Here is a 144,179-nt window from a genome sequence, read left to right on the forward strand (position 1 = left end):
GATACAGTGTGTGAGTGTGGGATTTACTCACTCTCTGATACTGTGTGTGAGTGTGGGATTTACTCACTCTGTGCTACAGTGTGAGTGTGGGATTTACTCACTCTCTGATACAGTGTGTGAGTGTGGGATTTAGTCACTCACTCATACAGTGTGTGAGTGTGGGATTTACTCAATCTGTGATACAGTGTGTGAATGTGGGATTTCCTCACTCTCTGATACAGTGTGTGAGCGTGGGATTTACTCACTCACTGATACAATGTGTGAGTGTGGGATTTAGTCACTCACTGATACAGTGTGTGAGTGTGGGATTTACTCAATCTGTGATCCAGTGTGTGAATGTGGGATTTCCTCACTCTCTGATACAGTGTGTGAGCGTGGGATTTACTCACTCTCTGATACAGTGTGTGAGTGTTGGACATAGTCACTCTCTGATACAGTGTGTGAGTGTGGGATTTACTCACTCTCTGATACTGTGTGTGAGTGTGGGATTTATCACTCTCTGATACAGTGTGAGTGTGGGATTTACTCACTCTCTGATACAGTGTGTGAGTGTGGGATTAACTCACTCTCTGATACAGTGTGAGTGTGGGATTTACTCACTCTCTGATACAGTGTGTGAGTGTGGGATTTACTCACTCTCTCATACAGTGTGTGAGTGTGGGATTTACTCACTCTCTGATACTGTGTGTGAATGTGGGATTTACTCACTCTCTGATCCTGTGTGTGAGTGTGGGATTTACTCACTCTCTGATACAGTGTGAGTGTGGGATTTACTCACTCTCTGATACAGTATGAGTGTGGGATTTACTCACTCACTGATACAGTGTGTGAGTGTGGGGTTTAGTCACTCTCTGATACAGTGTGTGAGTATGGGATTTACTCACTTTCTGATACAGTGTTGAGTGTGGGATTTATTCACTCTGTGATATACAGTGTGAGTTTGGGATTTAGTCACTCTCTGATACAGTGTGTGACTGTGGGATTTAGTCACTCTCCGATACAGTGTGTGAGTGTGGGATTTACTCACTCTCTGATACAGTGTGTGAGTGTGGGATTTACTCACTCTCTGATACAGGGTGTGAGTGTCGGATTTAGTCACTCTCTGATACAGTGTGTGAGTGTGGGATTTACTCAGTCTCTGATACAGTGTGAGTGTGGGATTTACTCACTCTCTGATACAGTGTGTGAGTGTGGCATTTACTCACTCTCTGATACAGTGTGTGAGTGTGGGATTTACTCACTCTCTGATACTGTGTGTGAGTGTGGGATTTACTCACTCTGTGCTACAGTGTGAGTGTGGGATTTATTCACTCTCTGATACTGTGTGTGAGTGTGGGATTTACTCAGTCTCTGATACAGTGTGAGTGTGGGATTTACTCACTCTCTGATACAGTGTGTGAGTGTGGGATTTACTCACTCTCTGATACAGTGTGTGAGTGTGGGATTTACTCACTCTCTGATACTGTGTGTGAGTGTTGGATTTACTCACTCTGTGCTACAGTGTGAGTGTGGGATTTACTCACTCTCTGATACTGTGTGTGAGTGTGGGATTTACTCACTCTGTAATACAGTGTGTGAGTGTGGGATTTACTCACTCTCTGATACAGTGTGTGAGTGTGGGATTTACTCACTCTCTGATACAATGTGTGAGTGTGGGATTTAGTCACTCTCTGATACAGTGTGTGAGTGTGGGATTTACTCAGTCTCTGTTACAGTGTGAGAGTGGGATTTACTCACTCTCTGATACAGTGTGTGAGTGTGGGATTTACTCACTCTCTGATACAGTGTGTGAGTGTGGGATTTACTCACTCTCTGATACTGTGTGTGAGTTTGGGATTTACTCACTCTGTGATACAGTGTGAGTGTGGGATTTACTCCCTCTCTGATACAGTGTGTGAGTGTGGGATTTACTCACTCTCTGATACAGTGTGAGTGTGGGATTTACTCACTCTCTGATACTGTGTGTGAGTGTGGGGTTTACTCACTCTCTGATACAGTGTGAGAGCGTGTGATTTACTCACTCTCTGATACAGTGTGATTGTGGGATTTACTCACTCTCAGATACAGTGTGAGAGTGTGGGACTTACTCACTCGCTGATACAGTGTGTGAGTATGGGATTTATTCACTCTCTGATACAGTGTGTGACTGTGGGATTTACTCACTCTCTGATACAATGTGTGAGTGTGGGATGTACTCACTCTGTGGTACAGTGTGAGTGTGGGATTTACTCACTCTCTGATACAGTGTGTGAGTGAGGGATTTACTCAGTCTCTGATACAGTGTGAGTGTGGGATTTACTCACTCTCTGATACTGTGTGTGAGTGTGGGATTTACTCACTCACTGATACAGTGTGTGAGTGTGGGATTTACTCACTCTCTGATACAGTGTGTGAGTGTGGGATTTGCTCACTCTCTGAAACGTTGTGAGAGAGTGGGATTTACTCACTCTCTGATACAGTGTGTGAGTGTGGGATTTAGTCACTCTCTGATACAGTGTGTGATTGTGGGATTTAGTCACTCTCTGATACAGTGTTGAGTGTGGGATTTAGTCACTCTCTGATACAGTATGTGAGTATGGGATTTAGTCACTCTCTGATACAGTGTGTGACTGTGGGATTTAGTCACTCTCTGATACAGTGTGTGTGTGGGATTCACTCACTCTCTGATACAGTGTGAGTGTGGGATTTACTCACTCTCTGATACAGTGTGTGAGTGTGGGATTTAGTCACTCTCTGATACAGTGTGTGAGTGTGGGATTTACTCACTCTCTGATACAGTGTGTGTGTGTGGGATTTACTCACTCTCTGATACAGTGTGAGAGTGTGGGATTTACTCATTCTCTGATACAGTGTGTGTGAGTGTGGGATTTACTCACTCTCTGATACAGTGTGTGAGTGTGGGATTTAGTCACTCTCTGATACAGTGTGTGAGTGTGGGATTTACTCACTCTCTGATACAGTGTGTGTGTGTGGGATTTACTCACTCTCTGATACAGTGTGTGAGTGTGGGATTTAGTCACTCTCTGATACAGTGTGTGATTGTGGGATTTAGTCACTCTCTGATATAGTGTTGAGTGTGGGATTTAGTCACTCTCTGATACAGTATGTGAGTATGGGATTTAGTCACTCTCTGATACAGTGTGTGACTGTGGGATTTAGTCACTCTCTGATACAGTGTGTGTGTGGGATTCACTCACTCTCTGATACAGTGTGAGTGTGTGATTTACTCACTCTCTGATACAGTGTGTGGATGTGGGATTTACTCACTCTCTGATACAGTGTATGTGTGGGATTTACTCACTCTCTGATACAGTGTGTGAGTGTGGGATTTACTCACTCTCTGATACAGTGTGTGAGTGTGGGATTTACTCACTCTCAGATACAGTGAGTGAGTATGGGATTTACTCACTCTGATACAGTGTGTGAGTGTGGGATTTACTCACTCTCTGATACAGTGTCAGAGTGTGGGATTTACTCACTCTCTGATACAGCGTGTGAGTGTGGGATTTACTCACTCTCTGATACAGTGCGTGAGTGTGGGATTTACTCACTCTCTCATACAGTGTGAGTGTGAGATTTACTCACTCTCTGATACAGCGTGTGAGTGTAGGATTTACTCACTCTCTGATACAGTGCGTGAGTGTGGGATTTACTCACTCTCTGATACAGTGTGAGTGTTTGATTTACTCACTCTCTGATACAGTGTGAGAGTGTGGGATTTACTCACTCTCTGATAGTGTGTGAGTGTGGGATTTACTCACTCTCTGATACAGTGTGAGTGTGGGATTTACTCACTCTCTGATAGAGTGTGTGAGTGTGGGATTTACTCACTCTCTGATACAGTCTGTGAGTGTGGGATTTACTCACTCTCTGATACAGTGTGAGTGTGTGATTTACTCACTCTCTGATACAGTGTGTGGATGTGGGATTTACTCACTCTCTGATACAGTGTATGTGTGGGATTTACTCACTCGCTGATACAGTGTGTGAGTGTGGGATTTACTCACTCTCTGATACAGTGTGTGAGTGTGGGATTTACTCACTCTCAGATACAGTGTGTGAGTATGGGATTTACTCACTCTGATACAGTGTGTGAGTGTGGGATTTACTCACTCTCTGATACAGTGTGAGAGTGTGGGATTTACTCACTCTCTGATACAGCGTGTGAGTGTGGGATTTACTCACTCTCTGATACAGTGCGTGAGTGTGGGATTTACTCACTCTCTGATACAGTGTGAGTGTGAGATTTACTCACTCTCTGATACAGCGTGTGAGTGTAGGATTTACTCACTCTCTGATACAGTGCGTGAGTGTGGGATTTACTCACTCTCTGATACAGTGTGAGTGTTTGATTTACTCACTCTCTGATACAGTGTGAGAGTGTGGGATTTACTCACTCTCTGATAGTGTGTGGGTGTGGGATTTACTCACTCTCTGATACAGTGTGTGGGTGGGATTTACCCACTCTCTGATACAGTGTGTGAGTGTGGGATTTGCTCACTCCCTGATACAGTGTGAGTGTGGGATTTACTCACTCTCTGATAGAGTGTGTGAGTGTGGGATTTACTCACTCTCTGATACAGTCTGTGAGTGTGGGATTTACTCACTCTCTGATACTGTGAGTGAGTGTGGGATTTACTCACTCTCTGATACAGTGTGTGAGTATGGGATTTACTCACTCTCTGATACAGTGTGTGAGTATGGGATTTACTCACTCTCTGATACAGTGTGTGAGTGTGGGATTTACTCACTCTCTGATACAGTGTGTGAGTATGGGATTTACTCACGCTCTGATACAGTGTGTGAGTATGGGATTTACTCACTCTCTGATACAGTGTGTGAGTGTTGGACATAGTCACTCTCTGATACAGTGTGAGTGTGGGATTTACTCACTCTCTGATACAGTGCGTGAGTGTGGGATTTAGTCACTCTCTGATACAGTGTGTGAGTGTGGGATTTACTCACTCTCTGATACTTTGTGTGAGTGTGGGATATATCACTCTCTGATACAGTGTGAGTGTGGGATTTACTCACTCTCTGATACAGTGTGTGAGTGTGGGATTAACTCACTCTCTGATACAGTGTGAGTGTGGGATTTACTCACTCTCTGATACAGTGTGTGAGTGTGGGATTTACTCACTCTCTGATACAGTGTGTGAGTGTGGGATTTACTCACTCTCTGATACTGTGTGTGAATGTGGGATTTACTCACTCTCTGATCCTGTGTGTGAGTGTGGGATTTACTCACTCTCTGATACAGTGTGAGTGTGGGATTTACTCACTCTCTGATACAGTGTGAGTGTGGGATTTACTCACTCTCTGATACAGTATGAGTGTGGGATTTACTCACTCACTGATACAGTGTGTGAGTGTGGGATTTAGTCACTCTCTGATACAGTGTGTGAGTATGGGATTTACTCACTCTCTGATACAGTGTTGAGTGCGGGATTTATTCACTCTGTGATATACAGTGTGAGTTTGGGATTTAGTCACTCTCTGATACAGTGTGTGACTGTGGGATTTAGTCACTCTCTGATACAGTGTGTGAGTGTGGGATTTACTCACTCTCTGATACAGGGTGTGAGTGTGGGATTTAGTCACTCTCTGATACAGTGTGTGAGTGTGGGATTTACTCAGTCTCTGATACAGTGTGAGTGTGGGATTTACTCACTCTCTGATACAGTGTGTGAGTGTGGGATTTACTCACTCTCTGATACAGTGTGTGAGTGTGGGATTTACTCACTCTCTGATACTGTGTGTGAGTGTGGGATTTCCTCACTCTGTGCTACAGTGTGAGTGTGGGATTTACTCACTCTCTGATACAGTGTGTGAGTGTGGGATTTAGTCACTCACTGATACAGTGTGTGAGTGTGGGATTTACTCAATCTGTGATACAGTGTGTGAATGTGGGATTTCCTCACTCTCTGATACAGTGTGTGAGCGTGGGATTTACTCACTCACTGATACAGTGTGTGAGTGTGGGATTTAGTCACTCACTGATACAGTGTGTGAGTGTGGGATTTACTCAATCTGTGATCCAGTGTGTGAATGTGGGATTTCCTCACTCTCTGATACAGTGTGTGAGCGTGGGATTTACTCACTCTCTGATACAGTGTGTGAGTGTTGGACATAGTCACTCTCTGATACAGTGTGTGAGTGTGGGATTTACTCACTCTCTGATACTGTGTGTGAGTGTGGGATTTATCACTCTCTGATACAGTGTGAGTGTGGGATTTACTCACTCTCTGATACAGTGTGTGAGTGTGGGATTAACTCACTCTCTGATACAGTGTGAGTGTGGGATTTACTCACTCTCTGATACAGTGTGTGAGTGTGGGATTTACTCACTCTCTCATACAGTGTGTGAGTGTGGGATTTACTCACTCTCTGATACTGTGTGTGAATGTGGGATTTACTCACTCTCTGATCCTGTGTGTGAGTGTGGGATTTACTCACTCTCTGATACAGTGTGAGTGTGGGATTTACTCACTCTCTGATACAGTATGAGTGTGGGATTTACTCACTCACTGATACAGTGTGTGAGTGTGGGGTTTAGTCACTCTCTGATACAGTGTGTGAGTATGGGATTTACTCACTTTCTGATACAGTGTTGAGTGTGGGATTTATTCACTCTGTGATATACAGTGTGAGTTTGGCATTTAGTCACTCTCTGATACAGTGTGTGACTGTGGGATTTAGTCACTCTCCGATACAGTGTGTGAGTGTGGGATTTACTCACTCTCTGATACAGTGTGTGAGTGTGGGATTTACTCACTCTCTGATACAGGGTGTGAGTGTGGGATTTAGTCACTCTCTGATACAGTGTGTGAGTGTGGGATTTACTCAGTCTCTGATACAGTGTGAGTGTGGGATTTACTCACTCTCTGATACAGTGTGTGAGTGTGGGATTTACTCACTCTCTGATACAGTGTGTGAGTGTGGGATTTACTCACTCTCTGATACTGTGTGTGAGTGTGGGATTTACTCACTCTGTGCTACAGTGTGAGTGTGGGATTTATTCACTCTCTGATACTGTGTGTGAGTGTGGGATTTACTCAGTCTCTGATACAGTGTGAGTGTGGGATTTACTCACTCTCTGATACAGTGTGTGAGTGTGGGATTTACTCACTCTCTGATACAGTGTGTGAGTGTGGGATTTACTCACTCTCTGATACTGTGTGTGAGTGTGGGATTTACTCACTCTGTGCTACAGTGTGAGTGTGGGATTTACTCACTCTCTGATACTGTGTGTGAGTGTGGGATTTACTCACTCTGTAATACAGTGTGTGAGTGTGGGATTTACTCACTCTCTGATACAGTGTGTGAGTGTGGGATTTACTCACTCTCTGATACAATGTGTGAGTGTGGGATTTAGTCACTCTCTGATACAGTGTGTGAGTGTGGGATTTACTCAGTCTCTGATACAGTGTGAGAGTGGGATTTACTCACTCTCTGATACAGTGTGTGAGTGTGGGATTTACTCACTCTCTGATACAGTGTGTGAGTGTGGGATTTACTCACTCTCTGATACTGTGTGTGAGTTTGGGATTTACTCACTCTGTGATACAGTGTGAGTGTGGGATTTACTCCCTCTCTGATACAGTGTGTGAGTGTGGGATTTACTCACTCTCTGATACAGTGTGAGTGTGGGATTTACTCACTCTCTGATACTGTGTGTGAGTGTGGGGTTTACTCACTCTCTGATACAGTGTGAGAGCGTGTGATTTACTCACTCTCTGATACAGTGTGATTGTGGGATTTACTCACTCTCAGATACAGTGTGAGAGTGTGGGACTTACTCACTCGCTGATACAGTGTGTGAGTATGGGATTTATTCACTCTCTGATACAGTGTGTGACTGTGGGATTTACTCACTCTCTGATACAATGTGTGAGTGTGGGATGTACTCACTCTGTGATACAGTGTGAGTGTGGGATTTACTCACTCTCTGATACTGTGTGTGAGTGTGGGATTTACTCACTCTGTGATACAGTGTGAGTGTGGGATTTACTCACTCTCTGATACTGTGTGTGAGTGTGGGATTTACTCACTCTGTGATACAGTGTGTGAGTGTGGGATTTACTCACTCTCTGATACAGTGTGTGACTGTGGGATTTACTCACTCTCTGATACAATGTGTGAGTGTGGGATTTAGTCACTCTCTGATACAGTGTGTGAGTGAGGGATTTACTCAGTCTCTGATACAGTGTGAGTGTGGGATTTACTCACTCTCTGATACAGTGTGTGAGTGTGGGATTTACTCACTATCTGATACAGTGTGTGAGTGTGGGATTTAGTCACTCTCTGATACAGTGTGTGAGTGTGGGATTTGCTCACTCTCTGAAACGTTGTGAGAGAGTGGGATTTACTCACTCTCTGATACAGTGTGTGAGTGTGGGATTTAGTCACTCTCTGATACAGTGTGTGATTGTGGGATTTAGTCACTCTCTGATACAGTGTTGAGTGTGGGATTTAGTCACTCTCTGATACAGTATGTGAGTATGGGATTTAGTCACTCTCTGATACAGTGTGTGACTGTGGGATTTAGTCACTCTCTGATAAAGTGTGTGTGTGGGATTCACTCACTCTCTGATACAGTGTGAGTGTGGGATTTACTCACTCTCTGATACAGTGTGTGAGTGTGGGATTTAGTCACTCTCTGATACAGTGTGTGAGTGTGGGATTTACTCACTCTCTGATACAGTGTGTGTGTGTGGGATTTACTCACTCTCTGATACAGTGTGAGAGTGTGGGATTTACTCATTCTCTGATACAGTGTGTGTGAGTGTGGGATTTACTCACTCTCTGATACAGTGTGTGAGTGTGGGATTTAGTCACTCTCTGATACAGTGTGTGAGTGTGGGATTTACTCACTCTCTGATACAGTGTGTGTGTGTGGGATTTACTCACTCTCTGATACAGTGTGTGAGTGTGGGATTTAGTCACTCTCTGATACAGTGTGTGATTGTGGGATTTAGTCACTCTCTGATACAGTGTTGAGTGTGGGATTTAGTCACTCTCTGATACAGTATGTGAGTATGGGATTTAGTCACTCTCTGATACAGTGTGTGACTGTGGGATTTAGTCACTCTCTGATACAGTGTGTGTGTGGGATTCACTCACTCTCTGATACAGTGTGAGTGTGTGATTTACTCACTCTCTGATACAGTGTGTGGATGTGGGATTTACTCACTCTCTGATACAGTGTATGTGTGGGATTTACTCACTCTCTGATACAGTGTGTGAGTGTGGGATTTACTCACTCTCTGATACAGTGTGTGAGTGTGGGATTTACTCACTCTCAGATACAGTGAGTGAGTATGGGATTTACTCACTCTGATACAGTGTGTGAGTGTGGGATTTACTCACTCTCTGATACAGTGTCAGAGTGTGGGATTTACTCACTCTCTGATACAGCGTGTGAGTGTGGGATTTACTCACTCTCTGATACAGTGCGTGAGTGTGGGATTTACTCACTCTCTCATACAGTGTGAGTGTGAGATTTACTCACTCTCTGATACAGCGTGTGAGTGTAGGATTTACTCACTCTCTGATACAGTGCGTGAGTGTGGGATTTACTCACTCTCTGATACAGTGTGAGTGTTTGATTTACTCACTCTCTGATACAGTGTGAGAGTGTGGGATTTACTCACTCTCTGATAGTGTGTGAGTGTGGGATTTACTCACTCTCTGATACAGTGTGAGTGTGGGATTTACTCACTCTCTGATAGAGTGTGTGAGTGTGGGATTTACTCACTCTCTGATACAGTCTGTGAGTGTGGGATTTACTCACTCTCTGATACTGTGAGTGAGTGTGGGATTTACTCACTCTCTGATACAGTGTGTGAGTATGGGATTTACTCACTCTCTGATACAGTGTGTGAGTATGGGATTTACTCACTCTCTGATACAGTGTGTGAGTGTGGGATTTACTCACTCTCTGATACAGTGTGTGAGTATGGGATTTACTCACTCTCTGATACAGTGTGTGAGTATGGGATTTACTCACTCTCTGATACAGTGTGTGAGTGTTGGACATAGTCACTCTCTGATACAGTGTGAGTGTGGGATTTACTCACTCTCTGATACAGTGCGTGAGTGTGGGATTTAGTCACTCTCTGATACAGTGTGTGAGTGTGGGATTTACTCACTCTCTGATACTTTGTGTGAGTGTGGGATTTATCACTCTCTGATACAGTGTGAGTGTGGGATTTACTCACTCTCTGATACAGTGTGTGAGTGTGGGATTAACTCACTCTCTGATACAGTGTGAGTGTGGGATTTACTCACTCTCTGATACAGTGTGTGAGTGTGGGATTTACTCACTCTCTGATACAGTGTGTGAGTGTGGGATTTACTCACTCTCTGATACTGTGTGTGAATGTGGGTTTATTCACTCTCTGATCCTGTGTGTGAGTGTGGGATTTACTCACTCTCTGATACAGTGTGAGTGTGGGATTTACTCACTCTCTGATACAGTGTGAGTGTGGGATTTACTCACTCTCTGATACAGTATGAGTGTGGGATTTACTCACTCACTGATACAGTGTGTGAGTGTGGGATTTAGTCACTCTCTGATACAGTGTGTGAGTATGGGATTTACTCACTCTCTGATACAGTGTTGAGTGTGGGATTTATTCACTCTGTGATATACAGTGTGAGTTTGGGATTTAGTCACTCTCTGATACAGTGTGTGACTGTGGGATTTAGTCACTCTCTGATACAGTGTGTGAGTGTGGGATTTACTCACTCTCTGATACAGGGTGTGAGTGTGGGATTTAGTCACTCTCTGATACAGTGTGTGAGTGTGGGATTTACTCAGTCTCTGATACAGTGTGAGTGTGGGATTTACTCACTCTCTGATACAGTGTGTGAGTGTGGGATTTACTCACTCTCTGATACAGTGTGTGAGTGTGGGATTTACTCACTCTCTGATACTGTGTGTGAGTGTGGGATTTACTCACTCGGTGCTACAGTGTGAGTGTGGGATTTACTCACTCTCTGATACAGTGTGTGAGTGTGGGATTTAGTCACTCACTGATACAGTGTGTGAGTGTGGGATTTACTCAATCTGTGATACAGTGTGTGAATGTGGGATTTCCTCACTCTCTGATACAGTGTGTGAGCGTGGGATTTACTCACTCACTGATACAGTGTGTGAGTGTGGGATTTAGTCACTCACTGATACAGTGTGTGAGTGTGGGATTTACTCAATCTGTGATCCAGTGTGTGAATGTGGGATTTCCTCACTCTCTGATACAGTGTGTGAGCGTGGGATTTACTCACTCTCTGATACAGTGTGTGAGTGTTGGACATAGTCACTCTCTGATACAGTGTGTGAGTGTGGGATTTACTCACTCTCTGATACTGTGTGTGAGTGTGGGATTTATCACTCTCTGATACAGTGTGAGTGTGGGATTTAGTCACTCTCTGATACAGTGTGTGAGTGTGGGATTAACTCACTCTCTGATACAGTGTGAGTGTGGGATTTACTCACTCTCTGATACAGTGTGTGAGTGTGGGATTTACTCACTCTCTGATACAGTGTGTGAGTGTGGGATTTACTCACTCTCTGATACTGTGTGTGAATGTGGGATTTACTCACTCTCTGATCCTGTGTGTGAGTGTGGGATTTACTCACTCTCTGATACAGTGTGAGTGTGGGATTTACTCACTCTCTGATACAGTATGAGTGTGGGATTTACTCACTCACTGATACAGTGTGTGAGTGTGGGGTTTAGTCACTCTCTGATACAGTGTGTGAGTATGGGATTTACTCACTCTCTGATACAGTGTTGAGTGTGGGATTTATTCACTCTGTGATATACAGTGTGAGTTTGGGATTTAGTCACTCTCTGATACAGTGTGTGACTGTGGGATTTAGTCACTCTCTGATACAGTGTGTGAGTGTGGGATTTACTCACTCTCTGATACAGTGTGTGAGTGTGGGATTTACTCACTCTCTGATACAGGGTGTGAGTGTGGGATTTAGTCACTCTCTGATACAGTGTGTGAGTGTGGGATTTACTCAGTCTCTGATACAGTGTGAGTGTGGGATTTACTCACTCTCTGATACAGTGTGTGAGTGTGGGATTTACTCACTCTCTGATACAGTGTGTGAGTGTGGGATTTACTCACTCTCTGATACTGTGTGTGAGTGTGGGATTTACTCACTCTGTGCTACAGTGTGAGTGTGGGATTTACTCACTCTCTGATACTGTGTGTGAGTGTGGGATTTACTCACTCTGTAATACAATGTGTGAGTGTGGGATTTACTCACTCTCTGATACAGTGCGTGAGTGTGGGATTTACTCACTCTCTGATACAGTGTGAGTGTTTGATTTACTCACTCTCTGATACAGTGTGAGAGTGTGGGATTTACTCACTCTCTGATAGTGTGTGGGTGTGGGATTTACTCACTCTCTGATACAGTGTGTGGGTGGGATTTACCCACGCTCTGATACAGTGTGTGAGTGTGGGATTTGCTCACTCTCTGATACAGTGTGAGTGTGGGATTTACTCACTCTCTGATAGAGTGTGTGAGTGTGGGATTTACTCACTCTCTGATACAGTCTGTGAGTGTGGGATTTACTCACTCTCTGATACTGTGAGTGAGTGTGGGATTTACTCACTCTCTGATACAGTGTGTGAGTATGGGATTTACTCACTCTCTGATACAGTGTGTGAGTATGGGATTTACTCACTCTCTGATACAGTGTGTGAGTGTGGGATTTACTCACTCTCTGATACAGTGTGTGAGTATGGGATTTACTCACTCTCTGATACAGTGTGTGAGTATGGGATTTACTCACTCTCTGATACAGTGTGTGAGTGTTGGACATAGTCACTCTCTGATACAGTGTGAGTGTGGGATTTACTCACTCTCTGATACAGTGCGTGAGTGTGGGATTTAGTCACTCTCTGATACAGTGTGTGAGTGTGGGATTTACTCACTCTCTGATACTTTGTGTGAGTGTGGGATTTATCACTCTCTGATACAGTGTGAGTGTGGGATTTACTGACTCTCTGATACAGTGTGTGAGTGTGGGATTAACTCACTCTCTGATACAGTGTGAGTGTGGGATTTACTCACTCTCTGATACTGTGTGTGAGTGTGGGATTTACTCACTCTGTGCTACAGTGTGAGTGTGGGATTTACTCACTCTCTGATACAGTGTGTGAGTGTGGGATTTACTCAGTCTCTGATACAGTGTGAGTGTGGGATTTACTCACTCTCTGATACAGTGTGTGAGTGTGGGATTTACTCACTCTCTGATACAGTGTGTGAGTGTGGGATTTACTCACTCTCTGATACTGTGTGTGAGTGTGGGATTTACTCACTCTGTGCTACAGTGTGAGTGTGGGATTTACTCACTCTCTGATACTGTGTGTGAGTGTGGGATTTACTCACTCTGTAATACAATGTGTGAGTGTGGGATTTACTCACTCTCTGATACAGTGCGTGAGTGTGGGATTTACTCACTCTCTGATACAGTGTGAGTGTTTGATTTACTCACTCTCTGATACAGTGTGAGAGTGTGGGATTTACTCACTCTCTGATAGTGTGTGGGTGTGGGATTTACTCACTCTCTGATACAGTGTGTGGGTGGGATTTACCCACTCTCTGATACAGTGTGTGAGTGTGGGATTTGCTCACTCTCTGATACAGTGTGAGTGTGGGATTTACTCACTCTCTGATAGAGTGTGTGAGTGTGGGATTTACTCACTCTCTGATACAGTCTGTGAGTGTGGGATTTACTCACTCTCTGATACTGTGAGTGAGTGTGGGATTTACTCACTCTCTGATACAGTGTGTGAGTATGGGATTTACTCACTCTCTGATACAGTGTGTGAGTATGGGATTTACTCACTCTCTGATACAGTGTGTGAGTGTGGGATTTACTCACTCTCTGATACAGTGTGTGAGTATGGGATTTACTCACTCTCTGATACAGTGTGTGAGTATGGGATTTACTCACTCTCTGATACAGTGTGTGAGTGTTGGACATAGTCACTCTCTGATACAGTGTGAGTGTGGGATTTACTCACTCTCTGATACAGTGCGTGAGTGTGGGATTTAGTCACTCTCTGATACAGTGTGTGAGTGTGGGATTTACTCACTCTCTGATACTTTGTGTGAGTGTGGGATTTATCACTCTCTGATACAGTGTGAGTGTGGGATTTACTCACTCTCTGATACAGTGTGTGAGTGTGGGATTAACTCACTCTCTGATACAGTGTGAGTGTGGGATTTACTCACTCTCTGATACAGTGTGTGAGTGTGGGATTTACTCACTCTCTGATACAGTGTGTGAGTGTGGGATTTACTCACTCTCTGATACTGTGTGTGAATGTGGGATTTATTCACTCTCTGATCCTGTGTGTGAGTGTGGGATTTACTCACTCTCTGATACAGTGTGAGTGTGGGATTTACTCACTCTCTGATACAGTGTGAGTGTGGGATTTACTCACTCTCTGATACAGTATGAGTGTGGGATTTACTCACTCACTGATACAGTGTGTGAGTGTGGGATTTAGTCACTCTCTGATACAGTGTGTGAGTATGGGATTTACTCACTCTCTGATACAGTGTTGAGTGTGGGATTTATTCACTCTGTGATATACAGTGTGAGTTTGGGATTTAGTCACTCTCTGATACAGTGTGTGACTGTGGGATTTAGTCACTCTCTGATACAGTGTGTGAGTGTGGGATTTACTCACTCTCTGATACAGGGTGTGAGTGTGGGATTTAGTCACTCTCTGATACAGTGTGTGAGTGTGGGATTTACTCAGTCTCTGATACAGTGTGAGTGTGGGATTTACTCACTCTCTGATACAGTGTGTGAGTGTGGGATTTACTCACTCTCTGATACAGTGTGTGAGTGTGGGATTTACTCACTCTCTGATACTGTGTGTGAGTGTGGGATTTACTCACTCTGTGCTACAGTGTGAGTGTGGGATTTACTCACTCTCTGATACAGTGTGTGAGTGTGGGATTTAGTCACTCACTGATACAGTGTGTGAGTGTGGGATTTACTCAATCTGTGATACAGTGTGTGAATGTGGGATTTCCTCACTCTCTGATACAGTGTGTGAGCGTGGGATTTACTCACTCACTGATACAGTGTGTGAGTGTGGGATTTAGTCAATCACTGATACAGTGTGTGAGTGTGGGATTTACTCAATCTGTGATCCAGTGTGTGAATGTGGGATTTCCTCACTCTCTGATACAGTGTGTGAGCGTGGGATTTACTCACTCTCTGATACAGTGTGTGAGTGTTGGACATAGTCACTATCTGATACAGTGTGTGAGTGTGGGATTTACTCACTCTCTGATACTGTGTGTGAGTGTGGGATTTATCACTCTCTGATACAGTGTGAGTGTGGGATTTACTCACTCTCTGATACAGTGTGTGAGTGTGGGATTAACTCACTCTCTGATACAGTGTGAGTGTGGGATTTACTCACTCTCTGATACAGTGTGTGAGTGTGGGATTTACTCACTCTCTCATACAGTGTGTGAGTGTGGGATTTACTCACTCTCTGATACTGTGTGTGAATGTGGGATTTACTCACTCTCTGATCCTGTGTGTGAGTGTGGGATTTACTCACTCTCTGATACAGTGTGAGTGTGGGATTTACTCACTCTCTGATACAGTATGAGTGTGGGATTTACTCACTCACTGATACAGTGTGTGAGTGTGGGGTTTAGTCACTCTCTGATACAGTGTGTGAGTATGGGATTTACTCACTCTCTGATATAGTGTTGAGTGTGGGATTTATTCACTCTGTGATATACAGTGTGAGTTTGGGATTTAGTCACTCTCTGATACAGTGTGTGACTGTGGGATTTAGTCACTCTCTGATACAGTGTGTGAGTGTGGGATTTACTCACTCTCTGATACAGTGTGTGAGTGTGGGATTTACTCACTCTCTGATACAGGGTGTGAGTGTGGGATTTAGTCACTCTCTGATACAGTGTGTGAGTGTGGGATTTACTCAGTCTCTGATACAGTGTGAGTGTGGGATTTACTCACTCTCTGATACAGTGTGTGAGTGTGGGATTTACTCACTCTCTGATACAGTGTGTGAGTGTGGGATTTACTCACTCTCTGATACTGTGTGTGAGTGTGGGATTTACTCACTCTGTGCTACAGTGTGAGTGTGGGATTTCCTCACTCTCTGATACTGTGTGTGAGTGTGGGATTTACTCACTCTGTAATACAGTGTGTGAGTGTGGGATTTACTCACTCTCTGATACAGTGTGTGAGTGTGGGATTTACTCACTCTCTGATACAATGTGTGAGTGTGGGATTTAGTCACTCTCTGATACAGTGTGTGAGTGTGGGATTTACTCAGTCTCTGATACAGTGTGAGAGTGGGATTTACTCACTCTCTGATACAGTGTGTGAGTGTGGGATTTACTCACTCTCTGATACAGTGTGTGAGTGTGGGATTTACTCACTCTCTGATACTGTGTGTGAGTGTGGGATTTACTCACTCTGTGATACAGTGTGAGTGTGGGATTTACTCCCTCTCTGATACAGTGTGTGAGTGTGGGATTTACTCACTCTCTGATACAGTGTGAGTGTGGGATTTACTCACTCTCTGATACTGTGTGTGAGTGTGGGGTTTACTCACTCTCTGATACAGTGTGAGAGCGTGTGATTTGCTCACTCTCTGATACAGTGTGATTGTGGGATTTACTCACTCTCAGATACAGTGTGAGAGTGTGGGACTTACTCACTCGCTGATACAGTGTGTGAGTATGGGATTTATTCACTCTCTGATACAGTGTGTGACTGTGGGATTTACTCACTCTCTGATACAATGTGTGAGTGTGGGATGTACTCACTCTGTGATACAGTGTGAGTGTGGGATTTACTCACTCTCTGATACTGTGTGTGAGTGTGGGATTTACTCACTCTGTGAAACAGTGTGTGAGTGTGGGATTTACTCACTCTCTGATACAGTGTGTGACTGTGGGATTTACTCACTCTCTGATACAATGTGTGAGTGTGGGATTTAGTCACTCTCTGATACAGTGTGTGAGTGTGGGATTTACTCAGTCTCTGATACAGTGTGAGTGTGGGATTAACTCACTCTCTGATACAGTGTGTGAGTGTGGGATTTACTCACTCTCTGATACAGTGTGTGAGTGTGGGATTAACTCACTCTCTGATACAGTGTGAGTGTGGGATTTACTCACTCTCTGATACAGTGTGTGAGTGTGGGATTTACTCACTCTCTGATACAGTGTGTGAGTGTGGGATTTACTCACTCTCTGATACTGTGTGTGAATGTGGGATTTATTCACTCTCTGATCCTGTGTGTGAGTGTGGGATTTACTCACTCTCTGATACAGTGTGAGTGTGGGATTTACTCACTCTCTGATACAGTGTGAGTGTGGGATTTACTCACTCTCTGATACAGTATGAGTGTGGGATTTACTCACTCACTGATACAGTGTGTCAGTGTGGGATTTAGTCACTCTCTGATACAGTGTGTGAGTATGGGATTTACTCACTCTCTGATACAGTGTTGAGTGTGGGATTTATTCACTCTGTGATATACAGTGTGAGTTTGGGATTTAGTCACTCTCTGATACAGTGTGTGACTGTGGGATTTAGTCACTCTCTGATACAGTGTGTGAGTGTGGGATTTACTCACTCTCTGATACAGGGTGTGAGTGTGGGATTTAGTCACTCTCTGATACAGTGTGTGAGTGTGGGATTTACTCAGTCTCTGATACAGTGTGAGTGTGGGATTTACTCACTCTCTGATACAGTGTGTGAGTGTGGGATTTACTCACTCTCTGATACAGTGTGTGAGTGTGGGATTTACTCACTCTCTGATACTGTGTGTGAGTGTGGGATTTACTCACTCTGTGCTACAGTGTGAGTGTGGGATTTACTCACTCTCTGATACAGTGTGTGAGTGTGGGATTTAGTCACTCACTGATACAGTGTGTGAGTGTGGGATTTACTCAATCTGTGATACAGTGTGTGAATGTGGGATTTCCTCACTCTCTGATACAGTGTGTGGGTGTGGGATTTACTCACTCTCTGATACAGTGTGTGGGTGGGATTTACCCACTCTCTGATACAGTGTGTGAGTGTGGGATTTGCTCACTCTCTGATACAGTGTGAGTGTGGGATTTACTCACTCTCTGATAGAGTGTGTGAGTGTGGGATTTACTCACTCTCTGATACAGTCTGTGAGTGTGGGATTTACTCACTCTCTGATACTGTGAGTGAGTGTGGGATTTACTCACTCTCTGATACAGTGTGTGAGTGTGGGATTTAGTCACTCTCTGATACAGTGTGTGAGTGTGGGATTTACTCAGTCTCTGATACAGTGTGAGTGTGGGATTAACTCACTCTCTGATACAGTGTGTGAGTGTGGGATTTACTCACTCTCTGATACAGTGTGTGAGTGTGGGATTAACTCACTCTCTGATACAGTGTGAGTGTGGGATTTACTCACTCTCTGATACAGTGTGTGAGTGTGGGATTTACTCACTCTCTGATACAGTGTGTGAGTGTGGGATTTACTCACTCTCTGATACTGTGTGTGAATGTGGGATCTATTCACTCTCTGATCCTGTGTGTGAGTGTGGGATTTACTCACTCTCTGATACAGTGTGAGTGTGGGATTTACTCACTCTCTGATACAGTGTGAGTGTGGGATTTACTCACTCTCTGATACAGTATGAGTGTGGGATTTACTCACTCACTGATACAGTGTGTCAGTGTGGGATTTAGTCACTCTCTGATACAGTGTGTGAGTATGGGATTTACTCACTCTCTGATACAGTGTTGAGTGTGGGATTTATTCACTCTGTGATATACAGTGTGAGTTTGGGATTTAGTCACTCTCTGATACAGTGTGTGACTGTGGGATTTAGTCACTCTCTGATACAGTGTGTGAGTGTGGGATTTACTCACTCTCTGATACAGGGTGTGAGTGTGGGATTTAGTCACTCTCTGATACAGTGTGTGAGTGTGGGATTTACTCAGTCTCTGATACAGTGTGAGTGTGGGATTTACTCACTCTCTGATACAGTGTGTGAGTGTGGGATTTACTCACTCTCTGATACAGTGTGTGAGTGTGGGATTTACTCACTCTCTGATACTGTGTGTGAGTGTGGGATTTACTCACTCTGTGCTACAGTGTGAGTGTGGGATTTACTCACTCTCTGATACAGTGTGTGAGTGTGGGATTTAGTCACTCACTGATACAGTGTGTGAGTGTGGGATTTACTCAATCTGTGATACAGTGTGTGAATGTGGGATTTCCTCACTCTCTGATACAGTGTGTGAGCGTGGGATTTACTCACTCACTGATACAGTGTGTGAGTGTGGGATTTAGTCACTCACTGATACAGTGTGTGAGTGTGGGATTTACTCAATCTGTGATCCAGTGTGTGAATGTGGGATTTCCTCACTCTCTGATACAGTGTGTGAGCGTGGGATTTACTCACTCTCTGATACAGTGTGTGAGTGTTGGACAGAGTCACTCTCTGATACAGTGTGTGAGTGTGGGATTTACTCACTCTCTGATACTGTGTGTGAGTGTGGGATTTATCACTCTCTGATACAGTGTGAGTGTGGGATTTACTCACTCTCTGATACAGTGTGTGAGTGTGGGATTAACTCACTCTCTGATACAGTGTGAGTGTGGGATTTACTCACTCTCTGATACAGTGTGTGAGTGTGGGATTTACTCACTCTCTGATACAGTGTGTGAGTGTGGGATTTACTCACTCTCTGATACTGTGTGTGAATGTGGGATTTACTCACTCTCTGATCCTGTGTGTGAGTGTGGGATTTACTCACTCTCTGATACAGTGTGAGTGTGGGATTTACTCACTCTCTGATACAGTATGAGTGTGGGATTTACTCACTCACTGATACAGTGTGTGAGTGTGGGGTTTAGTCACTCTCTGATACAGTGTGTGAGTATGGGATTTACTCACTCTCTGATACAGTGTTGAGTGTGGGATTTATTCACTCTGTGATATACAGTGTGAGTTTGGGATTTAGTCACTCTCTGATACAGTGTGTGACTGTGGGATTTAGTCACTCTCTGATACAGTGTGTGAGTGTGGGATTTACTCACTCTCTGATACAGTGTGTGAGTGTGGGATTTACTCACTCTCTGATACAGGGTGTGAGTGTGGGATTTAGTCACTCTCTGATACAGTGTGTGAGTGTGGGATTTACTCAGTCTCTGATACAGTGTGAGTGTGGGATTTACTCACTCTCTGATACAGTGTGTGAGTGTGGGATTTACTCACTCTCTGATACAGTGTGTGAGTGTGGGATTTACTCACTCTCTGATACTGTGTGTGAGTGTGGGATTTACTCACTCTGTGCTACAGTGTGAGTGTGGGATTTACTCACTCTCTGATACTGTGTGTGAGTGTGGGATTTACTCACTCTGTAATACAATGTGTGAGTGTGGGATTTACTCACTCTCTGATACAGTGCGTGAGTGTGGGATTTACTCACTCTCTGATACAGTGTGAGTGTTTGATTTACTCACTCTCTGATACAGTGTGAGAGTGTGGGATTTACTCACTCTCTGATAGTGTGTGGGTGTGGGATTTACTCACTCTCTGATACAGTGTGTGGGTGGGATTTACCCACTCTCTGATACAGTGTGTGAGTGTGGGATTTGCTCACTCTCTGATACAGTGTGAGTGTGGGATTTACTCACTCTCTGATAGAGTGTGTGAGTGTGGGATTTACTCACTCTCTGATACAGTCTGTGAGTGTGGGATTTACTCACTCTCTGATACTGTGAGTGAGTGTGGGATTTACTCACTCTCTGATACAGTGTGTGAGTATGGGATTTACTCACTCTCTGATACAGTGTGTGAGTATGGGATTTACTCACTCTCTGATACAGTGTGTGAGTGTGGGATTTACTCACTCTCTGATACAGTGTGTGAGTATGGGATTTACTCACTCTCTGATACAGTGTGTGAGTATGGGATTTACTCACTCTCTGATACAGTGTGTGAGTGTTGGACATAGTCACTCTCTGATACAGTGTGAGTGTGGGATTTACTCACTCTCTGATACAGAGCGTGAGTGTGGGATTTAGTCACTCTCTGATACAGTGTGTGAGTGTGGGATTTACTCACTCTCTGATACTTTGTGTGAGTGTGGGATTTATCACTCTCTGATACAGTGTGAGTGTGGGATTTACTCACTCTCTGATACAGTGTGTGAGTGTGGGATTAACTCACTCTCTGATACAGTGTGAGTGTGGGATTTACTCACTCTCTGATACAGTGTGTGAGTGTGGGATTTACTCACTCTCTGATACAGTGTGTGAGTGTGGGATTTACTCACTCTCTGATACTGTGTGTGAATGTGGGATTTATTCACTCTCTGATCCTGTGTGTGAGTGTGGGATTTACTCACTCTCTGATACAGTGTGAGTGTGGGATTTACTCACTCTCTGATACAGTGTGAGTGTGGGATTTACTCACTCTCTGATACAGTATGAGTGTGGGATTTACTCACTCACTGATACAGTGTGTGAGTGTGGGATTTAGTCACTCTCTGATACAGTGTGTGAGTATGGGATTTACTCACTCTCTGATACAGTGTTGAGTGTGGGATTTATTCACTCTGTGATATACAGTGTGAGTTTGGGATTTAGTCACTCTCTGATACAGTGTGTGACTGTGGGATTTAGTCACTCTCTGATACAGTGTGTGAGTGTGGGATTTACTCACTCTCTGATACAGGGTGTGAGTGTGGGATTTAGTCACTCTCTGATACAGTGTGTGAGTGTGGGATTTACTCAGTCTCTGATACAGTGTGAGTGTGGGATTTACTCACTCTCTGATACAGTGTGTGAGTGTGGGATTTACTCACTCTCTGATACAGTGTGTGAGTGTGGGATTTACTCACTCTCTGATACTGTGTGTGAGTGTGGGATTTACTCACTCTGTGCTACAGTGTGAGTGTGGGATTTACTCACTCTCTGATACAGTGTGTGAGTGTGGGATTTAGTCACTCACTGATACAGTGTGTGAGTGTGGGATTTACTCAATCTGTGATACAGTGTGTGAATGTGGGATTTCCTCACTCTCTGATACAGTGTGTGAGCGTGGGATTTACTCACTCACTGATACAGTGTGTGAGTGTGGGATTTAGTCACTCACTGATACAGTGTGTGAGTGTGGGATTTACTCAATCTGTGATCCAGTGTGTGAATGTGGGATTTCCTCACTCTCTGATACAGTGTGTGAGCGTGGGATTTACTCACTCTCTGATACAGTGTGTGAGTGTTGGACATAGTCACTCTCTGATACAGTGTGTGAGTGTGGGATTTACTCACTCTCTGATACTGTGTGTGAGTGTGGGATTTATCACTCTCTGATACAGTGTGAGTGTGGGATTTACTCACTCTCTGATACAGTGTGTGAGTGTGGGATTAACTCACTCTCTGATACAGTGTGAGTGTGGGATTTACTCACTCTCTGATACAGTGTGTGAGTGTGGGATTTACTCACTCTCTCATACAGTGTGTGAGTGTGGGATTTACTCACTCTCTGATACTGTGTGTGAATGTGGGATTTACTCACTCTCTGATCCTGTGTGTGAGTGTGGGATTTACTCACTCTCTGATACAGTGTGAGTGTGGGATTTACTCACTCTCTGATACAGTATGAGTGTGGGATTTACTCACTCACTGATACAGTGTGTGAGTGTGGGGTTTAGTCACTCTCTGATACAGTGTGTGAGTATGGGATTTACTCACTCTCTGATACAGTGTTGAGTGTGGGATTCATTCACTCTGTGATATACAGTGTGAGTTTGGGATTTAGTCACTCTCTGATACAGTATGTGACTGTGGGATTTAGTCACTCTCTGATACAGTGTGTGAGTGTGGGATTTTCTCACTCTCTGATACAGTGTGTGAGTGTGGGATTTACTCACTCTCTGATACAGGGTGTGAGTGTGGGATTTAGTCACTCTCTGATACAGTGTGTGAGTGTGGGATTTACTCAGTCTCTGATACAGTGTGAGTGTGGGATTTACTCACTCTCTGATACAGTGTGTGAGTGTGGGATTTACTCACTCTCTGATACAGTGTGTGAGTGTGGGATTTACTCACTCTCTGATACTGTGTGTGAGTGTGGGATTTACTCACTCTGTGCTACAGTGTGAGTGTGGGATTTCCTCACTCTCTGATACTGTGTGTGAGTGTGGGATTTACTCACTCTGTAATACAGTGTGTGAGTGTGGGATTTCCTCACTCTCTGATACTGTGTGTGAGTGTGGGATTTACTCACTCTGTAATACAGTGTGTGAGTGTGGGATTTACTCACTCTCTGATACAGTGTGTGAGTGTGGGATTTACTCACTCTCTGATACAGTGTGTGAGTGTGGGATTTACTCACTCTCTGATACAGTGTGTGAGTGTGGGATTTACTCACTCTCTGATACTGTGTGTGAGTGTGGGATTTACTCACTCTGTGATACAGTGTGAGTGTGGGATTTACTCCCTCTCTGATACAGTGTGTGAGTGTGGGATTTACTCAGTCTCTGATACAGCGTGAGTGTGGGATTTACTCACTCTCTGATACAGTGTGTGAGTGTGGGATTTACTCACTCTCTGATACAGTGTGTGAGTGTGGGATTTACTCACTCTCTGATACTGTGTGTGAGTGTGGGATTTACTCACTCTGTGCTACAGTGTGAGTGTGGGATTTACTCACTCTCTGATACAGTGTGTGAGTGTGGGATTTAGTCACTCACTGATACAGTGTGTGAGTGTGGGATTTACTCAATCTGTGATACAGTGTGTGAATGTGGGATTTCCTCACTCTCTGATACAGTGTGTGAGCGTGGGATTTACTCACTCACTGATACAGTGTGTGAGTGTGGGATTTAGTCACTCACTGATACAGTGTGTGAGTGTGGGATTTACTCAATCTGTGATCCAGTGTGTGAATGTGGGATTTCCTCACTCTCTGATACAGTGTGTGAGCGTGGGATTTACTCACTCTCTGATACAGTGTGTGAGTGTTGGACATAGTCACTCTCTGATACAGTGTGTGAGTGTGGGATTTACTCACTCTCTGATACTGTGTGTTAGTGTGGGATTTATCACTCTCTGATACAGTGTGAGTGTGGGATTTACTCACTCTCTGATACAGTGTGTGAGTGTGGGATTAACTCACTCTCTGATACAGTGTGAGTGTGGGATTTACTCACTCTCTGATACAGTGTGTGAGTGTGGGATTTACTCACTCTCTCATACAGTGTGTGAGTGTGGGATTTACTCACTCTCTGATACTGTGTGTGAATGTGGGATTTACTCACTCTCTGATCCTGTGTGTGAGTGTGGGATTTACTCACTCTCTGATACAGTGTGAGTGTGGGATTTACTCACTCTCTGATACAGCATGAGTGTGGGATTTACTCACTCACTGATACAGTGTGTGAGTGTGGGGTTTAGTCACTCTCTGATACAGTGTGTGAGTATGGGATTTACTCACTCTCTGATACAGTGTTGAGTGTGGGATTCATTCACTCTGTGATATACAGTGTGAGTTTGGGATTTAGTCACTCTCTGATACAGTGTGTGACTGTGGGATTTAGTCACTCTCTGATACAGTGTGTGAGTGTGGGATTTACTCACTCTCTGATACAGTGTGTGAGTGTGGGATTTACTCACTCTCTGATACAGGGTGTGAGTGTGGGATTTAGTCACTCTCTGATACAGTGTGTGAGTGTGGGATTTACTCAGTCTCTGATACAGTGTGAGTGTGGGATTTACTCACTCTCTGATACAGTGTGTGAGTGTGGGATTTACTCACTCTCTGATACAGTGTGTGAGTGTGGGATTTACTCACTCTCTGATACTGTGTGTGAGTGTGGGATTTACTCACTCTGTGCTACAGTGTGAGTGTGGGATTTCCTCACTCTCTGATAGTGTGTGTGAGTGTGGGATTTACTCACTCTGTAATACAGTGTGTGAGTGTGGGATTTACTCACTCTCTGATACAGTGTGTGAGTGTGGGATTTACTCACTCTCTGATACAATGTGTGAGTGTGGGATTTAGTCACTCTCTGATACAGTGTGTGAGTGTGGGATTTACTCAGTCTCTGATACAGTGTGAGAGTGGGATTTACTCACTCTCTGATACAGTGTGTGAGTGTGGGATTTACTCACTCTCTGATACAGTGTGTGAGTGTGGGATTTACTCACTCTCTGATACTGTGTGTGAGTGTGGGATTTACTCACTCTGTGATACAGTTTGAGTGTGGGATTTACTCCCTCTCTGATACAGTGTGTGAGTGTGGGATTTACTCACTCTCTGATACAGTGTGAGTGTGGGATTTACTCACTCTCTGATACTGTGTGTGAGTGTGTGGTTTACTCACTCTCTGATACAGTGTGAGAGCGTGTGATTTACTCACTCTCTGATACAGTGTGATTGTGGGATTTACTCACTCTCAGATACAGTGTGAGAGTGTGGGACTTACTCACTCGCTGATACAGTGTGTGAGTATGGGATTTATTCACTCTCTGATACAGTGTGTGACTGTGGGATTTACTCACTCTCTGATACAATGTGTGAGTGTGGGATGTACTCACTCTGTGATACAGTGTGAGTGTGGGATTTACTCACTCTCTGATACTGTGTGTGAGTGTGGGATTTACTCACTCTGTGATACAGTGTGTGAGTGTGGGATTTACTCACTCTCTGATACAGTGTGTGACTGTGGGATTTACTCACTCTCTGATACAATGTGTGAGTGTGGGATTTAGTCACTCTCTGATACAGTGTGTGAGTGTGGGATTTACTCAGTCTCTGATACAGTGTGAGTGTGGGATTAACTCACTCTCTGATACAGTGTGTGAGTGTGGGATTTACTCACTATCTGATACAGTGTGTGAGTGTGGGATTTAGTCACTCTCTGATACAGTGTGTGAGTGTGGGATTTGCTCACTCTCTGAAACGTTGTGAGAGAGTGGGATTTACTCACTCTCTGATACAGTGTGTGAGTGTGGGATTTAGTCACTCTCTGATACAGTGTGTGATTGTGGGATTTAGTCACTCTCTGATACAGTGTTGACTGTGGGATTTAGTCACTCTCTGATACAGTATGTGAGTATGGGATTTAGTCACTCTCTGATACAGTGTGTGACTGTGGGATTTAGTCACTCTCTGATACAGTGTGTGTGTGGGATTCACTCACTCTCTGATACAGTGTGAGTGTGGGATTTACTCACTCTCTGATACAGTGTGTGAGTGTGGGATTTAGTCACTCTCTGATACAGTGTGTGAGTGTGGGATTTACTCACTCTCTGATACAGTGTGTGTGTGTGGGATTTACTCACTCTCTGATACAGTGTGAGAGTGTGGGATTTACTCATTCTCTGATACAGTGTGTGTGTGTGTGGGGTTTAATCATTCTCTGATACAGTGTGTGTGTGGGATTTACTCATTCTCTGATAGAGTGAGTGATTGTGGGATTTAGTCACTCTCTGATACAGTGTGTGAGTGTGGGATTTACTCACTCTCTGATACAGTGTGAGTGTGTGATTGACTCACTCTCTGATACAGTGTGTGGATGTGGGATTTACTCACTCTCTGATACAGTGTATGTGTGGGATTTACTCACTCTCTGATACAGTGTGTGAGTGTGGGATTTACTCACTCTCTGATACAGTGTGTGAGTGTGGGATTTACTCACTCTCAGAGACAGTGTGTGAGTATGGGATTTACTCACTCTGATACAGTGTGTGAGTGTGGGATTTACTCACTCTCTGATACAGTGTGAGAGTGTGGGATTTACTCACTCTCTGATACAGCGTGTGAGTGTGGGATTTACTCACTCTCTGATACAGTGCGTGAGTGTGGGATTTACTCACTCTCTGATACAGTGTGAGTGTGAGATTTACTCACTCTCTGATACAGCGTGTGAGTGTAGGATTTACTCACTCTCTGATACAGTGCGTGAGTGTGGGATTTACTCACTCTCTGATACAGTGTGAGTGTTTGATTTACTCACTCTCTGATACAGTGTGAGAGTGTGGGATTTACTCACTCTCTGATAGTGTGTGGGTGTGGGATTTACTCACTCTCTGATACAGTGTGTGGGTGGGATTTACCCACTCTCTGATACAGTGTGTGAGTGTGGGATTTGCTCACTCTCTGAGACAGTGTGAGTGTGGGATTTACTCACTCTCTGATAGAGTGTGTGAGTGTGGGATTTACTCACTCTCTGATACAGTCTGTGAGTGTGGGATTTACTCACTCTCTGATACTGTGAGTGAGTGTGGGATTTACTCACTCTCTGATACAGTGTGTGAGTATGGGATTTACTCACTCTCTGATACAGTGTGTGAGTATGGGATTTACTCACTCTCTGATACAGTGTGTGAGTGTGGGATTTACTCACTCTCTGATACAGTGTGTGAGTATGGGATTTACTCACTCTCTGATACAGTGTGTGAGTATGGGATTTAGTCACTCTCTGATACAGTGTGTGAGTATGGGATTTAGTCACTCTCTGATACAGTGTGAGAGTGTGGGATTTACTCATTCTCTGATACAGTGTGTGTGTGTGTGGGGTTTAATCATTCTCTGATACAGTGTGTGTGTGGGATTTACTCATTCTCTGATAGAGTGAGTGATTGTGGGATTTAGTCACTCTCTGATACAGTGTGTGAGTGTGGGATTTACTCACTCTCTGATACAGTGTGAGTGTGTGATTGACTCACTCTCTGATACAGTGTGTGGATGTGGGATTTACTCACTCTCTGATACAGTGTATGTGTGGGATTTACTCACTCTCTGATACAGTGTGTGAGTGTGGGATTTACTCACTCTCTGATACAGTGTGTGAGTGTGGGATTTACTCACTCTCAGAGACAGTGTGTGAGTATGGGATTTACTCACTCTGATACAGTGTGTGAGTGTGGGATTTACTCACTCTCTGATACAGTGTGAGAGTGTGGGATTTACTCACTCTCTGATACAGCGTGTGAGTGTGGGATTTACTCACTCTCTGATACAGTGCGTGAGTGTGGGATTTACTCACTCTCTGATACAGTGTGAGTGTGAGATTTACTCACTCTCTGATACAGCGTGTGAGTGTAGGATTTACTCACTCTCTGATACAGTGCGTGAGTGTGGGATTTACTCACTCTCTGATACAGTGTGAGTGTTTGATTTACTCACTCTCTGATACAGTGTGAGAGTGTGGGATTTACTCACTCTCTGATAGTGTGTGGGTGTGGGATTTACTCACTCTCTGATACAGTGTGTGGGTGGGATTTACCCACTCTCTGATACAGTGTGTGAGTGTGGGATTTGCTCACTCTCTGAGACAGTGTGAGTGTGGGATTTACTCACTCTCTGATAGAGTGTGTGAGTGTGGGATTTACTCACTCTCTGATACAGTCTGTGAGTGTGGGATTTACTCACTCTCTGATACTGTGAGTGAGTGTGGGATTTACTCACTCTCTGATACAGTGTGTGAGTATGGGATTTACTCACTCTCTGATACAGTGTGTGAGTATGGGATTTACTCACTCTCTGATACAGTGTGTGAGTGTGGGATTTACTCACTCTCTGATACAGTGTGTGAGTATGGGATTTACTCACTCTCTGATACAGTGTGTGAGTATGGGATTTACTCACTCTCTGATACAGTGTGTGAGTGTGGGATTTACTCACTCTCTGATACAGTGTGTGTGGGGGATTTACTCACACTCTGATACAGAGTGTGAGTATGGGATTTATTCACTCTCAGACACAGGGTGTGAGTGTGGGATTTACTCACTCACTGATACAGTGTGTGAGTGTGGGATTTAGTCACTCACTGATACAGTGTGTGAGTGTGTGATTTACTCAATCTGTGATACAGTGTGTGAGTATGGGATTTACTCACTCTCTGATACAGTGTGTGAGTGTGGGATTTACTCACTTTCTGATACAGTGTGTGAGTGTGGGATTTACTCACTCTCTGATACTGTGTGTGAATGTGGGATTTACTCGCTCTCTGATCCTGTGTGTGAGTGTGGGATTTACTCACTCTCTGATACAGTGTGAGTGTGGGATTTACTCACTCTCTGATACAGTGTGAGTGTGGGATTTACTCACTCTCTGATACAGTATGAGTGTGGGATTTACTCACTCACTGATACAGTGTGTGAGTGTGGGATTTAGTCACTCTCTCATACAGTGTGTGAGTATGGGATTTACTCACTCTCTGATACAGTGTTGAGTGTGGGATTTATTCACTCTGTGATATACAGTGTGAGTTTGGGATTTAGTCACTCTCTGATACAGTGTGTGACTGTGGGATTTAGTCACTCTCTGATACAGTGTGTGACTGTGGGATTTACTCACTCTCTGATACAGGGTGTGAGTGTGGGATTTAGTCACTCTCTGATACAGTGTGTGAGTGTGGGATTTACTCAGTCTCTGATACAGTGTGAGTGTGGGATTTACTCACTCTCTGATACAGTGTGTGAGTGTGGGATTTACTCACTCTCTGATACAGTGTGTGAGTGTGGGATTTACTCACTCTCTGATACTGTGTGTGAGTGTGGGATTTACTCACTCTGTGCTACAGTGTGAGTGTGGGATTTACTCACTCTCTGATACTGTGTGTGAGTGTGGGATTTTCTCACTCTGTAATACAGTGTGTGAGTGTTGGATTTACTCACTGTCTGATACAGTGTGTGAGTGTGGGATTTACTCACTCTCTGATACAATGTGTCAGTGTGGGATTTAGTCACTCTCTGATACAGTGTGAGTGTGGGATTTGCTCACTCTCTGATACTGTGTGTGAGTGTGGGATTTACTCACTCTCTGATACAGTGTGAGAGCGTGTGATTTACTCACTCTCTGATACAGTGTGATTGTGGGATTTACTCACTCTCAGATACAGTGTGAGAGTGTGGGACTTACTCACTCGCTGATACAGTGTGTGAGTATGGGATTTACTCACTCTCTGATACAGTGTGAGAGTGGGATTTACTCACTCTCTGATACAGTGTGAGTGTGGGATTTACTCACTCTCTGATACAGTGTGAGAGTGGGATTTACTCACTCTCTGATACAGTGTGAGAGTGTGGGATTTACTCACTCTGATACAGTGTGTGAGTGTGGGATTTACTCACTCTCTGATACAGTGTGTGACTGTGGGATTTAGTCACTCTCTGATACAGTGTGTGAGTGTGGGATTTACTCACTCTCTGATACAGTGTGCGTTTGTGGGATTTAGTCACTCTCTGATACAGTGTGTGAGTGTGGGATTTGCTCACTCTGATACAGTGTGAGTGTGGGATTTACTCACTCTCTGATACAGTGTGTGTGTGGGATTTACTCACTCTGATACAGTGTGTGAGTGTGGGATTTACTCACTCTCTGATACAGTGTGCGAGTGTGGGATTTAGTCACTCTCTAATACAGTGTGTGAGTGTGGGATTTCCTCACTCTCTGATACATTGTGAGAGAGTGGGATTTACTCACTCTCTGATACAGTGTGTGAGTGTGGGATTTACTCACTCTCTGATACAGTGTGTGATTGTGGGATTTAGTCACTCTCTGGTACAGTGTGTGAGTGTGGGATTTACTCACTCTCTGATACAGTGTGTGAGTGTGGGATTTACTCACTCTCTGATACAGTGTGTGAGTATGGGACTTACTCACTCTCTGATACAGTGTGTGAGTGTGGGATTTACTCACTCTCTGATACAGTGTGAGTGTGGGATTTACTCACTCTCTGATACAGTGTGTGAGTGTGGGATTTAGTCACTCTCTGATACAGTGTGTGAGTGTGGGATTTAGTCACTCTCTGATACAGTGTTGAGTGTGGGATTTAGTCACTCACTGATACAGTGTGTGAGTATGGGATTTAGTCACTCTCTGATACAGTGTGTGACTGTGGGATTTAGTCACTCTCTGATACGGTGTGTGTGTGGGATTCACTCACTCTCTGATACAGTGTGAGTGTGGGATTTACTCACTGTCTGATACAGTGTGTGAGTGTGCGATTTAGTCACTCTCTGATACAGTGTTGAGTGTGGGATTTAGTCACTCTCTGATACAGTATGTGAGTATGGGATTTAGTCACTCTCTGATACAGTGTGTGACTGTGGGATTTAGTCACTCTCTGATACAGTGTGATTGTTGGATTTACTCACTCTCAGATACAGTGTGTGAGTGTGGGACTTACTCACACTCTGATACAGTGTGTGAGTATGGGATTTACTCACTCTCTGATACAGTGTGTGTGTGTTGGATTCACTCACTCTCTGATACAGTGCGTGACTGTGGGATTTACTCATTCTCTGATACAGTGTGTGTGTGGGATTTACTCATTCTCAGATACAGTGTGTGAGTGTGGAATTTACTCACTCTCTGATACAGTGTGTGTATGTGTGGTCTACTCATTCTCTGATACAGTGTGTGTGTGGGATTTACTCACTCTCTGATACAGTGTGAGTGTGGGATTTACTCATTCTCTGATACAGTGTGTGGGTGTGGGATTTACTCACTCTCTGATACAGTGTATGTGGGGGATTTACTCACTCTCTGATACAGTGTGTGAGTGTGGGATTTACTCACTCTCAGATACCCTGTGTGAGTGTGGGATTTACTCACTCTCTGATACAGTGTGAGAGTGTGGGATTTGCTCACTCTCTGATACAGTGTGTGTGTGGGATTTACTCACTCTCTGATACAGTGTGTGGGTGGGATTTACTCACTCTCTGGTACAGTGTATGTGTGGGATTTACTCACTCTCTGATACAGTGTGAGAGTGTGGGATTTACACACTCTCTGATACAGCGTGTGAGTGTGGGATTTACTCACTCTCTGATACAGTGCGTGAGTGTGGGATTTACTCACTCTCTGATACAGTGTGTGGGTGGAATTTACCCACTCTCTGATACAGTGTGTGAGTGTGGGATTTGCTCACTCTCTGATACAGTGTGAGTGTGGGATTTATTCACTCTCTGATACAGTGTGTGAGTGTGGGATTTACTTACTCTCTGATACAGTGTGTGAGTGTGGGATTTACTCACTCTCTGATACTGTGAGTGAGTGTGGGATTTACTCAATCTCTGATACAGTGTGTGAGTATGGGATTTGCTCACTCTCTGATACAGTGTGTGAGTATGGGATTTACTCACTCTCTGATACAGTGTGTGAGTGTGGGATTTACTCACTCTCTGATACAGTGTGTGTGTGGGATTTACTCACTCTCTGATACAGTGTGTGAGTATGGGATTTATTCACTCTCAGACACAGTGTGTGAGTGTGGGATTTACTCACTCACTGATACAGTGTGTGAGTGTGGGATTTAGTCACTCAATGATACAGTGTGTGAGTGTGGGATTTACTCACTCTGTGATACAGTGTGTGAGTGTGGGATTTCCTCACTCTCTGATACAGTGTGTGAGCGTGGGATTTACTCACTCTCTGATACAGTGTGTGAGTGTGGGACTTAGTCACTTTCTGATACACAGTGTATCAGAGAGTGAGGAAATCCCTCACTCACACTGTGAGTATGGGATTTATTCACTCTCAGATACAGTGTGTGAGTGTGGGATTTACTCACTCACTGACACAGTGTGTGAGTGTGGGATTTAGTCACTCAATGATACAGTGTGTGAGTGTGGGATTTACTCACTCTGTGATACAGTGTGTGAGTGTGGGATTTCCTCACTCTCTGATACAGTGTGTGAGCGTGGGATTTACTCACTCTCTGATACAGTGTGTGAGTGTGGGACTTAGTCACTCTCTGATACAGTGTGAGTGTGGGATTTAGTCACTCTCTGATACAATGCGTGAGTGTGGGATTTAGTCACTCTCTGATACAGTGTGTGAGTGTGGGATTTACTCACTCTCTGATACTGTGTGTGAGTGTGGGATTTACTCACTCTCTGTTACAGTGTGAGTGTGGGATTTACTCACTCTCTGATACAGTGTGTGAGTGTGGGATTTACTCACTCTCTGATACAGTGTGAGTGTGGGATTTACTAACTCGCTGATACAGTGTGTGAGTGTGGGATTTACTCACTCTCTGATACAGTGTGTGAGTGTGGGATTTACTCACTCTCGGATACTGTGTGTGAGTGTGGGATTTACTCACTCTCTGATACTGTGTGTGAGTGTGGGATTTACTCACTCTTTGATACAGTGTGAGTGTGGGATTTACTCCTCTCTGATACAGAGTGAGTGTGGGATTTACTCACTCTCTTATACAGTGTGAGTGTGGGATTTACTCACTCTCTGATACAGTGTGTGAGTGTGGTATTTAGTCACTCTCTGATACAGTGTGTGAGTATGGGATTTACTCACTCTCTGATACAGTGTTGAGTGTGGGATTTATTCACTCTCTGATATACTGTGTGAGTATGGGATTTAGTCACTCTCTGATACAGTGTGTGACTGTGGGATTTAGTCACTCTCTGATAGAGTGTGTGAGTGTGGGATTTACTCACTCGCTGATACTGTGTCTGAGTGTGGGATTTACTCACTCTGTGATACAGTGTGAGTGTGGGATTTCCTCACTCTCTGATACTGTGTGTGAGTGTGGGATTTACTCAGTCTCTGATACAGTGTTAGTGTGGGATTTACTCACTCTCTGATACAGTGTGTGAGTGTGGGATTTACTCACTCTCTGATACAGTGTGTGAGTGTGGGATTTACTCACTCTCTGATACTGTGTGTGAGTGTGGGATTTACTCACTCTGTGATACAGTGTGAGTGTGGGATTTACTCCCTCTCTGATACAGTGTGTGAGTGTGGGATTTACTCACGCTCTGATACAGTGTGAGTGTGGGATTTACTCACTCTCTGATACAGTGTGAGAGTGTGGGATTTACTCACTCTCTGATAGTGTGTGGGATTTACTCACTCTCTGATACAGTGTGTGGGTGGGATTTACCCACTCTCTGATACAGTGTGTGAGTGTGGGATTTGCTCACTCTCTGATACAGTGTGAGTGTGGGATTTACTGACTCTCTGATAAGGTGTGTGAGTGTGGGATTTACTCACTCTCTGATACAGTGTGATTGTGGGATTTACTCACTCTCAGATACAGTGTGAGAGTGTGGGACTTACTCACTCGCTGATACAGTGTGCGAGTATGGGATTTACTCACTCTCTGATACAGTGTGAGTGTCGGATTTACTCACTCTCTGATACAGTGTGAGTGTGGGATTTACTCACTCTCTGATACAGTGTGAGAGTGGGATTTACTCACTCTCTGATACAGTGTGAGAGTGTGGGATTTACTCACTCTGATACAGTGTGTGAGTGTGGGATTTACTCACTCTCTGATACAGTGTGCGAGTGTGGGATTTAGTCACTCTCTGATACAGTGTGTGAGTGTGGGATTTCCTCACTCTCTGATACATTGTGAGAGAGTGGGATTTACTCACTCTCTGATACAGTGTGTGAGTGTGGGATTTACTCACTCTATGATACAGTGTGTGATTGCGGGATTTAGTCACTCTCTGATACTGTGTGTGAGTGTGGGATTTACTCACTCTCTGATACAGTGTGTGAGTGTGGGATTTACTCACTCTCTGATACAGTGTGTGAGTATGGGATTTACTCACTCTTTGATACAGTGTGTGTGTGTGGGATTTACTCACTCTCTGATACAGTGTGAGTGTGGGCTTTACTCACTCTCTGATACAGTGTGTGAGTGTGGGATTTAGTCACTCTCTGATACAGTGTGTGAGTGTGGGATTTACTCAGTCTCTGATACAGTGTGAGTGTGGGATTTACTCACTCTCTGATACAGTGTGTGAGTGTGGGATTTACTCACTCTCTGATACAGTGTGTGATTGTGGGATTTACTCACTCTCTGATACTGTGTGTGAGTGTGGGATTTACTCACTCTGTGATACAGTGTGAGTGTGGGATTTACTCCCTCTCTGATACAGTGTGTGAGTGTGGGATTTACTCACGCTCTGATACAGTATGAGTGTGGGATTTACTCACTCTCTGATACAGTGTGAGAGTGTGGGATTTACTCACTCTCTGATAGTGTGTGGGATTTACTCACTCTCTGATACAGTGTGTGGGTGGGATTTACCCACTCTCTGATACAGTGTGTGAGTGTGGGATTTGCTCACTCTCTGATACAGTGTGAGTGTGGGATTTACTGACTCTCTGATACAGTGTGTGAGTGTGGGATTTACTCACTCTCTGATACAGTGTGATTGTGGGATTTACTCACTCTCAGATACAGTGTGAGAGTGTGGGACTTACTCACTCGCTGATACAGTGTGAGAGTATGGGATTTACTCACTCTCTGATACAGTGTGAGTGTCGGATTTACTCACTCTCTGATACAGTGTGAGTGTGGGATTTACTCACTCTCTGATACAGTGTGAGAGTGGGATTTACTCACTCTCTGATACAGTGTGAGAGTGTGGGATTTACTCATTCTGATACAGTGTGTGAGTGTGGGATTTACTCACTCTCTGATACAGTGTGCGAGTGTGGGATTTAGTCACTCTCTGATACAGTGTGTGAGTGTGGGATTTCCTCACTCTCTGATACATTGTGAGAGAGTGGGATTTACTCACTCTCTGATACAGTGTGTGAGTGTGGGATTTACTCACTCTCTGATACAGGGTGTGAGTGTGGGATTTAGTCACTCTCTGATACAGTGTGTGAGTGTGGGATTTACTCAGTCTCTGATACAGTGTGAGTGTGGGATTTACTCACTCTCTGATACAGTGTGTGAATGTGGGATTTACTCACTCTCTGATACAGTGTGTGAGTATGGGATTTACTCACTCTCTGATACTGTGTGTGAGTGTGGGATTTACTCACTCTGTGATACAGTGTGAGTGTGGGATTTACTCCCTCTCTGATACAGTGTGTGAGTGTGGGATTTACTCACTCTCTGATACAGTGTGAGTGTGGGATTTACTCACTCTCTGATACTGTGTGTGAGTGTGGGATTTACTCACTCTCTGATACACTGTGAGAGCGTGTGATTTACTCACTCTCTGATACAGTGTGATTGTGGGATTTACTCACTCTCAGATACAGTGTGAGAGTGTGGGACTTACTCACTCACTGATACAGTGTGTGAGTGTGGGATTTACTCACTCTCTGATACAGTGTTAGTGTGGGATTTACTCACTCTCTGATACAGTGTGAGTGTGGGATTTACTCACTCTCTTATACAGTGTGAGAGTGGGATTTACTCACTCTCTGATAAAGTGTGAGAGTGTGGGATTTACTCACTCTGATACAGTGTGTGAGTGTGGGATTTACTCACTCTCTGATACAGTGTGCGTTTGTGGGATTTAGTCACTCTCTGATACAGTGTGTGAGTGTGGGATTTGCTCACTCTGATACAGTGTGAGTGTGGGATTTACTCACTCTTTGATACAGTGTGTGAGTGTGGGATTTACTCACTGTCTGATACAGTGTGAGTGTGGGCTTTACTCACTCTCTGATACAGTGTGTGTGGGATTTAGTCACTCTCTGATACAGTGTGTGAGTGTGGGATTTACTCACTCTGTGATACAGTGTGTGAGTGTGGGATTTCCTCACTCTCTGATACAGAGTGTGAGCGTGGGATTTACTCACTCTCTGATACAGTGTGAGTGTGGGATTTACTCACTCTCTGATACAGTGCGTGAGTGTGGGATTTAGTCACTCTCTGATACAGTGTGTGAGTCTGGGATTTACACACTCTCTGATACTGTGTGTGAGTGTGGGATTTATCACTCTCTGATACAGTGTGAGTGTGGGATTTACTCACTCTTTGATACAGTGTGTGAGTGTGGGATTAGCTCACTCTCTGATACAGTGTGAGTGTGGGATTTACTCACTCTCTGATACAGTGTGTGAGTGTGGGATTTACTCACTCTCTCATACAGTGTGTGAGTGTGGGATTTACTCACTCTCTGATACTGTGTGTGAATGTGGGATTTACTCACTCTCTGATCCTGTGTGTGAGTGTGGGATTTACTCACTCTCTGATACAGTGTGAGTGTGGGATTTACTCACTCTCTGATACAGTGTGAGTGTGGGATTTCCTCACTCTCTGATACAGTATGAGTGTGGGATTTACTCACTCACTGATACCGTGTGTGAGTGTGGGATTTAGTCACTCTCTGATACAGTGTGTGAGTATGGGATTTACTCACTCTCTGATACAGTGTTGAGTGTGGGATTTATTCACTCTGTGATATACAGTGTGAGTTTGGGATTTAGTCACTCTCTGATACAGTCTGTGAGTGTGGGATTTACTCACTCTCTGATACTGTGAGTGAGTGTGGGATTTACTCACTCTCTGATACAGTGTGTGAGTATGGGATTTACTCACTCTCTGATACAGTGTGTGAGTATGGGATTTACTCACTCTCTGATACAGTGTGTGAGTGTGGGATTTACTCACTCTCTGATACAGTGTGTGAGTATGGGATTTACTCACTCTCTGATACAGTGTGTGAGTATGGGATTTACTCACTCTCTGATACAGTGTGTGAGTGTGGGATTTACTCACTCTCTGATACAGTGTGTGTGGGGGATTTACTCACACTCTGATACAGAGTGTGAGTATGGGATTTATTCACTCTCAGACACAGGGTGTGAGTGTGGGATTTACTCACTCACTGATACAGTGTGTGAGTGTGGGATTTAGTCACTCACTGATACAGTGTGTGAGTGTGTGATTTACTCAATCTGTGATACAGTGTGTGAGTATGGGATTTACTCACTCTCTGATACAGTGTGTGAGTGTGGGATTTACTCACTTTCTGATACAGTGTGTGAGTGTGGGATTTACTCACTCTCTGATACTGTGTGTGAATGTGGGATTTATTCGCTCTCTGATCCTGTGTGTGAGTGTGGGATTTACTCACTCTCTGATACAGTGTGAGTGTGGGATTTACTCACTCTCTGATACAGTGTGAGTGTGGGATTTACTCACTCTCTGATACAGTATGAGTGTGGGATTTACTCACTCACTGATACAGTGTGTGAGTGTGGGATTTAGTCACTCTCTCATACAGTGTGTGAGTATGGGATTTACTCACTCTCTGATACAGTGTTGAGTGTGGGATTTATTCACTCTGTGATATACAGTGTGAGTTTGGGATTTAGTCACTCTCTGATACAGTGTGTGACTGTGGGATTTAGTCACTCTCTGATACAGTGTGTGACTGTGGGATTTACTCACTCTCTGATACAGGGTGTGAGTGTGGGATTTAGTCACTCTCTGATACAGTGTGTGAGTGTGGGATTTACTCAGTCTCTGATACAGTGTGAGTGTGGGATTTACTCACTCTCTGATACAGTGTGTGAGTGTGGGATTTACTCACTCTCTGATACAGTGTGTGAGTGTGGGATTTACTCACTCTCTGATACTGTGTGTGAGTGTGGGATTTACTCACTCTGTGCTACAGTGTGAGTGTGGGATTTACTCACTCTCTGATACTGTGTGTGAGTGTGGGATTTTCTCACTCTGTAATACAGTGTGTGAGTGTTGGATTTACTCACTGTCTGATACAGTGTGTGAGTGTGGGATTTACTCACTCTCTGATACAATGTGTCAGTGTGGGATTTAGTCACTCTCTGATACAGTGTGAGTGTGGGATTTGCTCACTCTCTGATACTGTGTGTGAGTGTGGGATTTACTCACTCTCTGATACAGTGTGAGAGCGTGTGATTTACTCACTCTCTGATACAGTGTGATTGTGGGATTTACTCACTCTCAGATACAGTGTGAGAGTGTGGGACTTACTCACTCGCTGATACAGTGTGTGAGTATGGGATTTACTCACTCTCTGATACAGTGTGAGAGTGGGATTTACTCACTCTCTGATACAGTGTGAGTGTGGGATTTACTCACTCTCTGATACAGTGTGAGAGTGGGATTTACTCACTCTCTGATACAGTGTGAGAGTGTGGGATTTACTCACTCTGATACAGTGTGTGAGTGTGGGATTTACTCACTCTCTGATACAGTGTGTGACTGTGGGATTTAGTCACTCTCTGATACAGTGTGTGAGTGTGGGATTTACTCACTCTCTGATACAGTGTGCGTTTGTGGGATTTAGTCACTCTCTGATACAGTGTGTGAGTGTGGGATTTGCTCACTCTGATACAGTGTGAGTGTGGGATTTACTCACTCTCTGATACAGTGTGTGTGTGGGATTTACTCACTCTGATACAGTGTGTGAGTGTGGGATTTACTCACTCTCTGATACAGTGTGCGAGTGTGGGATTTAGTCACTCTCTAATACAGTGTGTGAGTGTGGGATTTCCTCACTCTCTGATACATTGTGAGAGAGTGGGATTTACTCACTCTCTGATACAGTGTGTGAGTGTGGGATTTACTCACTCTCTGATACAGTGTGTGATTGTGGGATTTAGTCACTCTCTGGTACAGTGTGTGAGTGTGGGATTTACTCACTCTCTGATACAGTGTGTGAGTGTGGGATTTACTCACTCTCTGATACAGTGTGTGAGTATGGGACTTACTCACTCTCTGATACAGTGTGTGAGTGTGGGATTTACTCACTCTCTGATACAGTGTGAGTGTGGGATTTACTCACTCTCTGATACAGTGTGTGAGTGTGGGATTTAGTCACTCTCTGATACAGTGTGTGAGTGTGGGATTTAGTCACTCTCTGATACAGTGTTGAGTGTGGGATTTAGTCACTCACTGATACAGTGTGTGAGTATGGGATTTAGTCACTCTCTGATACAGTGTGTGACTGTGGGATTTAGTCACTCTCTGATACGGTGTGTGTGTGGGATTCACTCACTCTCTGATACAGTGTGAGTGTGGGATTTACTCACTGTCTGATACAGTGTGTGAGTGTGCGATTTAGTCACTCTCTGATACAGTGTTGAGTGTGGGATTTAGTCACTCTCTGATACAGTATGTGAGTATGGGATTTAGTCACTCTCTGATACAGTGTGTGACTGTGGGATTTAGTCACTCTCTGATACAGTGTGATTGTGGGATTTACTCACTCTCAGATACAGTGTGTGAGTGTGGGACTTACTCACACTCTGATACAGTGTGTGAGTATGGGATTTACTCACTCTCTGATACAGTGTGTGTGTGTTGGATTCACTCACTCTCTGATACAGTGCGTGACTGTGGGATTTACTCATTCTCTGATACAGTGTGTGTGTGGGATTTACTCATTCTCAGATACAGTGTGTGAGTGTGGAATTTACTCACTCTCTGATACAGTGTGTGTATGTGTGGTCTACTCATTCTCTGATACAGTGTGTGTGTGGGATTTACTCACTCTCTGATACAGTGTGAGTGTGGGATTTACTCATTCTCTGATACAGTGTGTGGGTGTGGGATTTACTCACTCTCTGATACAGTGTATGTGGGGGATTTACTCACTCTCTGATACAGTGTGTGAGTGTGGGATTTACTCACTCTCAGATACCCTGTGTGAGTGTGGGATTTACTCACTCTCTGATACAGTGTGAGAGTGTGGGATTTGCTCACTCTCTGATACAGTGTGTGTGTGGGATTTACTCACTCTCTGATACAGTGTGTGGGTGGGATTTACTCACTCTCTGGTACAGTGTATGTGTGGGATTTACTCACTCTCTGATACAGTGTGAGAGTGTGGGATTTACACACTCTCTGATACAGCGTGTGAGTGTGGGATTTACTCACTCTCTGATACAGTGCGTGAGTGTGGGATTTACTCACTCTCTGATACAGTGTGTGGGTGGAATTTACCCACTCTCTGATACAGTGTGTGAGTGTGGGATTTGCTCACTCTCTGATACAGTGTGAGTGTGGGATTTATTCACTCTCTGATACAGTGTGTGAGTGTGGGATTTACTTACTCTCTGATACAGTGTGTGAGTGTGGGATTTACTCACTCTCTGATACTGTGAGTGAGTGTGGGATTTACTCAATCTCTGATACAGTGTGTGAGTATGGGATTTGCTCACTCTCTGATACAGTGTGTGAGTATGGGATTTACTCACTCTCTGATACAGTGTGTGAGTGTGGGATTTACTCACTCTCTGATACAGTGTGTGTGTGGGATTTACTCACTCTCTGATACAGTGTGTGAGTATGGGATTTATTCACTCTCAGACACAGTGTGTGAGTGTGGGATTTACTCACTCACTGATACAGTGTGTGAGTGTGGGATTTAGTCACTCAATGATACAGTGTGTGAGTGTGGGATTTACTCACTCTGTGATACAGTGTGTGAGTGTGGGATTTCCTCACTCTCTGATACAGTGTGTGAGCGTGGGATTTACTCACTCTCTGATACAGTGTGTGAGTGTGGGACTTAGTCACTTTCTGATACACAGTGTATCAGAGAGTGAGGAAATCCCTCACTCACACTGTGAGTATGGGATTTATTCACTCTCAGATACAGTGTGTGAGTGTGGGATTTACTCACTCACTGAAACAGTGTGTGAGTGTGGGATTTAGTCACTCAATGATACAGTGTGTGAGTGTGGGATTTACTCACTCTGTGATACAGTGTGTGAGTGTGGGATTTCCTCACTCTCTGATACAGTGTGTGAGCGTGGGATTTACTCACTATCTGATACAGTGTGTGAGTGTGGGACTTAGTCACTCTCTGATACAGTGTGAGTGTGGGATTTAGTCACTCTCTGATACAATGCGTGAGTGTGGGATTTAGTCACTCTCTGATACAGTGTGTGAGTGTGGGATTTACTCACTCTCTGATACTGTGTGTGAGTGTGGGATTTACTCACTCTCTGTTACAGTGTGAGTGTGGGATTTACTCACTCTCTGATACAGTGTGTGAGTGTGGGATTTACTCACTCTCTGATACAGTGTGAGTGTGGGATTTACTAACTCGCTGATACAGTGTGTGAGTGTGGGATTTACTCACTCTCTGATACAGTGTGTGAGTGTGGGATTTACTCACTCTCGGATACTGTGTGTGAGTGTGGGATTTACTCACTCTCTGATACTGTGTGTGAGTGTGGGATTTACTCACTCTTTGATACAGTGTGAGTGTGGGATTTACTCCTCTCTGATACAGTGTGAGTGTGGGATTTACTCACTCTCTTATACAGTGTGAGTGTGGGATTTACTCACTCTCTGATACAGTGTGTGAGTGTGGTATTTAGTCACTCTCTGATACAGTGTGTGAGTATGGGATTTACTCACTCTCTGATACAGTGTTGAGTGTGGGATTTATTCACTCTCTGATATACTGTGTGAGTATGGGATTTAGTCACTCTCTGATACAGTGTGTGACTGTGGGATTTAGTCACTCTCTGATAGAGTGTGTGAGTGTGGGATTTACTCACTCGCTGATACTGTGTCTGAGTGTGGGATTTACTCACTCTGTGATACAGTGTGAGTGTGGGATTTCCTCACTCTCTGATACTGTGTGTGAGTGTGGGATTTACTCAGTCTCTGATACAGTGTTAGTGTGGGATTTACTCACTCTCTGATACAGTGTGTGAGTGTGGGATTTACTCACTCTCTGATACAGTGTGTGAGTGTGGGATTTACTCACTCTCTGATACTGTGTGTGAGTGTGGGATTTACTCACTCTGTGATACAGTGTGAGTGTGGGATTTACTCCCTCTCTGATACAGTGTGTGAGTGTGGGATTTACTCACGCTCTGATACAGTGTGAGTGTGGGATTTACTCACTCTCTGATACAGTGTGAGAGTGTGGGATTTACTCACTCTCTGATAGTGTGTGGGATTTACTCACTCTCTGATACAGTGTGTGGGTGGGATTTACCCACTCTCTGATACAGTCTGTGAGTGTGGGATTTGCTCACTCTCTGATACAGTGTGAGTGTGGGATTTACTGACTCTCTGATAAGGTGTGTGAGTGTGGGATTTACTCACTCTCTGATACAGTGTGATTGTGGGATTTACTCACTCTCAGATACAGTGTGAGAGTGTGGGACTTACTCACTCGCTGATACAGTGTGCGAGTATGGGATTTACTCACTCTCTGATACAGTGTGAGTGTCGGATTTACTCACTCTCTGATACAGTGTGAGTGTGGGATTTACTCACTCTCTGATACAGTGTGAGAGTGGGATTTACTCACTCTCTGATACAGTGTGAGAGTGTGGGATTTACTCACTCTGATACAGTGTGTGAGTGTGGGATTTACTCACTCTCTGATACAGTGTGCGAGTGTGGGATTTAGTCACTCTCTGATACAGTGTGTGAGTGTGGGATTTCCTCACTCTCTGATACATTGTGAGAGAGTGGGATTTACTCACTCTCTGATACAGTGTGTGAGTGTGGGATTTACTCACTCTATGATACAGTGTGTGATTGCGGGATTTAGTCACTCTCTGATACTGTGTGTGAGTGTGGGATTTACTCACTCTCTGATACAGTGTGTGAGTGTGGGATTTACTCACTCTCTGATACAGTGTGTGAGTATGGGATTTACTCACTCTTTGATACAGTGTGTGTGTGTGGGATTTACTCACTCTCTGATACAGTGTGAGTGTGGGCTTTACTCACTCTCTGATACAGTGTGTGAGTGTGGGATTTAGTCACTCTCTGATACAGTGTGTGAGTGTGGGATTTACTCAGTCTCTGATACAGTGTGAGTGTGGGATTTACTCACTCTCTGATACAGTGTGTGAGTGTGGGATTTACTCACTCTCTGATACAGTGTGTGATTGTGGGATTTACTCACTCTCTGATACTGTGTGTGAGTGTGGGATTTACTCACTCTGTGATACAGTGTGAGAGTGGGATTTACTCACTCTCTGATACAGTGTGAGAGTGTGGGATTTACTCACTCTGATACAGTGTGTGAGTGTGGGATTTACTCACTCTCTGATACTGTGTGTGAGTGTGGGATTTACTCACTCTCTGATACAGTGTGTGAGTGTGGGATTTACTCACTCTCTGATACAGTGTGTGAGTATGGGATTTACTCACTCTTTGATACAGTGTGTGTGTGTGGGATTTACTCCCTCTCTGATACAGTGTGTGAGTGTGGGATTTACTCACGCTCTGATACAGTATGAGTGTGGGATTTACTCACTCTCTGATACTGTGTGTGAGTGTGGGATTTACTCACTCTCTGATACAGTGTGTGAGTGTGGGATTTACTCACTCTCTGATACAGTGTGTGGGTGGGATTTACCCACTCTCTGATACAGTGTGTGAGTGTGGGATTTGCTCACTCTCTGATACAGTGTGAGTGTGGGATTTACTGACTCTCTGATACAGTGTGTGAGTGTGGGATTTACTCACTCTCTGATACAGTGTGATTGTGGGATTTACTCACTCTCAGATACAGTGTGAGAGTGTGGGACTTACTCACTCGCTGATACAGTGTGAGAGTATGGGATTTACTCACTCTCTGATACAGTGTGAGTGTCGGATTTACTCACTCTCTGATACAGTGTGAGTGTGGGATTTACTCACTCTCTGATACAGTGTGAGAGTGGGATTTACTCACTCTCTGATACAGTGTGAGAGTGTGGGATTTACTCATTCTGATACAGTGTGTGAGTGTGGGATTTACTCACTCTCTGATACAGTGTGCGAGTGTGGGATTTAGTCACTCTCTGATACAGTGTGTGAGTGTGGGATTTCCTCACTCTCTGATACATTGTGAGAGAGTGGGATTTACTCACTCTCTGATACAGTGTGTGAGTGTGGGATTTACTCACTCTCTGATACAGGGTGTGAGTGTGGGATTTAGTCACTCTCTGATACAGTGTGTGAGTGTGGGATTTACTCAGTCTCTGATACAGTGTGAGTGTGGGATTTACTCACTCTCTGATACAGTGTGTGAATGTGGGATTTACTCACTCTCTGATACAGTGTGTGAGTATGGGATTTACTCACTCTCTGATACTGTGTGTGAGTGTGGGATTTACTCACTCTGTGATACAGTGTGAGTGTGGGATTTACTCCCTCTCTGATACAGTGTGTGAGTGTGGGATTTACTCACTCTCTGATACAGTGTGAGTGTGGGATTTACTCACTCTCTGATACTGTGTGTGAGTGTGGGATTTACTCACTCTCTGATACACTGTGAGAGCGTGTGATTTACTCACTCTCTGATACAGTGTGATTGTGGGATTTACTCACTCTCAGATACAGTGTGAGAGTGTGGGACTTACTCACTCGCTGATACAGTGTGTGAGTATGGGATTTACTCACTCTCTGATACAGTGTTAGTGTGGGATTTACTCACTCTCTGATACAGTGTGAGTGTGGGATTTACTCACTCTCTTATACAGTGTGAGAGTGGGATTTACTCACTCTCTGATAAAGTGTGAGAGTGTGGGATTTACTCACTCTGATACAGTGTGTGAGTGTGGGATTTACTCACTCTCTGATACAGTGTGCGTTTGTGGGATTTAGTCACTCTCTGATACAGTGTGTGAGTGTGGGATTTGCTCACTCTGATACAGTGTGAGTGTGGGATTTACTCACTCTTTGATACAGTGTGTGAGTGTGGGATTTACTCACTGTCTGATACAGTGTGAGTGTGGGCTTTACTCACTCTCTGATACAGTGTGTGTGGGATTTAGTCACTCTCTGATACAGTGTGTGAGTGTGGGATTTACTCACTCTGTGATACAGTGTGTGAGTGTGGGATTTCCTCACTCTCTGATACAGAGTGTGAGCGTGGGATTTACTCACTCTCTGATACAGTGTGAGTGTGGGATTTACTCACTCTCTGATACAGTGCGTGAGTGTGGGATTTAGTCACTCTCTGATACAGTGTGTGAGTCTGGGATTTACACACTCTCTGATACTGTGTGTGAGTGTGGGATTTATCACTCTCTGATACAGTGTGAGTGTGGGATTTACTCACTCTTTGATACAGTGTGTGAGTGTGGGATTAGCTCACTCTCTGATACAGTGTGAGTGTGGGATTTACTCACTCTCTGATACAGTGTGTGAGTGTGGGATTTACTCACTCTCTCATACAGTGTGTGAGTGTGGGATTTACTCACTCTCTGATACTGTGTGTGAATGTGGGATTTACTCACTCTCTGATCCTGTGTGTGAGTGTGGGATTTACTCACTCTCTGATACAGTGTGAGTGTGGGATTTACTCACTCTCTGATACAGTGTGAGTGTGGGATTTCCTCACTCTCTGATACAGTATGAGTGTGGGATTTACTCACTCACTGATACCGTGTGTGAGTGTGGGATTTAGTCACTCTCTGATACAGTGTGTGAGTATGGGATTTACTCACTCTCTGATACAGTGTTGAGTGTGGGATTTATTCACTCTGTGATATACAGTGTGAGTTTGGGATTTAGTCACTCTCTGATACAGTGTGTGACTGTGGGATTTAGTCACTCTCTGATACAGTGTGTGAGTGTGGGATTTACTCACTCTCTGATACAGTGTGTGAGTGTGGGATTTACTCACTCTCTGATACAGGGTGTGAGTGTGGGATTTAGTCACTCTCTGATACAGTGTGTGAGTGTGGGATTTACTCAGTCTCTGATACAGTGTGAGTGTGGGATTTACTCACTCTCTGATACAGTGTGTGAATGTGGGATTTACTCACTCTCTGATACAGTGTGTGAGTATGGGATTTACTCACTCTCTGATACTGTGTGTGAGTGTGGGATTTACTCACTCTGTGCTACAGTGTGAGTGTGGGATTTACTCTCTCTCTGATACTGTGTGTGAGTGTGGGATTTACTCACTCTGTAATACAGTGTGTGAGTGTGGGATTTACTCACTCTCTGATACAGTGTGTGAGTGTGGGATTTACTCACTCTCTGATACAATGTGTGAGTGTGGGATTTACTCACTCTCTGATACAGTGTGTGAGTGTGGGATTTACTCAGTCTCTGATACAGTGTGAGAGTGGGATTTACTCACTCTCTGATACAGTGTGTGAGTGTGGGATTTACTCACTCTCTGATACAGTGTGTGAGTGTGGGATTTACTCACTCTCTGATACTGTGTGTGAGTGTGGGATTTACTCACTCTGTGATACAGTGTGAGTGTGGGATTTACTCCCTCTCTGATACAGTGTGTGAGTGTGGGATTTACTCACTCTCTGATACAGTGTGAGTGTGGGATTTACTCACTCTCTGATACTGTGTGTGAGTGTGGGATTTACTCACTCTCTGATACACTGTGAGAGCGTGTGATTTACTCACTCTCTGATACAGTGTGATTGTGGGATTTACTCACTCTCAGATACAGTGTGAGAGTGTGGGACTTACTCACTCGCTGATACAGTGTGTGAGTATGGGATTTACTCACTCTCTGATACAGTGTTAGTGTGGGATTTACTCACTCTCTGATACAGTGTGAGTGTGGGATTTACTCACTCTCTTATACAGTGTGAGAGTGGGATTTACTCACTCTCTGATAAAGTGTGAGAGTGTGGGATTTACTCACTCTGATACAGTGTGTGAGTGTGGGATTTACTCACTCTCTGATACAGTGTGCGTTTGTGGGATTTAGTCACTCTCTGATACAGTGTGTGAGTGTGGGATTTGCTCACTCTGATACAGTGTGAGTGTGGGATTTACTCACTCTCTGATACAGTGTGTGTGTGGGATTTACTCACTCTCAGATACCGTGTGTGAGTGTGGGATTTACTCACTGTCTGATACAGTGTGTGAGTGTGGGATTAACTCACTCTCTGATACAATGTGTGAGTGTGGGATTTAGTCACTCTCTGATACAGTGTGTGAGTGTGGGATTTACTCAGTCTCTGATACAGTGTGAGAGTGGGATTTACTCACTCTCTGATACAGTGTGTGAGTGTGGGATTTACTCACTCTCTGATACAGTGTGTGAGTGTGGGATTTACTCACTCTCTGATACTGTGTGTGAGTGTTGGATTTACTCACTCTCTGATACAATGTGAGTGTGGGATTTACTCCCTCTCTGATACAGTGTGAGTGTGGGATTTACTCACTCTCTGATACAGTGTGAGAGTGGGATTTACTCACTCTCAGATACAGTGTGAGAGTGTGGGATTTACTCACTCTCTGATACAGTGTGAGTGTGGGATTTACTCACTCTCTGATACAGTGTGAGAGTGGGATTTACTCACTCTCAGATACAGTGTGAGAGTGTGGGATTTACTCACTCTGATACAGTACGTGAGTGTGGGATTTACTCACTCTCTGATGCAGTGTGCGAGTGTGGGATTTAGTCACTCTCTGATACAGTGTGTGAGTGTGGGATTTCCTCACTCTCTGAGACATTATTAGAGAGTGGGATTTACTCACTCTCTGATACAGTGTGTGAGTGTGGGATTTACTCACTCTCTGATACAGTGTGTGATTGTGGGATTTAGTCACTCTCTGATACAGTGTGTGAGTGTGGGATTTACTCACTCTCTGATACAGTGTGTGAGTGTGGGATTTACTCACTCTCTGATACAGTGTGTGAGTATGGGATTTAGTCACTCTCTGATACGGTGTGTGTGTGGGATTCACTCACTCTCTGATAGAGTGTGAGTGTGGGATTTACTCACTCTCTGATACAGTGTGCGAGTGTGCGATTTAGTCACTCTCTGATACAGTGTTGAGTCTGGGATTTAGTCACTCTCTGATACAGTATGTGAGTATGGGATTTAGTCACTCTCTGATACAGTGTGTGACTGTGGGATTTAGTCACTCTCTGATACAGTGTGTGTGTGGGATGCACTCACTCTCTGATACAGTGTGATTGTGGGATTTACTCACTCTCAGATACAGTGTGTGAGTGTGGGATTAACTCACTCTCTGATACAGTGTGAGTGTGGGATTTACTCACTCTCTGATACAGTGTGTGAGTGTGGGATTTACTCACTCTCTGATACAGTGTGTGAGTGTGGGATTTCCTCACTCTTTGATACTGTGTGTGAATGTGGGATTTACTCACTCTCTGATCCTGTGTGTGAGTGTGGGATTTACTCACTCTTTGATACAGTTTGATTGTGGGATTTTATCACTCTCTGATATAGTGTGAGTGGGGGATTTTACTCACTCTCTGATACAGTATGAGTGTGGGATTTACTCACTCACTGATACAGTGTGTGAGTGTGGGATTTAGTCACTCTCTGATACCGTGTGTGAGTATGGGATTTACTCACTCTCTGATACAGTGTTCAGTGTGGGATTTATTCACTCTGTGATATACAGTGTGAGTTTGGGATTTAGTCACTCTCTGATACAGTGTGTGACAGTGGGATTTAGTCACTCTCTGATACAGTGTGTGAGTGTGGGATTTACTCACTCTCTGATACAGTGTGTGAGTGTGGGATTTGCTCACTCTCTGATACAGTGTGTGAGTATGGGATTTATTCACTCTCTGACACAGTGTGTGAGTGTGGGATTTACTCACTCACTGATACAGTGTGTGAGTGTGGGATTTAGTCACTCAATGATACAGTGTGTGAGTGTGGGATTTACTCACTCTGTGATACAGTGTGTGAGTGTGGGATTTCCTCACTCTCTGATACAGTGTGTGAGCGTGGGATTTACTCACTCTCTGATACAGTGTGTGAGTGTGGGACTTAGTCACTCTCTGATACAGTGTGAGTGAGGGATTTACTCACTCTCTGATACAGTGTGTGAGTATGGGATTTATTCACTCTCAGATACAGTGTGTGAGTGTGGGATTTACTCACTCACTGACACAGTGTGTGAGTGTGGGATTTAGTCACTCAATGATACAGTGTGTGAGTGTGGGATTTACTCACTCTGTGATACAGTGTGTGAGTGTGGGATTTCCTCACTCTCTGATACAGTGTGTGAGCGTGGGATTTACTCACTCTCTGATACAGTGTGTGAGTGTGGGACTTAGTCACTCTCTGATACAGTGTGAGTGTGGGATTTTCTCGCTCTCTGATACAGTGCGTGAGTGTGGGATTTAGTCACTCTCTGATAAAGTGTGTGAGTGTGGGATTTACTCACTCTCTGATACTGTGTGTGAGTGTGGGATTTACTCACTCTCTGATACAGTGTGAGTGTGGGATTTACTCACTCTCTGATACAGTGTGTGAGTGTGGGATTTACTCACTCTCTGATACTGTGTGTGAGTGTGGGATTTACTCACTCTGTGATACAGTGTGAGTGTGGGATTTACTCCCTCTCTGATACAGTGTGTGAGTGTGGGATTTACTCACGCTCTGATACAGTGTGAGTGTGGGATTTACTCACTCTCTGATACAGTGTGAGAGTGTGGGATTTACTCACTCTCTGATAGTGTGTGGGTGTGTGATTTACTCACTCTCTGATACAGTGTGTGGGTGGGATTTACCCACTCTCTGATACAGTGTGTGAGTGTGGGATTTGCTCACTCTCTGATACAGTGTGAGTGTGGGATTTACTGACTCTCTGATACAGTGTGTGAGTGTGGGATTTACTCACTCTCTGATACAGTGTGATTGTGGGATTTACTCACTCTCAGATACAGTGTGAGAGTGTGGGACTTACTCACTCGCTGATACAGTGTGTGAGTATGGGATTAACTCACTCTCTGATACAGTGTGAGTGTGGGATTTACTCACTCTCTGATACAGTGTGAGAGTGGGATTTACTCACTCTCTGATACAGTGTGATAGTGTGGGATTTACTCACTCTGATACAGTGTGTGAGTGTGGGATTTACTCACTCTCTGATACAGTGTGCGAGTGTGGGATTTAGTCACTCTCTGATACAGTGTGTGAGTGTGGGATTTCCTCACTCTCTGATACATTGTGAGAGAGTGGGATTTACTCACTCTCTGATACAGTGTGAGTGTGGGATTTACTCACTCTCTGATACAGTGTGTGAGTGTGGGATTAACTCACTCTCTGATACAGTGTGAGTGTGGGATTTACTCACTCTCTGATACAGTGTGTGAGTGTGGGATTTACTCACTCTCTGATACAGTGTGTGAGTATGGGATTTACTCACTCTCTGATACAGTGTGTGAGTGTGGGATTTACTCACTCTCTGATACAGTGTGTGAGTGTGGGATTTACTCACTCTGTGATACAGTGTGTGAGTGTGGGATTTCCTCACTCTCTGATACAGTGTGTGAGCGTGGGATTTACTCACTCTCTGATACAGTGTGTGAGTGTTGGACATAGTCACTCTCTGATACAGTGTGAGTGTGGGATTTACTCACTCTCTGATACAGTGCGTGAGTGTGGGATTTAGTCAATCTCTGATACAGTGTGTGAGTGTGGGATTTACTCACTCTCTGATACTGTGTGTGAGTGTGGGATTTACTCACTCTGTGATACAGTGTGAGTGTGGGATTTACTCCCTCTCTGATACAGTGTGTGAGTGTGGGATTTACTCACTCTCTGATACAGTGTGAGTGTGGGATTTACTCACTCTCTGATACTGTGTGTGAGTGTGGGATTTACTCACTCTCTGATACAGTGTGAGAGCGTGTGATTTACTCACTCTCTGATACAGTGTGATTGTGGGATTTACTCACTCTCAGATACAGTGTGAGAGTGTGGGACTTACTCACTCGCTGATACAGTGTGTGAGTATGGGATTTACTCACTCTCTGATACAGTGTTAGTGTGGGATTTACTCACTCTCTGATACAGTGTGAGTGTGGGATTTACTCACTCTCTTACAGTGTGAGAGTGGGATTTACTCACTCTCTGATACAGTGTGAGAGTGTGGGATTTACTCACTCTGATACAGTGTGTGAGTGTGGGATTTACTCACTCTCTGATACAGTGTGCGTTTGTGGGATTTAGTCACTCTCTGATACAGTGTGTGAGTGTGGGATTTGCTCACTCTGATACAGTGTGAGTGTGGGATTTACTCACTCTCTGATACAGTGTGTGTGTGGGATTTACTCACTCTCAGATACCGTGTGTGAGTGTGGGATTTACTCAGTCTCTGATACAGTGTGAGAGTGGGATTTACTCACTCTCTGATACAGTGTGAGTGTGGGATTTACTCCCTCTCTGATACAGTGTGAGTGTGGGATTTACTCACTCTCTGATACAGTGTGAGAGTGGGATTTACTCACTCTCAGATACAGTGTGAGAGTGTGGGATTTACTCACTCTCTGATACAGTGTGAGTGTGGGATTTACTCACTCTCTGATACAGTGTGAGAGTGGGATTTACTCACTCTCAGATACAGTGTGAGAGTGTGGGATTTACTCACTCTGATACAGTACGTGAGTGTGGGATTTACTCACTCTCTGATGCAGTGTGCGATTGTGGGATTTAGTCACTCTCTGATACAGTGTGTGAGTGTGGGATTTCCTCACTCTCTGAGACATTGTGTGAGTGTGGGATTTACTCACTCTCTGATACAGTGTGTGAGTATGGGATTTACTCACTCTCTGATACTGTGTGTGAGTGTGGGATTTACTCACTCTCTGATACAGTGTGAGTGTGGGATTTACTCACTCTCTGATACAGTGTGTGAGTGTGGGATTTACTCACTCTCTGATACTGTGTGTGAGTGTGGGATTTACTCACTCTGTGATACAGTGTGAGTGTGGGATTTACTCCCTCTCTGATACAGTGTGTGAGTGTGGGATTTACTCACGCTCTGATACAGTGTGAGTGTGGGATTTACTCACTCTCTGATACAGTGTGAGAGTGTGGGATTTACTCACTCTCTGATAGTGTGTGGGTGTGTGATTTACTCACTCTCTGATACAGTGTGTGGGTGGGATTTACCCACTCTCTGATACAGTGTGTGAGTTTGGGATTTGCTCACTCTCTGATACAGTGTGAGTGTGGGATTTACTGACTCTCTGATACAGTGTGTGAGTGTGGGATTTACTCACTCTCTGATACAGTGTGATTGTGGGATTTACTCACTCTCAGATACAGTGTGAGAGTGTGGGACTTACTCACTCGCTGATACAGTGTGTGAGTATGGGATTAACTCACTCTCTGATACAGTGTGAGTGTGGGATTTACTCACTCTCTGATACAGTGTGAGAGTGGGATTCACTCACTCTCTGATACAGTGTGTGAGTGTGGGATTTACTCACTCTGTGATACAGTGTGTGAGTGTGGGATTTCCTCACTCTCTGATACAGTGTGTGAGCGTGGGATTTACTCACTCTCTGATACAGTGTGTGAGTGTTGGACATAGTCACTCTCTGATACAGTGTGAGTGTGGGATTTACTCACTCTCTGATACAGTGCGTGAGTGTGGGATTTAGTCAATCTCTGATACAGTGTGTGAGTGTGGGATTTACTCACTCTCTGATACTGTGTGTGAGTGTGGGATTTACTCACTCTGTGATAGAGTGTGAGTGTGGGATTTACTCCCTCTCTGATACAGTGTGTGAGTGTGGGATTTACTCACTCTCTGATACAGTGTGAGTGTGGGATTTACTCACTCTCTGATACTGTGTGTGAGTGTGGGATTTACTCACTCTCTGATACAGTGTGAGAGCGTGTGATTTACTCACTCTCTGATACAGTGTGATTGTGGGATTTACTCACTCTCAGATACAGTGTGAGAGTGTGGGACTTACTCACTCGCTGATACAGTGTGTGAGTATGGGATTTACTCACTCTCTGATACAGTGTTAGTGTGGGATTTACTCACTCTCTGATACAGTGTGAGTGTGGGATTTACTCACTCTCTTACAGTGTGAGAGTGGGATTTACTCACTCTCTGATACAGTGTGAGAGTGTGGGATTTACTCACTCTGATACAGTGTGTGAGTGTGGGATTTACTCACTCTCTGATACAGTGTGCGTTTGTGGGATTTAGTCACTCTCTGATACAGTGTGTGAGTGTGGGATTTGCTCACTCTGATACAGTGTGAGTGTGGGATTTACTCACTCTCTGATACAGTGTGTGTGTGGGATTTACTCACTCTCAGATACCGTGTGTGAGTGTGGGATTTACTCAGTCTCTGATACAGTGTGAGAGTGGGATTTACTCACTCTCTGATACATTGTGTGAGTGTGGGATTTACTCACTCTCTGATACAGTGTGTGAGTGTGGGATTTACTCACTCTCTGACACTGTGTGTGAGTGTTGGATTTACTCACTCTCTGATACAGTGTGAGTGTGGGATTTACTCCCTCTCTGATACAGTGTGAGTGTGGGATTTACTCACTCTCTGATACAGTGTGAGAGTGGGATTTACTCACTCTCAGATACAGTGTGAGAGTGTGGGATTTACTCACTCTCTGATACAGTGTGAGTGTGGGATTTACTCACTCTCTGATACAGTGTGAGAGTGGGATTTACTCACTCTCAGATACAGTGTGAGAGTGTGGGATTTACTCACTCTGATACAGTACGTGAGTGTGGGATTTACTCACTCTCTGATGCAGTGTGCGAGTGTGGGATTTAGTCACTCTCTGATACAGTGTGTGAGTGTGGGATTTCCTCACTCTCTGAGACATTGTGAGAGAGTGGGATTTACTCACTCTCTGATACAGTGTGTGAGTGTGGGATTTACTCACTCTCTGATACAGTGTGTGATTGTGGGATTTAGTCACTCTCTGATACAGTGTGTGAGTGTGGGATTTACTCACTCTCTGATACAGTGTGTGAGTGTGGGATTTACTCACTCTCTGATACAGTGTGTGAGTATGGGATTTACTCACTCTCTGATACTGTGTGTGAGTGTGGGATTTACTCACTCTCTGATACAGTGTGAGTGTGGGATTTACTCACTCTCTGATACAGTGTGTGAGTGTGGGATTTACTCACTCTCTGATACTGTGTGTGAGTGTGGGATTTACTCACTCTGTGATACAGTGTGAGTGTGGGATTTACTCCCTCTCTGATACAGTGTGTGAGTGTGGGATTTACTCACGCTCTGATACAGTGTGAGTGTGGGATTTACTCACTCTCTGATACAGTGTGAGAGTGTGGGATTTACTCACTCTCTGATAGTGTGTGGGTGTGTGATTTACTCACTCTCTGATACAGTGTGTGGGTGGGATTTACCCACTCTCTGATACAGTGTGTGAGTTTGGGATTTGCTCACTCTCTGATACAGTGTGAGTGTGGGATTTACTGACTCTCTGATACAGTGTGTGAGTGTGGGATTTACTCACTCTCTGATACAGTGTGATTGTGGGATTTACTCACTCTCAGATACAGTGTGAGAGTGTGGGACTTACTCACTCGCTGATACAGTGTGTGAGTATGGGATTAACTCACTCTCTGATACAGTGTGAGTGTGGGATTTACTCACTCTCTGATACAGTGTGAGAGTGGGATTTACTCACTCTCTGATACAGTGTGATAGTGTGGGATTTACTCACTCTGATACAGTGTGTGAGTGTGGGATTTACTCACTCTCTGATACAGTGTGCGAGTGTGGGATTTAGTCACTCTCTGATACAGTGTGTGAGTGTGGGATTTCCTCACTCTCTGATACATTGTGAGAGAGTGGGATTTACTCACTCTCTGATACAGTGTGTGAGTGTGGGATTTACTCACTCTCTGATACAGTGTGTGATTGTGGGATTTAGTCACTCTCTGATACTGTGTGTGAGTGTGGGATTTACTCACTCTCTGATACAGTGTGTGAGTGTGGGATTTACTCACTCTCTGATACAGTGTGTGAGTATGGGATTTACTCACTCTCTGATACAGTGTGTGAGTGTGGGATTTACTCACTCTCTGATACAGTGTGAGTGTGGGATTTACTCACTCTCTGATACAGTGTGTGAGTGTGGGATTTAGTCACTCTCTGATACAGTGTGTGAGTGTGGGATTTACTCACTCTGTGATACAGTGTGTGAGTGTGGGATTTCCTCACTCTCTGATACAGTGTGTGAGCGTGGGATTTACTCACTCTCTGATACAGTGTGTGAGTGTTGGACATAGTCACTCTCTGATACAGTGTGAGTGTGGGATTTACTCACTCTCTGATACAGTGCGTGAGTGTGGGATTTAGTCAATCTCTGATACAGTGTGTGAGTGTGGGATTTACTCACTCTCTGATACTGTGTGTGAGTGTGGGATTTATCACTCTCTGATTCAGTGTGAGTGTGGGATTTACTCACTCTCTGATACAGTGTGTGAGTGTGGGATTAACTCACTCTCTGATACAGTGTGAGTGTGGGATTTACTCACTCTCTGATACAGTGTGTGAGTGTGGGATTTACTCACTCTCTGATACAGTGTGTGAGTATGGGATTTACTCACTCTCTGATACAGTGTGTGAGTGTGGGATTTACTCACTCTCTGATACAGTGTGAGTGTGGGATTTACTCACTCTCTGATACAGTGTGTGAGTGTGGGATTTAGTCACTCTCTGATACAGTGTGTGAGTGTGGGATTTACTCACTCTGTGATACAGTGTGTGAGTGTGGGATTTCCTCACTCTCTGATACAGTGTGTGAGCGTGGGATTTACTCACTCTCTGATACAGTGTGTGAGTGTTGGACATAGTCACTCTCTGATACAGTGTGAGTGTGGGATTTACTCACTCTCTGATACAGTGCGTGAGTGTGGGATTTAGTCAATCTCTGATACAGTGTGTGAGTGTGGGATTTACTCCCTCTCTGATACAGTGTGTGAGTGTGGGATTTACTCACTCTCTGATACAGTGTGAGTGTGGGATTTACTCACTCTCTGATACTGTGTGTGCGTGTGGGATTTACTCACTCTCTGATACAGTGTGAGAGCGTGTGATTTACTCACTCTCTGGTACAGTGTGATTGTGGGATTTACTCACTCTCAGATACAGTGTGAGAGTGTGGGACTTACTCACTCGCTGATACAGTGTGTGAGTATGGGATTTACTCACTCTCTGATACAGTGTTAGTGTGGGATTTACTCACTCTCTGATACAGTGTGAGTGTGGGATTTACTCACTCTCTTATACAGTGTGAGAGTGGGATTTACTCACTCTCTGATACAGTGTGAGAGTGTGGGATTTACTCACTCTGATACAGTGTGTGAGTGTGGGATTTACTCACTCTCTGATACAGTGTGTGAGTGTGGGATTTACTCACTCTCTGATACAGTGTGAGTGTGGGATTTACTCACTCTCTGATACAGTGTGTGAGTGTGGGATTTAGTCACTCTCTGATACAGTGTGTGAGTGTGGGATTTACTCACTCTGTGATACAGTGTGTGAGTGTGGGATTTCCTCACTCTCTGATACAGTGTGTGAGCGTGGGATTTACTCACTCTCTGATACAGTGTGTGAGTGTTGGACATAGTCACTCTCTGATACAGTGTGAGTGTGGGATTTACTCACTCTCTGATACAGTGCGTGAGTGTGGGATTTAGTCAATCTCTGATACAGTGTGTGAGTGTGGGATTTACTCACTCTCTGATACTGTGTGTGAGTGTGGGATTTACTCACTCTGTGATACAGTGTGAGTGTGGGATTTACTCCCTCTCTGATACAGTGTGTGAGTGTGGGATTTACTCACTCTCTGATACAGTGTGAGTGTGGGATTTACTCACTCTCTGATACTGTGTGTGAGTGTGGGATTTACTCACTCTCTGATACAGTGTGAGAGCGTGTGATTTACTCACTCTCTGATACAGTGTGATTGTGGGATTTACTCACTCTCAGATACAGTGTGAGAGTGTGGGACTTACTCACTCGCTGATACAGTGTGTGAGTATGGGATTTACTCACTCTCTGATACAGTGTTAGTGTGGGATTTACTCACTCTCTGATACAGTGTGAGTCTGGGATTTACTCACTCTCTTATACAGTGTGAGAGTGGGATTTACTCACTCTCTGATACAGTGTGAGAGTGTGGGATTTACTCACTCTGATACAGTGTGTGAGTGTGGGATTTACTCACTCTCTGATACAGTGTGCGTTTGTGGGATTTAGTCACTCTCTGATACAGTGTGTGAGTGTGGGATTTGCTCACTCTGATACAGTGTGAGTGTGGGATTTACTCACTCTCTGATACAGTGTGTGTGTGGGATTTACTCACTCTCAGATACCGTGTGTGAGTGTGGGATTTACTCAGTCTCTGATACAGTGTGAGAGTGGGATTTACTCACTCTCTGATACAGTGTGTGAGTGTGGGATTTACTCACTCTCTGATACAGTGTGTGAGTGTGGGATTTACTCACTCTCTGACACTGTGTGTGAGTGTTGGATTTGCTCACTCTCTGATACAGTGTGAGTGTGGGATTTACTCCCTCACTGATACAGTGTGAGTGTGGGATTTACTCACTCTCTGATACAGTGTGAGAGTGGGATTTACTCACTCTCAGATACAGTGTGAGAGTGTGGGATTTACTCACTCTCTGATACAGTGTGAGTGTGGGATTTACTCACTCTCTGATACAGTGTGAGAGTGGGATTTACTCACTCTCAGATACAGTGTGAGAGTGTGGGATTTACTCACTCTGATACAGTACGTGAGTGTGGGATTTACTCACTCTCTGATGCAGTGTGCGAGTGTGGGATTTAGTCACTCTCTGATACAGTGTGTGAGTGTGGGATTTCCTCACTCTCTGAGACATTGTGAGAGAGTGGGATTTACTCACTCTCTGATACAGTGTGTGAGTGTGGGATTTACTCACTCTCTGATACAGTGTGTGATTGTGGGATTTAGTCACTCTCTGATACAGTGTGTGAGTGTGGGATTTACTCACTCTCTGATACAGTGTGTGAGTGTGGGATTTACTCACTCTCTGATACAGTGTGTGAGTATGGGATTTACTCACTCTCTGATACTGTGTGTGAGTGTGGGATTTACTCACTCTCTGATACAGTGTGAGTGTGGGATTTACTCACTCTCTGATACAGTGTGTGAGTGTGGGATTTACTCACTCTCTGATACTGTGTGTGAGTGTGGGATTTACTCACTCTGTGATACAGTGTGAGTGTGGGATTTACTCCCTCTCTGATACAGTGTGTGAGTGTGGGATTTACTCACGCTCTGATACAGTGTGAGTGTGGGATTTACTCACTCTCTGATACAGTGTGAGAGTGTGGGATTTACTCACTCTCTGATAGTGTGTGGGTGTGTGATTTACTCACTCTCTGATACAGTGTGTGGGTGGGATTTACCCACTCTCTGATACAGTGTGTGAGTGTGGGATTTGCTCACTCTCTGATACAGTGTGAGTGTGGGATTTACTGACTCTCTGATACAGTGTGTGAGTGTGGGATTTACTCACTCTCTGATACAGTGTGATTGTGGGATTTACTCACTCTCAGATACAGTGTGAGAGTGTGGGACTTACTCACTCGCTGATACAGTGTGTGAGTATGGGATTAACTCACTCTCTGATACAGTGTGAGTGTGGGATTTACTCACTCTCTGATACAGTGTGAGAGTGGGATTTACTCACTCTCTGATACAGTGTGATAGTGTGGGATTTACTCACTCTGATACAGTGTGTGAGTGTGGGATTTACTCACTCTCTGATACAGTGTGCGAGTGTGGGATTTAGTCACTCTCTGATACAGTGTGTGAGTGTGGGATTTCCTCACTCTCTGATACATTGTGAGAGAGTGGGATTTACTCACTCTCTGATACAGTGTGTGAGTGTGGGATTTACTCACTCTCTGATACAGTGTGTGATTGTGGGATTTAGTCACTCTCTGATACTGTGTGTGAGTGTGGGATTTACTCACTCTCTGATACAGTGTGTGAGTGTGGGATTTACTCACTCTCTGATACAGTGTGTGAGTATGGGATTTACTCACTCTCTGATACAGTGTGTGAGTGTGGGATTTACTCACTCTCTGATACAGTGTGAGTGTGGGATTTACTCACTCTCTGATACAGTGTGTGAGTGTGGGATTTAGTCACTCTCTGATACAGTGTGTGAGTGTGGGATTTACTCACTCTGTGATACAGTGTGTGAGTGTGGGATTTCCTCACTCTCTGATACAGTGTGTGAGCGTGGGATTTACTCACTCTCTGATACAGTGTGTGAGTGTTGGACATAGTCACTCTCTGATACAGTGTGAGTGTGGGATTTACTCACTCTCTGATACAGTGCGTGAGTGTGGGATTTAGTCAATCTCTGATACAGTGTGTGAGTGTGGGATTTACTCACTCTCTGATACTGTGTGTGAGTGTGGGATTTATCACTCTCTGATTCAGTGTGAGTGTGGGATTTACTCACTCTCTGGTACAGTGTGTGAGTGTGGGATTAACTCACTCTCTGATACAGTGTGAGTGTGGGATTTACTCACTCTCTGATACAGTGTGTGAGTGTGGGATTTACTCACTCTCTGATACAGTGTGTGAGTATGGGATTTACTCACTCTCTGATACAGTGTGTGAGTGTGGGATTTACTCACTCTCTGACACAGTGTGAGTGTGGGATTTACTCACTCTCTGATACAGTGTGTGAGTGTGGGATTTAGTCACTCTCTGATACAGTGTGTGAGTGTGGGATTTACTCACTCTGTGATACAGTGTGTGAGTGTGGGATTTCCTCACTCTCTGATACAGTGTGTGAGCGTGGGATTTACTCACTCTCTGATACAGTGTGTGAGTGTTGGACATAGTCACTCTCTGATACAGTGTGAGTGTGGGATTTACTCACTCTCTGATACAGTGCGTGAGTGTGGGATTTAGTCAATCTCTGATACAGTGTGTGAGTGTGGGATTTACTCACTCTCTGATACTGTGTGTGAGTGTGGGATTTACTCACTCTGTGATAGAGTGTGAGTGTGGGATTTACTCCCTCTCTGATACAGTGTGTGAGTGTGGGATTTACTCACTCTCTGATACAGTGTGAGTGTGGGATTTACTCACTCTCTGATACTGTGTGTGAGTGTGGGATTTACTCACTCTCTGATACAGTGTGAGAGCGTGTGATTTACTCACTCTCTGATACAGTGTGATTGTGGGATTTACTCACTCTCAGATACAGTGTGAGAGTGTGGGACTTACTCACTCGCTGATACAGTGTGTGAGTATGGGATTTACTCACTCTCTGATACAGTGTTAGTGTGGGATTTACTCACTCTCTGATACAGTGTGAGTGTGGGATTTACTCACTCTCTTACAGTGTGAGAGTGGGATTTACTCACTCTCTGATACAGTGTGAGAGTGTGGGATTTACTCACTCTGATACAGTGTGTGAGTGTGGGATTTACTCACTCTCTGATACAGTGTGCGTTTGTGGGATTTAGTCACTCTCTGATACAGTGTGTGAGTGTGGGATTTGCTCACTCTGATACAGTGTGAGTGTGGGATTTACTCACTCTCTGATACAGTGTGTGTGTGGGATTTACTCACTCTCAGATACCGTGTGTGAGTGTGGGATTTACTCAGTCTCTGATACAGTGTGAGAGTGGGATTTACTCACTCTCTGATACATTGTGTGAGTGTGGGATTTACTCACTCTCTGATACAGTGTGTGAGTGTGGGATTTACTCACTCTCTGACACTGTGTGTGAGTGTTGGATTTACTCACTCTCTGATACAGTGTGAGTGTGGGATTTACTCCCTCTCTGATACAGTGTGAGTGTGGGATTTACTCACTCTCTGATACAGTGTGAGAGTGGGATTTACTCACTCTCAGATACAGTGTGAGAGTGTGGGATTTACTCACTCTCTGATACAGTGTGAGTGTGGGATTTACTCACTCTCTGATACAGTGTGAGAGTGGGATTTACTCACTCTCAGATACAGTGTGAGAGTGTGGGATTTACTCACTCTGATACAGTACGTGAGTGTGGGATTTACTCACTCTCTGATGCAGTGTGCGAGTGTGGGATTTAGTCACTCTCTGATACAGTGTGTGAGTGTGGGATTTCCTCACTCTCTGAGACATTGTGAGAGAGTGGGATTTACTCACTCTCTGATACAGTGTGTGAGTGTGGGATTTACTCACTCTCTGATACAGTGTGTGATTGTGGGATTTAGTCACTCTCTGATACAGTGTGTGAGTGTGGGATTTACTCACTCTCTGATACAGTGTGTGAGTGTGGGATTTACTCACTCTCTGATACAGTGTGTGAGTATGGGATTTACTCACTCTCTGATACTGTGTGTGAGTGTGGGATTTACTCACTCTCTGATACAGTGTGAGTGTGGGATTTACTCACTCTCTGATACAGTGTGTGAGTGTGGGATTTACTCACTCTCTGATACTGTGTGTGAGTGTGGGATTTACTCACTCTGTGATACAGTGTGAGTGTGGGATTTACTCCCTCTCTGATACAGTGTGTGAGTGTGGGATTTACTCACGCTCTGATACAGTGTGAGTGTGGGATTTACTCACTCTCTGATACAGTGTGAGAGTGTGGGATTTACTCACTCTCTGATAGTGTGTGGGTGTGTGATTTACTCACTCTCTGATACAGTGTGTGGGTGGGATTTACCCACTCTCTGATACAGTGTGTGAGTTTGGGATTTGCTCACTCTCTGATACAGTGTGAGTGTGGGATTTACTGACTCTCTGATACAGTGTGTGAGTGTGGGATTTACTCACTCTCTGATACAGTGTGATTGTGGGATTTACTCACTCTCAGATACAGTGTGAGAGTGTGGGACTTACTCACTCGCTGATACAGTGTGTGAGTATGGGATTAACTCACTCTCTGATACAGTGTGAGTGTGGGATTTACTCACTCTCTGATACAGTGTGAGAGTGGGATTTACTCACTCTCTGATACAGTGTGATAGTGTGGGATTTACTCACTCTGATACAGTGTGTGAGTGTGGGATTTACTCACTCTCTGATACAGTGTGCGAGTGTGGGATTTAGTCACTCTCTGATACAGTGTGTGAGTGTGGGATTTCCTCACTCTCTGATACATTGTGAGAGAGTGGGATTTACTCACTCTCTGATACAGTGTGTGAGTGTGGGATTTACTCACTCTCTGATACAGTGTGTGATTGTGGGATTTAGTCACTCTCTGATACTGTGTGTGAGTGTGGGATTTACTCACTCTCTGATACAGTGTGTGAGTGTGGGATTTACTCACTCTCTGATACAGTGTGTGAGTATGGGATTTACTCACTCTCTGATACAGTGTGTGAGTGTGGGATTTACTCACTCTCTGATACAGTGTGAGTGTGGGATTTACTCACTCTCTGATACAGTGTGTGAGTGTGGGATTTAGTCACTCTCTGATACAGTGTGTGAGTGTGGGATTTACTCACTCTGTGATACAGTGTGTGAGTGTGGGATTTCCTCACTCTCTGATACAGTGTGTGAGCGTGGGATTTACTCACTCTCTGATACAGTGTGTGAGTGTTGGACATAGTCACTCTCTGATACAGTGTGAGTGTGGGATTTACTCACTCTCTGATACAGTGCGTGAGTGTGGGATTTAGTCAATCTCTGATACAGTGTGTGAGTGTGGGATTTACTCACTCTCTGATACTGTGTGTGAGTGTGGGATTTATCACTCTCTGATTCAGTGTGAGTGTGGGATTTACTCACTCTCTGATACAGTGTGTGAGTGTGGGATTAACTCACTCTCTGATACAGTGTGAGTGTGGGATTTACTCACTCTCTGATACAGTGTGTGAGTGTGGGATTTACTCACTCTCTGATACAGTGTGTGAGTATGGGATTTACTCACTCTCTGATACAGTGTGTGAGTGTGGGATTTACTCACTCTCTGATACAGTGTGAGTGTGGGATTTACTCACTCTCTGATACAGTGTGTGAGTGTGGGATTTAGTCACTCTCTGATACAGTGTGTGAGTGTGGGATTTACTCACTCTGTGATACAGTGTGTGAGTGTGGGATTTCCTCACTCTCTGATACAGTGTGTGAGCGTGGGATTTACTCACTCTCTGATACAGTGTGTGAGTGTTGGACATAGTCACTCTCTGATACAGTGTGAGTGTGGGATTTACTCACTCTCTGATACAGTGCGTGAGTGTGGGATTTAGTCAATCTCTGATACAGTGTGTGAGTGTGGGATTTACTCCCTCTCTGATACAGTGTGTGAGTGTGGGATTTACTCACTCTCTGATACAGTGTGAGTGTGGGATTTACTCACTCTCTGATACTGTGTGTGCGTGTGGGATTTACTCACTCTCTGATACAGTGTGAGAGCGTGTGATTTACTCACTCTCTGGTACAGTGTGATTGTGGGATTTACTCACTCTCAGATACAGTGTGAGAGTGTGGGACTTACTCACTCGCTGATACAGTGTGTGAGTATGGGATTTACTCACTCTCTGATACAGTGTTAGTGTGGGATTTACTCACTCTCTGATACAGTGTGAGTGTGGGATTTACTCACTCTCTTATACAGTGTGAGAGTGGGATTTACTCACTCTCTGATACAGTGTGAGAGTGTGGGATTTACTCACTCTGATACAGTGTGTGAGTGTGGGATTTACTCACTCTCTGATACAGTGTGTGAGTGTGGGATTTACTCACTCTCTGATACAGTGTGAGTGTGGGATTTACTCACTCTCTGATACAGTGTGTGAGTGTGGGATTTAGTCACTCTCTGATACAGTGTGTGAGTGTGGGATTTACTCACTCTGTGATACAGTGTGTGAGTGTGGGATTTCCTCACTCTCTGATACAGTGTGTGAGCGTGGGATTTACTCACTCTCTGATACAGTGTGTGAGTGTTGGACATAGTCACTCTCTGATACAGTGTGAGTGTGGGATTTACTCACTCTCTGATACAGTGCGTGAGTGTGGGATTTAGTCAATCTCTGATACAGTGTGTGAGTGTGGGATTTACTCACTCTCTGATACTGTGTGTGAGTGTGGGATTTACTCACTCTGTGATACAGTGTGAGTGTGGGATTTACTCCCTCTCTGATACAGTGTGTGAGTGTGGGATTTACTCACTCTCTGATACAGTGTGAGTGTGGGATTTACTCACTCTCTGATACTGTGTGTGAGTGTGGGATTTACTCACTCTCTGATACAGTGTGAGAGCGTGTGATTTACTCACTCTCTGATACAGTGTGATTGTGGGATTTACTCACTCTCAGATACAGTGTGAGAGTGTGGGACTTACTCACTCGCTGATACAGTGTGTGAGTATGGGATTTACTCACTCTCTGATACAGTGTTAGTGTGGGATTTACTCACTCTCTGATACAGTGTGAGTCTGGGATTTACTCACTCTCTTATACAGTGTGAGAGTGGGATTTACTCACTCTCTGATACAGTGTGAGAGTGTGGGATTTACTCACTCTGATACAGTGTGTGAGTGTGGGATTTACTCACTCTCTGATACAGTGTGCGTTTGTGGGATTTAGTCACTCTCTGATACAGTGTGTGAGTGTGGGATTTGCTCACTCTGATACAGTGTGAGTGTGGGATTTACTCACTCTCTGATACAGTGTGTGTGTGGGATTTACTCACTCTCAGATACCGTGTGTGAGTGTGGGATTTACTCAGTCTCTGATACAGTGTGAGAGTGGGATTTACTCACTCTCTGATACAGTGTGTGAGTGTGGGATTTACTCACTCTCTGATACAGTGTGTGAGTGTGGGATTTACTCACTCTCTGACACTGTGTGTGAGTGTTGGATTTGCTCACTCTCTGATACAGTGTGAGTGTGGGATTTACTCCCTCACTGATACAGTGTGAGTGTGGGATTTACTCACTCTCTGATACAGTGTGAGAGTGGGATTTACTCACTCTCAGATACAGTGTGAGAGTGTGGGATTTACTCACTCTCTGATACAGTGTGAGTGTGGGATTTACTCACTCTCTGATACAGTGTGAGAGTGGGATTTACTCACTCTCAGATACAGTGTGAGAGTGTGGGATTTACTCACTCTGATACAGTACGTGAGTGTGGGATTTACTCACTCTCTGATGCAGTGTGCGAGTGTGGGATTTAGTCACTCTCTGATACAGTGTGTGAGTGTGGGATTTCCTCACTCTCTGAGACATTGTGAGAGAGTGGGATTTACTCACTCTCTGATACAGTGTGTGAGTGTGGGATTTACTCACTCTCTGATACAGTGTGTGATTGTGGGATTTAGTCACTCTCTGATACAGTGTGTGAGTGTGGGATTTACTCACTCTCTGATACAGTGTGTGAGTGTGGGATTTACTCACTCTCTGATACAGTGTGTGAGTATGGGATTTACTCACTCTCTGATACTGTGTGTGAGTGTGGGATTTACTCACTCTCTGATACAGTGTGAGTGTGGGATTTACTCACTCTCTGATACAGTGTGTGAGTGTGGGATTTACTCACTCTCTGATACTGTGTGTGAGTGTGGGATTTACTCACTCTGTGATACAGTGTGAGTGTGGGATTTACTCCCTCTCTGATACAGTGTGTGAGTGTGGGATTTACTCACGCTCTGATACAGTGTGAGTGTGGGATTTACTCACTCTCTGATACAGTGTGAGAGTGTGGGATTTACTCACTCTCTGATAGTGTGTGGGTGTGTGATTTACTCACTCTCTGATACAGTGTGTGGGTGGGATTTACCCACTCTCTGATACAGTGTGTGAGTGTGGGATTTGCTCACTCTCTGATACAGTGTGAGTGTGGGATTTACTGACTCTCTGATACAGTGTGTGAGTGTGGGATTTACTCACTCTCTGATACAGTGTGATTGTGGGATTTACTCACTCTCAGATACAGTGTGAGAGTGTGGGACTTACTCACTCGCTGATACAGTGTGTGAGTATGGGATTAACTCACTCTCTGATACAGTGTGAGTGTGGGATTTACTCACTCTCTGATACAGTGTGAGAGTGGGATTTACTCACTCTCTGATACAGTGTGATAGTGTGGGATTTACTCACTCTGATACAGTGTGTGAGTGTGGGATTTACTCACTCTCTGATACAGTGTGCGAGTGTGGGATTTAGTCACTCTCTGATACAGTGTGTGAGTGTGGGATTTCCTCACTCTCTGATACATTGTGAGAGAGTGGGATTTACTCACTCTCTGATACAGTGTGTGAGTGTGGGATTTACTCACTCTCTGATACAGTGTGTGATTGTGGGATTTAGTCACTCTCTGATACTGTGTGTGAGTGTGGGATTTACTCACTCTCTGATACAGTGTGTGAGTGTGGGATTTACTCACTCTCTGATACAGTGTGTGAGTATGGGATTTACTCACTCTCTGATACAGTGTGTGAGTGTGGGATTTACTCACTCTCTGATACAGTGTGAGTGTGGGATTTACTCACTCTCTGATACAGTGTGTGAGTGTGGGATTTAGTCACTCTCTGATACAGTGTGTGAGTGTGGGATTTACTCACTCTGTGATACAGTGTGTGAGTGTGGGATTTCCTCACTCTCTGATACAGTGTGTGAGCGTGGGATTTACTCACTCTCTGATACAGTGTGTGAGTGTTGGACATAGTCACTCTCTGATACAGTGTGAGTGTGGGATTTACTCACTCTCTGATACAGTGCGTGAGTGTGGGATTTAGTCAATCTCTGATACAGTGTGTGAGTGTGGGATTTACTCACTCTCTGATACTGTGTGTGAGTGTGGGATTTATCACTCTCTGATTCAGTGTGAGTGTGGGATTTACTCACTCTCTGGTACAGTGTGTGAGTGTGGGATTAACTCACTCTCTGATACAGTGTGAGTGTGGGATTTACTCACTCTCTGATACAGTGTGTGAGTGTGGGATTTACTCACTCTCTGATACAGTGTGTGAGTATGGGATTTACTCACTCTCTGATACAGTGTGTGAGTGTGGGATTTACTCACTCTCTGACACAGTGTGAGTGTGGGATTTACTCACTCTCTGATACAGTGTGTGAGTGTGGGATTTAGTCACTCTCTGATACAGTGTGTGAGTGTGGGATTTACTCACTCTGTGATACAGTGTGTGAGTGTGGGATTTCCTCACTCTCTGATACAGTGTGTGAGCGTGGGATTTACTCACTCTCTGATACAGTGTGTGAGTGTTGGACATAGTCACTCTCTGATACAGTGTGAGTGTGGGATTTACTCACTCTCTGATACAGTGCGTGAGTGTGGGATTTAGTCAATCTCTGATACAGTGTGTGAGTGTGGGATTTACTCACTCTCTGATACTGTGTGTGAGTGTGGGATTTACTCACTCTGTGATACAGTGTGAGTGTGGGATTTACTCCCTCTCTGATACAGTGTGTGAGTGTGGGATTTACTCACTCTCTGATACAGTGTGAGTGTGGGATTTACTCACTCTCTGATACAGTGTGTGAGTGTGGGATTTACTCACTCTCTGATACAGTGTGTGAGTGTGGGATTTACTCACTCTCTGATACTGTGTGTGAGTGTGGGATTTACTCACTCTGTGATACAATGTGAGTGTGGGATTTACTCCCTCTCTGATACAGTGTGTGAGTGTGGGATTTACTCACGCTCTGATACTGTGTGTGAGTGTGGGATTTACTCACTCTGTGATACAGTGTGAGTGTGGGATTTACTCCCTCTCTGATACAGTGTGTGAGTGTGGGATTTACTCACGCTCTGATACAGTGTGAGTGTGGGATTTACTCACTCTCTGATACAGTGTGAGAGTGTGGGATTTACTCACTCTCTGATAGTGTGTGGGTGTGTGATTTACTCACTCTCTGATACAGTGTGTGGGTGGGATTTACCCACTCCCTGATACAGTGTGTGAGTGTGGGATTTGCTCACTCTCTGATACAGTGTGAGTGTGGGATTTACTGACTCTCTGATACAGTGTGTGAGTGTGGGATTTACTCACTCTCTGATACAGTGTGATTGTGGGATTTACTCACTCTCAGATACAGTGTGAGAGTGTGGGACTTACTCACTCGCTGATACAGTGTGTGAGTATGGGATTAACTCACTCTCTGATACAGTGTGAGTGTCGGATTTACTCACTCTCTGATACAGTGTGAGTGTGGGATTTACTCACTCTCTGATACAGTGTGAGAGTGGGATTTACTCACTCTCTGATACAGTGTGAGAGTGTGGGATTTACTCACTCTGATACAGTGTGTGAGTGTGGGATTTACTCACTCTCTGATACAGTGTGCGAGTGTGGGATTTAGTCACTCTCTGATACAGTGTGTGAGTGTGGGATTTCCTCACTCTCTGATACATTGTGAGAGAGTGGGATTTACTCACTCTCTGATACAGTGTTTGAGTGTGGGATTTACTCACTCTCTGATACAGTGTGTGGTTGTGGGATTTAGTCACTCTCTGATACTGTGTGTGAGTGTGGGATTTACTCACTCTCTGATACAGTGTGTGAGTGTGGGATTTACTCACTCTCTGATACAGTGTGAGTATGGGATTTACTCACTCTCTGATACAGTGTGTGAGTGAGGGATTTACTCACTCTCTGATACAGTGTGAGTGTGGGATTTACTCACTCTCTGATACAGTGTGTGAGTGTGGGATTTAGTCACTCTCTGATACAGTGTGTGAGTGTGGGATTTACTCACTCTGTGATACAGTGTGTGAGTGTGGGATTTCCTCACTCTCTGATACAGTGTGTGAGCGTGGGATTTACTCACTCTCTGATACAGTGCATGAGTGTGGGATTTAGTCTATCTCTGATACAGTGTGTGAGTGTGGGATTTACTCACTCTCTGATACTGTGTGTGAGTGTGGGATTTATCACTCTCTGATACAGTGTGAGTGTGGGATTTACTCACTCTCTGATACAGTGTGTGAGTGTGGGATTAACTCACTCTCTGATACAGTGTGAGTGTGGGATTTACTCACTCTCTGATACAGTGTGTGAGTGCGGGATTTACTCACTCTCTGATACTGTGTGTGAATGTGGGATTTACTCACTCTCTGATCCTGTGTGTGAGTGTGGGATTTACTAACTCTCTGATACAGTGTGAGTGTGGGATTTACTCACTCTCTGATACAGTGTGAGTGTGGGATTTACTCACTCTCTGATACAGTATGAGTGTGGGATTTACTCACTCACTGATACAGTGTGTGAGTGTGGGATTTAGTCACTCTCTGATACAGTGTGTGAGTATGGGATTTCCTCACTCTCTGATACAGTGTTGAGTGTGGGATTTATTCACTCTGTGATATACAGTGTGAGTTTGGGATATAGTCACTCTCTGATACAGTGTGTGACTGTGGGATTTAGTCACTCTCTGATACAGTGTGTGAGTGTGGGATTTACTCACTCTCTGATACAGTGTGTGAGTGTGGGATTTACTCACTCTCTGATACAGGGTGTGAGTGTGGGATTTAGTCACTCTCTGATACAGTGTGTGAGTGTGGGATTTACTCAGTCTCTGATACAGTGTGAGTGTGGGATTTACTCACTCTCTGATACAGTGTGTGAGTGTGGGATTTACTCACTCTCTGATACAGTGTGTGAGTGTGGGATTTACTCACTCTCTGATACTGTGTGTGAGTGTGGGATTTACTCACTCTGTGCTACAGTGTGAGTGTGGGATTTACTCACTCTCTGATACTGTGTGTGAGTGTGGGATTTACTCACTCTGTAATACACTGTGTGAGTGTGGGATTTACTCACTCTCTGATACAGTGTGTGAGTGTGGGATTTACTCCCTCTCTGATACAGTGTGTGAGTGTGGGATTTACTCACTCTCTGATACAGTGTGAGTGTGGGATTTACTCACTCTCTGATACTGTGTGTGAGTGTGGGATTTACTCACTCTCTGATACAGTGTGAGAGCGTGTGATTTACTCACTCTCTGACACAGTGTGATTGTGGGATTTACTCACTCTCAGATACAGTGTGAGAGTGTGGGACCTCCTCACTCGCTGATACAGTGTGTGAGTATGGGATTTACTCACTCTCTGATACAGTGTTAGTGTGGGATTTACTCACTCTCTGATACAGTGTGAGTGTGGGATTTACTCACTCTCTGATACAGTGTGAGAGTGGGATTTACTCACTCTCTGATACAGTGTGAGAGTGTGGGATTTACTCACTCTGATACAGTGTGTGAGTGTGGGATTTACTCACTCTCTGATACAGTGTGCGTTTGTGGGATTTAGTCACTCTCTGATACAGTGTGTGAGTGTGGGATTTGCTCACTCTGATACAGTGTGAGTGTGGGATTTACTCACTCTCTGATACAGTGTGTGTGTGGGATTTACTCACTCTCAGATACCGTGTGTGAGTGTGGGATTTAGTCACTCTCTGATCCAGTGTGTGAGAGTGGGATTTACTCAGTCTCTGATACAGTGTGAGAGTGGGATTTACTCACTCTCTGATACAGTGTGTGAGTGTGGGATTTACTCACTCTCTGATACAGTGTGTGAGTGTGGGATTTACTCACTCTCTGATACTGTGTGTGAGTGTGGGATTTACTCACTCTGTGATACAGTGTGAGTGTGGGATTTACTCCCTCTCTGATACAGTGTGAGTGTGGGATTTACTCACTCTCTGATACAGTGTGAGAGTGGGATTTACTCACTCTCAGATACAGTGTGAGAGTGTGGGATTTACTCACTCTCTGATACAGTGTGTGAGTGTGGGATTTACTCACTCTCTGATACTGTGTGTGAGTGTGGGATTTACTCACTCTGTGATACAGTGTGAGTGTGGGATTTACTCCCTCTCTGATACCATGTGAGTGTCGGATTTACTCACTCTCTGATACAGTGTGAGAGTGGGATTTACTCACTCTCAGATACAGTGTGAGAGTGTGGGATTTACTCACTCTCTGATACAGTGTGAGTGTTGGATTTACTCACTCTCTGATACAGTGTGAGAGTGGGATTTACTCACTCTCAGATACAGTGTGAGAGTGTGGGATTTACTCACTCTGATACAGTGTGTGAGTGTGGGATTTACTCACTCTCTGATACAGTGTGCGAGTGTGGGATTTAGTCACTCTCTGATACAGTGTGTGAGTGTGGGATTTCCTTACTCTCTGATACAGTGTGTGAGTGTGGTATTTAGTCACTCTCTGATACAGTGTGTGAGTATGGGATTTACTCACTCTCTGATACAGTGTTGAGTGTGGGATTTACTCACTCTCTGATACAGTGTGTGAGTGTGGGATTTACTCACTCTCTGATACAGTGTGTGAGTGTGGGATTTACTCACTCTCTGATACTGTGTGTGAGTGTGGGATTTACTCACTCTGTGATACAATGTGAGTGTGGGATTTACTCCCTCTCTGATACAGTGTGTGAGTGTGGGATTTACTCACGCTCTGATACAGTGTGAGTGTGGGATTTACTCACTCTCTGATACAGTGTGAGAGTGTGGGATTTACTCACTCACTGATAGTGTGTGGGTGTGGGATTTACTCACTCTCTGATACAGTGTGTGGGTGGGATTTACCCACTCTCTGATACAGTGTGTGAGTGTGGGATTTGCTCACTCTCTGATACAGTGTGAGTGTGGGATTTACTGACTCTCTGATACAGTGTGTGAGTGTGGGATTTACTCACTCTCTGATACAGTGTGATTGTGGGATTTACTCACTCTCAGATACAGTGAGAGAGTGTGGGACTTACTCACTCGCTGATACAGTGTGTGAGTATGGGATTAACTCACTCTCTGATACAGTGTGAGTGTCAGATTTACTCACTCTCTGATACAGTGTGAGTGTGGGATTTACTCACTCTCTGATACAGTGTGAGAGTGGGATTTACTCATTCTCTGATACAGTGTGAGAGTGGGATTTACTCACTCTGATACAGTGTGTGAGTGTGGGATTTACTCACTCTCTGATACAGTGTGCGAGTGTGGGATTTAGTCACTCTCTGATACAGTGTGTGAGTGTGGGATTTCCTCACTCTCTGATACATTGTGAGAGAGTGGGATTTACTCACTCTCTGATACAGTGTGTGAGTGTGGGATTTACTCACTCTCTGATACAGTGTGTGATTGTGGGATTTAGTCACTCTCTGATACTGTGTGTGAGTGTGGGATTTACTCACTCTCTGATACAGTATGTGAGTGTGGGATTTACTCACTCTCTGATACAGTGTGTGAGTATGGGATTTACTCACTCTCTGATACAGTGTGTGAGTGTGGGATTTACTCACTCTCTGATACAGTGTGAGTGTGGGATTTACTCACTCTCTGATACAGTGTGCGTTTGTGGGATTTAGTCACTCTCTGATACAGTGTGTGAGTGTGGGATTTGCTCACTCTGATACAGTGTGAGTGTGGGATTTACTCACTCTCTGATACAGTGTGTGTGTGGGATTTACTCACTCTCAGATACCGTGTGTGAGTGTGGGATTTAGTCACTCTCTGATCCAGTGTGTGAGAGTGGGATTTACTCAGTCTCTGATACAGTGTGAGAGTGGGATTTACTCACTCTCTGATACAGTGTGTGAGTGTGGGATTTACTCACTCTCTGATACAGTGTGTGAGTGTGGGATTTACTCACTCTCTGATACTGTGTGTGAGTGTGGGATTTACTCACTCTGTGATACAGTGTGAGTGTGGGATTTACTCCCTCTCTGATACAGTGTGAGTGTGGGATTTACTCACTCTCTGATACAGTGTGAGAGTGGGATTTACTCACTCTCAGATACAGTGTGAGAGTGTGGGATTTACTCACTCTCTGATACAGTGTGTGAGTGTGGGATTTACTCACTCTCTGATACTGTGTGTGAGTGTGGGATTTACTCACTCTGTGATACAGTGTGAGTGTGGGATTTACTCCCTCTCTGATACAGTGTGAGTGTGGGATTTACTCACTCTCTGATACAGTGTGAGAGTGGGATTTACTCACTCTCAGATACAGTGTGAGAGTGTGGGATTTACTCACTCTCTGATACAGTGTGAGTGTTGGATTTACTCACTCTCTGATACAGTGTGAGAGTGGGATTTACTCACTCTCAGATACAGTGTGAGAGTGTGGGATTTACTCACTCTGATACAGTGTGTGAGTGTGGGATTTACTCACTCTCTTATACAGTGTGCGAGTGTGGGATTTAGTCACTCTCTGATACAGTGTGTGAGTGTGGGATTTCCTTACTCTCTGATACAGTGTGTGAGTGTGGTATTTAGTCACTCTCTGATACAGTGTGTGAGTATGGGATTTACTCACTCTCTGATACAGTGTTGAGTGTGGGATTTACTCACTCTCTGATACAGTGTGTGAGTGTGGGATTTACTCACTCTCTGATACAGTGTGTGAGTGTGGGATTTACTCACTCTCTGATACTGTGTGTGAGTGTGGGATTTACTCACTCTGTGATACAATGTGAGTGTGGGATTTACTCCCTCTCTGATACAGTGTGTGAGTGTGGGATTTACTCACGCTCTGATACAGTGTGAGTGTGGGATTTACTCACTCTCTGATACAGTGTGAGAGTGTGGGATTTACTCACTCACTGATAGTGTGTGGGTGTGGGATTTACTCACTCTCTGATACAGTGTGTGGGTGGGATTTACCCACTCTCTGATACAGTGTGTGAGTGTGGGATTTGCTCACTCTCTGATACAGTGTGAGTGTGGGATTTACTGACTCTCTGATACAGTGTGTGAGTGTGGGATTTACTCACTCTCTGATACAGTGTGATTGTGGGATTTACTCACTCTCAGATACAGTGAGAGAGTGTGGGACTTACTCACTCGCTGATACAGTGTGTGAGTATGGGATTAACTCACTCTCTGATACAGTGTGAGTGTCAGATTTACTCACTCTCTGATACAGTGTGAGTGTGGGATTTACTCACTCTCTGATACAGTGTGAGAGTGGGATTTACTCATTCTCTGATACAGTGTGAGAGTGGGATTTACTCACTCTGATACAGTGTGTGAGTGTGGGATTTACTCACTCTCTGATACAGTGTGCGAGTGTGGGATTTAGTCACTCTCTGATACAGTGTGTGAGTGTGGGATTTCCTCACTCTCTGATACATTGTGAGAGAGTGGGATTTACTCACTCTCTGATACAGTGTGTGAGTGTGGGATTTACTCACTCTCTGATACAGTGTGTGATTGTGGGATTTAGTCACTCTCTGATACGGTGTGTGAGTGTGGGATTTACTCACTCTCTGATACAGTATGTGAGTGTGGGATTTACTCACTCTCTGATACAGTGTGTGAGTATGGGATTTACTCACTCTCTGATACAGTGTGTGAGTGTGGGATTTACTCACTCTCTGATACAGTGTGAGTGTGGGATTTACTCACTCTCTGATACAGTGTGTGAGTGTGGGATTTAGTCACTCTCTGATACAGTGTGTGAGTGTGGGATTTACTCACTCTGTGATACAGTGTGTGAGTGTGGGATTTCCTCACTCTCTGATACAGTGTGTGAGCGTGGGATTTACTCACTCTCTGATACAGTGTGTGAGTGTTGGACATAGTCACTCTCTGATACAGTGTGAGTGTGGGATTTACTCACTCTCTGATACAGTGCGTGAGTGTGGGATTTAGTCACTCTCTGATACAGTGTGTGAGTGTGGGATTTACTCACTCTCTGATACTGTGTGTGAGTGTGGGATTTATCACTCTCTGATACAGTGTGAGTGTGGGATTTACTCACTCTCTGATACTGTGTGTGAATGTGGGATTTACTCACTCTCTGATCCTGTGTGTGAGTGTGGGATTTACTCACCCTCTGATACAGTGTGAGTGTGGGATTTACTCACTCTCTGATACAGTGTGAGTGTGGGATTTACTCACTCTCTGATACAGTGTGTGGGTGGGATTTACCCACTCTCTGATACAGTGTGTGAGTGTGGGATTTGCTGACTCTCTGATACAGTGTGAGTGTGGGATTTACTGACTCTCTGATACAGTGTGTGAGTGTGGGATTTACTCACTCTCTGATACAGTGTGATTGTGGGATTTACTCACTCTCAGATACAGTGTGAGAGTGTGGGACTTACTCACTCGCTGATACAGTGTGTGAGTATGGGATTAACTCACTCTCTGATACAGTGTGAGTGTCGGATTTACTCACTCTCTGATACAGTGTGAGTGTGGGATTTACTCACTCTGTGATACAGTGTGAGAGTGGGATTTACTCACTCTCTGATACAGTGTGAGAGTGTGGGATTTACTCACTCTGATACAGTGTGTGAGTGTGGGATTTACTCACTCTCTGATACAGTGTGCGAGTGAGGGATTTAGTCACTCTCTGATGCAGTGTGTGAGTGTGGGATTTCCTCACTCTCTGATACATTGTGAGAGAGTGGGATTTACTCACTCTCTGATACAGTGTGTGAGTGTGGGATTTACTCACTCTCTGATACAGTGTGTGATTGTGGGATTTAGTCACTCTCTGATACTGTGTGTGAGTGTGGGATTTACTCACTCTCTGATACAGTGTGTGAGTGTGGGATTTACTCACTCTCTGATACAGTGTGTGAGTATGGGATTTACTCACTCTCTGATACAGTGTGTGAGTGTGGGATTTACTCACTCTCTGATGCAGTGTGAGTGTGGGATTTACTCACTCTCTGATACAGTGTGTGAGTGTGGGATTTAGTCATTCTCTGATACAGTGTGTGAGTGTGGGATTTACTCACTCTGTGATACAGTGTGTGAGTGTGGGATTTCCTCACTCTCTGATACAGTGTGTGAGCGTGGGATTTACTCACTCTCTGATACAGTGTGTGAGTGTTGGACATAGTCACTCTCTGATACAGTGTGAGTGTGGGATTTACTCAATCTCTGATACAGTGCGTGAGTGTGGGATTTAGTCACTCTCTGATACAGTGTGTGAGTGTGGGATTTACTCACTCTCTGATACTGTGTGTGAGTGTGGGATTAACTCACTCTCTGATACAGTGTGAGTGTGGGATTTACTCACTCTCTGATACAGTGTGTGAGTGTGGGATTTACTCACTCTCTGATACAGTGTGTGAGTGTGGGATTTACTCACTCTCTGATACTGTGTGTGAATGTGGGATTTACTCACTCTCTGATACAGGGTGTGAGTGTGGGATTTAGTCACTCTCTGATACAGTGTGTGAGTGTGGGATTTACTCAGTCTCTGATACAGTGTGAGTGTGGGATTTACTCACTCTCTGATACAGTGTGTGAGTGTGGGATTTACTCACTCTCTGATACAGTGTGTGAGTGTGGGATTTACTCACTCTCTGATACAGTGTGTGAGTATGGGATTTACTCACTCTCTGATACAGTGTTAGTGTGGGATTTACTCACTCTCTGATACAGTGTGAGTGTGGGATTTACTCACTCTCTGATACAGTGTGAGAGTGGGATTTACTCACTCTCTGATACAGTGTGAGAGTGCGGGATTTACTCACTCTGATACAGTGTGTGAGTGTGGGATTTACTCACTCTCTGATACAGTGTGCGTTTGTGGGATTTAGTCACTCTCTGATACAGTGTGTGAGTGTGGGATTTGCTCACTCTGATACAGTGTGAGTGTGGGATTTACTCACTCTCTGATACAGTGTGTGTGTGGGATTTACTCACTCTCAGATACCGTGTGTGAGTGTGGGATTTACTCACTCTCAGATACCGTGTGTGAGTGTGGGATTTACTCACTCTCTGATACAGTGTGTGAGTGTGGGATTTACTCACTCTCTGATACAATGTGTGAGTGTGGGATTTAGCCACTCTCTGATAGAGTGTGTGAGAGTGGGATTTACTCAGTCTCTGATACAGTGTGAGAGTGGGATTTACTCACTCTGTGATACAGTGTGAGTGTGGGATTTACTCCCTCTCTGATACAGTGTGAGTGTGGGATTTACTCACTCTCTGATACAGTGTGAGAGTGGGATTTACTCACTCTCAGATACAGTGTGAGAGTGTGGGATTTACTCACTCTCTGATACAGTGTGAGTGTGGGATTTACTCACTCTCTGATACAGTGTGAGAGTGGGATTTACTCACTCTCAGATACAGTGTGAGAGTGTGGGATTTACTCACTCTGATACAGTGTGTGAGTGTGGGATTTACTCACTCTCTGATACAGTGTGCGAGTGTGGGATTTAGTCACTCTCTGATACAGTGTGTGAGTGTGGGATTTCCTTACTCTCTGATACAGTGTGTGAGTGTGGTATTTAGTCACTCTCTGATACAGTGTGTGAGTATGGGATTTACTCACTCTCTGATACAGTGTTGAGTGTGGGATTTACTCACTCTCTGATACAGTGTGTGAGTGTGGGATTTACTCACTCTCTGATACAGTGTGTGAGTGTGGGATTTACTCACTCTCTGATACTGTGTGTGAGTGTGGGATTTACTCACTCTGTGATACAGTGTGAGTGTGGGCTTTACTCCCTCTCTGATACAGTGTGTGAGTGTGGGATTTACTCACGCTCTGATACAGTGTGAGTGTGGGATTTACTCACTCTCTGATACAGTGTGAGAGTGTGGGATTTACTCACTCTCTGATAGTGTGTGGGTGTGGGATTTACTCACTCTCTGATACAGTGTGTGGGTGGGATTTACCCACTCTCTGATACAGTGTGTGAGTGTGGGATTTGCTCACTCTCTGATACAGTGTGAGTGTGGGATTTACTGACTCTCTGATACAGTGTGTGAGTGTGGGATTTACTCACTCTCTGATACAGTGTGATTGTGGGATTTACTCACTCTCAGATACAGTGTGAGAGTGTGGGACTTACTCACTCGCTGATACAGTGTGTGAATTTGGGATTAACTCACTCTCTTATACAGTGTGAGTGTCAGATTTACTCACTCTCTGATACAGTGTGAGTGTGGGATTTACTCACTCTCTGATACAGTGTGAGAGTGGGATTTACTCACTCTCTGATACAGTGTGAGAGTGTGGGATTTACTCACTCTGATCCAGTGTGTGAGTGTGGGATTTACTCACTCCCTGATACAGTGTGCGAGTGTGGGATTTAGTAACTCTCTGATACAGTGTGTGAGTGTGGGATTTCCTCACTCTCTGATACATTGTGAGAGAGTGGGATTTACTCACTCTCTGATACAGTGTGTGAGTGTGGGATTTACTCACTCTCTGATACAGTGTGTGATTGTGGGATTTAGTCACTCTCTGATACTGTGTGTGAGTGTGGGATTTACTCACTCTCTGATACAGTGTGTGAGTGTGGGATTTAGTCACTCTCTGATACAGTGTGTGAGTATGGGATTTACTCACTCTCTGATACAGTGTGTGAGTGTGGGATTTACTCACTCTCTGATACAGTGTGAGTGTGGGATTTACTCACTCTCTGGTACAGTGTGTGAGTGTGGGATTTAGTCACTCTCTGATACAGTGTGTGAGTGTGGGATTTACTCACTCTGTGATACAGTGTGTGAGTGTGGGATTTCCTCACTCTCTGATACAGTGTGTAAGCGTGGGATTTACTCACTCTCTGATAGTGTGTGAGTGTTGGACATAGTCACTCTCTGATACAGTGTGAGTGTGGGATTTACTCACTCTCTGATACAGTGCGTGAGTGTGGGATTTAGTCACTCTCTGATACAGTGTGTGAGTGTGGGATTTACTCACTCTCTGATAGTGTGTGTGAGTGTGGGATTTATCACTCTCTGAGACAGTGTGAGTGTGGGATTTACTCACTCTCTGATACAGTGTGTGAGTGTGGGATTAACTCACTCTCTGATACAGTGTGAGTGTGGGATTTACTCACTCTCTGATACAGTGTGTGAGTGTGGGATTTACTCACTCTCTGATACAGTGTGTGAGTGTGGGATTTACTCACTCTCTGATACTGTGTGTGAATGTGGGATTTACTCACTCTCTGATCCTGTGTGTGAGTGTGGGATTTACTCACCCTCTGATACAGTGTGAGTGTGGGATTTACTCACTCTCTGATACAGTGTGAGTGTGGGATTTACTCACTCTCTGATACAGTGTGTGGGTGGGATTTACCCACTCTCTGATACAGTGTGTGAGTGTGGGATTTGCTCACTCTCTGATACAGTGTGAGTGTGGGATTTACTGACTCTCTGATACAGTGTGTGAGTGTGGGATTTACTCACTCTCTGATACAGTGTGATTGTGGGATTTACTCACTCTCAGATACAGTGTGAGAGTGTGGGACTTACTCACTCGCTGATACAGTGTGTGAGTATGGGATTAACTCACTCTCTGATACAGTGTGAGTGTCGGATTTACTCACTCTCTGATACAGTGTGAGTGTGGGATTTACTCACTCTCTGATACAGTGTGAGAGTGGGATTTACTCACTCTCTGATACAGTGTGAGAGTGTGGGATTTACTCACTCTGATACAGTGTGTGAGTGTGGGATTTACTCACTCTCTGATACAGTGTGCGAGTGAGGGATTTAGTCACTCTCTGATACAGTGTGTGAGTGTGGGATTTCCTCACTCTCTGATACACTGTGAGAGAGTGGGATTTACTCACTCTCTGATACAGTGTGTGAGTGTGGGATTTACTCACTCTCTGATACAGTGTGTGATTGTGGGATTTAGTCACTCTCTGATACTGTGTGTGAGTGTGGGATTTACTCACTCTCTGATACAGTGTGTGAGTGTGGGATTTACTCACTCTCTGATACAGTGTGTGAGTATGGGATTTACTCACTCTCTGATACAGTGTGTGAGTGTGGGATTTACTCACTCTCTGATGCAGTGTGAGTGTGGGATTTACTCACTCTCTGATACAGTGTGTGAGTGTGGGATTTAGTCACTCTCTGATACAGTGTGTGAGTGTGGGATTTACTCACTCTGTGATACAGTGTGTGAGTGTGGGATTTCCTCACTCTCTGATACAGTGTGTGAGCGTGGGATTTACTCACTCTCTGATACAGTGTGTGAGTGTTGGACATAGTCACTCTCTGATACAGTGTGAGTGTGGGATTTACTCACTCTCTGATACAGTGCGTGAGTGTGGGATTTAGTCACTCTCTGATACAGTGTGTGAGTGTGGGATTTACTCACTCTCTGATACTGTGTGTGAATGTGGGATTTACTCACTCTCTGATACAGGGTGTGAGTGTGGGATTTAGTCACTCTCTGATACAGTGTGTGAGTGTGGGATTTACTCAGTCTCTGATACAGTGTGAGTGTGGGATTTACTCACTCTCTGATACAGTGTGTGAGTGTGGGATTTACTCACTCTCTGATACAGTGTGTGAGTGTGGGATTTACTCACTCTCTGATACAGTGTGTGAGTATGGGATTTACTCACTCTCTGATACAGTGTTAGTGTGGGATTTACTCACTCTCTGATACAGTGTGAGTGTGGGATTTACTCACTCTCTGATACAGTGTGAGAGTGGGATTTACTCACTCTCTGATACAGTGTGAGAGTGCGGGATTTACTCACTCTGATACAGTGTGTGAGTGTGGGATTTACTCACTCTCTGATACAGTGTGCGTTTGTGGGATTTAGTCACTCTCTGATACAGTGTGTGAGTGTGGGATTTGCTCACTCTGATACAGTGTGAGTGTGGGATTTACTCACTCTCTGATACAGTGTGTGTGTGGGATTTACTCACTCTCAGATACCGTGTGTGAGTGTGGGATTTACTCACTCTCAGATACCGTGTGTGAGTGTGGGATTTACTCACTCTCTGATACAGTGTGTGAGTGTGGGATTTACTCACTCTCTGATACAATGTGTGAGTGTGGGATTTAGCCACTCTCTGATACAGTGTGTGAGAGTGGGATTTACTCAGTCTCTGATACAGTGTGAGAGTGGGATTTACTCACTCTGTGATACAGTGTGAGTGTGGGATTTACTCCCTCTCTGATACAGTGTGAGTGTGGGATTTACTCACTCTCTGATACAGTGTGAGAGTGGGATTTACTCACTCTCAGATACAGTGTGAGAGTGTGGGATTTACTCACTCTCTGATACAGTGTGAGTGTGGGATTTACTCACTCTCTGATACAGTGTGAGAGTGGGATTTACTCACTCTCAGATACAGTGTGAGAGTGTGGGATTTACTCACTCTGATACAGTGTGTGAGTGTGGGATTTACTCACTCTCTGATACAGTGTGCGAGTGTGGGATTTAGTCACTCTCTGATACAGTGTGTGAGTGTGGGATTTCCTTACTCTCTGATACAGTGTGTGAGTGTGGTATTTAGTCACTTTCTGATACAGTGTGTGAGTATGGGATTTACACACTCTCTGATACAGTGTTGAGTGTGGGATTTACTCACTCTCTGATACAGTGTGTGAGTGTGGGATTTACTCACTCTCTGATACAGTGTGTGAGTGTGGGATTTACTCACTCTCTGATACTGTGTGTGAGTGTGGGATTTACTCACTCTGTGATACAGTGTGAGTGTGGGCTTTACTCCCTCTCTGATACAGTGTGTGAGTGTGGGATTTACTCACGCTCTGATACAGTGTGAGTGTGGGATTTACTCACTCTCTGATACAGTGTGAGAGTGTGGGATTTACTCACTCTCTGATAGTGTGTGGGTGTGGGATTTACTCACTCTCTGATACAGTGTGTGGGTGGGATTTACCCACTCTCTGATACAGTGTGTGAGTGTGGGATTTGCTCACTCTCTGATACAGTGTGAGTGTGGGATTTACTGACTCTCTGATACAGTGTGTGAGTGTGGGATTTACTCACTCTCTGATACAGTGTGATTGTGGGATTTACTCACTCTCTGATACAGTGTGAGTGTGGGATTTACTCACTCTCTGATACAGTGTGAGAGTGGGATTTACTCACTCTCTGATACAGTGTGAGAGTGTGGGATTTACTCACTCTGATCCAGTGTGTGAGTGTGGGATTTACTCACTCCCTGATACAGTGTGCGAGTGTGGGATTTAGTCACTCTCTGATACAGTGTGTGAGTGTGGGATTTCCTCACTCTCTGATACATTGTGAGAGAGTGGGATTTACTCACTCTCTGATACAGTGTGTGAGTGTGGGATTTACTCACTCTCTGATACAGTGTGTGATTGTGGGATTTAGTCACTCTCTGATACTGTGTGTGAGTGTGGGATTTACTCACTCTCTGATACAGTGTGTGAGTGTGGGATTTAGTCACTCTCTGATACAGTGTGTGAGTATGGGATTTACTCACTCTCTGATACAGTGTGTGAGTGTGGGATTTACTCACTCTCTGATACAGTGTGAGTGTGGGATTTACTCACTCTCTGGTACAGTGTGTGAGTGTGGGATTTAGTCACTCTCTGATACAGTGTGTGAGTGTGGGATTTACTCACTCTGTGATACAGTGTGTGAGTGTGGGATTTCCTCACTCTCTGATACAGTGTGTAAGCGTGGGATTTACTCACTCTCTGATAGTGTGTGAGTGTTGGACATAGTCACTCTCTGATACAGTGTGAGTGTGGGATTTACTCACTCTCTGATACAGTGCGTGAGTGTGGGATTTAGTCACTCTCTGATACAGTGTGTGAGTGTGGGATTTACTCACTCTCTGATAGTGTGTGTGAGTGTGGGATTTATCACTCTCTGATACAGTGTGAGTGTGGGATTTACTCACTCTCTGATACAGTGTGTGAGTGTGGGATTAACTCACTCTCTGATACAGTGTGAGTGTGGGATTTACTCACTCTCTGATACAGTGTGTGAGTGTGGGATTTACTCACTCTCTGATACAGTGTGTGAGTGTGGGATTTACTCACTCTCTGATACTGTGTGTGAATGTGGGATTTACTCACTCTCTGATCCTGTGTGTGAGTGTGGGATTTACTCACCCTCTGATACAGTGTGAGTGTGGGATTTACTCACTCTCTGATACAGTGTGAGTGTGGGATTTACTCACTCTCTGATACAGTGTGAGAGTGGGATTTACTCACTCTCTGATACAGTGTGAGAGTGTGGGATTTACTCACTCTGATACAGTGTGTGAGTGTGGGATTTACTCACTCTCTGATACAGTGTGCGAGTGAGGGATTTAGTCACTCTCTGATACAGTGTGTGAGTGTGGGATTTCCTCACTCTCTGATACACTGTGAGAGAGTGGGATTTACTCACTCTCTGATACAGTGTGTGAGTGTGGGATTTACTCACTCTCTGATACAGTGTGTGATTGTGGGATTTAGTCACTCTCTGATACTGTGTGTGAGTGTGGGATTTACTCACTCTCTGATACAGTGTGTGAGTGTGGGATTTACTCACTCTCTGATACAGTGTGTGAGTATGGGATTTACTCACTCTCTGATACAGTGTGTGAGTGTGGGATTTACTCACTCTCTGATGCAGTGTGAGTGTGGGATTTACTCACTCTCTGATACAGTGTGTGAGTGTGGGATTTAGTCACTCTCTGATACAGTGTGTGAGTGTGGGATTTACTCACTCTGTGATACAGTGTGTGAGTGTGGGATTTCCTCACTCTCTGATACAGTGTGTGAGCGTGGGATTTACTCACTCTCTGATACAGTGTGTGAGTGTTGGACATAGTCACTCTCTGATACAGTGTGAGTGTGGGATTTACTCACTCTCTGATACAGTGCGTGAGTGTGGGATTTAGTCACTCTCTGATACAGTGTGTGAGTGTGGGATTTACTCACTCTCTGATACTGTGTGTGAATGTGGGATTTACTCACTCTCTGATACAGGGTGTGAGTGTGGGATTTAGTCACTCTCTGATACAGTGTGTGAGTGTGGGATTTACTCAGTCTCTGATACAGTGTGAGTGTGGGATTTACTCACTCTCTGATACAGTGTGTGAGTGTGGGATTTACTCACTCTCTGATACAGTGTGTGAGTGTGGGATTTACTCACTCTCTGATACAGTGTGTGAGTATGGGATTTACTCACTCTCTGATACAGTGTTAGTGTGGGATTTACTCACTCTCTGATACAGTGTGCGAGTGTGGGATTTAGTCACTCTCTGATACAGTGTGTGAGTGTGGGATTTCCTTACTCTCTGATACAGTGTGTGAGTGTGGTATTTAGTCACTCTCTGATACAGTGTGTGAGTATGGGATTTACACACTCTCTGATACAGTGTTGAGTGTGGGATTTACTCACTCTCTGATACAGTGTGTGAGTGTGGGATTTACTCACTCTCTGATACAGTGTGTGAGTGTGGGATTTACTCACTCTCTGATACTGTGTGTGAGTGTGGGATTTACTCACTCTGTGATACAGTGTGAGTGTGGGCTTTACTCCCTCTCTGATACAGTGTGTGAGTGTGGGATTTACTCACGCTCTGATACAGTGTGAGTGTGGGATTTACTCACTCTCTGATACAGTGTGAGAGTGTGGGATTTACTCACTCTCTGATAGTGTGTGGGTGTGGGATTTACTCACTCTCTGATACAGTGTGTGGGTGGGATTTACCCACTCTCTGATACAGTGTGTGAGTGTGGGATTTGCTCACTCTCTGATACAGTGTGAGTGTGGGATTTACTGACTCTCTGATACAGTGTGTGAGTGTGGGATTTACTCACTCTCTGATACAGTGTGATTGTGGGATTTACTCACTCTCTGATACAGTGTGAGTGTGGGATTTACTCACTCTCTGATACAGTGTGAGAGTGGGATTTACTCACTCTCTGATACAGTGTGAGAGTGTGGGATTTACTCAGTCTGATCCAGTGTGTGAGTGTGGGATTTACTCACTCCCTGATACAGTGTGCGAGTGTGGGATTTAGTCACTCTCTGATACAGTGTGTGAGTGTGGGATTTCCTCACTCTCTGATACATTGTGAGAGAGTGGGATTTACTCACTCTCTGATACAGTGTGTGAGTGTGGGATTTACTCACTCTCTGATACAGTGTGTGATTGTGGGATTTAGTCACTCTCTGATACTGTGTGTGAGTGTGGGATTTACTCACTCTCTGATACAGTGTGTGAGTGTGGGATTTAGTCACTCTCTGATACAGTGTGTGAGTATGGGATTTACTCACTCTCTGATACAGTGTGTGAGTGTGGGATTTACTCACTCTCTGATACAGTGTGAGTGTGGGATTTACTCACTCTCTGGTACAGTGTGTGAGTGTGGGATTTAGTCACTCTCTGATACAGTGTGTGAGTGTGGGATTTACTCACTCTGTGATACAGTGTGTGAGTGTGGGATTTCCTCACTCTCTGATACAGTGTGTAAGCGTGGGATTTACTCACTCTCTGATAGTGTGTGAGTGTTGGACATAGTCACTCTCTGATACAGTGTGAGTGTGGGATTTACTCACTCTCTGATACAGTGCGTGAGTGTGGGATTTAGTCACTCTCTGATACAGTGTGTGAGTGTGGGATTTACTCACTCTCTGATAGTGTGTGTGAGTGTGGGATTTATCACTCTCTGATACAGTGTGAGTGTGGGATTTACTCACTCTCTGATACAGTGTGTGAGTGTGGGATTAACTCACTCTCTGATACAGTGTGAGTGTGGGATTTACTCACTCTCTGATACAGTGTGTGAGTGTGGGATTTACTCACTCTCTGATACAGTGTGTGAGTGTGGGATTTACTCACTCTCTGATACTGTGTGTGAATGTGGGATTTACTCACTCTCTGATCCTGTGTGTGAGTGTGGGATTTACTCACCCTCTGATACAGTGTGAGTGTGGGATTTACTCACTCTTTGATACAGTGTGAGTGTGGGATTTACTCACTCTCTGATACAGTGTGAGAGTGGGATTTACTCACTCTCTGATACAGTGTGAGAGTGTGGGATTTACTCACTCTGATACAGTGTGTGAGTGTGGGATTTACTCACTCTCTGATACAGTGTGCGAGTGAGGGATTTAGTCACTCTCTGATACAGTGTGTGAGTGTGGGATTTCCTCACTCTCTGATACACTGTGAGAGAGTGGGATTTACTCACTCTCTGATACAGTGTGTGAGTGTGGGATTTACTCACTCTCTGATACAGTGTGTGATTGTGGGATTTAGTCACTCTCTGATACTGTGTGTGAGTGTGGGATTTACTCACTCTCTGATACAGTGTGTGAGTGTGGGATTTACTCACTCTCTGATACAGTGTGTGAGTATGGGATTTACTCACTCTCTGATACAGTGTGTGAGTGTGGGATTTACTCACTCTCTGATGCAGTGTGAGTGTGGGATTTACTCACTCTCTGATACAGTGTGTGAGTGTGGGATTTAGTCACTCTCTGATACAGTGTGTGAGTGTGGGATTTACTCACTCTGTGATACAGTGTGTGAGTGTGGGATTTCCTCACTCTCTGATACAGTGTGTGAGCGTGGGATTTACTCACTCTCTGATACAGTGTGTGAGTGTTGGACATAGTCACTCTCTGATACAGTGTGAGTGTGGGATTTACTCACTCTCTGATACAGTGCGTGAGTGTGGGATTTAGTCACTCTCTGATACAGTGTGTGAGTGTGGGATTTACTCACTCTCTGATACTGTGTGTGAATGTGGGATTTACTCACTCTCTGATACAGGGTGTGAGTGTGGGATTTAGTCACTCTCTGATACAGTGTGTGAGTGTGGGATTTACTCAGTCTCTGATACAGTGTGAGTGTGGGATTTACTCACTCTCTGATACAGTGTGTGAGTGTGGGATTTACTCACTCTCTGATACAGTGTGTGAGTGTGGGATTTACTCACTCTCTGATACAGTGTGTGAGTATGGGATTTACTCACTCTCTGATACAGTGTTAGTGTGGGATTTACTCACTCTCTGATACAGTGTGAGTGTGGGATTTACTCACTCTCTGATAAAGTGTGAGAGTGGGATTTACTCACTCTCTGATACAGTGTGAGAGTGCGGGATTTACTCACTCTGATACAGTGTGTGAGTGTGGGATTTACTCACTCTCTGATACAGTGTGCGTTTGTGGGATTTAGTCACTCTCTGATACAGTGTGTGAGTGTGGGATTTGCTCACTCTGATACAGTGTGAGTGTGGGATTTACTCACTCTCTGATACAGTGTGTGTGTGGGATTTACTCACTCTCAGATACCGTGTGTGAGTGTGGGATTTACTCACTCTCAGATACCGTGTGTGAGTGTGGGATTTACTCACTCTCTGATACAGTGTGTGAGTGTGGGATTTACTCACTCTCTGATACAATGTGTGAGTGTGGGATTTAGCCACTCTCTGATACAGTGTGTGAGAGTGGGATTTACTCAGTCTCTGATACAGTGTGAGAGTGGGATTTACTCACTCTGTGATACAGTGTGAGTGTGGGATTTACTCCCTCTCTGATACAGTGTGAGTGTGGGATTTACTCACTCTCTGATACAGTGTGAGAGTGGGATTTACTCACTCTCAGATACAGTGTGAGAGTGTGGGATTTACTCACTCTCTGATACAGTGTGAGTGTGGGATTTACTCACTCTCTGATACAGTGTGAGAGTGGGATTTACTCACTCTCAGATACAGTGTGAGAGTGTGGGATTTACTCACTCTGATACAGTGTGTGAGTGTGGGATTTACTCACTCTCTGATACAGTGTGCGAGTGTGGGATTTAGTCACTCTCTGATACAGTGTGTGAGTGTGGGATTTCCTTACTCTCTGATACAGTGTGTGAGTGTGGTATTTAGTCACTCTCTGATACAGTGTGTGAGTATGGGATTTACACACTCTCTGATACAGTGTTGAGTGTGGGATTTACTCACTCTCTGATACAGTGTGTGAGTGTGGGATTTACTCACTCTCTGATACAGTGTGTGAGTGTGGGATTTACTCACTCTCTGATACTGTGTGTGAGTGTGGGATTTACTCACTCTGTGATACAGTGTGAGTGTGGGCTTTACTCCCTCTCTGATACAGTGTGTGAGTGTGGGATTTACTCACGCTCTGATACAGTGTGAGTGTGGGATTTACTCACTCTCTGATACAGTGTGAGAGTGTGGGATTTACTCACTCTCTGATAGTGTGTGGGTGTGGGATTTACTCACTCTCTGATACAGTGTGTGGGTGGGATTTACCCACTCTCTGATACAGTGTGTGAGTGTGGGATTTGCTCACTCTCTGATACAGTGTGAGTGTGGGATTTACTGACTCTCTGATACAGTGTGTGAGTGTGGGATTTACTCACTCTCTGATACAGTGTGATTGTGGGATTTACTCACTCTCTGATACAGTGTGAGTGTGGGATTTACTCACTCTCTGATACAGTGTGAGAGTGGGATTTACTCACTCTCTGATACAGTGTGAGAGTGTGGGATTTACTCACTCTGATCCAGTGTGTGAGTGTGGGATTTACTCACTCCCTGATACAGTGTGCGAGTGTGGGATTTAGTCACTCTCTGATACAGTGTGTGAGTGTGGGATTTCCTCACTCTCTGATACATTGTGAGAGAGTGGGATTTACTCACTCTCTGATACAGTGTGTGAGTGTGGGATTTACTCACTCTCTGATACAGTGTGTGATTGTGGGATTTAGTCACTCTCTGATACTGTGTGTGAGTGTGGGATTTACTCACTCTCTGATACAGTGTGTGAGTGTGGGATTTAGTCACTCTCTGATACAGTGTGTGAGTATGGGATTTACTCACTCTCTGATACAGTGTGTGAGTGTGGGATTTACTCACTCTCTGATACAGTGTGAGTGTGGGATTTACTCACTCTCTGGTACAGTGTGTGAGTGTGGGATTTAGTCACTCTCTGATACAGTGTGTGAGTGTGGGATTTACTCACTCTGTGATACAGTGTGTGAGTGTGGGATTTCCTCACTCTCTGATACAGTGTGTAAGCGTGGGATTTACTCACTCTCTGATAGTGTGTGAGTGTTGGACATAGTCACTCTCTGATACAGTGTGAGTGTGGGATTTACTCACTCTCTGATACAGTGCGTGAGTGTGGGATTTAGTCACTCTCTGATACAGTGTGTGAGTGTGGGATTTACTCACTCTCTGATAGTGTGTGTGAGTGTGGGATTTATCACTCTCTGATACAGTGTGAGTGTGGGATTTACTCACTCTCTGATACAGTGTGTGAGTGTGGGATTAACTCACTCTCTGATACAGTGTGAGTGTGGGATTTACTCACTCTCTGATACAGTGTGTGAGTGTGGGATTTACTCACTCTCTGATACAGTGTGTGAGTGTGGGATTTACTCACTCTCTGATACTGTGTGTGAATGTGGGATTTACTCACTCTCTGATCCTGTGTGTGAGTGTGGGATTTACTCACCCTCTGATACAGTGTGAGTGTGGGATTTACTCACTCTCTGATACAGTGTGAGTGTGGGATTTACTCACTCTCTGATACAGTGTGTGGGTGGGATTTACCCACTCTCTGATACAGTGTGTGAGTGTGGGATTTGCTCACTCTCTGATACAGTGTGAGTGTGGGATTTACTGACTCTCTGATACAGTGTGTGAGTGTGGGATTTACTCACTCTCTGATACAGTGTGATTGTGGGATTTACTCACTCTCAGATACAGTGTGAGAGTGTGGGACTTACTCACTCGCTGATACAGTGTGTGAGTATGGGATTAACTCACTCTCTGATACAGTGTTAGTGTGGGATTTACTCACTCTCTGATACAGTGTGAGTGGGATTTACTCACTCTCTGATACAGTGTGAGAGTGGGATTTACTCACTCTCTGATACAGTGTGAGAGTGTTGGATTTGCTCACTCTGATACAGTGTGTGAGTGTGGGATTTACTCACTCTCTGATACAGTGTGCGTTTGTGGGATTTAGTCACTCTCTGATACAGTGTGTGAGTGTGGGATTTGCTCACTCTGATACCGTGTGAGTGTGGGATTTACTCACTCTCTGATACAGTGTGTGTGTGGGATTTACTCACTCTCAGATACCGTGTGTGAGTGTGGGATTTACTCACTCTCTGATACAGTGTGTGAGTGTGGGATTTACTCACTCTCTGATACAATGTGTGAGTGTGGGATTTAGTCACTCTCTGATACAGTGTGTGAGTGTGGGATTTACTCAGTCTCTGATACAGTGTGAGAGTGGGATTTACTCACTCTCTGATACAGTGTGTGAGTGTGGGATTTACTCACTCTCTGATACAGTGTGTGAGTGTGGGATTTACTCACTCTCTGATACTGTGTGTGAGTGTGGGATTTACTCACTCTGAGATACAGTGTCAGTGTGGGATTTACTCCCTCTCTGATACAGTGTGAGTGTGGGATTTACTCACTCTCTGATACAGTGTGAGAGTGGGATTTACTCACTCTCAGATACAGTGTGAGAGTGTGGGATTTACTCACTCTCTGATACAGTGTGAGTGTGGGATTTACTCACTCTCTGATACAGTGTGAGAGTGGGATTTACTCACTCTCAGATACAGTGTGAGAGTGGGATTTACTCACTCTGATACAGTGTGTGAGTGTGGGATTTACTCACTCTCTGATACAGTGTGCGAGTGTGGGATTTAGTCACTCTCTGATACAGTGTGTGAGTGTGGGATTTCCTCACTCTCTGATACAGTGTGTGAGTGTGGTATTTAGTCACTCTCTGATACAGTGTGTGAGTATGGGATTTACTCACTCTCTGATACAGTGTTGAGTGTGGGATTTATTCACTCTCTGATATACTGTGTGAGTATGGGATTTAGTCACTCTCTGATACAGTGTGTGACTGTGGGATTTAGTCACTCTCTGATACAGTGTGTGAGTGTGGGATTTACTCACTCGCTGATACTGTGTCTGAGTGTGGGATTTATTCACTCTGTGATACAGTGTGAGTGTGGGATTTCCTCACTCTCTGATACTGTGTGTGAGTGTGGGATTTACTCACTCTGTGATACAGTGTGTGAGTGTGGGATTTACTCATTCTCTGATACAGTGTGTGAGTGTGGGATTTACTCAGTCTCTGATACAGTGTGAGTGTGGGATTTACTCACTCTCTGATACAGTGTGTGAGTGTGGGATTTACTCACTCTCTGATACAGTGTGTGAGTGTGGGATTTACTCACTCTCTGATACTGTGTGTGAGTGTGGGATTTACTCACTCTGTGATACAGTGTGAGTGTGGGATTTACTCACTCTCTGATACAGTGTGTGAGTATGGGATTTACTCACGCTCTGATACAGTGTGAGTGTGGGATTTACTCACTCTCTGATACAGTGTAAGAGTGTGGGATTTCCTCACTCTCTGATAGTGTGTGGGTGTGGGATTTACTCACTCTCTGATACAGTGTGTGGGTGGGATTTACCCACTCTCTGATACAGTGTGTGAGTGTGGGATTTGCTCACTCTCTGATACAGTGTGAGTGTGGGATCTACTGACTCTCTGATACAGTGTGTGAGTATGGGATTCACTCACTCTCTGATACAGTGTGATTGTGGGATTTACTCACTCTCAGATACAGTGTGAGAGTGTGGGACTTACTCACTCGCTGATACAGTGTGTGAGTATGGGATTAACTCACTCTCTGATACAGTGTGAGTGTCAGATTTACTCACTCTCTGATACAGTGTGAGTGTGGGATTTACTCACTCTCTGATACAGTGTGAGAGTGGGATTTACTCACTCTCTGATACAGTGTGAGAGTGTGGGATTTACTCACTCTGATACAGTGTGTGAGTGTGGGATTTACTCACTCTCTGATACAGTGTGCGAGTGTGGGATTTAGTCACTCTCTGATACAGTGTGTGAGTGTGGGATTTCCTCACTCTCTGATACATTGTGAGAGAGTGGGATTTACTCACTCTCTGATACAGTGTGTGAGTGTGGGATTTACTCACTCTCTGATACAGTGTGTGATTGTGGGATTTAGTCACTCTCTGATACTGTGTGTGAGTGTGGGATTTACTCACTCTCTGATACAGTGTGTGAGTGTGAACAAAGAACAAAGAACAAAGAACAAAGAAATGTACAGCACAGGAACAGGCCCTTCGGCCCTCCAAGCCCGTGCCGACCATACTGCCCGACTAAACTACAATCTTCTACACTTCCTGGGTCCGTATCCTTCTATTCCCATCCTATTCATATATTTGTCAAGATGCCCCTTAAATGTCCCTATCGTCCCTGCCTCCACTACCACCTCCGGTAGTGAGTTCCAGGCACCCACTACCCTCTGTGTAAAAAACTTGCCTCGTACATCTACTCTAAACTTTGCCCCTCTCACCTTAAACCTATGCCCCCTAGTAATTGACCCCTCTACCCTGGGGAAAAGCCTCTGACTATCCACTCTGTCTATGCCCCTCATAATTTTGTATACCTCTATCAGGTCGCCCCTCAACCTCCTTCGTTCCAGTGAGAACAAACCGAGTTTATTCAATCGCTCCTCATAGCTTATGCCCTCCATACCAGGCAACATTCTGGTAAATCTCTTCTGCACCCTCTCTAAAGCCTCCACATCCTTCTGGTAGTGTGGCGACCAGAATTGAACACTATACTCCAAGTGTGGCCTAACTAAGGTTCTATACAGCTGCAACATGACTTGCCAATTCTTATACTCAATGCCCCGGCCAATGAAGGCAAGCATGCCGTATGCCTTCTTGACTACCTTCTCCACCTGTGTAGCCCCTTTCAGTGATCTGTGGACCTGTACTCCTAGATCTCTTTGACTTTCAATACTCTTGAGGGTTCTACCATTCACTGTATATTCCCTACCTGCATTAGCCCTTCCAAAATGCATTACCTCACATTTGTCCAGGTTAAACTCCATCTGCCATCTCTCCGCCCAAGTCTCCAGACAATCTAAATCCTGCTGTATCCTCAGACAGTCCTCATCGCTATCCGCAATTCCACCAACCTTTGTGTCGTCTGCAAACTTACTAATCAGACCAGTTACATTTTCCTCCAAATCATTTATATATACTACAAAGAGCAAAGGTCCCAGCACTGATCCCTGTGGAACACCACTGGTCACAGCCCTCCAATTAGAAAAGCATCCCTCCATTGCTACCCTCTGCCTTCTATGGCCTAGCCAGTTCTGTATCCACCTTGCCAGTTCACCCCTGATCCCGTGTGACTTCACCTTTTGTACTAGTCTACCATGAGGGACCTTGTCAAAGGCCTTACTGAAGTCCATATAGACAACATCTACTGCCCTACCTGCATCAATCATCTTAGTGACCTCCTCGAAAAACTCTATCAAGTTAGTGAGACACGACCTCCCCTTCACAAAACCGTGCTGCCTCTCACTAATACGTCCATTTGCTTCCAAATGGGAGTAGATCCTGTCTCGAAGAATTCTCTCCAGTAATTTCCCTACCACTGAAGTAAGGCTCACCGGCCTGTAGTTCCCGGGATTATCCCTGCCACCCTTCTTAAACAGAGGAACAACATTGGCTATTCTCCAGTCCTCCGGGACATCCCCTGAAGACAGCGAGGATCCAAAGATTTCTGTCAAGGCCTCAGCAATTTCCTCTCCAGCCTCCTTCAGTATTCTGGGGTAGATCCCATCCGGCCCTGGGGACTTATCTACCTTAATATTTTTTAAGACACCCAACACCTCGTCTTTTTGGATCACAATGTGACCCAGGCTATCTACACCCCCTTCTCCAGACTCAACATCTACCAATTCCTTCTCTTTGGTGAATACTGATGCAAAGTATTCATTTAGTACCTCGCCCATTTCCTCTGGCTCCACACATAGATTCCCTTGCCTATCCTTCAGTGGGCCAACCCTTTCCCTGGCTACCCTCTTACTTTTTATGTAAGTGTAAAAAGCCTTGGGATTTTCCTTAACCCTATTTGCCAATGCCTTTTCATGACCCCTTCTAGCCCTCCTGACTCCTTGCTTAAGTTCCTTCCTACTTTCCTTATATGCCACACAGGCTTCGTCTGTTCCCAGCCTTTTAGCCCTGACAAATGCCTCCTTTTTCTTTTTGACGAGGCCTACAATATCACTCGTCATCCAAGGTTCCCGAAAATTGCCGTATTTATCTTTCTTCCTCACAGGAACATGCCTGTCCTGTATTCCTTTCAACTGACACTTGAAAGCCTCCCACATGTCAGATGTTGATTTGCCCTCAAACATCCGCCCCCAATCTATGTTCTTCAGTTCCCGCCTAATATTGTTATAATTAGCCTTCCCCCAATTTAGCACATTCATCCTCGGACCACTCTTATCCTTGTCCACCAGTACTTTAAAACTTACTGAATTGTGGTCACTGTTACCGAAATGCTCCCCTACTGAAACATCTACCACCTGGCCGGGCTCATTCCCCAATACCAGGTCCAGTACCGCCCCTTCCCTAGTTGGACTGTTTACATATTGTTTTAAGAAGCCCTCCTGGATGCTCCTTACAAACTCTGCCCCGTCTAAGCCCCTGGCACTAAGTGAGTCCCAGTCAATATTGGGGAAGTTGAAGTCTCCCATCACCACAACCCTGTTGTTTTTACTCTTTTCCAAAATCTGTCTACCTATCTGCTCCTCTATCTCCCGCTGGCTGTTGGGAGGCCTGTAGTATACCCCCAACATTGTGACTGCACCCTTCTTATTCCTGATCTCTACCCATATAGCCTCACTGCCCTCTGAGGTGTCCTCTCGCTGTATAGCTGTGATACTCTCCTGAACAAGTAGCGCAACTCCGCCTCCCCTTTTACATCCCCCTCTATCCCGCCTGAAACATCTAAATCCTGGAACGTTTAGCTGCCAATCCTGCCCTTCCCTCAACCAGGTCTCTGTAATGGCAACAACATCATAGTTCCAAGTAGTAATCCAAGCTCTAAGTTCATCTGCCTTACCCGTAATGCTCCTTGCATTAAAACATATGCACTTCAGGCCACCAGACCCGCTGTGTTCAGCAACTTCTCCCCGTCTGCGCTGCCTCAGAGCCACACTGTCCCTATTCCCTAGTTCTCCCTCAATGCTCTCACCTTCTGACCTATTGCTCCCATGCCCACCCCCCTGCCATGTGTGGGATTTACTCACTCTCTGATACAGTGTGTGAGTATGGGATTTACTCACTCTCTGATACAGTGTGTGAGTGTGGGATTTACTCACTCTCTGATACAGTGTGAGTGTGGGATTTACTCACTCTCTGATACAGTGTGTGAGTGTGGGATTTAGTCACTCTCTGATACAGTGTGTGAGTGTGGGATTTACTCACTCTGTGGTACAGTGTGTGAGTGTGGGATTTCCTCACTCTCTGATACAGTGTGTGAGCGTGGGATTTACTCACTCTCTGATACAGTGTGTGAGTGTTGGACATAGTCACTCTCTGATACAGTGTGAGTGTGGGATTTACTCACTCTCTGATACAGTGCGTGAGTGTGGGATTTAGTCACTCTCTGATACAGTGTGTGAGTGTGGGATTTACTCACTCTCTGATACTGTGTGTGAGTGTGGGATTTATCACTCTCTGATACAGTGTGAGTGTGGGATTTACTCACTCTCTGATACAGTGTGTGAGTGTGGGATTAACTCACTCTCTGATACAGTGTGAGTGTGGGATTTACTCACTCTCTGATACAGTGTGTGAGTGTGGGATTTACTCACTCTCTGATACAGTGTGTGAGTGTGGGATTTACTCACTCTCTGATACTGTGTGTGAATGTGGGATTTACTCACTCTCTGATCCTGTGTGTGAGTGTGGGATTTACTCACTCTCTGATACAGTGTGAGTGTGGGATTTACTCACTCTCTGATACAGTGTGAGTGTGGGATTTACTCACTCTCTGATACAGTATGAGTGTGGGATTTACTCACTCACTGATACAGTGGGTGAGTGTGGGATTTAGTCACTCTCTGATACAGTGTGTGAGTATGGGATTTACTCACTCTCTGATACAGTGTTGAGTGTGGGATTTATTCACTCTGTGATATACAGTGTGAGTTTGGGATTTAGTCACTCTCTGATACAGTGTGTGACTGTGGGATTTAGTCACTCTCTGATACAGTGTGTGAGTGTGGGATTTACTCACTCTCTGAGACAGTGTGTGAGTGTGGGATTTACTCACTCTCTGATACAGGGTGTGAGTGTGGGATTTAGTCACTCTCTGATACAGTGTGTGAGTGTGGGATTTACTCAGTCTCTGATACAGTGTGAGTGTGGGATTTACTCACTCTCTGATACAGTGTGTGAGTGTGGGATTTACTCACTCTCTGATACAGTGTGTGAGTGTGGGATTTACTCACTCTCTGATACTGTGTGTGAGTGTGGGATTTACTCACTCTGTGCTACAGTGTGAGTGTGGGATTTACTCACTCTCTGATACTGTGTGTGAGTGTGGGATTTACTCACTCTGTAATACAGTGTGTGAGTGTGGGATTTACTCACTCTCTGATACAGTGTGTGAGTGTGGGATTTACTCCCTCTCTGATACAGTGTGTGAGTGTGGGATTTACTCACTCTCTGATACAGTGTGAGTGTGGGATTTACTCACTCTCTGATACTGTGTGTGAGTGTGCGATTTACTCACTCTCTGATACAGTGTGAGAGCGTGTGATTTACTCACTCTCTGATACACTGTGATTGTGGGATTTACTCACTCTCAGATACAGTGTGAGAGTGTGGGACCTCCTCACTCGCTGATACAGTGTGTGAGTATGGGATTTACTCACTCTCTGATACAGTGTGAGAGTGTGGGATTTACTCACTATGATACAGTGTGTGAGTGTGGGATTTACTCACTCTCTGATACAGTGTGCGTTTGTGGGATTTAGTCACTCTCTGATACAGTGTGTGAGTGTGGGATTTGCTCACTCTGATACAGTGTGAGTGTGGGATTTACTCACTCTCTGATACAGTGCGTGAGTGTGGGATTTAGTCACTCTCTGACACAGTGTGTGAGTGTGGGATTTACTCACTCTCTGATACTGTGTGTGAGTGTGGGATTTATCACTCTCTGATACAGTGTGAGTGTGGGATTTACTCACTCTCTGATACAGTGTGTGAGTGTGGGATTAACTCACTCTCTGATACAGTGTGAGTGTGGGATTTACTCACTCTCTGATACAGTGTGTGAGTGTGGGATTTACTCACTCTCTGATACAGTGTGTGAGTGTGGGATTTACTCACTCTCTGATACTGTGTGTGAATGTGGGATTTACTCACTCTCTGATACAGTGTGAGTGTGGGATTTACTCACTCTCTGATACAGTGTGTGAGTGTGGGATTAACTCACTCTCTGATACAGTGTGAGTGTGGGATTTACTCACTCTCTGATACAGTGTGTGAGTGTGGGATTTACTCACTCTCTGATACAGTGTGTGAGTGTGGGATTTACTCACTCTCTGATACTGTGTGTGCGTGTGGGATTTACTCACTCTCTGATACAGTGTGAGTGTGGGATTTACTCACTCTCTGATACAGTGTGAGTGTGGGATTTACTCACTCTCTGATACAGTATGAGTGTGGGATTTACTCACTCACTGATACAGTGTGTGAGTGTGGGATTTAGTCACTCTCTGATACAGTGTGTGAGTCTGGGATTTACTCACTCTCTGATATAGTGTTGAGTGTGGGATTTATTCACTCTGTGATATACAGTGTGAGTTTGGGATTTAGTCACTCTCTGATACAGTGTGTGACTGTGGGATTTAGTCACTCTCTGATACAGTGTGTGAGTGTGGGATTTACTCACTCTCTGATACAGTGTGTGAGTGTGGGATTTACTCACTCTCTGATACAGGGTGTGAGTGTGGGATTTAGTCACTCTCTGATACAGTGTGTGAGTGTGGGATTTACTCAGTCTCTGATACAGTGTGAGTGTGGGATTTACTCACTCTCTGATACAGTGTGTGAGTGTGGGATTTACTCACTCTCTGATACAGAGTGTGAGTGTGGGATTTACTCACTCTCGGATACTGTGTGTGAGTGTGGGATTTACTCACTCTGTGCTACAGTGTGAGTGTGGGATTTACTCACTCTATGATACTGTGTGTGAGTGTGGGATTTACTCACTCTGTAATACAGTGTATGAGTGTGGGATTTACTCACTCTCTGATACAGTGTGTGAGTGTGGGATTTACTCCCTCTCTGATACAGTGTGTGAGTGTGGGATTTACTCACTCTCTGATACAGTGTGAGTGTGGGATTTACTCACTCTCTGATACTGTGTGTGAGTGTGGGATTTACTCACTCTCTGATACAGTGTGAGAGCGTGTGATTTACTCACTCTCTGATACAGTGTGATTGTGGGATTTACTCACTCTCAGATACAGTGTGAGAGTGTGGGACCTCCTCACTCGCTGATACAGTGTGTGAGTATGGGATTTACTCACTCTCTGATACAGTGTTAGTGTGGGATTTACTCACTCTCTGATACAGTGTGAGTGTGGGATTTACTCACTCTCTGATACAGTGTGAGAGTGGGATTTACTCACTCTCTGATACAGTGTGAGAGTGTGGGATTTACTCACTCTGATACAGTGTGTGAGTGTGGGATTTACTCACTCTCTGATACAGTGTGCGTTTGTGGGATTTAGTCACTCTCTGATACAGTGTGTGAGTGTGGGATTTGCTCACACTGATACAGTGTGAGTGTGGGATTTACTCACTCTCTGATACAGTGTGTGTGTGGGATTTACCCACTCTCAGATACCGTGTGTGAGTGTGGGATTTTCTCACTCTCTGATACAGTGTGTGAGTGTGGGATTTACTCACTGTCTGATACAATGTGTGAGTGTGGGATTTAGTCACTCTCTGATACAGTGTGTGAGTGTGGGATTTACTCAGTCTCTGATACAGTGTGAGAGTGGGATTTACTCACTCTCTGATACAGTGTGTGAGTGTGGGATTTCCTCACTCTGTGATACAGTGTGAGTGTGGGATTTACTCCCTCTCTGATACAGTGTGAGTGTGGGATTTACTCACTCTCTGATACAGTGTGAGAGTGGGATTTACTCACTCTCAGATACAGTGTGAGTGTGGGCTTTACTTACTCTCTGATACAGTGTGAGAGTGGGATTCACTCACTCTCAGATACAGTGTGAGAGTGTGGGATTTACTCACTCTGATACAGTGTGTGAGTGTGGGATTTACTCACTCTCTGATACAGTGTGCGAGTGTGGGATTTAGTCACTCTCTGATACAGTGTGTGAGTGTGGGATTTCCTCACTCTCTGATACAGTGTGTGAGTGTGGTATTTAGTCACTCTCTGATACAGTGTGTGAGTATGGGATTTACTCACTCTCTGATACAGTGTTGAGTGTGGGATTTATTCACTCTCTGATATACTGTGTGAGTGTGGGATTTACTCAGTCTCTGATACAGTGTGAGTGTGGGATTTACTCACTCTCTGATACAGTGTGTGAGTGTGGGATTTACTCACTCTCTGATACAGTGTGTGAGTGTGGGATTTACTCACTCTCTGATACTGTGTGTGAGTGTGGGATTTACTCACTCTGTGCTACAGTGTGAGTGTGGGATTTACTCACTCTCTGATACTGTGTGTGAGTGTGGGATTTACTCACTCTGTAATACAGTGTGTGAGTGTGGGATTTACTCACTCTCTGATACAGTGTGTGAGTGTGGGATTTACTCCCTCTCTGATACAGTGTGTGAGTGTGGGATTTACTCACTCTCTGATACAGTGTGAGTGTGGGATTTACTCACTCTCTGATACTGTGTGTGAGTGTGCGATTTACTCACTCTCTGATACAGTGTGAGAGCGTGTGATTTACTCACTCTCTGATACACTGTGATTGTGGGATTTACTCACTCTCAGATACAGTGTGAGAGTGTGGGACCTCCTCACTCGCTGATACAGTGTGTGAGTATGGGATTTACTCACTCTCTGATACAGTGTGAGAGTGTGGGATTTACTCACTATGATACAGTGTGTGAGTGTGGGATTTACTCACTCTCTGATACAGTGTGCGTTTGTGGGATTTAGTCACTCTCTGATACAGTGTGTGAGTGTGGGATTTGCTCACTCTGATACAGTGTGAGTGTGGGATTTACTCACTCTCTGATACAGTGCGTGAGTGTGGGATTTAGTCACTCTCTGACACAGTGTGTGAGTGTGGGATTTACTCACTCTCTGATACTGTGTGTGAGTGTGGGATTTATCACTCTCTGATACAGTGTGAGTGTGGGATTTACTCACTCTCTGATACAGTGTGTGAGTGTGGGATTAACTCACTCTCTGATACAGTGTGAGTGTGGGATTTACTCACTCTCTGATACAGTGTGTGAGTGTGGGATTTACTCACTCTCTGATACAGTGTGTGAGTGTGGGATTTACTCACTCTCTGATACTGTGTGTGAATGTGGGATTTACTCACTCTCTGATACAGTGTGAGTGTGGGATTTACTCACTCTCTGATACAGTGTGTGAGTGTGGGATTAACTCACTCTCTGATACAGTGTGAGTGTGGGATTTACTCACTCTCTGATACAGTGTGTGAGTGTGGGATTTACTCACTCTCTGATACAGTGTGTGAGTGTGGGATTTACTCACTCTCTGATACTGTGTGTGCGTGTGGGATTTACTCACTCTCTGATACAGTGTGAGTGTGGGATTTACTCACTCTCTGATACAGTGTGAGTGTGGGATTTACTCACTCTCTGATACAGTATGAGTGTGGGATTTACTCACTCACTGATACAGTGTGTGAGTGTGGGATTTAGTCACTCTCTGATACAGTGTGTGAGTCTGGGATTTACTCACTCTCTGATATAGTGTTGAGTGTGGGATTTATTCACTCTGTGATATACAGTGTGAGTTTGGGATTTAGTCACTCTCTGATACAGTGTGTGACTGTGGGATTTAGTCACTCTCTGATACAGTGTGTGAGTGTGGGATTTACTCACTCTCTGATACAGTGTGTGAGTGTGGGATTTACTCACTCTCTGATACAGGGTGTGAGTGTGGGATTTAGTCACTCTCTGATACAGTGTGTGAGTGTGGGATTTACTCAGTCTCTGATACAGTGTGAGTGTGGGATTTACTCACTCTCTGATACAGTGTGTGAGTGTGGGATTTACTCACTCTCTGATACAGAGTGTGAGTGTGGGATTTACTCACTCTCGGATACTGTGTGTGAGTGTGGGATTTACTCACTCTGTGCTACAGTGTGAGTGTGGGATTTACTCACTCTATGATACTGTGTGTGAGTGTGGGATTTACTCACTCTGTAATACAGTGTATGAGTGTGGGATTTACTCACTCTCTGATACAGTGTGTGAGTGTGGGATTTACTCCCTCTCTGATACAGTGTGTGAGTGTGGGATTTACTCACTCTCTGATACAGTGTGAGTGTGGGATTTACTCACTCTCTGATACTGTGTGTGAGTGTGGGATTTACTCACTCTCTGATACAGTGTGAGAGCGTGTGATTTACTCACTCTCTGATACAGTGTGATTGTGGGATTTACTCACTCTCAGATACAGTGTGAGAGTGTGGGACCTCCTCACTCGCTGATACAGTGTGTGAGTATGGGATTTACTCACTCTCTGATACAGTGTTAGTGTGGGATTTACTCACTCTCTGATACAGTGTGAGTGTGGGATTTACTCACTCTCTGATACAGTGTGAGAGTGGGATTTACTCACTCTCTGATACAGTGTGAGAGTGTGGGATTTACTCACTCTGATACAGTGTGTGAGTGTGGGATTTACTCACTCTCTGATACAGTGTGCGTTTGTGGGATTTAGTCACTCTCTGATACAGTGTGTGAGTGTGGGATTTGCTCACACTGATACAGTGTGAGTGTGGGATTTACTCACTCTCTGATACAGTGTGTGTGTGGGATTTACCCACTCTCAGATACCGTGTGTGAGTGTGGGATTTTCTCACTCTCTGATACAGTGTGTGAGTGTGGGATTTACTCACTGTCTGATACAATGTGTGAGTGTGGGATTTAGTCACTCTCTGATACAGTGTGTGAGTGTGGGATTTACTCAGTCTCTGATACAGTGTGAGAGTGGGATTTACTCACTCTCTGATACAGTGTGTGAGTGTGGGATTTCCTCACTCTGTGATACAGTGTGAGTGTGGGATTTACTCCCTCTCTGATACAGTGTGAGTGTGGGATTTACTCACTCTCTGATACAGTGTGAGAGTGGGATTTACTCACTCTCAGATACAGTGTGAGTGTGGGCTTTACTTACTCTCTGATACAGTGTGAGAGTGGGATTCACTCACTCTCAGATACAGTGTGAGAGTGTGGGATTTACTCACTCTGATACAGTGTGTGAGTGTGGGATTTACTCACTCTCTGATACAGTGTGCGAGTGTGGGATTTAGTCACTCTCTGATACAGTGTGTGAGTGTGGGATTTCCTCACTCTCTGATACAGTGTGTGAGTGTGGTATTTAGTCACTCTCTGATACAGTGTGTGAGTATGGGATTTACTCACTCTCTGATACAGTGTTGAGTGTGGGATTTATTCACTCTCTGATATACTGTGTGAGTATGGGATTTAGTCACTCTCTGATACAGTGTGTGACTGTGGGATTTAGTCACTCTCTGATACAGTGTGTGAGTGTGGGATTTACTCACTCGCTGATACTGTGTCTGAGTGTGGGATTTACTCACTCTGTGATACAGTGTGAGTGTGGGATTTCCTCACTCTCTGATACTGTGTGTGAGTGTGGGATTTACTCACTCTGTGATACAGTGTGTGAGTGTGGGATTTACTCGTTCTCTGATACAGTGTGTGAGTGTGGGATTTACTCAGTCTCTGATACAGTGTGAGCGTGGGATTTACTCACTCTCTGATACAGTGTTAGTGTGGGATTTACTCACTCTCTGATACAGTGTGAGAGCGTGTGATTTACTCACTCTCTGATACACTGTGATTGTGGGATTTACTCACTCTCAGATACAGTGTGAGAGTGTGGGACCTCCTCACTCGCTGATACAGTGTGTGAGTATGGGATTTACTCACTCTCTGATACAGTGTGAGAGTGTGGGATTTACTCACTATGATACAGTGTGTGAGTGTGGGATTTACTCACTCTCTGATACAGTGTGCGTTTGTGGGATTTAGTCACTCTCTGATACAGTGTGTGAGTGTGGGATTTGCTCACTCTGATACAGTGTGAGTGTGGGATTTACTCACTCTCTGATACAGTGCGTGAGTGTGGGATTTAGTCACTCTCTGACACAGTGTGTGAGTGTGGGATTTACTCACTCTCTGATACTGTGTGTGAGTGTGGGATTTATCACTCTCTGATACAGTGTGAGTGTGGGATTTACTCACTCTCTGATACAGTGTGTGAGTGTGGGATTAACTCACTCTCTGATACAGTGTGAGTGTGGGATTTACTCACTCTCTGATACAGTGTGTGAGTGTGGGATTTACTCACTCTCTGATACAGTGTGTGAGTGTGGGATTTACTCACTCTCTGATACTGTGTGTGAATGTGGGATTTACTCACTCTCTGATACAGTGTGAGTGTGGGATTTACTCACTCTCTGATACAGTGTGTGAGTGTGGGATTAACTCACTCTCTGATACAGTGTGAGTGTGGGATTTACTCACTCTCTGATACAGTGTGTGAGTGTGGGATTTACTCACTCTCTGATACAGTGTGTGAGTGTGGGATTTACTCACTCTCTGATACTGTGTGTGCGTGTGGGATTTACTCACTCTCTGATACAGTGTGAGTGTGGGATTTACTCACTCTCTGATACAGTGTGAGTGTGGGATTTACTCACTCTCTGATACAGTATGAGTGTGGGATTTACTCACTCACTGATACAGTGTGTGAGTGTGGGATTTAGTCACTCTCTGATACAGTGTGTGAGTCTGGGATTTACTCACTCTCTGATATAGTGTTGAGTGTGGGATTTCTTCACTCTGTGATATACAGTGTGAGTTTGGGATTTAGTCACTCTCTGATACAGTGTGTGACTGTGGGATTTAGTCACTCTCTGATACAGTGTGTGAGTGTGGGATTTACTCACTCTCTGATACAGTGTGTGAGTGTGGGATTTACTCACTCTCTGATACTGGGTGTGAGTGTGGGATTTAGTCACTCTCTGATACAGTGTGTGAGTGTGGGATTTACTCAGTCTCTGATACAGTGTGAGTGTGGGATTTACTCACTCTCTGATACAGTGTGTGAGTGTGGGATTTACTCACTCTCTGATACAGAGTGTGAGTGTGGGATTTACTCACTCTCGGATACTGTGTGTGAGTGTGGGATTTACTCACTCTGTGCTACAGTGTGAGTGTGGGATTTACTCACTCTATGATACTGTGTGTGAGTGTGGGATTTACTCACTCTGTAATACAGTGTATGAGTGTGGGATTTACTCACTCTCTGATACAGTGTGTGAGTGTGGGATTTACTCCCTCTCTGATACAGTGTGTGAGTGTGGGATTTACTCACTCTCTGATACAGTGTGAGTGTGGGATTTACTCACTCTCTGATACTGTGTGTGAGTGTGGGATTTACTCACTCTCTGATACAGTGTGAGAGCGTGTGATTTACTCACTCTCTGATACAGTGTGATTGTGGGATTTACTCACTCTCAGATACAGTGTGAGAGTGTGGGACCTCCTCACTCGCTGATACAGTGTGTGAGTATGGGATTTACTCACTCTCTGATACAGTGTTAGTGTGGGATTTACTCACTCTCTGATACAGTGTGAGTGTGGGATTTACTCACTCTCTGATACAGTGTGAGAGTGGGATTTACTCACTCTCTGATACAGTGTGAGAGTGTGGGATTTACTCACTCTGATACAGTGTGTGAGTGTGGGATTTACTCACTCTCTGATACAGTGTGCGTTTGTGGGATTTAGTCACTCTCTGATACAGTGTGTGAGTGTGGGATTTGCTCACACTGATACAGTGTGAGTGTGGGATTTACTCACTCTCTGATACAGTGTGTGTGTGGGATTTACCCACTCTCAGATACCGTGTGTGAGTGTGGGATTTTCTCACTCTCTGATACAGTGTGTGAGTGTGGGATTTACTCACTCTCTGATACAATGTGTGAGTGTGGGATTTAGTCACTCTCTGATACAGTGTGTGAGTGTGGGATTTACTCAGTCTCTGATACAGTGTGAGAGTGGGATTTACTCACTCTCTGATACAGTGTGTGAGTGTGGGATTTCCTCACTCTGTGATACAGTGTGAGTGTGGGATTTACTCCCTCTCTGATACAGTGTGAGTGTGGGATTTACTCACTCTCTGATACAGTGTGAGAGTGGGATTTACTCACTCTCAGATACAGTGTGAGTGTGGGCTTTACTTACTCTCTGATACAGTGTGAGAGTGGGATTCACTCACTCTCAGATACAGTGTGAGAGTGTGGGATTTACTCACTCTGATACAGTGTGTGAGTGTGGGATTTACTCACTCTCTGATACAGTGTGCGAGTGTGGGATTTAGTCACTCTCTGATACAGTGTGTGAGTGTGGGATTTCCTCACTCTCTGATACAGTGTGTGAGTGTGGTATTTAGTCACTCTCTGATACAGTGTGTGAGTATGGGATTTACTCACTCTCTGATACAGTGTTGAGTGTGGGATTTATTCACTCTCTGATATACTGTGTGAGTATGGGATTTAGTCACTCTCTGATACAGTGTGTGACTGTGGGATTTAGTCACTCTCTGACACAGTGTGTGAGTGTGGGATTTACTCACTCGCTGATACTGTGTCTGAGTGTGGGATTTACTCACTCTGTGATACAGTGTGAGTGTGGGATTTCCTCACTCTCTGATACTGTGTGTGAGTGTGGGATTTACTCACTCTGTGATACAGTGTGTGAGTGTGGGATTTACTCGTTCTCTGATACAGTGTGTGAGTGTGGGATTTACTCAGTCTCTGATACAGTGTGAGCGTGGGATTTACTCACTCTCTGATACAGTGTTAGTGTGGGATTTACTCACTCTCTGATACAGTGTGAGTGTGGGATTTACTCACTCTCTGATACAGTGTGAGAGTGGGATTTACTCACTCTCTGATACAGTGTGAGAGTGTGGGATTTACTCACTCTGATACAGTGTGTGAGTGTGGGATTTACTCACTCTCTGATACAGTGTGCGTTTGTGGGATTTAGTCACTCTCTGATACAGTGTGTGAGTGTGGGATTTGCTCACTCTGATACAGTGTGAGTGTGGGATTTACTCACTCTCTGATACAGTGTGTGTGTGGGATTTACTCACTCTCAGATACCGTGTGTGAGTGTGGGATTCACTCACTCTCAGAAACAGTGTGAGAGTGTGGGATTTACTCACTCTGATACAGTGTGTGAGTGTGGGATTTACTCACTCTCTGATACAGTGTGCGAGTGTGGGATTTAGTCACTCTCTGATACAGTGTGTGAGTGTGGGATTTCCTCACTCTCTGATACAGTGTGTGAGTGTGGTATTTAGTCACTCTCTGATACAGTGTGTGAGTATGGGATTTACTCACTCTCTGATACAGTGTTGAGTGTGGGATTTATTCACTCTCTGATATACTGTGTGAGTATGGGATTTAGTCACTCTCTGATACAGTGTGTGACTGTGGGATTTAGTCACTCTCTGATACAGTGTGTGAGTGTGGGATTTACTCACTCGCTGATACTGTGTCTGAGTGTGGGATTTACTCACTCTGTGATACAGTGTGAGTGTGGGATTTCCTCACTCTCTGATACGGTGTGTGAGTGTGGGATTTACTCACTCTGTGATACAGTGTGTGAGTGTGGGATTTACTCATTCTCTGATACAGTGTGTGAGTGTGGGATTTACTCAGTCTCTGATACAGTGTGAGCGTGGGATTTACTCACTCTCTGATACAGTGTTAGTGTGGGATTTACTCACTCTCTGATACAGTGTGAGTGTGGGATTTACTCACTCTCTGATACAGTGTGAGAGTGGGATTTACTCACTCTCTGATACAGTGTGAGAGTGTGGGATTTACTCACTCTGATACAGTGTGTGAGTGTGGGATTTACTCACTCTCTGATACAGTGTGCGTTTGTGGGATTTAGTCACTCTCTGATACAGTGTGTGAGTGTGGGATTTGCTCACTCTGATACAGTGTGAGTGTGGGATTTACTCACTCTCTGATACAGTGTGTGTGTGGGATTTACTCACTCTCAGATACCGTGTGTGAGTGTGGGATTTACTCACTCTCTGATACAGTGTGTGAGTGTGGGATTTACTCACTCTCTGATACAATGTGTGAGTGTGGGATTTAGTCACTCTCTGATACAGTGTGTGAGTGTGGGATTTACTCAGTCTCTGATACAGTGTGAGAGTGGGATTTACTCACTCTCTGATACAGTGTGTGAGTGTGGGATTTACTCACTCTGTGATACAGTGTGAGTGTGGGATTTACTCCCTCTCTGATACAGTGTGAGTGTGGGATTTACTCACTCTCTGATACAGTGTGAGAGTGGGATTTACTCACTCTCAGATACAGTGTGAGAGTGTGGGATTTACTCACTCTCTGATACAGTGTGAGTGTGGGATTTACTTCCTCTCTGATACAGTGTGAGAGTGGGATTTACTCACTCTCAGACACTGTGTGAGAGTGTGGGATTTACTCACTCTGATACAGTGTGTGAATGTGGGATTTACTCACTCTCTGATACAGTGTGCGAGTGTGGGATTTAGTCACTCTCTGATACAGTGTGTGAGTGTGGGATTTCCTCACTCTCTGATACAGTGTGAGAGTTTGGTATTTAGTCACTCTCTGATACAGTGTGTGAGTATGGGATTTACTCACTCTCTGATACAGTGTTGAGTGTGGGGTTTATTCACTCTCTGATATACTGTGTGAGTATGGGATTTAGTCACTCTCTGATACAGTGTGTGACTGTGGGATTTAGTCACTCTCTGATACAGTGTGTGAGTGTGGGATTTACTCACTCGCTGATACTGTGTCTGAGTGTGGGATTTACTCACTCTGTAATACAGTGTGTGAGTGTGGGATTTACTCACTCTCTGATACAGTGTGTGAGTGTGGGATTAACTCACTCTCTGATACAGTGTGAGTGTGGGATTTACTCACTCTCTGATACAGTGTGTGAGTGTGGGATTTACTCACTCTCTGATACAGTGTGTGAGTGTGGGATTTACTCACTCTCTGATACTGTGTGTGAATGTGGGATTTACTCACTCTCTGATCCTGTGTGTGAGTGTGGGATTTACTCACTCTCTGATACAGTGTGAGTGTGGGATTTACTCACTCTCTGATACAGTATGAGTGTGGGATTTACTCACTCACTGATACAGTGTGTGAGTGTGGGATTTAGTCACTCTCTGATACAGTGTGAGAGTGTGGGATTTACTCACTCTGATACAGTGTGTGAGTGTGGGATTTACTCACTCTCTGATACAGTGTGCGTTTGTGGGATTTAGTCACTCTCTGATACAGTGTGTGAGTGTGGGATTTGCTCACTCTGATACAGTGTGAGTGTGGGATTTACTCACTCTCTGATACAGTGTGTGTGTGGGATTTACTCACTCTCAGATACCGTGTGTGAGTGTGGGATTCACTCACTCTCAGATACAGTGTGAGAGTGTGGGATTTACTCACTCTGATACAGTGTGTGAGTGTGGGATTTACTCACTCTCTGATACAGTGTGCGAGTGTGGGATTTAGTCACTCTCTGATACAGTGTGTGAGTGTGGGATTTCCTCACTCTCTGATACAGTGTGTGAGTGTGGTATTTAGTCACTCTCTGATACTGTGTGTGAGTATGGGATTTACTCACTCTCTGATACAGTGTTGAGTGTGGGATTTATTCACTCTCTGATATACTGTGTGAGTATGGGATTTAGTCACTCTCTGATACAGTGTGTGACTGTGGGATTTAGTCACTCTCTGATACAGTGTGTGAGTGTGGGATTTACTCACTCGCTGATACTGTGTCTGAGTGTGGGATTTACTCACTCTGTGATACAGTGTGAGTGTGGGATTTCCTCACTCTCTGATACTGTGTGTGAGTGTGGGATTTACTCACTCTGTGATACAGTGTGTGAGTGTGGGATTTACTCATTCTCTGATACAGTGTGTGAGTGTGGGATTTACTCAGTCTCTGATACAGTGTGAGCGTGGGATTTACTCACTCTCTGATACAGTGTTAGTGTGGGATTTACTCACTCTCTGATACAGTGTGAGTGTGGGATTTACTCACTCTCTGATACAGTGTGAGAGTGGGATTTACTCACTCTCTGATACAGTGTGAGAGTGTGGGATTTACTCACTCTGATACAGTGTGTGAGTGTGGGATTTACTCACTCTCTGATACAGTGTGCGTTTGTGGGATTTAGTCACTCTCTGATACAGTGTGTGAGTGTGGGATTTGCTCACTCTGATACAGTGTGAGTGTGGGATTTACTCACTCTCTGATACAGTGTGTGTGTGGGATTTACTCACTCTCAGATACCGTGTGTGAGTGTGGGATTTACTCACTCTCTGATCCAGTGTGTGAGTGTGGGATTTACTCACTCTCTGATACAATGTGTGAGTGTGGCATTTAGTCACTCTCTGATACAGTGTGTGAGTGTGGGATTTACTCAGTCTCTGATACAGTGTGAGAGTGGGATTTACTCACTCTCTGATACAGTGTGTGAGTGTGGGATTTACTCACTCTGTGATACAGTGTGAGTGTGGGATTTACTCACTCTCTGATACTGTGTGTGAATGTGGGATTTACTCACTCTCTGATCCTGTGTGTGAGTGTGGGATTTACTCACTCTCTGATACAGTGTGAGTGTGGGATTTACTCACTCTCTGATACAGTATGAGTGTGGGATTTACTCACTCACTGATACAGTGTGTGAGTGTGGGATTTAGTCACTCTCTGATACAGTGTGAGAGTGTGGGATTTACTCACTCTGATACAGTGTGTGAGTGTGGGATTTACTCACTCTCTGATACAGTGTGCGTTTGTGGGATTTAGTCACTCTGATACAGTGTGTGAGTGTGGGATTTGCTCACTCTGATACAGTGTGAGTGTGGGATTTACTCACTCTCTGATACAGTGTGTGTGTGGGATTTACTCACTCTCAGATACCGTGTGTGAGTGTGGGATTCACTCACTCTCAGATACAGTGTGAGAGTGTGGGATTTACTCACTCTGATACAGTGTGTGAGTGTGGGATTTACTCACTCTCTGATACAGTGTGCGAGTGTGGGATTTAGTCACTCTCTGATACAGTGTGTGAGTGTGGGATTTCCTCACTCTCTGATACAGTGTGTGAGTGTGGTATTTAGTCACTCTCTGATACTGTGTGTGAGTATGGGATTTACTCACTCTCTGATACAGTGTTGAGTGTGGGATTTATTCACTCTCTGATATACTGTGTGAGTATGGGATTTAGTCACTCTCTGATACAGTGTGTGACTGTGGGATTTAGTCACTCTCTGATACAGTGTGTGAGTGTGGGATTTACTCACTCGCTGATACTGTGTCTGAGTGTGGGATTTACTCACTCTGTGATACAGTGTGAGTGTGGGATTTCCTCACTCTCTGATACTGTGTGTGAGTGTGGGATTTACTCACTCTGTGATACAGTGTGTGAGTGTGGGATTTACTCATTCTCTGATACAGTGTGTGAGTGTGGGATTTACTCAGTCTCTGATACAGTGTGAGCGTGGGATTTACTCACTCTCTGATACAGTGTTAGTGTGGGATTTACTCACTCTCTGATACAGTGTGAGTGTGGGATTTACTCACTCTCTGATACAGTGTGAGAGTGGGATTTACTCACTCTCTGATACAGTGTGAGAGTGTGGGATTTACTCACTCTGATACAGTGTGTGAGTGTGGGATTTACTCACTCTCTGATACAGTGTGCGTTTGTGGGATTTAGTCACTCTCTGATACAGTGTGTGAGTGTGGGATTTGCTCACTCTGATACAGTGTGAGTGTGGGATTTACTCACTCTCTGATACAGTGTGTGTGTGGGATTTACTCACTCTCAGATACCGTGTGTGAGTGTGGGATTTACTCACTCTCTGATACAGTGTGTGAGTGTGGGATTTACTCACTCTCTGATACAATGTGTGAGTGTGGGATTTAGTCACTCTCTGATACAGTGTGTGAGTGTGGGATTTACTCAGTCTCTGATACAGTGTGAGAGTGGGATTTACTCACTCTCTGATACAGTGTGTGAGTGTGGGATTTACTCACTCTGTGATACAGTGTGAGTGTGGGATTTACTCCCTCTCTGATACAGTGGGAGTGTGGGATTTACTCACTCTCTGATACAGTGTGAGAGTGGGATTTACTCACTCTCAGATACAGTGTGAGAGTGTGGGATTTACTCACTCTCTGATACAGTGTGAGTGTGGGATTTACTTCCTCTCTGATACAGTGTGAGAGTGGGATTTACTCACTCTCAGATACTGTGTGAGAGTGTGGGATTTACTCACTCTGATACAGTGTGTGAATGTGGGATTTACTCACTCTCTGATACAGTGTGCGAGTGTGGGATTTAGTCACTCTCTGATACAGTGTGTGAGTGTGGGATTTCCTCACTCTCTGATACAGTGTGAGAGTTTGGTATTTAGTCACTCTCTGATACAGTGTGTGAGTATGGGATTTACTCACTCTCTGATACAGTGTTGAGTGTGGGGTTTATTCACTCTCTGATATACTGTGTGAGTATGGGATTTAGTCACTCTCTGATACAGTGTGTGACTGTGGGATTTAGTCACTCTCTGATACAGTGTGTGAGTGTGGGATTTACTCACTCGCTGATACTGTGTCTGAGTGTGGGATTTACTCACTCTGTAATACAGTGTGTGAGTGTGGGATTTACTCACTCTCTGATACAGTGTGTGAGTGTGGGATTAACTCACTCTCTGATACAGTGTGAGTGTGGGATTTACTCACTCTCTGATACAGTGTGTGAGTGTGGGATTTACTCACTCTCTGATACAGTGTGTGAGTGTGGGATTTACTCACTCTCTGATACTGTGTGTGAATGTGGGATTTACTCACTCTCTGATCCTGTGTGTGAGTGTGGGATTTACTCACTCTCTGATACAGTGTGAGTGTGGGATTTACTCACTCTCTGATACAGTGTGAGTGTGGGATTTACTCACTCTCTGATACAGTATGAGTGTGGGATTTACTCACTCACTGATACAGTGTGTGAGTGTGGGATTTAGTCACTCTCTGATACAGTGTGTGAGTATGGGATTTACTCACTCTCTGATACAGTGTTGAGTTTGGGAATTATTCACTCTGTGATATACAGTGTGAGTTTGGGATTTAGTCACTCTCTGATACAGTGTGTGACTGTGGGATTTAGTCACTCTCTGATACAGTGTGTGAGTGTGGGATTTACTCACTCTCTGATACAGTGTGTGAGTGTGGGATTTACTCACTCTCTGATACAGGGTGTGAGTGTGGGATTTAGTCACTCTCTGATACAGTGTGTGAGTGTGGGATTTACTCAGTCTCTGATACAGTGTGAGTGTGGGATTTACTCACTCTCTGATACAGTGTCTGAGTGTGGGATTTACTCACTCTCTGATACAGTGTGTGAGTGTGGGATTTACTCACTCTGATACTGTGTGTGAGTGTGGGATTTACTCACTCTGTGCTACAGTGTGAGTGTGGGATTTACTCACTCTCTGATACTGTGTGTAAGTGTGGGATTTACTCACTCTGTAATACAGTGTGTGAGTGTGGGATTTACTCACTCTCTGATACAGTGTGTGAGTGTGGGATTTACTCCCTCTCTGATACAGTGTGTGAGTGTGGGATTTACTCACTCTCTGATACAGTGTGAGTGTGGGATTTACTCACTCTCTGATACTGTGTGTGAGTGTGGGATTTACTCACTCTCTGATACAGTGTGAGAGCGTGTGATTTACTCACTCTCTAATACAGTGTGATTGTGGGATTTACTCACTCTCAGATACAGTGTGAGAGTGTGGGACCTCCTCACTCGCTGATACAGTGTGTGAGTATGGGATTTACTCACTCTCTGATACAGTGTTAGTGTGGGATTTACTCACTCTCTGATACAGTGTGAGTGTGGGATTTACTCACTCTCTGATACAGTGTGAGAGTGGGATTTACTCACTCTCTGATACAGTGTGTGAGTGTGGGATTTACTCGCTCTCTGATACAATGTGTGAGTGTGGGATTTAGTCACTCTCTGATACAGTGTGTGAGTGTGGGATTTACTCAGTCTCTGATACAGTGTGAGATTGGGATTTACTCACTCTCTGATACAGTGTGTGAGTGTGGGATTTACTCACTCTGTGATACAGTGTGAGTGTGGGATTTACTCCCTCTCTGATACAGTGTGAGTGTGGGATTTATTCACTCTCTGATACAGTGTGAGAGAGGGATTTACTCACTCTCAGATACAGTGTGAGAGTGTGGGATTTACTCACTCTCTGATACAGTGTGAGTGTGGGATTTACTTACTCTCTGATACAGTGTGAGAGTGGGATTTACTCACTCTCAGATACAGTGTGAGAGTGTGAGATTTACTCACTCTGATACAGTGTGTGAGTGTGGGATTTACTCACTCTCTGATACAGTGTGCGAGTGTGGGATATAGTCACTCTCTGATACAGTGTGTGAGTGTGGGATTTCCTCACTCTCTGATACAGTGTGTGAGTGTGGTATTTAGTCACTCTCTGATACAGTGTGTGAGTATGGGATTTACCCACTCTCTGATACAGTGTTGAGTGTGGGATTTATTCACTCTCTGATATACTGTGCGAGTATGGGATTTAGTCACTCTCTGATACAGTGTGTGACTGTGGGATTTAGTCACTCTCTGATACAGTGTGTGAGTGTGGGATTTACTCACTCGCTGATACTGTGTCTGAGTGTGGGATTTACTCACTCTGTGATACAGTGTGAGTGTGGGATTTCCTCACTCTCTGATACTGTGTGTGAGTGTGGGATTTACTCACTCTGTGATACAGTGTGTGAGTGTGGGATTTACTCATTCTCTGATACAGTGTGTGAGTGTGGGATTTACTCAGTCTCTGATACAGTGTGAGTGTGGGATTTACTCACTCTCTGATACAGTGTTAGTGTGGGATTTACTCACTCTCTGCTACAGTGTGAGTGTGGGATTTACTCACTCTCTGATACAGTGTGAGAGTGGGATTTACTCACTCTCTGATACAGTGTGAGAGTGTGGGATTTACTCACTCTGATACAGTGTGTGAGTGTGGGATTTACTCACTCTCTGATACAGTGTGCGTTTGTGGGATTTAGTCACTCTCTGATACAGTGTGTGAGTGTGGGATTTGCTCACTCTGATACAGTGTGAGTGTGGGATTTACTCACTCTCTGATACAGTGTGTGTGTGGGATTTACTCACTCTCTGATACAGTGTGTGAGTGTGGGATTTACTCACTCTCTGATACAGTGTGTGAGTATGGGATTTACTCACTCTCTGATACAGTGTGTGAGTGTGGGCTTTACTCACTCTGTGATACAGTGTGAGTGTGGGATTTACTCCCTCTCTGATACAGTGTGAGTGTGGGATTTACTCACTCTCTGATACAGTGTGAGAGTGGGATTTACTCACTCTCAGATACAGTGTGAGAGTGTGGGATTTACTCACTCTCTGATACAGTGTGAGTGTGGGATTTACTTACTCTCTGATACAGTGTGAGAGTGGGATTTACTCACTCTCAGATACAGTGTGAGAGTGTGGGATTTACTCACTCTGATACAGTGTGTGAGTGTGGGATTTACTTACTCTCTGATACAGTGTGCGAGTGTGGGATTTAGTCACTCTCTGATACAGTGTGTGAATGTGGGATTTCCTCACTCTCTGATACAGTGTGTGAGTGTGGTATTTAGTCACTCTCTGATACAGTGTGTGAGTATGGGATTTACTCACTCTCTGATACAGTGTTGAGTGTGGGGTTTATTCACTCTCTGATATACTGTTTGAGTATGGGATTTAGTCACTCTCTGATACAGTGTGTGAGTGTGGGATTTAGTCACTCTGTGATACAGTGTGAGTGTGGGATTTACTCCCTCTCTGATACAGTGTGAGTGTGGGATTTACACACTCTCTGATACAGTGTGAGAGTGGGATTTACTCACTCTCAGATACAGTGTGAGAGTGTGGGATTTACTCACTCTCTGATACAGTGTGAGTGTGGGATTTACTTACTCTCTGATACAGTGTGAGAGTGGGATTTACTCACTCTCAGATACAGTGTGAGAGTGTGAGATTTACTCACTCTGATACAGTGTGTGAGTGTGGGATTTACTCACTCTCTGATACAGTGTGCGAGTGTCGGATTTAGTCACTCTCTGATACAGTGTGGGAGTGTGGGATTTCCTCACTCTCTGATACAGTGTGTGAGTGTGGTATTTAGTCACTCTCTGATACAGTGTGTGAGTATGGGATTTACTCACTCTCTGATACAGTGTTGAGTGTGGGGTTTATTCACTCTCTGACATACTGTTTGAGTATGGGATTAAGTCACTCTCTGATACAGTGTGTGACTGTGGGATTTAGTCACTCTCTGATACAGTGTGTGAGTGTGGGATTTACTCACTCGCTGATACTGTGTCTGAGTGTGGGATTTACTCACTCTGTGATACAGTGTGAGTGTGGGATTTCCTCACTCTCTGATACTGTGTGTGAGTGTGGGATTTACTCACTCTGTGATACAGTGTGTGAGTGTGGGATTTACTCATTCTCTGATACAGTGTGTGAGGGTGGGATTTACTCAGTCTCTGATACAGTGTGAGTGTGGGATTTACTCACTCTCTGATACAGTGTGTGAGTGTGGGATTTACTCACTCTCTGATACAGTGTGTGAGTGTGGGATTTACTCACTCTCTGATACTGTGTGTGAGTGTGGGATTTACTCACTCTGTGATACAGTGTGAGTGTGGGATTTACTCCCTCTCTGATACAGTGTGTGAGTGTGGGATTTACTCACGCTCTGATACAGTGTGACTGTGGGATTTACTCACTCTCTGATACAGTGTGAGAGTGTGGGATTTACTCACTCTCTGATAGTGTGTGGATGTGGGATTTACTCACTCTCTGATACAGTGTGTGGGTGGGATTTACCCACTCTCTGATACAGTGTGTGAGTGTGGGATTTGCTCACTCTCTGATACAGTGTGAGTGTGGGATTTACTGACTCTCTGATACAGTGTGTGAGTGTGGGATTTACTCACTCTCTGATACAGTGTGATTGTGGGATTTACTCACTCTCAGATACAGTGTGAGAGTGTGGGACTTACTCACTCGCTGATACAGTGTGTGAGTATGGGATTAACTCACTCTCTGATACAGTGTGAGTGTCAGATTTACTCACTCTCTGATACAGTGTGAGTGTGGGATTTACTCACTCTCTGATACAGTGTGAGAGTGGGATTTACTCACTCTCTGATACAGTGTGAGAGTGTGGGATTTACTCACTCTGATACAGTGTGTGAGTGTGGGATTTACTCACTCTCTGATACAGTGTGCGAGTGTGAGATTTAGTCACTCTCTGATACAGTGTGTGAGTGTGGGATTTCCTCACTCTCTGATACATTGTGAGAGAGTGGGTTTTACTCACTCTCTGATACAGTGTGTGAGTGTGGGATTTACTCACTCTCTGATACAGTGTGTGACTGTGGGATTTAGTCACTCTCTGATACTGTGTGTGAGTGTGGGATTTACTCACTCTCTGATACAGTGTGTGAGTGTGGGATTTACTCACTCTCTGATACAGTGTGTGAGTATGGGATTTACTCACTCTCTGATACAGTGTGTGAGTGTGGGATTTACTCACTCTCTGATACAGTGTGAGTGTGGGATTTACTCACTCTCTGATACAGTGTGTGAGTGTGGGATTTAGTCACTCTCTGATACAGTGTGTGAGTGTGGGATTTACTCACTCTGTGATACAGTGTGTGAGTGTGGGATTTCCTCACTCTCTGATACAGTGTGTGAGCGTGGGATTTACTCACTCTCTGATACAGTGTGTGAGTGTTGGACATAGTCACTCTCTGATACAGTGTGAGTGTGGGATTTACTCACACTCTGATACAGTGCGTGAGTGTGGGATTTAGTCACTCTCTGATACAGTGTGTGAGTGTGGGATTTACTCACTCTCTGATACTGTGTGTGAGTGTGGGATTTATCACTCTCTGATACAGTGTGAGTGTGGGATTTACTCACTCTCTGATAATGTGTGTGAGTGTGGGATTAACTCACTCTCTGATACAGTGTGAGTGTGGGATTTACTCACTCTCTGATACAGTGTGTGAGTGTGGGATTTACTCACTCTCTGATACTGTGTGTGAATGTGGGATATACTCACTCTCTGATCCTGTGTGTGAGTGTGGGATTTACTCACTCTCTGATACAGTGTGAGTGTGGGATTTACTTACTCTCTGATACAGTATGAGTGTGGGATTTACTCACTCACTGATACAGTGTGTGAGTGTGGGATTTAGTCACTCTCTGATACAGTGTGTGAGTATGGGATTTACTCACTCTCTGATACAGTGTTGAGTGTGGGATTTATTCACTTTATGATATACAGTGTGAGTTTGGGATTTAGTCACTCTCTGATACAGGGTGTGAGTGTGGGATTTAGTCACTCTCTGATACAGTGTGTGAGTGTGGGATTTACTCAGTCTCTGATACAGTGTGAGTGTGGGATTTACTCACTCTCTGATACAGTGTGTGAGTGTGGGATTTACTCACTCTCTGATACAGTGTGTGAGTGTGGGATTTACTCACTCTCTGATACTGTGTGTGAGTGTGGGATTTACTCACTCTGTGCTACAGTGTGAGTGTGGGATTTACTCACTCTCTGATACAGTGTGTGAGTGTGGGATTTCCTCACTCTGTAATACAGTGTGTGAGTGTGGGATTTACTCACTCTCTGATACAGTGTGTGAGTGTGGGATTTACTCCCTCTCTGATACAGTGTGTGAGTGTGGGATTTACTCACTCTCTGATACAGTGTGAGTGTGGGATTTACTCACTCGCTGATACAGTGTGTGAGTATGGGATTTACTCACTCTCTGATACAGTGTTAGTGTGGGATTTACTCACTCTCTGATACAGTGTGTGAGTGTGGGATTTACTCACTCTCTGATACTGTGTGTGAGTGTGGGATTTACTCACTCTCTGATACTGTGTGTGAGTGTGGGATTTACTCACTCTGTAATACAGTGTGTGAGTATGGGATTTACTCACTCTCTGATACAGTGTTAGTGTGGGATTTACTCACTCTCTGATACAGTGTGAGAGTGGGATTTACTCACTCTCAGATACAGTGTGAGAGTGTGGGATTTACTCACTCTCTGATACAGTGTGAGTGTGGGATTTACTTACTCTCTGATACAGTGTGAGAGTGGGATTTACTCACTCTCAGATACAGTGTGAGAGTGTGGGATTTACTCACTCTGATACAGTGTGTGAGTGTGGGATTTACTCACTCTCTGATACAGTGTGCGAGTGTGGGATTTAGTCACTCTCTGATACAGTGTGGGAGTGTGGGATTTCCTTACTCTGTGATACAGTGTGTGAGTGTGGTATTTAGTCACTCTCTGATACAGTGTGTGAGTATGGGATTTACTCACTCTCTGATACAGTGTTGAGTGTGGGGTTTATTCACTCTCTGATATACTGTTTGAGTATGGGATTAAGTCACTCTCTGATACAGTGTGTGACTGTGGGATTTAGTCACTCTCTGATACAGTGTGTGAGTGTGGGATTTACTCACTCGCTGATACTGTGTCTGAGTGTGGGATTTACTCACTCTGTGATACAGTGTGAGTGTGGGATTTCCTCACTCTCTGATACTGTGTGTGAGTGTGGGATTTACTCACTCTGTGATACAGTGTGTGAGTGTGGGATTTACTCATTCTCTGATACAGTGTGTGAGGGTGGGATTTACTCAGTCTCTGATACAGTGTGAGTGTGGGATTTACTCACTCTCTGATACAGTGTGTGAGTGTGGGATTTATTCACTCTCTGATACAGTGTGTGAGTGTGGGATTTACTCACTCTCTGATACTGTGTGTGAGTGTGGGATTTACTCACTCTGTGATACAGTGTGAGTGTGGGATTTACTCCCTCTCTGATACAGTGTGTGAGTGTGGGATTTACTCACGCTCTGATACAGTGTGACTGTGGGATTTACTCACTCTCTGATACAGTGTGAGAGTGTGGGATTTACTCACTCTCTGATAGTGTGTGGGTGTGGGATTTACTCACTCTCTGATACAGTGTGTGGGTGGGATTTACCCACTCTCTGATACAGTGTGTGAGTGTGGGATTTGCTCACTCTCTGATACAGTGTGAGTGTGGGATTTACTGACTCTCTGATACAGTGTGTGAGTGTGGGATTTACTCACTCTCTGATACAGTGTGATTGTGGGATTTACTCACTCTCAGATACAGTGTGAGAGTGTGGGACTTACTCACTCGCTGATACAGTGTGTGAGTATGGGATTAACTCACTCTCTGATACAGTGTGAGTGTCAGATTTACTCACTCTCTGATACAGTGTGAGTGTGGGATTTACTCACTCTCTGATACAGTGTGAGAGTGGGATTTACTCACTCTCTGATACAGTGTGAGAGTGTGGGATTTACTCACTCTGATACAGTGTGTGAGTGTGGGATTTACTCACTCTCTGATACAGTGTGCGAGTGTGGGATTTAGTCACTCTCTGATACAGTGTGTGAGTGTGGGATTTCCTCATTCTCTGATACATTGTGAGAGAGTGGGATTTACTCACTCTCTGATACAGTGTGTGAGTGTGGGATATACTCACTCTCTGATACAGTGTGTGATTGTGGGATTTAGTCACTCTCTGATACTGTGTGTGAGTGTGGGATTTACTCACTCTCTGATACAGTGTGTGAGTGTGGGATTTACTCACTCTCTGATACAGTGTGTGAGTATGGGATTTACTCACTCTCTGATACAGTGTGTGAGTGTGGGATTTACTCACTCTCTGATACAGTGTGAGTGTGGGATTTACTCACTCTCTGATACAGTGTGTGAGTGTGGGATTTAGTCACTCTCTGATACAGTGTGTGAGTGTGGGATTTCCTCACTCTCTGATACAGTGTGTGAGCGTGGGATTTACTCACTCTCTGATACAGTGTGTGAGTGTTGGACATAGTCACTCTCTGATACAGTGTGAGTGTGGGATTTACTCACTCTCTGATACAGTGCGTGAGTGTGGGATTTAGTCACTCTCTGATACAGTGTGTGAGTGTGGGATTTACTCACTCTCTGATACTGTGTGTGAGTGTGGGATTTATCACTCTCTGATACAGTGTGAGTGTGGGATTTACTCACTCTCTGATAATGTGTGTGAGTGTGGGATTAACTCACTCTCTGATACAGTGTGAGTGTGGGATTTACTCACTCTCTGATACAGTGTGTGAGTGTGGGATTTACTCACTCTCTGATACTGTGTGTGAATGTGGGATTTACTCACTCTCTGATCCTGTGTGTGAGTGTGGGATTTACTCACTCTCTGATACAGTGTGAGTGAGGGATTTACTCACTCTCTGATACAGTATGAGTGTGGGATTTACCCACTCACTGATACAGTGTGTGAGTGTGGGATTTAGTCACTCTCTGATACAGTGTGTGAGTATGGGAATTACTCACTCTCTGATACAGTGTTGAGTGTGGGATTTATTCACTTTATGATATACAGTGTGAGTTTGGGATTTAGTCACTCTCTGATACAGGGTGTGAGTGTGGGATTTAGTCACTCTCTGATACAGTGTGTGAGTGTGGGATTTACTCAGTCTCTGATACAGTGTGAGTGTGGGATTTACTCACTCTCTGATACAGTGTGTGAGTGTGGGATTTACTCACTCTCTGATACAGTGTGTGAGTGTGGGATTTACTCACTCTCTGATACTGTGTGTGAGTGTGGGATTTACTCACTCTGTGCTACAGTGTGAGTGTGGGATTTACTCACTCTCTGATACTGTGTGTGAGTGTGGGATTTACTCACTCTGTAATACAGTGTGTGAGTGTGGGATTTACTCACTCTCTGATACAGTGTGTGAGTGTGGGATTTACTCCCTCTCTGATACAGTGTGTGAGTGTGGGATTTACTCACTCTCTGATACAGTGTGAGTGTGGGATTTACTCACTCGCTGATACAGTGTGTGAGTATGGGATTTACTCACTCTCTGATACAGTGTTAGTGTGGGATTTACTCACTCTCTGATACAGTGTGAGTGTGGGATTTACTCACTCTCTGATACAGTGTGAGAGTGGGATTTACTCACTCTCTGATACAGTGTGAGAGTGTGGGATTTACTCACTCTGATACAGTGTGTGAGTGTGGGATTTACTCACTCTCTGATACAGTGTGCGTTTGTGGGATTTAGTCACTCTCTGATAAAGTGTGTGAGTGTGGGATTTGCTCACTCTGATACAGTGTGAGTGTGGGATTTACTCACTCTCTGATACAGTGTGTGTGTGGGATTTACTCACTCTCAGATACCGTGTGTGAGTGTGGGATTTACTCACTCTATGATACAGTGTGTGAGTGTGGGATTTACTCACTCTCTGATACAATGTGTGAGAGTGGGATTTACTCACTCTCTGATACAGTGTGTGAGTGTGGGATTTACTCACTCTCTGATACAGTGTGTGAGTGTGGGATTTACTCACTCTCTGATACTGTGTGTGAGTGTGGGATTTACTCACTCTCTGATACAGTGTGAGTGTGGGATTTACTTACTCTCTGATACAGTGTGAGAGTGGGATTTACTCACTCTCAGATACAGTGTGAGAGTGTGGGATTTACTCACTCTGATACAGTGTGTGAGTGTGGGATTTACTCACTCTCTGATACAGTGTGCGAGTGTGGGATTTAGTCACTCTCTGATACAGTGTGGGAGTGTGGGATTTCCTCACTCTGTGATACAGTGTGTGAGTGTGGTATTTAGTCACTCTCTGAAACAGTGTGTGAGTATGGGATTTACTCACTCTCTGATACAGTGTTGAGTGTGGGGTTTATTCACTCTCTGATATACTGTTTGAGTATGGGATTAAGTCACTCTCTGATACAGTGTGTGACTGTGGGATTTAGTCACTCTCTGATACAGTGTGTGAGTGTGGGATTTACTCACTCGCTGATACTGTGTCTGAGTGTGGGATTTACTCACTCTGTGATACAGTGTGAGTGTGGGATTTCCTCACTCTCTGATACTGTGTGTGAGTGTGGGATTTACTCACTCTGTGATACAGTGTGTGAGTGTGGGATTTACTCATTCTCTGATACAGTGTGTGAGGGTGGGATTTACTCAGTCTCTGATACAGTGTGAGTGTGGGATTTACTCACTCTCTGATACAGTGTGTGAGTGTGGGATTTACTCACTCTCTGATACAGTGTGTGAGTGTGGGATTTACTCACTCTCTGATACTGTGTGTGAGTGTGGGATTTACTCACTCTGTGATACAGTGTGAGTGTGGGATTTACTCCCTCTCTGATACAGTGTGTGAGTGTGGGATTTACTCACGCTCTGATACAGTGTGACTGTGGGATTTACTCACTCTCTGATACAGTGTGAGAGTGTGGGATTTACTCACTCTCTGATAGTGTGTGGGTGTGGGATTTACTCACTCTCTGATACAGTGTGTGGGTGGGATTTACCCACTCTCTGATACAGTGTGTGAGTGTGGGATTTGCTCACTCTCTGATACAGTGTGAGTGTGGGATTTTCTGACTCTCTGATACAGTGTGTGTGTGTGGGATTTACTCACTCTCTGATACAGTGTGATTGTGGGATTTACTCACTCTCAGATACAGTGTGAGAGTGTGGGACTTACTCACTCGCTGATACAGTGTGTGAGTATGGGATTAACTCACTCTCTGATACAGTGTGAGTGTCAGATTTACTCACTCTCTGATACAGTGTGAGTGTGGGATTTACTCACTCTCTGATACAGTGTGAGAGTGGGATTTACTCACTCTCTGATACAGTGTGAGAGTGTGGGATTTACTCACTCTGATACAGTGTGTGAGTGTGGGATTTAGTCACTCTCTGATATAGTGTGCGAGTGTGGGATTTAGTCACTCTCTGATACAGTGTGTGAGTGTGGGATTTCCTCACTCTCTGATACATTGTGAGAGAGTGGGATTTACTCACTCTCTGATACAGTGTGTGAGTGTGGGATATACTCACTCTCTGATACAGTGTGTGATTGTGGGATTTAGTCACTCTCTGATACTGTGTGTGAGTGTGGGATTTACTCACTCTCTGATACAGTGTGTGAGTGTGGGATTTACTCACTCTCTGATACAGTGTGTGAGTATGGGATTTACTCACTCTCTGATACAGTGTGTGAGTGTGGGATTTACTCACTCTCTGATACAGTGTGAGTGTGGGATTTACTCACTCTCTGATACAGTGTGTGAGTGTGGGATTTAGTCACTCTCTGATACATTGTGTGAGTGTGGGATTTACTCACTCTGTGATACAGTGTGTGAGTGTGGGATTTCCTCACTCTCTGATACAGTGTGTGAGCGTGGGATTTACTCACTCTCTGATACAGTGTGTGAGTGTTGGACATAGTCATTCTCTGATACAGTGTGAGTGTGGGATTTACTCACTCTCTGATACAGTGCGTGAGTGTGGGATTTAGTCACTCTCTGATACAGTGTGTGAGTGTGGGATTTACTCACTCTCTGATACTGTGTGTGAGTGTGGGATTTATCACTCTCTGATACAGTGTGAGTGTGGGATTTACTCACTCTCTGATAATGTGTGTGAGTGTGGGATTAACTCACTCTCTGATACAGTGTGAGTGTGGGATTTACTCACTCTCTGATACAGTGTGTGAGTGTGGGATTTACTCACTCTCTGATACTGTGTGTGAATGTGGGATTTACTCACTCTCTGATCCTGTGTGTGAGTGTGGGATTTACTCACTCTCTGATACAGTGTGAGTGTGGGATTTACTCACTCTCTGATACAGTATGAGTGTGGGATTTACTCACTCACTGATACAGTGTGTGAGTGTGGGATTTATTCACTCTCTGATACAGTGTGTGAGTATGGGATTTACTCACTCTCTGATACAGTGTTGAGTGTGGGATTTATTCACTTTATGATATACAGTGTGAGTTTGGGATTTAGTCACTCTCTGATACAGGGTGTGAGTGTGGGATTTAGTCACTCTCTGATACAGTGTGTGAGTGTGGGATTTACTCAGTCTCTGATACAGTGTGAGTGTGGGATTTACTCACTCTCTGATACAGTGTGTGAGTGTGGGATTTACTCACTCTCTGATACAGTGTGTGAGTGTGGGATTTACTCACTCTCTGATACTGTGTGTGAGTGTGGGATTTACTCACTCTGTGCTACAGTGTGAGTGTGGGATTTACTCACTCTCTGATACTGTGTGTGAGTGTGGGATTTACTCACTCTGTAATACAGTGTGTGAGTGTGGGATTTACTCACTCTCTGATACAGTGTGTGAGTGTGGGATTTACTCCCTCTCTGATACAGTGTGTGAGTGTGGGATTTACTCACTCTCTGATACAGTGTGAGTGTGGGATTTACTCACTCGCTGATACAGTGTGTGAGTATGGGATTTACTCACTCTCTGATACAGTGTTAGTGTGGGATTTACTCACTCTCTGATACAGTGTGAGTGTGGGATTTACTCACTCTCTGATACAGTGTGAGAGTGGGATTTACTCACTCTCTGATACAGTGTGAGAGTGTGGGATTTACTCACTCTGATACAGTGTGTGAGTGTGGGATTTACTCACTCTCTGATACAGTGTGCGTTTGTGGGATTTAGTCACTCTCTGATAAAGTGTGTGAGTGTGGGATTTGCTCACTCTGATACAGTGTGAGTGTGGGATTTACTCACTCTCTGATACAGTGTGTGTGTGGGATTTACTCACTCTCAGATACCGTGTGTGAGTGTGGGATTTACTCACTCTCTGATACAGTGTGTGAGTGTGGGATTTACTCACTCTCTGATACAATGTGTGAGTGTGGGATTTACTCACTCTATGATACAGTGTGTGAGTGTGGGATTTACTCACTCTCTGATACAATGTGTGAGAGTGGGATTTACTCACTCTCTGATACAGTGTGTGAGTGTGGGATTTACTCACTCTCTGATACAGTGTGTGAGTGTGGGATTTACTCACTCTCTGATACTGTGTGTGAGTGTGGTATTTACTCACTCTGTGATACAGTGTGAGTGTGGGATTTACTCCCTCTCTGATACAGTGAGAGTGTGGGATTTACTCACTCTCTGATACAGTGTGAGAGTGGGATTTACTCACTCTCAGATACAGTGTGAGAGTGTGGGATTTACTCACTCTCTGATACAGTGTGAGTGTGGGATTTACTCACTCTCTGATACAGTGTGAGAGTGGGATTTACTCACTCTCAGATACAGTGTGAGAGTGTGGGATTTACTCACTCTGATACTGTGTGTGAGTGTGGGATTTACTCACTCTCTGATACAGTGTGCGAGTGTGGGATTTAGTCACTCTCTGATACAGTGTGTGAGTGTGGGATTTCCTCACTCTCTGATACATTGTGAGAGAGTGGGATTTACTCACTCTCTGATACAGTGTGTGAGTGTGGGATTTACTCACTCTCTGATACAGTGTGTGATTGTGGGATTTCGTCACTCTCTGATACAGTGTGTGAGTGTGGGATTTACTCACTCTCTGATACAGTGTGTGAGTGTGGGATTTACTCACTCTCTGATACAGTGTGTGAGTATGGGATTTACTCACTCTCTGATACAGTGTGTGAGTGTGGGATTTACTCACTCTCTGATACAGTGTGAGTGTGGGATTTACTCACTCTCTGATACAGTGTTTGAGTGTGGGATTTAGTCACTCTCTGATACAGTGTGTGAGTGTGGGATTTAGTCACTCTCTGATACAGTGTTGAGTGTGGGATTTAGTCACTCACTGATACAGTGTGTGAGTATGGGATTTAGTCACTCTCTGATACAGTGTGTGACTGTGGGATTTAGTCACTCTCTGATACGGTGTGGGATTTACTCACTCTCTGATACAGTGTGTGAGTGTGCGATTTAGTCACTCTCTGATACAGTGTTGAGTGTGGGATTTAGTCACTCTCTGATACAGTATGTGAGTATGGGATTTAGTCACTCTCTGATACAGTGTGTGAGTGTGGGATTTACTCACTCTCTGATACAGTGTGTGAGTGTGGGATTTACTCACTCTCTGATACAGTGTGTGTGTGGGATTCACTCACTCTCTGATACAGTGTGATTGTGGGATTTACTCACTCTCAGACACAGTGTGTGAGTGTGGGATTTACTCACTCTCTGATACAGTGTGAGTGTGGGATTTACTCACTCTCTGATACAGTATGAGTGTGGGATTTACTCACTCTCTGATACAGTGTGTGACTGTGGGATTTAGTCACTCTCTGATACAGTGTGTGAGTGTGGGATTTACTCACTCTCTGATACAGTGTGTGAGTGTGGGATTTACTCACTCTCTGATACAGGGTGTGAGTGTGGGATTTAGTCACTCTCTGATACAGTGTGTGAGTGTGGGATTTACTCAGTCTCTGATACAGTGTGAGTGTGGGATTTACTCACTCTCTGATACAGTGTGTGAGTGTGGGATTTATTCACTCTCTGATACAGTGTGTGAGTGTGGGATTTAATCACTCTCTGATACTGTGTGTGAGTGTGGGATTTACTCACTCTGTGCAACAGTGTGAGTGTGGGATTTACTCACTCTCTGATACTGTGTGTGAGTGTGGGATTTACTGACTCTGTAATAAAGTGTGTGAGTGTGGGATTTACTCACTCTCTGATACAGTGTGTGAGTGTGGGATTGACTCACTCTCTGATACAATGTGTAGGTGTGGGATTTAGTCACTCTCTGATACAGTGTGTGAGTGTGGGATTTACTCAGTCTCTGATACAGTGTGAGAGTGGGATTTACTTACTCTCTGATACAGTGTGTGAGTGTGGGATTTACTCACTCTCTGATACAGTGTGTGAGTGTGGGATTTACTCACTCTCTGATACTGTGTGTGAGTGTGGGATTTACTCACTCTGTGATACAGTGTGAGTGTGGGATTTACTCCCTCTCTGATACAGTGTGTGAGTGTGGGATTTACTCACTCTCTGATACAGTGTGAGTGTGGGATTTACTCACTCTCTGATACTGTGTGTGACTGTGGGATTTACTCACTCTCTGATACAGTGTGAGAGCGTGTGATTTACTCACTCTCTGATACAGTGTGATTGTGGGATTTACTTACTCTTAGATACAGTGTGAGAGTGTGGGACTTACTCACTCGCTGATACAGTGTGTGAGTATGGGATTTACTCACTCTCTGATACAGTGTTAGTGTGGGATTTACTCACTCTCTGATACAGTGTGAGAGTGTGGGATTTACTCACTCTGATACAGTGTGTGAGTGTGGGATTTACTCACTCTCTGATACAGTGTGCGTTTGTGGGATTTAGTCACTCTCTGATACAGTGTGTGAGTGTGGGATTTGCTCACTCTGATACAGTGTGAGTGTGGGATTTATTCACTCTCTGATACAGTGTGTGTGTGGGATTTACTCACTCTCAGATACCGTGTGTGAGTGTGGGATTTACTCACTCTCTGATACAGTGTGTGAGTGTGGGATTTACTCACTCTCTGATACAATGTGTGAGTGTGGGATTTAGTCACTCTCTGATACAGTGTGTGAGTGTGGGATTTACTCAGTCTCTGATACAGTGTGAGAGTGGGATTTACTCACTCTCTGATACAGTGTGTGAGTGTGGGATTTACTCACTCTCTGATACAGTGTGTGAGTGTGGGATTTACTCACTCTCTGATACTGTGTGTGAGTGTGGGATTTACTCACTCTGTGATACAGTGTGAGTGTGGGATTTACTCCCTCTCTGATACAGTGTGAGTGTGGGATTTACTCACTCTCTGATACAGTGTGAGAGTCGGATTTACTTACTCTCAGATACAGTGTGAGAGTGTGGGATTTACTCACTCTCTGATACAGTGTGAGTGTGGGATTTACTCACTCTCTGATACAGTGTGAGAGTGGGATTTACTCACTCTCAGATACAGTGTGAGAGTGTGGGATTTACTCACTCTGATACAGTGTGTGAGTGTGGGATTTACTCACTCTCTGATATAGTGTGCGAGTGTGGGATTTAGTCACTCTCTGATACAGTTTGTGAGTGTGGGATTTCCTCACTCTCTGATACATTGTAAGAGAGTGGGATTTACTCACTCTCTGATACAGTGTGTGAGTGTGGGATTTACTCACTCTCTGATACAGTGTGTGATTGTGGGATTTAGTCACTCTCTGATACAGTGTGTGAGTGTGGGATTTACTCACTCTCTGATACAGTGTGTGAGTGTGGGATTTATTCACTCTCTGATACAGTGTGTGAGTATGGGATTTACTCACTCTCTGATACAGTGTGTGAGTGTGGGATTTACTCACTCTCTGATACAGTGTGAGTGTGGGATTTACTCACTCTCTGATACAGTGTGTGAGTGTGGGATTTACTCACTCTCTGATACAGTGTGAGAGTGGGATTTACTCACTCTCTGATACAGTGTGAGAGTGTGGGATTTACTCACTCTGATACAGTGTGTGAGTGTGGGATTTACTCACTCTCTGATACACTGTGCGTTTGTGGGATTTAGTCACTCTCTGATACAGTGTGTGAGTGTGGGATTTGCTCACTCTGATACAGTGTGAGTGTGGGATTTACTCACTCTCTGATACAGTGTGTGTGTGGGATTTACTCACTCTCAGATACCGTGTGTGAGTGTGGGATTTACTCACTCTCTGATACAGTGTGTGAGTGTGGGAATTACTCACTCTCTGATACAATGTGTGAGTGTAGGATTTAGTCACTCTCTGATACAGTGTGTGAGTGTGGGATTTACTCACTCTCTGATACAGTGTGTGAGTATGGGATTTACTCACTCTCTGATACAGTGTGTGAGTGTGGGATTTACTCACTCTCTGATACAGTGTGAGTGTGGGATTTACTCACTCTCTGATACAGTGTTTGAGTGTGGGATTTAGTCACTCTCTGATACAGTGTGTGAGTGTGGGATTTAGTCACTCTCTGATACAGTGTTGAGTGTGGGATTTAGTCACTCACTGATACAGTGTGTGAGTATGGGATTTAGTCACTCTCTGATACAGTGTGTGACTGTGGGATTTAGTCACTCTCTGATACGGTGTGGGATTCACTCACTCTCTGATACAGTGTGAGTGTGGGATTTACTCACTCTCTGATACAGTGTGTGAGTGTGCGATTTAGTCACTCTCTGATACAGTGTTGAGTGTGGGATTTAGTCACTCTCTGATACAGTATGTGAGTATGGGATTTAGTCACTCTCTGATACAGTGTGTGAGTGTGGGATTTACTCACTCTCTGATACAGTGTGTGAGTGTGGGATTTACTCACTCTCTGATACAGTGTGTGTGTGGGATTCACTCACTCTCTGATACAGTGTGATTGTGGGATTTACTCACTCTCAGACACAGTGTGTGAGTGTGGGATTTACTCACTCTCTGATACAGTGTGAGTGTGGGATTTACTCACTCTCTGATACAGTATGAGTGTGGGATTTACTCACTCTCTGATACAGTGTGTGACTGTGGGATTTAGTCACTCTCTGATACAGTGTGTGAGTGTGGGATTTACTCACTCTCTGATACAGTGTGTGAGTGTGGGATTTACTCACTCTCTGATACAGGGTGTGAGTGTGGGATTTAGTCACTCTCTGATACAGTGTGTGAGTGTGGGATTTACTCAGTCTGATACAGTGTGAGTGTGGGATTTACTCACTCTCTGATACAGTGTGTGAGTGTGGGATTTACTCACTCTCTGATACAGTGTGTGAGTGTGGGATTTACTCACTCTCTGATACTGTGTGTGAGTGTGGGATTTACTCACTCTGTGCAACAGTGTGAGTGTGGGATTTACTCACTCTCTGATACTGTGTGTGAGTGTGGGATTTACTGACTCTGTAATAAAGTGTGTGAGTGTGGGATTTACTCACTCTCTGATACAGTGTGTGAGTGTGGGATTGACTCACTCTCTGATACAATGTGTAGGTGTGGGATTTAGTCACTCTCTGATACAGTGTGTGAGTGTGGGATTTACTCAGTCTCTGATACAGTGTGAGAGTGGGATTTACTTACTCTCTGATACAGTGTGTGAGTGTGGGATTTACTCACTCTCTGATACAGTGTGTGAGTGTGGGATTTACTCACTCTCTGATACTGTGTGTGAGTGTGGGATTTACTCACTCTGTGATACAGTGTGAGTGTGGGATTTACTCCCTCTCTGATACAGTGTGTGAGTGTGGGATTTACTCACTCTCTGATACAGTGTGAGTGTGGGATTTACTCACTCTCTGATACTGTGTGTGACTGTGGGATTTACTCACTCTCTGATACAGTGTGAGAGCGTGTGATTTACTCACTCTCTGATACAGTGTGATTGTGGGATTTACTCACTCTCAGATACAGTGTGAGAGTGTGGGACTTACTCACTCGCTGATACAGTGTGTGAGTATGGGATTTACTCACTCTCTGATACAGTGTTAGTGTGGGATTTACTCACTCTCTGATACAGTGTGAGTGTGGGATTTACTCACTCTCTGATACAGCGTGAGCGTGGGATTTACTCACTCTCTGATACAGTGTGAGAGTGTGGGATTTACTCACTCTGATACAGTGTGTGAGTGTGGGATTTACTCACTCTCTGATACAGTGTGCGTTTGTGGGATTTAGTCACTCTCTGATACAGTGTGTGAGTGTGGGATTTGCTCACTCTGATACAGTGTGAGTGTGGGATTTATTCACTCTCTGATACAGTGTGTGTGTGGGATTTACTCACTCTCAGATACCGTGTGTGAGTGTGGGATTTACTCACTCTCTGATACAGTGTGTGAGTGTGGGATTTACTCACTCTCTGATACAATGTGTGAGTGTGGGATTTAGTCACTCTCTGATACAGTGTGTGAGTGTGGGATTTACTCAGTCTCTGATACAGTGTGAGAGTGGGATTTACTCACTCTCTGATACAGTGTGTGAGTGTGGGATTTACTCACTCTCTGATACAGTGTGTGCGTGTGGGATTTACTCACTCTCTGATACTGTGTGTGAGTGTGGGATTTAGTCACTCTCTGATACAGTATGTGAGTATGGGATTTAGTCACTCTCTGATACAGTATGTGAGTATGGGATTTAGTCACTCTCTGATACAGTGTGTGAGTGTGGGATTTACTCACTCTCTGATACAGTGTGTGAGTGTGGGATTTACTCACTCTCTGATACAGTGTGTGTGTGGGATTCACTCACTCTCTGATACAGTGTGATTGTGGGATTTACTCACTCTCAGACACAGTGTGTGAGTGTGGGATTTACTCACTCTCTGATACAGTGTGAGTGTGGGATTTACTCACTCTCTGATACAGTATGAGTGTGGGATTTACTCACTCTCTGATACAGTGTGTGACTGTGGGATTTAGTCACTCTCTGATACAGTGTGTGAGTGTGGGATTTACTCACTCTCTGATACAGTGTGTGAGTGTGGGATTTACTCACTCTCTGATACAGGGTGTGAGTGTGGGATTTAGTCACTCTCTGATACAGTGTGTGAGTGTGGGATTTACTCAGTCTCTGATACAGTGTGAGTGTGGGATTTACTCACTCTCTGATACAGTGTGTGAGTGTGGGATTTACTCACTCTCTGATACAGTGTGTGAGTGTGGGATTTACTCACTCTCTGATACTGTGTGTGAGTGTGGGATTTACTCACTCTGTGCAACAGTGTGAGTGTGGGATTTACTCACTCTCTGATACTGTGTGTGAGTGTGGGATTTACTGACTCTGTAATAAAGTGTGTGAGTGTGGGATTTACTCACTCTCTGATACAGTGTGTGAGTGTGGGATTGACTCACTCTCTGATACAATGTGTAGGTGTGGGATTTAGTCACTCTCTGATACAGTGTGTGAGTGTGGGATTTACTCAGTCTCTGATACAGTGTGAGAGTGGGATTTACTTACTCTCTGATACAGTGTGTGAGTGTGGGATTTACTCACTCTCTGATACAGTGTGTGAGTGTGGGATTTACTCACTCTCTGATACTGTGTGTGAGTGTGGGATTTACTCACTCTGTGATACAGTGTGAGTGTGGGATTTACTCCCTCTCTGATACAGTGTGTGAGTGTGGGATTTACTCACTCTCTGATACAGTGTGAGTGTGGGATTTACTCACTCTCTGATACTGTGTGTGACTGTGGGATTTACTCACTCTCTGATACAGTGTGAGAGCGTGTGATTTACTCACTCTCTGATACAGTGTGATTGTGGGATTTACTCACTCTCAGATACAGTGTGAGAGTGTGGGACTTACTCACTCGCTGATACAGTGTGTGAGTATGGGATTTACTCACTCTCTGATACAGTGTTAGTGTGGGATTTACTCACTCTCTGATACAGTGTGAGTGTGGGATTTACTCACTCTCTGATACAGCGTGAGCGTGGGATTTACTCACTCTCTGATACAGTGTGAGAGTGTGGGATTTACTCACTCTGATACAGTGTGTGAGTGTGGGATTTACTCACTCTCTGATACAGTGTGCGTTTGTGGGATTTAGTCACTCTCTGATACAGTGTGTGAGTGTGGGATTTGCTCACTCTGATACAGTGTGAGTGTGGGATTTATTCACTCTCTGATACAGTGTGTGTGTGGGATTTACTCACTCTCAGATACCGTGTGTGAGTGTGGGATTTACTCACTCTCTGATACAGTGTGTGAGTGTGGGATTTACTCACTCTCTGATACAATGTGTGAGTGTGGGATTTAGTCACTCTCTGATACAGTGTGTGAGTGTGGGATTTACTCAGTCTCTGATACAGTGTGAGAGTGGGATTTACTCACTCTCTGATACAGTGTGTGAGTGTGGGATTTACTCACTCTCTGATACAGTGTGTGCGTGTGGGATTTACTCACTCTCTGATACTGTGTGTGAGTGTGGGATTTACTCACTCTGTGATACAGTGTGAGTGTGGGATTTACTCCCTCTCTGATACAGTGTGAGTGTGGGATTTACTCACTCTCTGATACAGTGTGAGAGTCGGATTTACTCACTCTCAGATACAGTGTGAGAGTGTGGGATTTACTCACTCTCTGATACAGTGTGAGTGTGGGATTTACTCACTCTCTGATACAGTGTGAGAGTGGGATTTACTCACTCTCAGATACAGTGTGAGAGTGTGGGATTTACTCACTCTGATACAGTGTGTGAGTGTGGGATTTACTCACTCTCTGATATAGTGTGCGAGTGTGGGATTTAGTCACTCTCTGATACAGTTTGTGAGTGTGGGATTTCCTCACTCTCTGATACATTGTGAGAGAGTGGGATTTACTCACTCTCTGATACAGTGTGTGAGTGTGGGATTTACTCACTCTCTGATACAGTGTGTGATTGTGGGATTTAGTCACTCTCTGATACAGTGTGTGAGTGTGGGATTTACTCACTCTCTGATACAGTGTGTGAGTGTGGGATTTACTCACTCTCTGATACAGTGTGTGAGTATGGGATTTACTCACTCTCTGATACAGTGTGTGAGTGTGGGATTTACTCACTCTCTGATACAGTGTGAGTGTGGGATTTACTCACTCTCTGATACAGTGTGTGAGTGTGGGATTTACTCACTCTCTGATACAGTGTGAGAGTGGGATTTACTCACTCTCTGATACAGTGTGAGAGTGTGGGATTTACTCACTCTGATACAGTGTGTGAGTGTGGGATTTACTCACTCTCTGATACACTGTGCGTTTGTGGGATTTAGTCACTCTCTGATACAGTGTGTGAGTGTGGGATTTGCTCACTCTGATACAGTGTGAGTGTGGGATTTACTCACTCTCTGATACAGTGTGTGTGTGGGATTTACTCACTCTCGGATACCGTGTGTGAGTGTGGGATTTACTCACTCTCTGATACAGTGTGTGAGTGTGGGATTTACTCACTCTCTGATACAATGTGTGAGTGTAGGATTTAGTCACTCTCTGATACAGTGTGTGAGTGTGGGATTTACTCAGTCTCTGATACAGTGTGAGAGTGGGATTTACTCACTCTCTGATACAGTGTGTGAGTGTGGGATTTACTCACTCTCTGATACAGTGTGTGAGTGTGGGATTTACTCACTCTCTGATACTGTGTGTGAGTGTGGGATTTACTCACTCTGTGATACAGTGTGAGTGTGGGATTTACTCCCTCTCTGATACAGTGTGAGTGTGGGATTTACTCACTCTCTGATACAGTGTGACAGTGGGATTTACTCACTCTCAGATACAGTGTGAGAGTGTGGGATTTACTCACTCTCTGATACAGTGTGAGTGTGGGATTTACTCACTCTCTGATACAGTGTGAGAGTGGGATTTACTCACTCTCAGATACAGTGTGAGAGTGTGGGATTTACTCACTCTGATACAGTGTGTGAGTGTGGGATTTACTCACTCTCTGATACAGTGTGCGAGTGTGGGATTTAGTCACTCTCTGATACAGTGTGTGAGTGTGGGAATTCCTCACTCTCTGATACATTGTGAGAGAGTGGGATTTGCTCACTCTCTGATACAATGTGAGAGTGTGGGATTTACTCACTCTCTGATACAGTGTGTGAGTATGGGATTTACTCACTCTCTGATACAGTGTGTGAGTGTGGGATTTACTCACTCTCTGATACAGTGTGAGTGTGGGATTTACTCACTCTCTGATACAGTGTGTGAGTGTGGGATTTAGTAACTCTCTGATACAGTGTGTGAGTGTGGGATTTAGTCACTCTCTGATACAGTGTTGAGTGTGGGATTTAGTCACTCACTGATACAGTGTGTGCGTATGGGATTTAGTCACTCTCTGATACAGTGTGTGACTGTGGGATTTAGTCACTCTCTGATACAGTGTGTGAGTGTGGGATTTACTCACTCTCTGATACAGTGTGTGAGTGTGGGATTTACTCACTCTCTGATACAGGGTGTGAGTGTGGGATTTAGTCACTCTCTGATACAGTGTGTGAGTGTGGGATTTACTCAGTCTCTGATACAGTGTGAATGTGGGATTTACTCACTCTCTGATACAGTGTGTGAGTGTGGGATTTACTCACTCTCTGATACAGTGTGTGAGTGTGGGATTTACTCACTCTCTGATACTGTGTGTGAGTGTGGGATTTACTCACTCTGTGCTACAGTGTGAGTGTGGGATTTACTCACTCTCTGATACTGTGTGTGAGTGTGGGATTTACTCACTCTGTAATAAAGTGTGTGAGTGTGGGATTTACTCACTCTCTGATACAGTGTGTGAGTGTGGGATTTACTCACTCTCTGATACAATGTGTGAGTGTGGGATTTAGTCACTCTCTGATACAGTGTGTGAGTGTGGGATTTACTCAGCCTCTGATACAGTGTGAGAGTGGGATTTACTTACTCTCTGATACAGTGTGTGAGTGTGGGATTTACTCACTCTCTGATACAGTGTGTGAGTGTGGGATTTACTCACTCTCTGATACTGTGTGTGAGTGTGGGATTTACTCACTCTGTGATACAGTGTGAGTGTGGGATTTACTCCCTCTCTGATACAGTGTGTGAGTGTGGGATTTACTCATTCTCTGATACAGTGTGAGTGTGGGATTTACTCACTCTCTGATACTGTGTGTGAGTGTGGGATTTACTCACTCTCTGATACAGTGTGAGAGCGTGTGATTTACTCACTCTCTGATACAGTGTGATTGTGGGATTTACTCACTCTCAGATACAGTGTGAGAGTGTGGGACTTACTCACTCGCTGATACAGTGTGTGAGTATGGGATTTACTCACTCTCTGATACAGTGTTAGTGTGGGATTTACTCACTCTCTGATACAGTGTGAGTGTGGGATTTACTCACTCTCTGATACAGTGTGAGAGTGGGATTTACTCACTCTCTGATACAGTGTGAGAGTGTGGGATTTACTCACTCTGATACAGTGTGTGAGTGTGGGATTTACTCACTCTCTGATACAGTGTGCGTTTGTGGGATTTAGTCACTCTCTGATACAGTGTGTGAGTGTGGGATTTGCTCACTCTGATACAGTGTGAGTGTGGGATTTACTCACTCTCTGATACAGTGTGTGTGTGGGATTTACTCACTCTCAGATACCGTGTGTGAGTGTGGGTTTTACTCACTCTCTGATACAGTGTGTGAGTGTGGGATTTACTCACTCTCTGATACAATGTGTGAGTGTGGGATTTAGTCACTCTCTGATACAGTGTGTGAGTGTGGGATTTACTCAGTCTCTGATACAGTGTGAGAGTGGGATTTACTCACTCTCTGATACAGTGTGTGTGTGGGATTTACTCACTCTCAGATACCGTGTGTGAGTGTGGGATTTACTCACTCTCTGATACAGTGTGTGAGTGTGGGATTTACTCACTCTCTGATACAATGTGTGAGTGTGGGATTTAGTCACTCTCTGATACAGTGTGTGAGTGTGGGATTTACTCAGTCTCTGATACAGTGTGAGAGTGGGATTTACTCACTCTCTGATACAGTGTGTGAGTGTGGGATTCACTCACTCTCTGATACTGTGTGTGAGTGTGGGATTTACTCACTCTGTGATACAGTGTGAGTGTGGGATTTACTCCCTCTCTGATACAGTGTGAGTGTGGGATTTACTCACTCTCTGATACAGTGTGAGAGTGGGATTTACTCACTCTCAGATACAGTGTGAGAGTGTGGGATTTACTCACTCTCTCATACAGTGTGAGTGTGGGATTTACTCACTCTCTGATACAGTGTGAGAGTGGGATTTACTCACTCTCAGATACAGTGTGAGAGTGTGGGATTTACTCACTCTGATACAGTGTGTGAGTGTGGGATTTACTCACTCTCTGATACAGTGTGCGAGTGTGGGATTTAGTCACTCTCTGATACAGTGTGTGAGTGTGGGATTTCCTCACTCTCTGATACATTGTGAGAGAGTGGGATTTACTCACTCTCTGATACAGTGTGTGAGTGTGGGATTTACTCACTCTCTGATACAGTGTGTGATTGTGGGATTTAGTCACTCTCTGATACAGTGTGTGAGTGTGGGATTTACTCATTCTCTGATACAGTGTGTGAGTGTGGGATTTACTCACTCTCTGATACAGTGTGTGAGTATGGGATTTACTCACTCTCTGATACAGTGTGTGAGTGTGGGATTTACTCACTCTCTGATACAGTGTGAGTGTGGGATTTACTCACTCTCTGATACAGTGTGTGAGTGTGGGATTTACTCACTCTCTGATACAGTGTGAGAGTGGGATTTACTCACTCTCTGATACAGTGTGAGAGTGTGGGATTTACTCACTCTGATACAGTGTGTGAGTGTGGGATTTACTCACTCTCTGATACAGTGTGCGTTTGTGGGATTTAGTCACTCTCTGATACAGTGTGTGAGTGTGGGATTTGCTCACTCTGATACAGTGTGAGTGTGGGATTTACTCACTCTCTGATACAGTGTGTGTGTGGGATTTACTCACTCTCAGATACCGTGTGTGAGTGTGGGATTTACTCACTCTCTGATACAGTGTGTGAGTGTGGGATTTACTCACTCTCTGATACAATGTGTGAGTGTAGGATTTAGTCACTCTCTGATACAGTGTGTGAGTGTGGGATTTACTCAGTCTCTGATACAGTGTGAGAGTGGGATTTACTCACTCTCTGATACAGTGTGTGAGTGTGGGATCTACTCACTCTCTGATACAGTGTGTGAGTGTGGGATTTACTCACTCTCTGATACTGTGTGTGAGTGTGGGATTTACTCACTCTGTGATACAGTGTGAGTGTGGGATTTACTCCCTCTCTGATACAGTGTGAGTGTGGGATTTACTCACTCTCTGATACAGTGTGAGAGTGGGATTTACTCACTCTCAGATACAGTGTGAGAGTGTGGGATTTACTCACTCTCTGATACAGTGTGAGTGTGGGATTTACTCACTCTCTGATACAGTGTGAGAGTGGGATTTACTCACTCTCAGATACAGTGTGAGAGTGTGGGATTTACTCACTCTGATACAGTGTGTGAGTGTGGGATTTACTCACTCTCTGATACAGTGTGCGAGTGTGGGATTTAGTCACTCTCTGATACAGTGTGTGAGTGTGGGATTTCCTCACTCTCTGATACATTGTGAGAGAGTGGGATTTACTCACTCTCTGATACAATGTGAGAGTGTGGGATTTACTCACACTCTGATACAGTGTGTGAGTATGGGATTTACTCACTCTCTGATACAGTGTGTGAGTGTGGGATTTACTCACTCTCTGATACAGTGTGAGTGTGGGATTTACTCACTCTCTGATACAGTGTGTGAGTGTGGGATTTAGTCACTCTCTGATACAGTGTGTGAGTGTGGGATTTCGTCACTCTCTGATACAGTGTTGAATGTGGGATTTAGTCACTCACTGATACAGTGTGTGAGTATGGGATTTAGTCACTCTCTGATACAGTGTGTGACTGTGGGATTTAGTCACTCTCTGATACGGTGTGTGTGTGGGATTCACTCACTCTCTGATACAGTGTGAGTGTGGGATTTACTCACTCTCTGATACAGTGTGTGAGTGTGCGATTTAGTCACTCTCTGATACAGTGTTGAGTGTGGGATTTAGTCACTCTCTGATACAGTATGTGAGTATGGGATTTAGTCACTCTCTGATACAGTGTGTGACTTTGGGATTTAGTCACTCTCTGATACAGTGTGTGTGTGGGATTCACTCACTCTCTGATACAGTGTGATTGTGGGATTTACTCACTCTCAGATACAGTGTGTGAGTGTGGGACTTACTCACACTCTGATACAGTGTGTGAGTATGGGATTTACTCACTCTCTGATACAGTGTGTGTGTGTGGGATTTACTCACTCTCTGATACAGTGCGTGACTGTGGGATTTACTCATTCTCTGATACAGTGTGTGTGTGGGATTTACTCATTCTCAGATACAGTGTGTGAGTGTGGAATTTACTCACTCTCTGATACAGTGTGTGTATGTCTGGTCTACTCATTCTCTGATACAGTGTCTGTGTGGGATTTACTCACTGTCTGATACAGTGTGAGTGTGGGATTTACTCACTCTCTGATACAGTGTGTGGGTGTGGGATTTACTCACTCTCTGATACAGTGTATGTGGGGGATTTACTCACTCTCTGATACAGTGTGTGAGTGTGGGATTTACTCACTCTCAGATACCCTGTGTGAGTGTGGGATTTACTCACTCTCTGATACAGTGTGAGAGTGTGGGATTTGCTCACTCTCTGATACAGTGTGTGTGTGGGATTTACTCACTCTCTGATCCAGTGTGTGGGTGGGATTTACTCACTCTCTGGTACAGTGTATGTGTGGGATTTACTCACTCTCTGATACAGTGTGAGAGTGTGGGATTTACTCACTCTCTGATATAGCGTGTGAGTGTGGGATTTACTCACTCTCTGATTAAGTGTGAGAGTGTGGGATTTACACACTCTCTGATAGTGTGTGTTTGTGGGATTTACTCACTCTCTGATACAGTGTGTGAGTGTGGGATTTACTCACTCTCTGATACAGTGTGTGAGTGTGGGATTTGCTCACTCTCTGATACAGTGTGAGTGTGGGATTTATTCACTCTCTGATACAGTGTGTGAGTGTGGGATTTACTTACTCTCTGATACAGTGTGTGAGTGTGGGATTTACTCACTCTCTGATACTGTGAGTGAGTGTGGGATTTACTCAATCTCTGATACAGTGTGTGAGTATGGGATTTGCTCACTCTCTGATACAGTGTGTGAGTATGGGATTTACTCACTCTCTGATACAGTGTGTGAGTGTGGGATTTACTCACTCTCTGATACAGTGTGTGTGTGGGATTTACTCACTCTCTGATACAGTGTGTGAGTATGGGATTTATTCACTCTCAGACACAGTGTGTGAGTGTGGGATTTACTCACTCGCTGATACAGTGTGTGAGTGTGGGATTTAGTCACTCAATGATACAGTTTGTGAGTGTGGGATTTACTCACTCTGTGATACAGTGTGTGAGTGTGGGATTTCCTCACTCTCTGATACAGTGTGTGAGCGTGGGATTTACTCACTCTCTGATACAGTGTGTGAGTGTGGGACTTCGTCACTCTCTGATACAGTGTGAGTGAGGAATTTACTCACTCTCTGAGTATGGGATTCATTCACTCTCAGATACAGTGTGTGAGTGTGGGATTTACTCACTCACTGACACAGTGTGTGAGTGTGGGATTTAGTCACTCAATGATACAGTGTGTGAGTGTGGGATTTACTCACTCTGTGATACAGTGTGTGAGTGTGGGATTTCCTCACTCTCTGATACAGTGTGTGAGCGTGGGATTTACTCACTCTCTGATACAGTGTGTGAGTGTGGGACTTAGTCACTCTCTGATACAGTGTGAGTGTGGGATTTACTCACTCTCTGATACAGTGCGTGAGTGTGGGATTTAGTCACTCTCTGATACAATGTGTGAGTGTGGGATTTACTCACTCTCTGATACTGTGTGTGAGTGTGGGATTTACTCACTCTCTGATACAGTGTGAGTGTGGGATTTACTCAATCTCTGATACAGTGTGTGAGTGTGGGATTTACTCACTCTCTGATACAGTGTGAGTGTGGGATTTACTCACTCTCTGATACAGTGTGTGAGTGTGGGATTTACTCACTCTCTGATACAGTGTGTGAGTATGGGATTTACTCACTCTCGGATACTGTGTGTGAGTGTGGGATTTACTCACTCTCTGATACTGTGTGTGAGTGTGGGATTTACTCACTCTTTGATACAGTGTGAGTGTGGGATTTACTCCTCTCTGATACAGTGTGAGTGTGGGATTTACTCACTCTCTGATACAGTGTGAGTGTGGGATTTACTCACTCTCTGATACAGTGTGTGAGTGTGGTATTTAGTCACTCTCTGATACAGTGTGTGTGTATGGGATTTACTCACTCTCTGATACAGTGTTGAGTGTGGGATTTATTCACTCTCTGATATACTGTGTGAGTATGGGATTTAGTCACTCTCTGATACAGTGTGTGACTGTGGGATTTAGTCACTCTCTGATGCAGTGTGTGAGTGTGGGATTTCCTCACTCTCTGATACTGTGTGTGAGTGTGGGATTTACTCACTCTGTGATACAGTGTGTGAGTGTGGGATTTACTATTTCTCTGATACAGTGTGTGAGTGTGGGGTTTACTCAGTCTCTGATACAGTGTGAGTGTGGGATTTACTCACTCTCTGATACAGTGTGTGAGTGTGGGATTTACTCCCTCTCTGATACAGTGTGTGAGTATGGGATTTACTCACTCTCTGATACTGTGTGTGAGTGTGGGATTTACTCACTCTGTGATACAGTGTGAGTGTGGGATTTACTCCCTCTCTGATACATTGTGTGAGTGTGGGATTTACTCACGCTCTGATACAGTGTGAGTGTGGGATTTACTCACTCTCTGATACAGTGTGAGAGTGTGGGATTTACTCACTCTCTGATAGTGTGTGGGTGTGGGATTTACTCACTCTCTGATACAGTGTGTGGGTGGGATTTACCCACTCTCTGATACAGTGTGTGAGTGTGGGATTTGCTCACTCTCTGATACAGTGTGAGTGTGGGATTTACTGGCTCTCTGATACAGTGTGTGATTGTGGGATTTACTCACTCTCTGATACAGTGTGATTGTGGGATTTACTCACTCTCAGATACAGTGTGAGAGTGTGGGACTTACTCACTCGCTGATACAGTGTGTGAGTATGGGATTTACTCACTCTCTGATACAGTGTGAGTGTGGGATTTACTCACTCTCTGATACAGTGTGAGTGTGGGATTTACTCACTCTCTGATACAGTGTGAGAGTGGGATTTACTCACTCTCTGATACAGTGTGAGAGTGTGGGATTTCTCACTCTGATACAGTGTTTGAGTGTGGGATTTACTCACTCTCTGATACAGTGTGCGAGTGTGGGATTTACTCACTCTCTGATACAGTGTGTGAGTGTGGGATTTCCTCACTCTCTGATACATTGTGAGAGAGTGGGATTTCCTCACTCTCTGATACAGTGTGTGAGTGTGGGATTTACTCACTCTCTGATACAGTGTGTGATTGTGGGATTTAGTCACTCTCTGAGACTGTGTGTGAGTGTGGGATTTACTCACTCTCTGATACAGTGTGTGAGTGTGGGATTTACTCACTCTCTGATACAGTGTGTGAGTATGGGATTTACTCACTCTCTGATACAGTGTGTGAGTGTGGGATTTACTCACTCTCTGATACAGTGTGAGTGTGGGATTTACTCACTCTCTGATACAGTGTGTGAGTGTGGGATTTAGTCACTCTCTGATACAGTGTGTGAGTGTGGGATTTACTCACTCTGTGATACAGTGTGTGAGTGTGGGATTTCCTCACTCTCTGATACAGTGTGTGAGCGTGGGATTTACTCACTCTCTGATACAGTATGTGGGTGTGGGACTTAGTCACTCTATGATACAGTGTGAGTGTGGGATTTACTCACTCTCTGATACAGTGTGTGAGTATGGGATTTATTCACTCTCAGGCACAGTGTGTGAGTGTGGGATTTACTCACTCACTGATACAGTGTGTGACTGTGGGATTTAGTCACTCAATGATACAGTGTGTGAGTGTGGGATTTACTCACTCTGTGATACAGTGTGTGAGTGTGGGATTTCCTCACTCTCTGATACAGTGTGTGAGCGTGGGATTTACTCACTCTCTGATACAGTGTGTGAGTGTGGGACTTAGTCACTCTCTGATACAGTGTGAGTGTGGGATTTACTCACTCTCTGATACAGTGCGTGAGTGTGGGATTTAGTCACTCTCTGATACAGTGTGTGAGTGTGGGATTTACTCACTCTCTGATACTGTGTGTGAGTGTGGGATTTACTCACTCTCTGATACAGTGTGAGTGTGGGATTTACTCACTCTCTGATAGAGTGTGTGAGTGTGGGATTTACTCACTCTCTGATACAGTGTGAGTGTGGGATTTACTCACTCTCTGATACAGTGTGTGAGTGTGGGATTTACTCACTCTCTGATACAGTGTGTGAGTGTGGGATTTACTCACTCTCGGATACTGTGTGTGAGTGAGGGATTTACTCACTCTCTGATACTGTGTGTGAGTGTGGGATTTACTCACTCTTTGATACAGTGTGAGTGTGGGATTTACTCCTCTCTGATACAGTGTGAGTGTGGGATTTACTCACTCTCTGATACAGTGTGAGTGTGGGATTTACTCACTCTCTGATACAGTGTGTGAGTGTGGTATTTAGTCACTCTCTGATACAGTGTGTGAGTATGGGATTTACTCACTCTCTGATACAGTGTTGAGTGTGGGATTTATTCACTCTCTGATATACTGTGTGAGTATGGGATTTAGTCACTCTCTGATACAGTGTGTGACTGTGGGATTTAGTCACTCTCTGATACAGTGGGTGAGTGTGGGATTTACTCACTCTCTGATACTGTGTGTGAGTGTGGGATTTACTCACTCTGTGATACAGTGTGAGTGTGGGATTTCCTCACTCTCTGATACTGTGTGTGAGTGTGGGATTCACTCACTCTGTGATACAGTGTGTGAGTGTGGGATTTACTCACTCTCTGATACAGTGTGTGAGTGTGGGATTTAATCAGTCTCTGATACAGTGTGAGTGTGGGATTTACTCACTCTCTGATACAGTGTGTGAGTGTGGGATTTACTCACTCTCTGATACAGTGTGTGAGTGTGGGATTTACTCACTCTCTGATACTGTGTGTGAGTGTGGGATTTACTCACTCTGTGATACAGTGTGAGTGTGGGATTTACTCCCTCTCTGATACAGTGTGTGAGTG

The sequence above is a fragment of the Scyliorhinus torazame genome, chromosome 24, assembly GCF_047496885.1.
Source record: "Scyliorhinus torazame isolate Kashiwa2021f chromosome 24, sScyTor2.1, whole genome shotgun sequence".
NCBI classification, from domain to species: domain Eukaryota; kingdom Metazoa; phylum Chordata; class Chondrichthyes; order Carcharhiniformes; family Scyliorhinidae; genus Scyliorhinus; species Scyliorhinus torazame.